Consider the following 139,921-nt stretch of genomic DNA (forward strand, 5'->3'; position numbering starts at 1 on the left):
GCGGCGGCAGCGACGCTGAAGGAGGCTACGAGCTCGCGAGGGAGGGAGGCTCAGAAGGGTGGCGACAGGGTAAATGAGAAGAGATAGCTAGATAGGGTTATAGTTTGGCAGTTTGCTGGTTGATTTTTGTTCTGTTGGTATTATACGGGCCTCCTTACCACCGTGCCGCCCGTCGGAACGAGGCATCGGCCCATGCCCGGCACGAGGCATCGGGCTGGGCCAGCCCAAGCTCGATGAGTTACGGGTCGAGCTGGGCTTGAGACAAGCCAAAAAAAGAGACTTCGTGCCGGGCTGTCGGGCTGCGGGCTGCATGGACATATATAGGTACGTATATCCGCTTTTTCTCAAGGCAAATTTCTTGGGCTACCATGCTCCCCCTGATCATCTCATACTCAAAAAAGACAGCGTGTCTCATTTCTACAAACTTAGTATGTCTGTCAGGACAATAGAAACGATAACCTTTTGACTTGTCTGGATAACCAATGAAATGGCAACTGACTGTCTTAGGATCTAGTTTTCCAATATTTGGGTTAAATAATTTAGCCTCACCGGACGGCCCCACACACGCAAATAATTTAGTGAGGGCACTCATCTAGTCCACAACTCATATGGTATTTTAGACACCGACTTACTAGGAACCCGATTAAAAATGTGAATGGCAGGTTTTAATGCCTCCATCCATTAATTAATCGGTAAAGTGGAGTAACTTATCATACTTCTCACCATATCCATTAAGGTATGGTTGTGTCTTTCAGCTACTCCGTTCTGCTGAGGCTCCCTCGGTGTGGAGTACTGGGAAACTATGCCATTTTCCTTTTAGAACCTTGCAAAAGGTCTAGGAAGTTAGCCATATAGGGTATGTCAACCGTAGTACGCCCTCCCCCCCCCCTCGATCGGATCTTACTATCTTAATCTTTAAATTATGCTAATTTTCTACTTCAGTCTTAAATATCTTAAATTTATCCAACGCTTCTGATCGTTCCTTAATTGGATAAATATAGCCATAACATGAATAACCATCTATGAATGTTATACATAAATCATAACCATCCACAAATATCACAGGAAATGGACCACATAGGTCTCTGTGAATTATTTCTAAAATTCCCGCGCTTCGTTTAGCATCTTTCTTAATTTTCTTAACGTACTTTCTCTTAATACAATCGATGCATTGCTCTAAATCTAAAGATTCTAAGGGCGGAAGAATTGATTCAATACCCCCCCTCAAAATATGGCCTAAACGACAATGCCATAATTTTGAAGATACGTCATCAATTCTTTTCCGCTTATTTCTTACATTCATAGATGAGGAGGCATTCACATTATCAGTGATTACAACATTCACATTATCACCAAGTGATAGCAAATAAATCTCGTCTTGTCTGAAGGCAAGACCAACACACTTGTGATTAAACTTAATCTTACATTATCTATCACCAAAGTGACAAGAAAATTCATCACTATCTAAGCGCGAGACACTTATTAAATTTCTACGCAAAGAGGGTACATAGAGAACATCTCGTAGATGAAGTACAAAACCATCAATTAATTCTAATGGGAGTTCTCCAATGGCTTCGACGCCATTTGCTACCTTAATGGTTCTTTCTCCTCTTTGCAGGGTCCTCCTCGTATGGAATCCCTGTAATGAATTTGCAACATGAATAGTTGCACCTGAATCAATTCACCAAATAGATTTTGCATAACTTAATACAAGGACTCATCTACGAATGTAATAAGGTCCTCACCTTTCTTACGCAGATGCTTCAGGAAATCCACACAATCTTTCTGATAGCATCCCTTCTTCTTACACCACTTGCAAGTGTCCTTGTCCACCACTTCAAGGTTTGACCTCTGATGGGTGATCATTTTGTGGAGCCTTTCCATGTGTCTTAGAAGAGGAGGTATTGTCCCACTGAGATTTCCCTTGTGGCTTAGAATTTTTTTATAATAATTTCTCTTCTTGTTTTGCCTCACGTAGTTGATAGAATCACCACGTGAGCCCTTAATTCTCTCCTCTTCTTGCACATACATGGTAATAAGCTTTTCAATGCCCCACTTGTCAGGCTGTGAGTTGTAGTTAACAACAAAATCCTCAAATTCTTTGGGTAAGAAGGCAAAAATTAAATGAACTAGAAACTAATCACTGAGCCCCATGTCTATAAGCTTGAGCTTGGATGCCATGTTACTTATCCTCAATATATGCTCTCTTACCCCTCCACCGATGTATTTCTCAGTGATTAGCCTCTTAATAAGAGTGCTTGCATAAGCTTTTGAAGAGCCAGTAAATTGATTTTCCACCTTTCTGAGGTACTCTCTAGCAGTGGTACATTCTGGGATTGCTCCCCTTATATCCTCCACAATGGAGCTCTTAATCACCATCAAGCACTTGCGGTTCGATTGATCCCACTGCGCATGATCAAGATCGTACTTCATTCTAACAAGTGCATGCTCACATACTCGAGCAGTGAAATCCTCATCGCTTTCATTTTCACCCCTCATGGGGTCCTCAGGAGCAATGGGACATGCAGCCGTCAGTACGAGATCAACATCCGACAGCGCAAGCGCTGTCTCAACCTTCTCTCACAATGAGCTGTAATTCCCTTCATTGAGGGGCTCTATGGACAAGATATAACTTAATGGATTGCCTGAAAACAAAATTCAGAAAAAAATTGAGTTAATTCAACGTTGGTCAAATTAAAACATGACACTTCTCAATATTAATTCTATATCACTGTTGGGCAAAAATAGAATCAATAATGATAAAATAAAACTTATTAGCATAATAGTCTTATCAACAACGTTGGTCGGTAGATAAAATTATTATACTAAAAAACTTACTTTTTCTAATCAAATTTCCCGTTGTTTCCAAAAAAATTTGAAAAATAGACTAAAACTTTAACTTAACGCATAAATTGGCAAAATAATGCAAAAAATTCAACTTATCTTAAACTTAACACAGCGAAAACTTAAGGGGATTCTACCCATAGGAAAAAATCCTCAAAACTAATTTTATTTGAGCCATTAATCAATTTCCAGGAAAAATACGAAAATTCACTGGAAAAAGAAAAAAAAGGGCTCAAAGTCTACTGTTCTTCTGGCCACGCGAGAAAAGGGCCCAGCTGACGGCCTACCAGGCCCAGCTTTCCTGCGCCCGTCTGGGCCTAAAGCTTACTGTTCTGCCAGCCCACTCGCGAAAACGGCCCAGCCTAGCCGGTGCTGATGCACGCACGGCTTCCCCAGGCCGCAACCTGGGCCTAGGCCGGCAATGCTTCCTCCTGCCTTGGCTGAAAGCCGGTCCAGTGGATATCCACCGTACGATCGCAATCGACGGCCAAGCACCGAGTTCGGGCGAAAAAAACTCGCTCGCGTCCGCTCCCCGGGCGCAACCCTAGCGCATTCGCTCCGCCCCTAGCCGCAAGCGCGTGAGAGCAAGCGAGCCGAGCGAGAGCGAGCAAGGCGGTGGTGCAGAGGACTGGAGCTCAGCAGCCCCCTCCGCAGGCCCACTCGCGGGTAGCGCAGTCACCCGAGGGTGAGTGCGTCGCCGTCGAGCGGCACTGCGAGAGGGGGATCTCTTGGAGGTGGTGGATCCCCTCCGCCGGTGGCCCCTTTTCTCGAAGGTGATGGCTCCGTGGCCTCTTCCCGGAGCAGATCCGGTGTTCCTTCGCCGACGTCAGAGCGCGAAGCCCGGCTACTAGTGGCGTGAAGATCGTCGATGCAGAGCCTGCGCGTGCATCTAGAGCCGCCGACGTGCTTCTTCCCGGAACAAATCCAGTGACATTCGAAGTAAAGGTAAGCTCCCCAACCCCCCTCTCCCTTTCTCTGGATCTTCTCGTTTGGGTTACGGTTTGACTACCGGCGGCCGGCGGTTGAAGTCCGGTGGTCGTCATCTTTAGGGTTAGGTTCTTTCTTTGATTTGAGATCGAAATCCCCTCCTTCTAAACTTCTCTGTGTGTGCGTGTGTGCTCACCGGCAGGATTCCATTCGTGAGACAAACTTCCCCAATCTAGATAACCACCAAACTTGGCTCTAATGCCATTGATAGAACTAAATTAGCTTAGCACTAACTCAAAAAACTTAACCAGTGATCCATTGAGGTTCATCCAGTGGGTATAACACTTGATCTTAGGATAACCAACAATGTCTTAGGTCTAGTCGAGTACTAACCTGAAAAACCATGGGAATGTTGGTGAGGGCAATGGTGGCGGTGTCGACAGCGAGTGTGGGCGGCGGTGGTGCGGCGCAGGTGGTGGTGGTGCTTCCCGCCGCTACAACACCTAGTAGATCGGGTCTAAGGTTTGTCAGGTGGGCGAGTGGGGCACGGCGACGAACTTTGGCGTGCGTGCCCCCGGCCCCCTGCCTATCTCTTTATAGTGCTGCACGACAGGAGGTCCGCAATCATAAGTTGGTTGTGCACCCCCGGATCAGGGCGCGAGATAGGATCCGACTCCATCGTTGAACCGATCAAACTCTAACACCAGGAGTCAGATACAGCTGGGCCAAGCCGCCAAGGTGCGCCAGCAGCGTTGCTCCAGAAGCGGCGGCTTGCGTAGCGCTTTCTAGTTCCCAAACTCGCCCTCGTTTTTCTTGTGCGCAGAAAGCGGCCTGCCGAAGGCTGACCGGAGTGAAGTACCTTTACCCGACGTCATCAGTGAGGCACCGGGCCTTGGATCTCGTGGCGTCATCCAGGACCAGCTGGCCTTACGTGTACGTACAAGTTGTATGTTCCGCAGTCTCCAGAAGGAGAAAGCGGAGAAAAGTCAGCATCGTTTGCGGAGAACTGAAGAAGAGTCGTAGAGCCGCGACGCCCGAGCACTCTTGGAAAGCGATCGGTTTCCACGTCCCAAATCCAACCCAAGAGCCGCGAGCGAGGGCGGATATGATGTCGCAATCATTCGGGCGTGCTCTCAGTGCTCTCTCCCTCAAAACTTTCTACGGCCTGGATTTCCATGTTCCAGACCCAAGACGATTCAACGAAGGTTCCTTCCTTCATTCCTCGGCGGCGTGGCGACCGGCAACGGCGAGGGATGATGCTCCGCCGCACAATCGTGCAGTTCGCGCGAAATCTACACTGTTCCTACGGCTGTTAACGCCTAGCTCTCTCTCTCGATAGCATGTTTTGAGTTGGGAAACGAGACGACCACAGCGTGCAGGTTCTTCTTCCTCGAAGTTCCTCTGCTGGTTGCTACCCAAAACCCAAGAAGGTTCCTTACCATGCACACCTATGCTATGGCTAAGCATCTTTCGATCGAGCTGTAGCAGCGACAGATCGAGACCACTATACCCTTCTTTTTTTTAACAGAAAAAGGAAAAGGGCGAGGCAACGCCAAACAGTAGCACGGGTTGTCTCATTTTGCTTCGGCCTGGCGACTTTGACGGCAGGACGGGGACGTGGTGGCTCGCTCGCCTGGAAAGTTTTCTCCGTCGGCATCGACCTCTGCTGGTGTTGGGCTTGAGTGTTTGACGGTTTGACCGGGAAATTAGAGGTAGCTGTGTATGAGAGCTTGTGACCGGTGACGCTGACGCCCCAGCGGGCCACGCGAGCGACCCGGGCGCTTGACTCGTTGACTGCCACCAAGCAGCCACGGCTCACTGGATCCCTGCCCGCGCGAGCAAACGCGTCCATGTACCTGCAGATTTCAACAGTGTTACCTGCAGTTTCCTTCTCCGGGTGGCCAGTCGGGCAACCAGCAGGATTCACCCATCGAACCTCATCCATATTGTTTCTAGTAAGGTGGTGTCTGGGAGATTGAGGTGCTCCTGTCACATCGGATGTTTGATACTAATTAGAAGTATTAAACATAGATTAATTACAAAACTAATTGCACAACCTTTAGGCTAAATCGCGAGACGAATCTATTAAGCCTAATTAGTTCATGATTTGATAATATGGTGCTACAGTAACCATTCGTTAATGATGGATTAATTAGGTTTAATAGATTCGTCTCGCGATTTAGCTTAGGGGTTCTGCTATGAGTTTTGTAATTAGCTCATATTTAATCCTCCTAATTAGCATCTGAACATCCGATGTGACAGTGCACGATTCGCGAGACGAATCTATTAAGCCTAATTAGTTCATGATTTGACAATATAGTGCTACAGTAACCATTCGTTAATGATGGATTAATTAGGTTTAATAGATTCGTCTCGCGATTTAGCTTAGGGGTTCTGCTATGAGTTTTATAATTAGCTCATATTTAGTCCTCCTAATTAGCATCTGAACATCCGATGTGACAGTGCACGATTTCAGTGCCGCAAAACCTAAAACTGGGTGCACGATTTCAGTGCGCACCTGCCAGTCGATGAAGTCCAGGGCCACACTGAAATACCGCACCAGGCATCTGGAACTGGAAAGCTAATTCAAGATTTCAAAAGCCAAAAGTGCAGGTACGCAACTGGTCAGGTCTTTCTCGTCCCCACGGCAAGCCGGCCAGGACTCCATTGGCAATTTGGAACTGTCGGTTGTTACCGTACGACGGCAAAGATCTCAATGCAGGATGTGTAAACAAACCAACGAGATGTTCTGTTTTTTTTTTTTGGTAGAGAGGAAAAAGAAAAGCTATTGCTACAAATGGGATTCGATGCTGCAAGATGGGAGACTTTTGGAAAGGAGAACAAGCACGTGAAACCAGGTGCAGATACTGAATAACCAAGGAGCATACGCTATTCTCTACAAAAACAAAATCACGGTACTTGCCAAAAGTTACATAAAAATTTTCCACGTAAAAGTCTTCCTATGACTGATGTGAATAGAAGGAATACACTTAGAGCTCAGTTTCTGAATAAACTAGGACGGAAACTGAACCTCTGGTTTTGGGCAGTGAGGATACAAGTAGTTCTGGTTCAATAGGTTCCTTAGACTCCAAACAATACTTGAGAATGGATTTCAAGCATCGCAGAAAAAGAAGGGAACCAAATCACACCTCTGATAATCAACTCACATTCGATTTAGAATGCCAACATATTAAGCTGCAAGGTACATCCATTCATTTATTGGTTTTATAGAGTAAACATCTCTTTGTTTCTTTGTCATCAGACTTAACAGGCACTGGCACCAGCTAATGGAGAAATCAAAAGGTCTAACACTAGTCCAAGGAAAGAAGTCAAAAGGTCTAACACATGTCCAAGGAAAGAAGGTTTAACACCCATGCTAACGCTGGCACTTACAAAGACTGATAACAGATGACTGATTTCCAAACAACAAGCTTGTCTTTGGAACAACTGAAACTACATGCATGGTTCCGCAAAGGGTTAAAAAGCAACTATTATGAACTACAAGGCTGTAGCTGTATTTAACTGAGTAAACAGCGGAGCACCATTTTTTTCAAGAGAGGGCCAACATAGCTAACAGATGGTAGATTAATATGTTTTCTTATACTAAATCCTTATATACAGGTCAGAACAAAATTTATATCACAAGGAATGATGAATTGTACCTCTCCCAAATTTCTGAAAATGGCAGATTTCAGACCATGGATATAGAATGACAAGAGTAAACTGAAGTGATGAATGTGTTATTGAATTTTAACAGTGCCACTTATTTACCTTTAAGTTCAGTTTAGGCATTCCACTATTCCAGTTGTTTGCATTTCGCATTTCTTGCCTCCACCTTCTTGTTGTGGCTTCCACTTGAACAAGCACTTGGTTCAGTGGCAATTACTAAGAAACAAGTATGTCTTGGAAACAAAATGAACTACAGGCATCATTGCGCCAAAGTTTAAACACTACTATTATCCATTTATCTGCCACCCAGTCCACTCAAAACTCGAGCTACTACTCTACATGACTTATTCCTTAAAAAGACAAAAAGAAAACTCTACATGACTTCATAACAACTGAAATATTTTTTGTAATGAAAAGGTCAAGATGTCTAACAAAGATGTTAGGTATTCATGCACGGTCTCTTGAAACACAATCCTTACATATAACACTATGGATATTTATATATCAAGATATGACTGATCATACAGTTCAAATCTTAGAACAATAACCTGAACCCCAGCCGTGACTCGTGATGACTATACACACATTTCTGTCAACTATAGTTTTGCAAATCTGTGATTTTTAACATTCACCAGAGGATTAATCTTGTAGAATTTTCAACATTATCATGTAGGTTCCTCAAAAGTGTGTTCTACTGATGTTCTCGGTAACAAAAATCAGTAGGGCACCTCAATAGACAAACAGCTTTGCAGCTAGATATTATAAAGAACTAGCATTTGAGACTAATAATTCTATCAACCAAAAGCTTAAAACAGCTCAATTTACCACCGTTCCCTTGGTCTGCCATCAGGAAATACAGGAACAGCTGCCCTGCCATTGGCAGAACCATCAGTGTTTTTCATAGTAACCTCAACTTCTTGTGGACTTGAGTCATCGTCTGCAAAGTCTGGCGGCGCGTCATCATTCTCACCAAACCAACCATCGCCCCATTGGTAGCCACCATCCGATTTGCCACCAGAAAGTTCACTAATAAAATCTTCCATATCTGACAGTCCCTCATCTTCATCATATTCTTCGTCACTTCCTTCATCTGACAATCGCACAGCTCCATTGGCTCCCTCAGCTTCCTCACTGGTCCTAGCCCCACCTCTTCTAGGGAAACGCGGGACAACAACGAGAGCCCTCATTTTCTCCTTAAGCAGCACCAGCTTGTTCTTCTCAACCAGCTGTGAGTCCTTGTATGCTTCGCGGAGGAAGACTGAGTCCCTATCCCCTTTGAATGATACATAAAACATGTCTGGGTGACGAATGATCATGCCCCGCAAGGATTGCGAGAATCGGAACTCCTCCCTGAAGTGCGTCAGGTGATCCACCAACGTGCGCTTCTCAACTGTTAAGCTAAGAATCTCATGAACCACTCCGCAAGCATGCTTCTCCTTCTCAGCAGACCCAGACCGCAGGTGCGAGAAGTCAGCATATGGCGAAATATATGGCATTTCCTTGAACTGCCCAATCCTGCGTGCCTCTCCCCGCGTCAATTTCAACCCCTTGGGCAGCTTCACCCGGTTGAACTTGAGCGGCCTGTCAATTATCAAATTCCTCTCCTCAGCTTCCCTTGCTCGATTCTCCTCCTCCGCGAGCTCGGCCGCAGACACCGCCAGCTCGGGGTCCCAATGGGTGAGCTCCAGCCCCGGCCCTCGGTCCATCCGGACGATACGGAAGTACTGTGGGTACCTGAGGCAGATGGTATCGCGGAACTCCGGCGGGAGACCGAGGTCGTGCTTGAGGTGCGCGATCTTCTCGATGAGGATGCGCTTCTCCTGCGACATCATGAGGAGCTTGCGGAGCTTGGTGACGGCGAGGCCCTCGGACTCGTTCTTGAGTTGGAGCTCGTCGAGGTAGAGTCGCTCGGCGGCGGGGGTGAGGCGGAACTTGAGGGAGTAGACGCCCTCCTCGACGATCTCGAAGACGCCCGGGAAGCGCTTGAGGAGCGCGATGAGGCGGCGCTTGCGGGTGAGGCCGAGGTCGCGGCGGAAGCGGCCGAGGTCGCGGAGGCTCATCACGCGGTCGGGCTGCGCGACGAGGATGTTGCGGAGCTTGAGCACCAGCTTGAGCTTCTTGTCCCGCTGGATCACGTTGTCGAAGGGGACCTCCTTGCGGCGCTTCACGGCGGCCTGCGCCACCACCAGCGCCGGCCGCGGGCGGAGGCGCAGCGGGAACGGCGGCGGCGCGCGCGGGTGGAGAGGGAGGGAGGCCCCAAGGAAGAGGGACTTGGGGACCGCCGCCGCCGCCGGGTGGAGAGCGGCGGGCGGGGAAGGGAAGGGGAGCAGCAGCTTGGCATCCATTTCCGCCGCGGGGGTTTGCTTGCCCGCTCGCTCACCCTCGCCGCACCGGGAGTGGTAGGGATAAACCTCTCTGTTCCCCTTGACGCGTTGGATATTTTGGGTCCTGCACGAGCGATATTTTTGGGAGCATGTGATTGGGCTCGGCCTTTATTCGGCCTTAACATGTGGGCCTGTATTGAGAAGAAAGGTTCCCTGCTGGGCTTGGCCATTGACAATGGCCATGGGGCTAGCCCGGTTACTGCTTTCTCTCTTCTGTGTTTCCTGGAGCAAACATGTTTACATCCTTCAGAATTTCTCGCTAGATTGAGAAGGATATTTTTAGAAGCCGGCAGGAACTTTACCGTGCACGTATGAGGAGATGAGAAGGAATTTGAACAATGCAAATGACAAATGACCGAACAGTAGCCAATTCTAGGATTCTAAATGGGATTCAGTTGCACATAATACCATTAGGATATGGGATTATCATCGGAGGACAGACAGCATCCATGAGCAGGGAGATGACACTTGCTGTGCTGACAGCCGGATCCCGCACGCCAAAAATTCCATCTGTCTATAGCGGGACTGCGGTAGCATCCCCGACCCCCGAGCTACGATTGCCGATCCCGATCGCGCGCTGGCACATCCGCTGCACCGCGCGTGGGGCACGATGCGAACGGATCGGACCGGCCGCCGACCAGAGAAGGCGGCATGAAGGGAAGGCCTCATGCCGTCATGGCACACGGCGAGAACGTTTTAATAAGCAAAGTCACCCGGCGGGACGGCTTTCCAGGTTCCCCAACGGCAACTGCATGCACGATCTGATCCTCGCCGACGCGAGACGGAGCGAACGAAGGCGACGGCAGCCGCGTGCTCAGAGGTCTGGTCTCTGAGCAGGAATGTATGGCATGGCAGTGGCGCCGTGGTGTGGTACTATACAATGTCGCCCTCAGATAGCGCCTAATAGTATATGTTATCTTGTTGAAACCGGGAAACAAGAGCGTGGTCGAAGCGAAGCGGCGCTCGATCGCCCATACCGACGTGCCCAATTGCTGGTAGCTGTCACAACGCCGACCTCAACCTCACAAAGATAGGTCAAGTGTTACGACACATTTCCCAAAAAGAGAAAAAAAATAGAAAGAAACTTGTGGCTGCACGCGTCCTTTTCCTCCTCGAACGGGCTTCCGTTGCTGAGAAATTTACAATTTCGCCATCCTCAGAAGTTGGTATCGCCTGAATAGCATCCCGCAAATGGGTTTGCAATTGGTTTTCTGATTTCTCCCATCTTTTACCATGTGAGCTGACTGTTACGCCCCATCAGGGGTGTTTGATCCTGGAGCTAAAATTTAGTTCAGATCACATCAGATATTCGGATGCTAATTAGAAGGACTAAATATAAGCTAATTACAAAACTAATTGCAGAACCCCTAGGCTAAATCGCGAGACGAATCTATTAAACCTAATTAATCCATCATTAGCGAATGTTTACTGTAGCACCATATTGTCAAATCATGGACTAATTAGGCTTAATAGATTCGTCTCGCGATTTAGCCTAGGGGTTGTGAAATTGATTTTGTAATTAGTCTATATTTAACACTCCTAATTAGTATCCAAACATTTGATATGACAGGACTAAAATTTAGCTCGGGATCCAAACACCCCTAGTATAGCTCGCTCACCCGTACGGCCGTGCATCGTCGCCACTCCCGCGCTGTCGTCCCTGTCCCGCGCCGCCGCGCGGCCACTCCACCCCGCCTCAACTGCGTGCGGCGTGTCCAAGCCCCAAACTTTGCGGCCGCGACCTGCTCCTTGCTGGGCGGCGCCATCGGCGGGTCGGCAAAGGTCACGCCAAAGGATGGGAAGCACCAGCTCCTTCGTCTGTAACAGGGATGTGGAAGCACCCCGCCTCCCTTCTTCTGTAAGCGATGCGAAGCACCAGCTCCTTGCTCTTCCTGTCTTCCCTCCGATTTGCTGCATGCGTACCTGATTCCAAACTCTAAGCATCAAATCCATTGGAGCCACCGAGCTATTGCCAAATTGAATCCCCTGCAAATCCACAACCAATCAACCATCGTCTACTTTTTTCCCTCTCGAGCACACACGCCAAAGCAGCAGCAGCACGCCAACCCCATTCCCAAAATCTTTGCTCTCTGGCCCTTCTTCAGCAGAGCAAGCAGATCAGGGCATGTTCGCTTCAGCTTATAAGCCGGCTGAAAAGTTGAAACGGCTGATTTGTTGTGAGAGAAAAACACTGTTTGGTGGCTGATAAGCCGGCTGAATAAGCTGAAGCGAACAGGCTGCAGCTCAGCAGAGCAAAGCATCGCGCTGTTGCCGTCTTGGCCGGGCGGGCCAAGCAAGGAAGACGGCAGCGCGAGGGCACGGTGATGGGAGCAGATCAAAATTCTCTATTGTAACGAACGAATTAAACCTATATCCAAAAATTCACCGTCCATAGAATTGTCAGATCCACGTAGTCAAATAAAATACAATTGAACCTAGAAACAAAACTAGGAAATTTTTAACATTAAGTGAAAGTAAATACAGAAAAAACTAAAAAGGAAACAAAAGCATCATAGAAAAATCGGAGCATATGAAACCAAAATTGAAGGAAAATATTTCCAAAACCGGAGGGGAATCTTCCAAAACTGAAGTTTCCTCTTCTCAAACCGGAACTACTGATTTCTCTTCTCAAAACCGGAACCTCTAATTTTGCCCAAACAGCATGTACGAGCTTCAAGAAAAATACCAAACCTCGAACAAACGAACTTCATAATTCATGAGATTTGGATCATAGCTTTCCAAGACCATCAAAGAATCCATTCCATAGAGATCTCCCAAAAAAGAGGATGTTGCAAAAATCGGAACTTCGTGTTTTGACTGCACGGGTCAAGATCCAAAGAAAAAGGAAAACTCAATCAAATAACGTCCAAACTTTATGATAGCCAAAGGTTCGCCTGGATGGAGTGAGTCTTTGCCCAAAAAATCTCCTAAAAAGATCAAAACTTCACCTTGAATTTCAAGATTTTGGTCAAGAACATAAGAAAAGTGGAATTTCGGGGAAATTCAAATATGAGCCAAATTAGTGAGGGATTTGAGGAGGGATCACAGCAAAGTTGCTCACAAGGATCATAGCAACAAACCCCCCCCCACACACACAAATTTCACGGGATCTGGAATCAAACACAAAGAACGAAAAATCTCCAAAAATACCTTCGAAAATCACGGAAAAGGTAAATTTCAGATATTGAGGGGATGGAACAAGTGAGCACAAAATTGATCTTTGGATTACTCTACCATGTTTGATTACAAGCCACTCTTAAGCACAATCAAAACTAAGATGGTAAAAAGATCAAATCAAAGATTCTCTCATCTCTCTCCCTCTCTCCTTCCAAAGGTCCTTACCAACAAAATGATAAGCCCACCACCAAAGAGTCTAGTAGATGTGTAGCTGCCCCAACAGCCATCTCTCTCTATATATAGGCATCCGAAAAATAACAAGAATACCTTTTACATGAAGCATACAACTCAAATACCCCATAGGGGTAAAACCGTCCAACTTTTTATCAGTATATTGGATGGACCCAGCGCCTTCACAACTTTGCTTCGCCTCGACGCAAGCTTCATGATGGTGCTACATATCCTGCGACTCGACGTCGTCCGACCGCGCCGGACTCGCCCTCCAGTTTTGAGACCAAACCAGTCAAACCTTTTTGCACACCCCGCAGGCGTGTTTTGAGGCCAAACCGATCAAACCATCTTGCACACATCGCAAGGTGTGACTCACCCTCGGTTTTGAGGTCAAATCGACCAAACCCTCTCGCACGCCCCGCAAGACGTGACTCACTGATGTCGACGCATGTCCAGCCTCCACCAAGTCTTCGACGCCTCCAAGTCTTTCGCTCCCACTCCCGGGTCGCCTACTAGACTCGCCTCCATCATGCTGACTCGACCGACGTTGTCTCCATCCCGTCCGTGTACTCTTGCTCTTCCGTGCACCATGTGGATCGCCGATGACTCCGTCCGGACTCTTCGGGTCCCTCGGTCCAAGCCTACTCGTGTCCACCCTTTATAGCCCTTGTTCATCGGCATGAACCTTTTGCTTGACCTTCACCTCATGCCGTCGACCGCCATGTCACATCCTACGCCTGCACATCACAAGCCAAGAGACACAAAACACATAATATGTTTTACACACCACACCACACCACACCACAACACAACACAACACCACACCTCTGGTTAGTCGTGAGCATAATCAAGCACATATGACATATGGATTCAACCGGTAAAAGTTTCAAATCATCCCGTCAATCACTCATCACAAATAAACCAAGACACATTTCAACTTGGTCTCTCAAGCCTTGGCTGGGCCGAGTGAGAAATACGGTGGCACAAGAGAATAGCTCGAGCTGGCGTGAGTAGAGGCCAGGGCCATAACAGTCAGCTCACATGGCAAAAGGAGAGAGGAATTAGAAAACCGATTACAAAAGGAAGAAATGGCATTCTAGCATGTTGGCATCATTTTATAATGGCAATATGGCGAAACTCATTTGCGGGATGACATCCGGGCGAAACCCACTTAGATGGCGAAATTGTAATTTTTTCTCCCGTTGCTACCCGTTGGGTTTCGCGGTAACTGGTCATGCAGCAGCCGCAGCTGGGGGAGGAAAAGAAAACGATGTGATGGGGGGAGTTGGAGACGACGGCGATAAGGATCGGCGACGGCCCGCCCACCACCTTGGACGGCTGGCTGGCTGGCTGGACCAGCGGAGTACGAGAATATGGGCAATAAAAATCTGGGGCCGGCGCCGGGGCGGCTCGTGGCCTCACGATTTTATCAAATGGACCGGACCGAGACCGAGATCGCGCGGTGGGAAGCTGGTGGGAATAGTTTAGGGGCCCCGGGTGGTGGCGGGCAGCGCCCCACGTCGCGGCCGCCGCGGCCGGGCGCGCGGCACGACCCGGCGCCTCACCGAGCGGATCGGGCGCGGCTTCGCTCGCCATCCGTGACCATCCGAGGGCTGGGCTGGCTCTGCCTTGGCTTGCCTTGCCGCCGGGTCGTGGCTGGCTGGCGGAGGTATCTGTCACCGGACTGCATGCGCCTGGATTGATGGAAACATTTTGGAGCACGTGATGTTCTGGCCCCGACACCAGGTTATGGTGCTGCCGTTGGTTTCTCTTCGTCCCGTAACATGCCTCGAGTCCTCGACTTCCATTCATAATTCGAAAGAGAAAAGGTACTAGCCAAAACAAAAGGAAGCTTGGCCCTTCAGTTTTCTTTCCCAAAAAAATCTCAATCTTTCAAGAGAACGGATGGAAGTTTGATACGGGCTGCTATTTGGCGTCACCCTTTACGAACCCTGTCGTTGTCAGTTTGTCACCGCTGTTACCTGCACAGTCAGTGGCAAAGCCATGCTAAGCCCTTGGTTACTTCACCCCCAACTCCCAACTTTGACACTATGCAAAAAGAAGATTCCTCATCACATCAAATTTGCGGTACATGCATGGAGTACTAAATGTAGATGAAATTAAAAACTAATTGCACAGTTTTGTTGTACTTTGCGAGACGAATCTTTTGAGCCTAATTAGTCAATGTTTGGATAATAATTCACAAATACAAACGAAATGCTACAGTGTGCTACAGTGCCGACATAGTAATTTCGACACTCCCAATTTTGACAAGGCCCAATTTCGGTAGTTGCAGCTGGTCGTGCTCGTGAACTGTGGAGCCGAGCCGTACAGTACAGGGGAGCTGGTTGGTTGTGTGCACTAAAACTAGCAAGTAGCAATAGCAACCCACCTTCAATTTCCTACTTATCTGTTGCCCATAGGCAGATTAGAAAACCATATTTGCATGGCTAGGAGGACTCGTGCCCATGAACTCTGACGTACTCAAAGGTTCCATAACTACACGGGCTTAACCAAGTTGCCTGAGCCTAGTCAGCCTACGCAGGGTGCAAGATGCTGGGGAGCCATTAGAGACGCTTACATGTTCAATTTTGGACACATTTTGAAGACATAAGTCCACGTTTTTATAGACAAAGATTCTGGCGGCCGAGGCCAAGTAACCCCTCCCTCTTTACCATCTCTTATCTTCCCTAGCCTCCAACGTGTTGTTTCTCTGTTGCATAATGAGATCGTGCAAATTTCCTACCACACATTGTTATAGACCAGGTTGCAGATGCGTGCGTGCGACAGAGGTGCAGAACTGCAGATGAGATCTGCATTGCTACTAGCCATAATTCTTAATTAAAATTTTGATTGAGCACCTGAGCATATTTAGCCCGGCCCGAGCCCACCGGGCTAAGCCCAGCTCGTGGCCTTTATAGGGCGGGGGCGTGATGGCGTGCATTTTTTCAGCCTGATTATGTTTTAAAATTATTTTCCAACTAAAAAGTGCGGGTCGGCCCTGCTCGAAAAAGCCCAAAATGGCCGGCTTGAAAGATGTTCGCGGGTGGGCTTGGTCATGGTTTTTGGGCCCGAATCATTCCAGGCTTTTTTTTGGCCTGGCCTGTGCCCAGTCCGGCCCGCATTTTGCTCAGGTCTTGCAGTTTATAATTGACTAGCAAAATGTACGTGCGTTACCACGGTAAAGATCAACTGTGTTTTTTAATCTCATGGATTTTTTTATTTCTAGCACTAAATTTTTATTGCACTTATTGGATGTCTACACATTTGCTAGAAAACTAAAATAATTTTGACTTAATTAGTTCTTTCGATCAAATACTCATTAAATTTCTATCTTTGTTATTTAAGCAAGAGAGTTGCAAGAGAAAAAAAAAGATACATCGCAATGTTGTACCATACAAAGTGACCACATTTCACGTATAGTTCGGCTTAACAAACACCATTATTATCTGAACATGTACATGCGTTAGTAGACGTGGATCCGTTTCTAAGTGCAAGTAGCATATAGTACAACCAGCCTGCACCGACGTTGGTCAATTGCAATAATTTTTATTTTGCCATGAAATTTTTCTACTCTAGAACATATTAGATGTTCTTTTCAAGCGTTTTGGTTTCTAAAGTTTGGAACTAAATAGATAGCTAGAAAATTTTAAAAAATACTTGTATAGATACATGTATGTTCTATGCAAACTAAGAATATTTTTTTACCATGGTGCCAAAAAGGAATATGGCTACGATCGTTGCCACGTATGGCAGGTGATGGTGGATGGCTATGGGGTTTCCTTAATTTTACTTGTATTCTATTCACAAATGAACTGTAGCCAAAGTGGAGGAGGGAGTGCTTCTTGGGAAGGTTGAGATCAATGGATCATATCCCTCCTACGCATGCTTTTGGATTTCTACTCGGTTTTGCATCCTATATTCTGGTTCAAGTGGAGGGAAAGCCGATTTTTCTTTGGTTTTCCACCGATTTACCATGACGGACAGATTAGGGGCCGACCTAGAAAAAATAGAGTATAAGCCTTACTTGTTTTAATATTAGATCAGTTTTTTTTTCAAACCCCAGTTTTTGGAGAAATGAGTTCTTGGAACTTAAAAAAAAAATCCAAATTTCGAAATTCAATTGAAAGTTCCGTTTAGCCTGAAACTTCTTTTTAAAAAAACCAGTTGGATATTACCAATCCAGTGTTGTTGGATTGGATGGTAGAGGGTGTAAAGGCTGGAGTCTAGTAAAAGTTTCCACTAGTGGCCACAGGAAGCAGCCGGCCACCACAGAGCACCGAACAAATGCGGAAACAAGAGGCCAGGGTTGCTTGCAACAAGCTGCGGGGCGCGAGCCCACCCATCCCCGCCCGCCGATGCCCGCCCGAAAGCCTGAGCCGTCCGGCGGGCGGTGAACGACGGAACGGACGCCAACCCAACCGGAAAAAGAGGCAGCAACACCAGCACAGACCCCAAAAGCCGAGCTCGCCCTCGCCCTCGCCCTCGCCCTCGCCGCGTCGGAAGAAAATTCGTGTAATCCCCCTCGCACCGCACTTCTTCCTCCTCCTCGTCCTTCCACCGCTTCCCCTCCTTCCACACGCAGGCACACGCTCGCTCCGCTCGCTCGCCCGCTCGAGGTGGGGAAAAGCAGACGGAAAAGGAAACCTAAGCGGCTTTCCGTTTCGGGAAATTCCCGGCGCGCCTCTCGTCGCCGCCCCCTCCGCGCCAGGCGCCGGCGCCGGTGGCCGGGCTCCCCCGCGCCCCCCCGGGTAACGTGTGGCCCTCTTTCGCCGCTGCGAATGTCGCTGTTTGGATCGGGCGAATCCGCCTAACCCCGTGTGGTCTGGAAAACTGCAGCCAGCCGCTCGCGGGATCGTCGCTCTCGGGGACGGCGGCAGTGGGACGGGCGGGCGGGCGGGCTTGTGGTCGCCGCTGAGGATGCGCGGTGCGGGTTGGCGGCTCTGCTCGCGCCCGCCACGAGGTATGCCTCCCCGCCGCCACTGAATCGGGTTCTCCTCTGCGCTGTGTGACTTTATTCCGAGGGGGCGCGGTTTTGGCAGGGTAGGTTTGGTGCGATGGAAGGGACGACGGCGGCTGAGGTGGGCGGCGCCGCCGACGGCGCGGCAGGGGATGTGCAGATTAAGGGAAGTAAGGAGAATGGGCAGCCCGAGCAGCAGCAGCAGCAGCAGCCGTCGGGCAGCGAGGCGCTGGAGATGCCCGCCACGCTGCTCCCGCGGGACATCGACTGGTCGGAGCATTTCTCCTTCTTCACCTCGTTGGGCGGGTTCGGGGGCAGCTCGGACGGCGCGAGGGGCCTCACCAGCATTGGCCTGTCCAATTCTGAATCGAGGCCGGACAGCGTGACGCAGCGTGGTTTGGACAACGGCGCGGAAGAGAGGGTGGAGGAGCTCACATTGAAGAATTGCATCAACACTGATGTTCAACCTGAGGTTTCGGCTGGTGGAAGCTCAAGCAGTGGGGATAGGCCTACTGCTATCAAGGGTCTGTGGGGTAACTTTACACGGATGGCATGGAGAACTAGCGAGTTGGCCAGCAGGGAGAACACAGCAGTGAGTTATGGCGATGTTGCAAACTTGAGGGCTGGTGATGCATTTAGCAGGGAAAATATGGGGATGAGCCTTGCCAACAATATGATCTCACGGAATAACGATGTGTCCGGCAAGGAGACACCTACGAGTCGTGTTGGCAATGTAAATAATGAGTTCATGATGCCATTTCGCAGTCAGCAGCTTCTCTTGTCTGCAAGGCCGAATCAGAATGAACATCGGCCTGAAAGGGACAATGCTATTAAAGTAAGCAGCTTCTCGAATAGAATTCTTGAGCAGATGAGAAGTAAGACTGTAACACCTCCATCTGGGGTTCTAGGATCACCGCCTAATGGCAAATCAAAAGGTAAAGGAGTTGCGTACCAAGGTGCACGGGAGGAGGTCCAAGCTCAAGCTAATGCAAGACCCAGAGTCCCTTCGGACAAGATTCCGACTATTCCTACCTCAATGCATGATTCTATGGCCAGAGTGGACCCGTTGCTTAATGGTGCTGGTGGAAATGTTTCAAAATCTCACTGTGAGGGAACAAGCCTGAGGGAACTGATTAAGCCTGGTCGGCAAACATTGAGCAAGTTTGAGAAAATGAATTTGTTTAAGCAGATCCTTGATCTTGTGGATAAGTGTCATGCACAGGGTTATACTTTACAACATTTGCGACCATCATATTTTACAATTCCATCTTCAAACCAAGTTAAATATATTGGTTCTTACACTGCACAAGATTTGCCAACATCAATCAAACAAGACGTCACTAGAGAAGATCTTGGGAACAGAAAAAGGTGTTTGGGCCAGAAAATTGATCACCAAGAGTCTAATGGCCACAGAAATTCAATGCTGAAGTATCAAAAGGTTGGTGACCAAGGCTCAGTTGCTGTCAGGCGACCAACACATACCTTTTGGACTGACCAAAGAGGCGACAATCAAAATGAAGATGTCAATCCAGGTGTTTTGAGGCCAGAAAATTATAGTTACACTGTCAGAGAACGTTTTAAGTTTGTCGAACCTTATGGCAGTAATACATCTTGTGCTCAACATGTATCTAGTTCTGGCAACCAACAACCAGCTTTTGAATTGAGGAATCTAGAGGAAAGCTGGTACATGAGCCCAGAAGAGCTCAGTCAATTTAAAGGCACATTCCCATCAAACATCTACAGCCTTGGGGTTCTTCTATTTGAGGTATGTCTATTGCCTTTGTGACATTTCTGCAGTAGTTCCGAATTTGGATTTCATAGAAGGGAAGTGACATTGTGCAACTGCAATTTGTAGTTTTGTGGGTGGTAATAATTAATCATTTAAAAGCAACAAGTGTTTTTTCAGTTGCTTAAAATCTAGTATGACTGTATGAGCGGTTGAACTTTTGACACATGTATATCAAACTGTTTCCCTTTTCACTTGCCTTCAATCTAGTATGAGCAGTTGAACTTTTGACACGTGTATCAAGGTGTTTCCTTCTAAATGAAGATTACAATAGGCATTGTGCTTTTATTGGCGCATCTGCGCTTGGATTGCTGAAAGCATCTTGCTATGCAGCATATGTACATCATGCGTGCATATGGATCTGTTGTGGTTTCCAACTGTTATTGAGCCTGAAGACCATGAAACTATTATAGTCTATAATTGCCTTTGTTACATGGGAATCAATACCTTTGTTCTTACCATATGCAATTTACTTTTACCTAGTCTCTTGTTATTATAGGATCAGGCACAGATTTTATTGCTTGTTAGCTGAAACCACGCTTGAGTTGGACTTCTCCACTTTCCATTCGATCCTGTATTTCTGTAGATTTTGTATCTTCTTGTTTCTGACGGAAGTGTAGATCTTCAGCATGGCAGGCAATGTATTTAATGAACTTGATATTTTTGTCAGCTCTTTTGCTGTTCTGAGACATGGGAGGTGCACTGTGCTGCAATGTCAAATCTTCGCCAACGCATCCTGCCTCCAAATTTTCTTTCAGAAAGTCCTAAGGAGGCTGGCTTCTGCCTTTGGTTACTGCACCCAGATCCTTGTTCGAGACCAAAAGCAAGGTGAGTTTATCCATTTCTCTTGCTTGTGAGCACAAAATAAGAAAACTGCTTATTGATTAGTGATTTGTTTGATATAAATAAAGGCTATTCACCTTATATTTGGTGAATTTTGTAAGTTACACTTGAGTCGAGCAATTATTTCTCCAATGGAATGAAAAGAAGTGCTTGAGCTCTAAGATATTTGTTAGTAAATAAGCTCTTACCATGCTCAGCACCTATACTCTTCTTACTACTAATTCAAGTTTTTATCTGATTCTTTAGTTTTATCCATAACCCATACCATGAATTTAAATGTTAGCTTTTTATGGCTTTATGCAATGAAATGACCGTTAAGTTTATGTAGAAGTGTTCAACTTAGACTCATGTTCCCAAGCCTATTTCTGTCATTCATCGCATGTGGAAATTAGGTTAGATCTGCGTAGTAGTATCCCTTTTGTGCCCCTTCTAGATGCTGTTTCTTTGCCATCTGAAGACTGGAAATAATAATTATATGCCTGTTTGTGCCTAATAGCCACTTTACTGTTTTTGCAGAGACATTCTTGGATGTGACTTGATAAATGAGGGTCGGGATTTGTCCTTGTTAGAGCAGACACCAGTTTCCATCAGTGAAGATGACACTGAATCTAGTTTGCTACTTAATTTCCTTTCTCAATTGAAAGAAGAAAAGGAGATGCAGGCTGCCAAGTTATCAGCAGATCTTGGAAGCTTACAAACAGACATCACAGAGGTTGAGAGAAGACACTCAGCAAGAATGGGATTTAGTTTAGTGGACACGGATGTGCTGGCAAGTTCTAGTGCTTTGTCAGGAGCTTCTGTGAGTGCCTCTCAAGATGCATTGCTGTCAGGTTTGGTACCATCATTGTGCAAGTCAAGCATATACGAGGAGAGGGTAATGAGGAATTTGGAGCAGCTTGAAAATGCATATTATTCAATGAGGTCCACTGTGGACGCCTGTGAAACTAATGCAATCAAACGACCAGATAAAGAGGCTTTGAGGGTCCGTGAAAATTTCTATCAAGTTTGCAGTGATTCTGATGCTATGGGTGAGCAAACAGACCGTCTTGGAAGCTTTTTCGATGGTTTATGCAAATATGCCCGGCACAGTAGGTTTGAGGTGCGAGGAATTATGAAGAATGCAGATATACTTAACTCTCCGAATGTGATCTGTTCGTTGAGTTTCGATCGGGATGAAGAATATTTTGCTGCTGCTGGAGTTTCAAAGAAAATAAAAATATTTGAATTTGATGCACTCTTAAACGATCGTGTTGATATTCATTACCCATTGATAGAGATGCCTAGCAAGTCCAAGCTTAGCTGTGTCTGTTGGAACAACTATATAAAGAACTACCTGGCATCAACAGACTATGATGGCACTGTTCAGGTATGTATCTAACTGCATGCTGCTATATAATTCCCTAAATATCCGTGTTTATCTGATCATCCACAAACAAGTGTCGTATTTTCATTCCTTGTAGTTTTCTATATTAATTTTAATGGTACTGGTACCATTTATCTGGTTCAGATGGATTTGATCTTATATAATTTGGTGATGCTGTTATTATCAAGTATGCACCAAATGGTGACTGTGGATTCGAGATACTTTCAGTTTAGTGAGATTGGTTTATGTTGTGGGCACAGATCTATTTTCCACAAGCTGTGTACTGATTTAAACTTCGTCCTCATAGTTTTACCTTTGTGAGGACAATCTAGTGTCTGCTGTGCCAGTTTCTTCTGTGTCTTCTATGTTATCAGTACTGTTGTGCTCTGAGAGGGAGCACAGGTAGATTGATTGTTGAGATAAGTGCTGTGAAGGTAAATTTGGTGAGCTTTAGGCATACTGATCGCTGTTTGAGAACTGCATTTTCTTTTGTTGAGTTTGTTGCACCTGTTCAGCTAAAATTCTTAAGCTGTTGAGTTATCTGATGGTAGCTACTGGTACTTTCAGCACTTCTGCTACATTTGCATTGTGTCAGGAACTCAGGATGTTTCTATACAGAAAAGAAAAGCTAGGGGAATAGAAATATGTTAGCCAGGAAATATAAACATGAAGGTGGATTAATAACACCATTTCATATCTAGATCTTCTAGTTGCTTCATTTGAAAAGCAGTAGTTCTTATCGTCCAGCCTTTTAGCACTCAACACTGCTCAATTGCTACCTCCAGCATGTTCCATTTTTGAGCTGCCACCTTCTCCACTCGTTTATCATTTCTTATGGTTTGGATGTTTCTTTGCCGTTCTCTTGATACTTTAACAAAGAGCAAAAGCCTGTCTGTTATGAACATCAGTCCTGGAGATGGACTGCGTGTTATTCCTGTGTTTCCCTCTTTTGTGCTATTTAGCTTAATTATTATTGTGAAATGCAGTTATGGGATGCCAGCTCTGGTCAAGGATTCACACAGTTTACAGAGCACCGGAAAAGATCTTGGTCTGTGAGTTTTTCAGAAGTGGACCCTACTAAGTTGGCAAGTGGAAGTGATGATTGTTGCGTGAAAGTATGGAGTATTAACCAGGCATGTTTCTGAAATACATCCACTCCTTTCTCTACCTGGACAGTTTTCTTACTTAGAGCCCTTATTTCGAACATATATGTCATATTTTACTCTTATCTCCAATATCCTGAGTTAAAAGCACGCAAATAGTAGATACTTAAGGTGAGACAGAGAGTTATACAAGAGAAATATCAAACTCATCTAGCTACCATATTTTTGCTGTCACTTGGGTGATAGCTAGCATATTTTTAAAGGCTGCAGGCTAAATATCGCAATACACAGAAATCTGCAGTGCATGTGTGTCGGGTTGACCACTGCTCCTTACCTTTTATCTTCCATAACTACAATTTCATACTACGTTTTAATATCATTTAATTTCTTGTTCTCAGAAAAATTGCATTGATACAATCAGAAATGTGGCCAACGTATGCTGTGTTCAATTCTCTCCATACTCCTCCCACATGCTAGCATTTGGTTCAGCTGATTACAAGATATACTGCTATGACCTGAGGAACACAAGGATCCCTTGGTGTACTATTTCGGGACATGGTAAAGCTGTCAGTTATGTAAGGTTCTTGGATCCAGAAACACTTATCTCTGCATCAACGGACAACACATTGAAGATATGGGATCTTAACCGGACTAATTGCAGTGGATTATCTACTGATTCTTGCAGCCTGACACTGAATGGTCATACCAACGAGAAGGTATGAGAAAGTTTTAGTACTGCTTGTTTGTTTTCTGAGGTTAACCTGTTTGTTGAATTAATCTGAAATCAACCTTACTAATAATTTCTTCTGCAGAATTTTGTAGGGTTATCTGTTCACGATGGATACATAACATGTGGCTCCGAAACCAATGAAGTGAGTGTTTTATGTAATAATGTAATGCATACATTTTCCTTGGCATGCCGACATGTTTTAGTGAAGACGCTGTCAGGAATTGAGTTCTGTCTGTCAAGTTGTAAACTTTCGATTGAGCAGCTATGTGTTGAGCACATTGGTATGCTCAGGAAATTGTGTTTTTTTTCCCTTATAGCACAGATGATTACCATGGACCCAGTCTCTAAACCTAAACCTATCATGGTCCTTTCCTCACTAGTATGACAAACAATGTATTAACACACTTGATCAGCCCAGACCTAGCAAGTTTCTGATTCCGCCCGATTGTGTATTGCAAACCACCTCTCTCAGCCTTACAGTGAAGATTCTCCTGTTGATGCCATGGCTATTACTGTAGCACTCCTAGGTGACAGATTGCAACCTGGATTGACGTAAATTGTTTGTAGTTTGGGATTTTGAGTTGAAAGTACACTCTGTTAAAGGTTTAAGCGGAACATTGCAGTATGAAATCTTCAGCTTCTGAAATGCAGCTCACATACCATGGAAAATTTTGGATTTGCCACTTAGGATATATCTGTATTCTGACTTTGCCACTGAAAAATAGCATCTTCTGTTTTTGCCACTCGTCCTTTGGATGGTATTTTGTTTCCGAAATGATAGGTTGGCTTAGTGCTAGAACAAAAATATAGAGCCTCCTTAATGGCAAACATAAAATTTTCCATTTGTTCACTGGCATCTCAATGAAGCATATCGATGAATCTATCAGTGGAAGGATTGCTCATGTGCTTTTTGGTGCGTGCAGGTATTTTCTTACTACAAATCCTTCCCTATGCCAATAACTTCTCATAAGTTTGGTTCTATCGACCCGATAACTGGACAAGTGACAAATGAAGACAGCCAGCAATTTGTGTCCAGTGTTTGTTGGAGAGGGAAGTCAAACATGGTAGTGGCTGCCAGCTCTAGTGGTAGCATCAAAGTGCTTGAGCTTGTGTGAAAGATCCGGTGAGAGTTCTGTTGAAGGAAAAAGGTTATAGGGTTGCCATGTGGGCCCCGTGATGCTTATGTGCACTTGGTGATGCTGTTTCTATGCTTAGTGAGTCCTCAATGCAGAACACTAAGCATTAGGCACCACTCCCAGGCCTGGTCTCATTGTGTCACCAGACTACCAGAGCAGCATAAGATGCAAAGTGCACCATTCAAGTAACCTGCAACACCGGATATTGGTTTTGGATGCTTTGCTTGAGATTTCCAAGCAAACTTAACAAAATTTGCAAGAATGCGACGGGCCTCAACGGAAGGCAACTGTCAGTATCTGTTTATTGCGTTTGTAAATTTGTGCGGCATTACTATTCATCATCTTGAGGGCCTAAGGGTCTGTACAGAATTAGGTGCCCTAGGGCTGATGAAATATTTCCGAGACAGAATGTTCTTTCGGGCTAGAGGCTGACGTGATTATACATGTACTAGATCAGTATGTCAAGGGAACTTAACTCAGTTTTGATATGCGCTGGCTGGAGTTTGTATGATGGTTAGATCAAACAATTAGAAAACAAAACAGGGTGATCTTGTAGCTTGAAGAAGTTGATCATGCAATGTGCATGTTGTAAGGAGGATGTGTCTGAGGTCTCCCGTGCATTATTGTACATATATTTAGGACTGCCTACCGAAAGGCCTTGTAACTAGAGTAAAATGTTCAAAGCACTCGAGTCATCAGCTCATTATAATTAAAATTAATGGTATTCTGAAAGTTTGATGGCAGATCTTTTTCACTTGTATATGATTATTTCGCTGATGTTTTGTCTTGGAACACGGGAAGAACTTATTTGCTTATGCTTGTGGTGCACGCGGTGACTTACTTCACCCAACCTTGATGCTTCGTTCGGCTGACACATTTGACTGCCCGTTGTTGGCTTTCACTTGACTGTAGCCTGATAGCGTGTATTGTGCCTGTAACGAGTTAACCTTGTACCTGATGAATGGCAGATGCTTGTTCCTTTTCTAGCTTTCTTTTTTTTTTACCTTTGTTCTCACCATGAGTCTTGTGGAAATATTGCACTTATCAACTCGCACATAATCAGATCACGAACTTATAGGGACAGCTCTAACTGGTAACAGCAACATCTGTGATGCTCTTGTTCAATGCATGTCCACGGAACATTGGGGACGGGAAAATTGCAACAGCAGGCGACGATCGTAGTGCCTCGATCAATCAGATGACAGCCGACTTGCCGTTCTCTCTGAGTTTCTTCACCAGCCAAACATGGCAAAAGCACAGACTGAACGGTTGCCCATTTGTGACCCCCAGTGATTTGCCAATTTTGGAGGGGAGCGATCAGAAATAGGCAAACGTCCATGGATTCAACTCCTCAATTTCCCACAATTTTTTGGTCCCTCCGTTCCTGCCCCCTCCCAACGTCTCTCCCTTTCCGCCATCGCAATCTTTTCTTCCGCGAGGGAAGGGAAGGTTCCGGCCCAGGGAGGGTAGGGAGCAAAGCGCGCGGAGCAGCAGAGGAAGGAAAGAAGCAAGCGAGGAGCGCCCCGGCGACCGACCGAGCATGGCGCGCAGGAGGCAGCACGCCCTGCTGCTCCTCTCCGCCGTCGTGGCCTCCCTCGTCGGCGGCTCGACCGCCGGGGTGTACCACATCGTCGGCGCCGGCAAAGGGTGGCGGATGCCCCCCAACAAGACGTACTACGACGACTGGGCGCGCTCCAGGCACATCAGCATCGGCGACAAGCTGAGTAAGCTACGAAGCTTAGCTTGCCGTGTGGAAATTCTTGCTCCATCCAGGTCTCGGACCAAACTAATTAGCGCGCGCGCTCATCTGCTCGCCCGCGTCCGCGTCGTTCGTCGCAGTGTTCCTGTACCGGAGCGGGGTGCACAACATCGTGGAGGTGCCGACGCGGGCGCTGTTCGACGCGTGCAGCATGCGCAACATCACCAGCCGGTACCAGAACGGGCCGACCATCATCGAGCTCACCGAGCCCGGGCAGCGCTACTACTTCTGCGGCGTCGGCGAGCACTGCGAGGTCGGCCAGAAGCTCGCCATCAATGTCCTCCTCGTCGCGCCGCCGCTGCCCGACACGCCCAGCTCCGGTGCCGCGGCGCGGCGCGGCACGGGGCTCTTCGGCCTCGCCGCCGCCTGCCTGGTGCCCGCGTTGCTAATGGCGGTGTGACGACATGGAACGCCGCGGCACGGGAGCGCGCGAGGCGTGTGCCGTCGCTTGCTGCGTCCGTCTTATATATGTACATACATGTAATGTATCACACAGTATCAGACTATCAGTGTTGGTCTGACTAGAGAGGAACCTTGGGCTTGGCCTTGGGCTGCCCTGAAATTTTTTGCTCTCCTCATCAGTTGCTATTTTCGTCTCGTCTCGGTCTTATGATCTCCGATGCCCGGGGCCAAACACACGGGAAATGCTTCGGCAACAAAGCAGGAACAGGTAACTGGTGGATGGAGAAATAAAGGAGGCTGGGTGTAGAGGAATTAACGAGCAGCTGTACGAAGAATTGGGGAATGAATGGCTGGAAAAGGATCATACATAGCCGGAGGAAGATGGGTTTTGGATCAGTTTTTGTTCCCTACTTGGGCCCCGATTCCTCCAGTAGTCCAGTTTAATAGGCCAGGCCGTACGAGACCGAGACGACGTCTACACTTGGCGGAAATTGTGTGTGTTTTAGCGGTTGCAAGATGAGACTGGCCCAGCACGATCCATAAGAGACTCTTCTGCTGCTTCCTGCAATTCAGGTTGCAAATCTTCCACAAGGCGAAATAGAATCTACCCCACCGCCTCCTCCTCGCCTCGCCGGTCGCCGCTGCTCTGCCATCCACCACCAACCAAGCCTCAAACCTCCCCTCCGTCCGCCATGGACGCTCCCTTTCGAAACCTCCCCGAAGACATCCTCCGCCACATCTACGGGCTGCTCGCATGCCCCGCCGACCGCTTGGCCATGTCCCGGGTTTGCCGCCTATTTCGCGCCGCCGTCACGGGCCACTCGCCCCAAATCCGGGCCGCGCCCTTGCCGCAGCAGCTCCCGTGGCTCCTCCTCCCGCACGCCGAAGGGCCAGCCTTCGCCTGCATCCTAAGAGGCGGCGCCCTCCACCGCCTCGACGTCCCGGATGACGCACGATTCGCCCGCTACTTCGGCTGCCACAGGGGCTGCTGGCTCTTCCTCGCCTTCGGCCAAACCGAAGGGCACGCTCTCCTCAACGTCCGAACGGACCAGCGCATCTGCATCCCCAATGCCATGCGCATTGGCCGTGGTCTTGGTGAGTACCCTATGGTGATCCACGGCGTCACACTCTCCTCTTGCCCGCTTGACGAAGGCTGTATCGCCGCCACCATCGTCAGCAGCCACCCGTCCTGTCCCAAGATCACGTTCTGGCGCATCGGTGATCTTGTCGCGTCAGGAGCATTTGGGACTTCTTGGTCTTTGAGGGTGGTTGACCTCATATTCCACGACGGCAGCCTTCATTGCCTCACCCGATACGAAAGAATCCTTGTGTGCACACCAGTATTCGCTGACGATGGGCTGCTCGACGTTGGTATGGAGTTGCGCTTGCTGCCGGGCCGTGGCTACGATGGTCAGCACGTCCATGGCCGGTACATCTTGGAGTCCCGTAAGGAACTGCTTATGGTGGTCAGATTCTCTCCTTCGCCACTTGGTTTCTCCTTTAGGAATGCTTGAGTAGCAGAAATGGCGTTCTCAGTCTTGTTCCCCATTGATTAGCAGAAACGCCATTCTCAGTCTTGTGCTCCATTGAGCAGAAGAAATTAATGGCATTCTCAGTCAGTCTTATTCTCCATTGAGCAGCAGAATCACTTTAGTGGGTGGTTTTATTGGATTTCGCGAAAAATGGTTGTATTGGCCTCATCACATCAAATGCATTCAATTATGTATCATGCAGATCCACAAGCTAGTTTAGCTGGTCGCAACTATACAAGGGCAACCAAAAAAAAAAGTGCAATGTAGCAACACAAAATAATATTATCGCAAAAATTTAACAAACTGAACAAAATTTTCCCAAGCTCAAGTTTCAAACATAGTTACTGAGAGAAACCCTCATTACCAAGTGCTGAATCATCATACAGAGCAGCACTATAGCTTCGTTCTGCAAAACATCTCGTGCCATTACATGTTGTCCTATGAACATGTATTGTACATATACAGATTTTGTCACAACAATGCATGGTTTGCAAAAACATCGATCCAGATAGCTGATTTGCATTAAAAAACAAGATAGTTGATGCTGCCACCATAATGTACATAATTCAGACAGAGAACTTTACACCGTCACAATCACTGACCTTGAATATAGCAGCCTTTCCCTTTTGTTCCAGCAACCGCAGAGCATGCATTAGAATGATGCTATCAATTCCTGCAAGTTCTGCATGACAAACGAAATTAAAACGGATAAGTATACAAATGGAAACTATTCCAAGATTTGTAGTAACTATGCTCATGTAAATAGGAGGATGCTACATTTTATGGGTGTTCAATTTATTAAGTTATAATGAGCATATCCTTTTAAAAAACAGTAACACTCACCTAAAGTAGTAAGACACTTTTTTTTTTCTGAGTTCTGATCCAGAGAAAGGCTGAGTGTGACTAAAATGTCTCAGCATGGAGGAGTTTGGGGTTAAGCAGCTGTCGATGTGCGCATGGAGCATGGTAACGGTCTTATATGCGGAGGGTTCAGCACCGGCGATGTTTTCTTATGCTTTGGTGTTCGAATCCTCTAAGTTTCACTGTGCCGTTCATGCCCATGTTGTCATCGGCGGCAGACTCGTAGCTGTCGATATGGAGATGGTAGTTGGAGTCTGGCGGATTGTTTTGACCCTCCGAGGTGATTCTGATGGCTACACAGTTGGTAGGAACTGCCTTGTGAGGTTAGCCTTCCACCTTCTCGTTTGCACGTTTTGGTGTTCTTTCACTCCTCTTGCGGGTTTGCTGCTCGTCGACTAGGGTTGGCTGGTGAGGCGACCGACCATTGATCCTAGTGAAATCGAGGATGGGTCGGAGCGTTCAGTGGATAAACATCATGCTTTTCGGTGTGCTTCTTATGGCCTTCTTAAAAAGTAACTCTTCGTCGAATCGGATTCAGCCATGAGCTTCATTTTGGGTCTTCTTCATTGCGGGAGGTGGAGAAGATCTGGGTTGCGGCAACAACAGTGGGCGATGGCAACAGCTATTGGGTGCTCCTATGGTGGTCTTATATGTAATTTTCTTTTCACTCAGCGGTACCCTCTTAGGGGCTTGGATGTAAAGTACTGTATTAATAAAATCCAACCCTTTTTCTAAAAAAAGCAACCAACACGGACCCCAATAAAAAAAATGAATCGTACACTGCCCCAAATCTCCGACTTCGTTTGGATGTCGATATTGGAGGGCATGGTATTGAATTAGGTTTAATACCAAATCCACCATGGTATTGAAATGAGCACAATTCAAATTCTGCTGTTTGGATGGCCATTACATTGGCTTATGGAATCCTGTAAAGCAGCTCAATTCAATGCCTGTTTGATATACAAAAGCATGGAATTGAAATTTGGTCTTTGTTCCTATCTGCATGAACTTGTCACTCCGTGAGAAGGTGTCAAGACCGGTAGGATCTGGGCAGGAAAAACAAACGAGGAATCCAGAACTCAAGTGAAATCAGAAAGGGGAAAGAGGAATGGAGAAGAACAGCAGCTCGATTTAACTGAACATAGTCTTCAGATACAGAAGCCAGCCATGGTGGCAGCGCAACTAGAGCTACTGCTATTCTAGATATAGTTTAGGGTTCATACTCTTCGACAATAACCCCAGACCACCGGTCGGGTCCTATTACAACCCATCTAAACGGTAAAGATTAAAGGAGCTGTAACTGCTCTTACTAAGTTACTGTTAACAGTCTGAAAAACGGGTGAAACGCTACAGCGTGAGAGTGAAGCGATCTCCGCCGCTGGATGAAGGATGGACGGTTCCTTGGAAGTCGCTGAATCGTTCAATCTGTCGCCGACTTGCACTTGAGCCTTCTGAATGGATGACTGAATGGCTGGCGTCCCTCTGAATGGCGTCTGAACGTCTGTACTCCTGACAGAAGGAGAAGGGGACGCCGCCGCCCTCGTTGTTCTCGCCGGCGGAGGAAGCAGGGGAGGGGCAGCGTGGCCCCACGGCTCGCCGGCAGAGGGAGCAGGGGTGGGGCGGCGCGGCCTTGCGGCTCGCCGGCGGAGGGAGCAGGGGAGGGGGCCTACGGCTCGCCGGCTGATGGAGCAGGGGAGGGGGCCTGCGGCTCGCCGGCTGATGGAGCAGGGGAGGGGCCGCGGCAGCGGCAGCGCGACTCGTCGGCGGAGGGAGGCTGGGGAGGGGCAGCGCGGCTCGCCGGCAGACAGGGCATGGGGTGCGGCGCGCGGCATGCCGAGGGAGGGAGGAAGGAGAGGGGCGAGAGAGACGGAGGGAACGGGCGGAGGACGATTCCAACGAAAACCGAGGGGGTGGGCTCGGTATGAAGGGAGAGCGGGTGAGTGTCTCATGAATACCGATCGGCATTAGGGATGATTTCCAATTCCGAATTCGGGTGTTATCAATGTCAATTCGGCTGAGTATCTACATCCAAATGCAGTGCTAACTCTTCCGGTTCCTTCCTCTAAAAAAAAACTCTTCCAGTTCCTCGGCGGCTCGCCGTCGTCCACCCGCTCACCCGCCCGGCCACCCACCACTAGTCCACCGCCACCGGCCTCCGAGCCCCAACTACCAATCGCTCTAGTCTCGCCCCCACCTCTCCGGCACTCCCATGGCTGAGCATCGGCGCTGGACGGACGACCTCCCCGCCGACCTCATGTCCGAGATCGTCCGCCTCTTCCCGTGCGCAAAGGACCGCCGCACCATCACCACCGTCTGCCGCACATGGCGCGCGCGCGCCCAGATCCCTCCCCCGCCACCCGCGCTCCCGTGGCTCCTCCTCCCGTCCGCCGGCTCGACTCCCGTCCACTGCTTCCTCAGCGACTTCCGCGTCCGCCACGACATCGGTGCGCCCCCGCACGGCGCGCGCTACTTCGGGTCGCACGACGGCGCCTGGCTCTTCCTCGCCTACCAGACTCGCCGCCACGAGCTCCTCAACCTCCGCGACAACAGCAGCTATGCCCTCCCCGACCTGGTCCGCCAGCAGCAGAACGACCGCGACATGGTCATCCTCGCCGCCACCCTCGTCCCCGCCGGGCCACCCAAACTGCGTCGGCGCCTGCATCATCGGCAGCTGGCCGGACAACCCCGCGCTCCGGCGCTTGGCCTTCTGGCGCATGAGGTCTCTGTCGGCCAAGCCCGACTGGTTACCTCCAGTGGATTTCGAGGTTGAGGACGTCGTGTATCATGGCGTCGCCTTCCATTTCCTCACCAGAGGCGAACACATCCGCGTGTGCGAGCCGGTTCTCGGTGAAGGTGGGCGGATGCTGTTACTTCCCGAGCTGAAGTTCTTGCAGCCAGAGGGGCGCAACTACGACGGACTCGTCGTCCGTGCTCGCTACCTCGTGGCGTCCGGCGGGGAACTGCTGATGGTCGTCAGGTTCGCTCCTCAACCTCTGTTGCTTTTTTTTTTGAAAAGGACGCAGGAGCACTGCTCATTTATTTAAGAGGGAGAAGTTCAAGGTTACATGAAATGCAATATTACATAAAAGAAGTTTAACTCGAGTCTTAAGCATCTAAACGAATTAAGATATACCGCCCAGTGAAGGGCGCCCACAGGCACGTCTTCGCAGCTCAACATCTTTCTGGATTCTCATCAAAATCTGTGATGGTCGTAGTTCCTGATTTGGAAAGATTCTCCTATTCCTCTCATTCCATATGTGCCATGCTGTGATTGTCATGAGAGCGGCTTTTGAACGTCGTTGCTTTGTGCTCAAGTTCTTCAGCTGTCCTTGCCACCATTCTTGCACTTCCTTATCATCTTGAGTTGGAGTAGAAACATGTCCATCCGTCCATGTGCCTACCAAGAACCAAACTTGCTTTGCATAGCTGCATTGCAAACATAAGTGAGTAGCCGTCTCCAATTCTTGGTCACACAACGGGCAGATGGTGTTTACTTGTCAATTTCTCACGAGCATCTTGTCTGCTGTCAAGATCTTACTTTGCACCAACAACCAGACAAAGAACTTGTGTTTGGACTCAATGTGTGCCTTCCAGATAGTGTCTGCATCTATTGTGGTGTATGTACCTGCAAACTGAGCTTCATAGTGTCTGCATCTGTTGCTGACTTCGTCGTTCAGGGTGTTCCGGGCCCGGCTCAGATTCCCCAGTCCGACGATGACGACGAGGAGGATGAGGATCAGGACATGGACATCGAGCAGGAGGTGGACGATGAGGACGATCAGGTCGCCGAGGTAGACGATCAAGGCGAGGAGGTTGAGTACACCTGGTGCTGGGGCGAGCTGGACACGCTGGGTGCTGTTCGTGGGGAGAGGCTGCTCCAGATCCTACGAGGTGGCCCAGTACCCGGGGTTCAAGGCTGGCATCTACTTCTTGGATGATCGGAGCTTCTACGACGAGGGGATGATGTTCCGTGGTGTCAATGAGAAGCAGTATCCCTGCAACGACAACGGGAAGTGGTCAGAAGGACCACCTCCTGGTATCAAAGGCTACGCCCCGCAGGACAGTTCGAACAACTGCTCTCCTCCGGCATGGCTTCTCCCTTGAGACGGCAAGTTTTTGGCTACGAAACTCCAGTTCATGAGTTTCAGATGTACTGATGTTTGCGTGCGATTGACGATGTGAAATTGCCATGTTGATCGGGCAGCTGCTTATTGCATTTGCTATTAGATTGTTGCCGAAAGCCTGAAGACAGTTGCTGATTGCAGAACAGTGAGATTGTTGTTCAGATCCATGTGTTTCATTTGTCATGCCTTGTTAGTTGTTACTACTTTCTTGTTCTTTGTGGCACTCTATCAGTTCACGTAATTGAAAACAGAAATGGTTGCCGATATAGGTTTTTTGTGTCAGGTGATTAATGGAGAATCCAGTTTGGAACTTTGTGTGCTAGCGACCAGAATGTTTCCTTATTGTTTCACAAACTAGCATGGAACTGGAGTAATATGAATGGGAGCTGAACTTACTGAGATGCAGAGTTGTTAATACCCATGAAGTCATCTGAACCTACCCTCACCCTCCACAAGTTTCATAAACTTCATTTATTTTATGAATTAATAACTAGCTTGATGTTCATGTCATGAAATGCAGTACATATTCCTGTCGAATTTAAATGGATAGTTGTGCCTGAAAATGGGCATGTTGGTAGGTAGCATATTCTTGATAAATCGTGTGCATTTCTTCTTTGAAGAAAGATGATTTTGCGTGGCATCTGAACTTCGATTCTGTGGCCAACTGCATTTCCCTGCCTCATTTGCAACCCATAGGCTTGACGTTATGCTGAATCGCAGAATCCGTTATGCCGATGAGTCTCTTACTTGTGTTTTATTAGTGTTGAATATACCACTCACTACGGGAAACAGAACCTTTGCCGAGTGCTCCGGGCACTCGGCAAAGGCCTAAAAACACTCGGCAAAGCCTTTGCCGAGTGTAACACTCGGCAAAGAGCACACGGCAAATTTTGTGTCGGCAAAGACTAGTTCGCCGAGTGTCAAAACTCGAACACTCGGCAAACATGTTGCCGACGGCCAAAAAACACTCGGCGAAAAGATGTACTCGGCGAATTGCGGACTGACGGCGTCGGGTAACGGCGGGTTTGCCGAGTACCAAACGGGAGGCACTCGGCAAACACCGGGTCTTTGCCGAGTGCCAACACTCGGCAAAGACCGGGAGTTTGCCGAGTGTCAGGCGCCTGGCACTCGGCAAACACGGTCCCTTTGCCGAGTGCCGGCTCCCGGGCACTCGGCAAAGCCGGCGCCTTTTGCCGTGTGCCGGGTCCCGGGCACTCGGCAAACCGGCCCCCTTTGCCGAGTGCCCTGACCGTAGCACTCGGCAAACAATGCCCCTTTGCCGAGTGCCTTGACCATAGCACTCGGCAAAGGACCTTTCCTCCACTTGGGAACGCCCCCTTTGCCGAGTGTTAAGTCCAAAACACTCGGCAAAGGCCCCTCTTTGCCGAGTGCCTTGACCATAGTATGCCGAGTGTGCCCCCTGGCACTCGGCATATAAGCCAGTTTGCCGAGTGTCCCATCACGACACTCGGCAAACTAGTAGGTTTGCCGAGTGTCCTCCGTCGACACTCGGCAAACAACTAACGTCCGTCACGGTTCCGACCGGACGGCGCACGTGCAGGGCAGGTGCTCAATAGTTCGCCGAGTGTCTTATGTTTGCCGAGTGTCGACGGGGTTTTGCCGAGTGTTTTCTTATTCGGCACTCGGCAAATCGCTTTGTCGCCGAGTGCATTGTGTTTGCCGAGTGTTATGAGCAATACACTCGGCAAACGGGGTCTTCGCCGAGTGCCCGCATTATTGCACTCGGCGAAACAATTACACTCGGCGAATTTAGTCTTTCCCGTAGTGACTGCGTCTACATGTCGGTTGCTATTTAATTCATAGCAGTTTGGGCATGCATTGCTTACCTCTGTCAGTGGTCCTTATCGCAGTCCTGCTTCGTTTTGCCCTCTCTGAGCTTGTGAGTTTGTGAGGTGAACCATCCTTTTTTTTTCGAACTGCGCCTGTAGTATGGCTGTATAGATCCAGGGAGGCGTAGGTGACCTCCGGTCTTCGAGGTGGCATTCTTTTATTTTCTTTGTCCGGTCTTTTGTATTTGCAAATCGAAGGCTGCTCTACGAGTTTTGGTAGTATTTGTTTCCACACTTCCCAGGGATTTTAGTTCAAAAAACCCTACCCAAACGTTTACCCTACCCACTTCCAGGCATTCAACATTATAGCTTCATCGTCTTGGTTTTGTTTTTATTTTTTGTGGCGGAATTCTTTCTTTTTTCAGGACAAGCTTCGTGTAACACCTTGCAAGCAAGCTTTTTACACGTCCAAGCGCCGTCGTAGGCTGCAATTTAGGCCTAATTAAATCGGCCTTCAGTAACTTCTAGTGGGTCTACATTGGGTCCAGGCCATTCGACCCAACACAATTCCGGTCCGATTAGCCCAAGCAACCTGCGTGCTTTCCAGCAAAACTCATGCCAGCTAGCAACAACGCTCCTCTCGCCTTGGCTTCCCAGTCCACCGCCACCGGGAAGTGGTCAGAAGGGCCGCCTCCAGTTGTCCAGCTCTGCCCGCCGCAGAACCCTTCGAACCACTCTCCTCCGGCTTGGCTTCTCCCTTGAGACGAGCAGACGGCAGGTTTTTCTTCGCTATGACCTTCCAGTTCATTAGTTTGTGATGCGCTGATGTTTGAGTGCCGCGTGCGATACATGATGTGGGAGTTGTGGTGTTGATCAGATAGTTGCTGATTGCGTTGAGTGTGAGATTGTTTCTGAATGTTGGTGTTGCCTGTCAGTTTGAGTTTGTAGATGGAAAACATATGTGTTTCATTTGTAGTTGGTAATCGCTACTCCGTACAACAATTCCTGTACTTCGTGGCACTTCCAAGTTTTTGAATTTACATATCTGAATACAGAAAATTGTTGGCTGGTTGACGTTTAAGACATTCTTGTGTGAGGACATTAATTGTGAATCCACTTTGAGAATTTGTGTGCTGGTGAGAAGATTGTTTCCTTGTGATTCTACCCTAGTAATATTCTTGGAAGATGAACCTATGCAATTCAGCATTCTGATTTTATTTCCATTGGCACTGTGACAGGGTACTGCAGGCGAGTGCCTATGCTAGAACAGAAGGGATGCAAAATCTGGGAAGACTGTCTTATATTTTTTTACTAGTCTCCTCAAGTGTTAATTTTGTTTGCTTACAAGCTTATTTGTTTTTGCTGTATTTACTGTGTGATCTCTGATTCTCATCTGTGCATGACACTGGTTGTTTAACACTAGCAGAAGTAGACTGCATTTGTTCTTTATAATTGGTTGGCATGGAAATGTACAAGATGACAGTTGCTACTATCTCTGTCTCTCTCTCTCATAGTTTGTTCATTGTTCTTTCCATGGATATATACCATATGGTATAAATCGTTGTGAATATTCACGAAATGTACAAGCTAATCTGTTTATTGATTTTTTTTTCTCGGTTCACAATGTAGAACATAAAATTTTGAGTCAGATGTTAATTTTCAAGAAGTGGCTCTTATTTAATTGCGGAATTGCTAGTTTAATATTCATGTCATGAAGTGCCTTACTCCTTCCATTTAAATTTAAATGGACAGTTCAATGTGAACATTGGTGTGTTGGCACATGTACATTCTTGACAGACTATATTGTGTTTTGTGAGTTTATCCACCCCTTACACGAAGAGGATTTGCATGACATTTGAATTTTGATTCTGAGGCAAACACTATACTCTATCTCTATGCACAGTCCTGTATGATGTTACTGAATACTGAAGTTTTGAGAGGCTTGAGGTTCTGATGGATTTCAGAATACACAGAGATATGCTGATGAGCTTGTTACCTATTGCTTAATTATCTGTTGAAAAATGGAAGACCGCATGAATGCAGCTCACAATCCAACCTCGTTTTATTATCAGCATTCTGGGCTTTCATTGCTTACCACTGTATTCAATATGATAATACAGTGTAGAAAGTGATTGTTACTTGCTAGTTGTTAGTACTTTGCTTTTCATGATGGACCCACTCATTGCATGACATGGAAGCTGATTTTGCTTAGTTTAACTAACTGAAGTACAGTTGTGTGTGGGAGATGCAACTGGATAAGTTGGTGCCTCTTCTTAGGCTCTATGCACAAGGAACACTGAAGATCCTGTCCAGCCTTTCTTGGATTATACATTACTGATATGACTGAACTTCGTTCTCGTTCCTCAGCTCAGTCCTACGCTATGTCCACGATGCAGATTGTTCTGCATTTTGCGGTGTTGCGCACATGATTACTGATGCAAAAATCAGTAAGCCTAGTAATGCTTAATGGGAACTATATGATGCTATTCTCTCAGTGGTAAGCAGTACTTGTCATGGTATTCGTGCTCTGCATTTTCAGTTTTTGCTTGCTTTTTTCTGAACTCGTGAGGTGAAGCACTTAGATTTTTAACTGAACTTGTAAGGTAACTTGCATTCTCTATTCCAATTGATGGGATGCGAATAAGAAGATTACCAGTAAACACTGAAGCAGTACTACAGTGGTAGGTATCCAAGAGCAATTGTTCAGCAATGAGGGGTATGTAATTATGTATACATAATTGGTCAACCGTTACTTCTCATACAGTAACACTCACAACTGCAGAGAGTTTGGCTTTAGCAAATGACGTGAGTTCAGCTTCGCGCTGATCCAGCACCTGAATCCCTGGCAGCTAAGTGGGAATGCCCTTGCTTACTGCAGTCCAGACCTTGGGGGTCATGACGATCGAAGAAGGTGTGTCGCTCTAGGCTAGCCGTGAAGATGAACACATCGAAGCGGTGGAGCCTATCGCACTACATCAAAAATGATTTGTACTAGCTCAGAGGCAAATTAGCATGCTGACGGGCGTGATTGGCATCCATCAGCATAAAGGTTTCTCGGCAGGCGAACCAAGCACCCACCAGCGCAGATCACCCCATCCGTGCTGGCGCTAAGCTTATATTGCCCGCCAGCACAGAGGCCACTGTGCTGGCGGTCATCCTAAGCCCACCGCCACCACAGAGGGGGTGATCTGTTCTGGCGGTTAGCTTATGTCACCCGTCAGCACAGCTATCACCATAAATGCTCTGTTCATCTTCTTCTCCAGACAACCTTCCATTTGGAGCTTCCCCGAGAGGAGCTTGAGAAAAGCTCCAAAAAATACTAAATCTAAGGGGGAAGATTTTGCTCTTGATTTCCTTGGAGGAGGTGGCTATATAAGGTGAGTTTATGCCATTACAACTATCCTTTTGAACTTCTATCCATCATATCTAGCTTTATTAGCTTGTCATTTAGATCTAAATCTACAACTAGGGGAGAGAGAGGAGGGAAGAGAGAAAAAAAACTAGAAATGAATTATTTTTGAATAAAATTCTATAGTCATATTATAACCATTGCAATGTTATGTTTGTCATTTTAATATAATATAGAATTGAGTTTGATTATATTTTTTCTTTTTATTAATTATTGCCTCCATAGTTTTAATTAATGAAGTTGATTATTCTCATTTAGGGTAATATAGAATTGATTTTTATTATATTTTCCGTACTTATTAATTATTACCTCCATAGTTTCAATTAATGAATTTGATTGAATTAATATATAATTGAGTTTGATTTTTTTTTCATTCTTTTTATGAATTATTACATCCTAGGTTTGGGCCCTGTTTGTATCCGCTTATTTCCCGCTTATTGGTAGAAATAAGCGATAAACCCACCCAAACGCCTTGTTTATTTCCCGCTTGTCACGTAAGCCGTTTAGTTGAAAATCTGGAATAGAACTAGCACCCAGCTTATCTCGTACGCGGGTCTGGAGACGCTTCTGGGGCAAGCGGACCATTTTTTCCCTAGGTACCCTCGGCCACCGACGCCTCCAGGCGTCCGCCCCCACGCCTCCCGCAACCACCGCTGCTCCAGATCCCGCCGCCGCCGCTTGGGTCGCCCAGCCCGCCTCCCTACCTTCATCGGGCTTGGCCCCCACCGCGCCTCCCGCAACCACAGTCGCTCCTGCAGATCCCGGCGCCGCCGCTCCTGCAGATCCCGGCGCCGCCCCCCTGCAGATCCCGGCGCCGCCGCTCGGGTCGGCTGGCCCGCCTCCCTACCTCCGCTGGCCGCCCCTGCCAGGCCCCCGCCGCCGGCCGCCCTGCCGCCTGCGCTCCGCCCCTGCCGCGGGCCGCCCCTGCCGCCTGCGCTCCGCCCCCGCCGCGGGCCGCCCCTGCCGCCTGGGCGCCGCCCCCGCCGCCGGACGCCCCTGCCCCCTGGGATCCGCCCCCACCACCGGACGCCCCTACCGCCTGGGCGCCGTCCCCGCCGTCGGATGCCCCTGCCACCTGGGCGCCGTCCCCGCCGCCGGACGCCCCTGCCGCCGGATGCCCCTGCCGCCTGGCTCGGTGAAGTGTTGCGGCCGCCCCTGCCGCGTGGCTCGGTGAACAAGTTTTGAGGGTAAGAAAGTGTTGAGTGTAAGAAAAGCTATCAACTAGTATTGAATACCTACAGCAATAGGAAGATTACAGAACTTGATAGTGTTGGATTGTTTCAATGCCAAGCTATCAACTTTACCAAAGGGCATAGCTAAACTTAAAAGGATGAGGTACTTGTATGCTTGTACACTTCCTAGCAGTGCTGAAATTGCACCAGCTGAAGGACCCAAGCGTGCCTAATGGCATAAGACACCTGACAGGGAATATTTCTCTCCAGTGTGTTAAAGCTAGCTTAGAGACCTTGAGCAACGTCGGAGCTTTGACAAATTAAGGACATTTTCGGTCTCGGAAGTGTTGCATATATTTGATTAATTGCTCTAGGTTGTATTCCATGGCTGCGGATGATTGTTATTTATGCTAACATGTCAAATTTGTCTGTAGATCAATTTCGTATGTTCAATCATTTACTTCCCCTATAAAGATAGAGTACTTGCAATTTGCCAAACCTATCCATTAATTCAATTAACTACATTTCTTTTTCACGACTTATGCGTAACCTTTCTACTTGGTGGTTTAAATGAAGTCATTAAATCTTTTTTCATTTTACATTGGAGTCTCTTTGGAGCTGTATGATGATAGAGTAGCTCATAACAATTTTATGCATGCGTGCAGTTGCTGCAGAGGATCTGGATAGCTGTAGCTGCTACGACTGCAAGGCCGCCAACAAATAGCAAGGTAAAATTTGTGTCACTTCTTGATGGATTGCTAAAATGACAGATTGTGGGTTGTATGGTCAGTGAACAAGCTTGTAGATTTGTATTTAATTCTACAATACTGTAATCAAATTTTAGATGGAAAAGTCGTCAAAGATTGTGGCAAAATGGGATTCATTTGCCGCGAAAGCTTTCAATGATATTTGTGTGGAAGAAGTACTTGCTTTCAATCGACCGCAACAATATTTGAATGCGGTGGGATATGCAAACCTTCTTAGAAAGTTTTATGAGCGTACCAAGAGGCCATACGGTGAGAGTCAAATGAAGAATAGGTGGGATATATTGAAAAAAATGTATACCCAATGGAAGACTTTGAACTTGAGATCAACCGGATTGGGGAGAGATCCTGTTACTGGTTGTATTGTGGCTGATGATGAATGGTGGGAAGAACAAAATAAGGTGAGCCCACTAACAATCATACTAGAGATATAGTTCACATACACGCTGTTTGTTTTTTTTGAATTGGAGTATAATAGCATGCTGTTTTGGTGATATTTTACAGGCTATGCCAGGTTGTATCCGGTTCAGAATAGCTCCGCTTGAATATGAGGATCAGATGCGAATCATGTTTGAATCGGTCATTGTTACAAATGAAACTTGATATGTTCCAAGTGGTGATGGAAACATTGATGTTGATGAACATGATGTTGTTGATGTTGAGGGCAACAATGATAGGGAGGCACATAAGGCCCCATCCAGTTCTGAGCGGAGGGCTTCAAAAAGGCTAGCTCCTAGTTCCCCTAAAGGAAAGAAGAAGAAGACTTTTAGAGACCAGTGCATGAAGCGGTTGGTCGATGCATATGAGTTGAAAGCTCAAAGTAGTAAACATTCAGCTACTTCACAAGTTGTTGATCACGTGTTGGATCAAGTCATTAAGGATGGGGCTGAGGAGGGGAGTGATGAACACTTCTATGCCACACAAATTCTTCAAAAAAAGAAAAACCGTGATGTGTTCATTACATTGAAGACACCAAATGGGAGGTTGAATTGGCTGAGGAGGGCTTGGGAGATAAGGAAGAAGCACTAGGGTGTTGCATTAGTGTGCCATTTCTCTTTCATTTCTCTTATGTTGTGTGATACATAATTTCAATTTTCTAAGTATGCTATGTGAGACTATGAACCTTCTATTAGTTGTGTTGTAACAATAAAAATTCATCTGATGACTTGGTTAGTGCTTTTTGATAGGCTTGCATTTGTTTTGATGAGTACCTCTAGTGCAACTAGTGAATGTGAAGGCAACAATGATTCTATTCATACCATGGATGTTGATGAATCTGATGACACTGATGATGATTACATAGTGGCAATGCTTGGTCTGGACTACATGGCATCATCTGGTATGAACAAGAAGAAGATTACTACTACGATAGCAAGGATGACTGGAATACAGTGGGTTGAGTTGCAACTACAAGATCCAGTGGAGTGCTTTAACATGTTCAGAATGAGGAGGTCAGTTTTCTTAAGCCTTCATGACACTTTGGTGCAAGATTATTGATTAAGATCAAGTAGACAATTTTGTAGCAAGGAAGCACTAAGAATGTTTCTATGGGCTTGTGGTGCACCTCAATCTTTTAGGCAATGCAAGAATAATTTACATCGCTCATTAGAAACTGTGAGTAGAAAATTTGAAGAGGTTCTTGAATCTATCATGAGATTAGCTGTTGACATTGTGAGGCCTAAGGATCTACAATTTTCTACTATTCATCCTAAACTACAAGAAGCAAGGTTTTAGCCTCATTTCAAAGATTGCATAGGAGCAATAGATGGTACCCATATACCCGTAACTGTGCCACTAGCTGATCAACCGAAATACATTGGTCTTCATGGGTATCCTTCACAAAATGTCATGGCGGTACGTGACTTTGATATGCGGTTTACATTTGCTATCACTGGTTGGCCTAGTTCTGTCCATGATACTCGTGTATTATTGGACACGCTTCTCACATACAAGGATCAATTTCCACATCCTCCCAATGGTAAGGACGAGTTATGCTGCAATTTATTTTTCAGGGAATATTTGCTCATTGTGATATAACATATAAATATAACATGCAGGCAAGTACTATCTTGTTGACTCTGGATATCCTAATAGAAAAGGATTTCTTGCACCCTACAAGGGATAGAGGTATCATGTTTCTGAATGGCAGCATGGTCAGCATCCGGTAGGATTGAAAGAAGTGTTTAATCATGCACATTCATCCCTTAGAAATGTGATTGAGCAATCATTTGGAGTTCTAAAGATGAAGTGGCGCATTCTCTTGAATTTGCCCAGTTATCCGGTTAACAAGCAGTCAAAAATTATAGTTGCTTGTATGGCCCTTCACAATTTCATCAGAGATAGTGCCGTATATGACGTGCATTTTGAAGAGGATTTTGAGGAAGATGATGGTAATCCAACCCAACCTAGCACAGATGGTGGTGGTGGTGCTTTAGGAGATGACATTGATATGGGTGCATTGCGTGATGCTATTGCTGTCGCTATGGTTTCGTGATTTGTTGTTGTACCTATGATGGATGTTTCCATACTAGACCGATCTATCATATGAATTTCATATTATTGTAATGTAATTTCTATTTAACAAACTCCAAAGGCATTAGAATTATAGTCTTCTCCTCAGATTCACAATAAAAATGAGCTATTATCAGCCTTAGGGGCATTCAGGTCAATTTACCAACCTGGACAGACAATCGACACAAAATAATCAGGATTGCCAAACACCCTGCTTATTCAGACAGCAGATTCTCCAGGCAACAGGCTTATCAGATAAGCTTGCTTGCCAGATAAGCGAGTTCCAGAAAAGCGTATACAAACAGGGCCTTAACTGCTTGGGAAAAGCTCAAAAACACCAACTCTAAGGGGGAAGGTTTTGCTCTTGATTTCTCTGCTCTTGATTTCTCTGGAGGAGGTGGCTACATAAGGTGAGTTTGTGCTATTCCAACATTCCTTTTCAACTTCTTTCCATCATTTATAGCTTCATTAGCTTTGGGGTAATATAGAATTATTTTTTATTAAATTTCTTGCTACTTATTAGTTAGTACATCCATAATTCAATTTAGTTTATGGAATAGCTCATTAAATTAGTTAATATAACATAGAAATTTTGTCATAAGTTGTTAAAGATAGATCAAAGACCATGGATGTATGGCATACAAAATTTGCCTCCTTTCATGTCAGAGGTAGTGAAGTTTGTGGAGGCTACGAAAAAGTACGCTCGCATTTGCAAGACAAAGCAAATACGTTGTCCGTTTTTTGACTGTAGCAACAAAATTGTATGGGAGGATACTAATGTCATCAAAAGGCATTTGATAAAGCGAGATTTTATGGATGGCTACACAATTTGGTCCCACCATGGAGAGGTAGGAGGTACTTCCAACAACACAGACATCAATATTGGCTATATGAAGTGGGTGGTGATGAAGTAAACGACAATGATCATGTTATGATGGATGATGATTATGACCGTGGAGATCAAAATGGTGATCAAACATATGTGCGTGTGGAACCACAGGTTGATGAGGAATGTGATGTTGATATGGAGGACATGTTGCACCACTTTGAACCGGAAGTGTTGATAGGGAGTGCTAAAGGGTTAGAGAATTTCGAGATGCTCAAGAAGGTAGCAAAGGACCATATGTATGTGTGATGTGGGAAGGAGTGGACAGTGTTGCGTTTCGTCCTTCTGATCCTGAAGGCTAAATTCGGCTGGTCAGACAATAGTTTCAATGATCTCCTTACTCTGCTGGGCAATTTGCTCCCGAAGCTCAACTTTGTGCCAAAAAACACATACGAAGCAAAGAAGATTGTCAATCCATAGAAGATGCGTGTGTAGAGAATACACACATGCAGGAACTACTGTATATTGTACCGCGGTGAGTGCGCGACATTGGAAAAGTGTCCAAATTGCGATGCTAGCCGTTACAAAATTAATGATGATTTCTGTGAGGACCGTGCTAGTTCCTCCATCGGGAATAAGAGGAAGAAGGTTGAAAAGAAAAGTGCTGGTGCTTACGTGGAGGACGAGTCCTGTATCAGTACTAACATGATGACTCAGTGCAGAGTCCTTGCCTTGGTGCTGTGGTACTTGCTGGTAGCGAACCGTCTGAAGTGTTTGTTCTCAAACCCAAAGATCGATGAAATGATGACTTGGCATGCTAATTGCCTAGGAAAGTATGACGGAAAGCTTCGACATTTTTCTGATGCTCGCTAGTAGAGGACCTTTGATGCCAATCATCTAGAGTTTTCGAATGAAAAAAGGAATGTACAGTTCGCATTGAATACAGATGACATGGATCCATTTGGTGAAAGAAGCATCATGCACAATACATGGCTAGTGCTGATGACCATATACAACCTTTCCCCATAGCTAGGTCACAAGAGGAAATTCCTTTTGCTAACCATTCTCATATAAGGCCCGAAGTAGCCTGGCATCGACATAGATATTTTCCTTGAGCCATTGATGAAAGTTATGCAGAAACTTTGGGAAGATGGGGTTCGGATGTGGGATGAGTATAAACATGGGCACTTCACACTAAGGGTCATTATCTTTGTTACCATCAATGATTATCCCACCTTGTTTGCCCTGACATGTTAGGTAAAAGATAAGACAACATGTGTAGTTTGCTTGGATGGAACACCATCTATGTATGTTAAGGGATCTATGAAGATAGTGTTCATACGGCATAGGCGCTTCTTATTGAAGATACACAAATACCGTAGGATGAAGGACTTCTTCGATGGTACCAATGAGAACGACTTTGCTCCAAAACTGGCTACTGTAAAATAGTATTTGAAATTTGTGAGAAGGTCAAGTTCAAACTTGGTAAGAAGTCATTAGGTGGTGCTGATAAGATGAGAAGGGGATGGAAGCAGGCTGAAACTACAGACGTCATAGACGTGCTGTGTCTATCTTCTTTAAGTATTTGCCATACTGGCGAGAGCTGGCAGTGTGCCATACCATTGATGGGATGCATCATAAGAAGAATATGTTCGATAGCACCATCGGACTCTTGGGCTTATCAGGCAAGGCAAAGGATGGACTAAAATCACAAAAGGATCCTGTTCACCTTCAAATCAGGTCAGAGCTCCATCCACAAGAACTACCTAATGCTAAGCATTACCTTCCCCCGGCTAGCTACAACTTAACCCAGCAGAGAGATTGGCCATGTGCAAGTGCTTGCGCGGGTTGAAAGTGCCAACCGGATTCTCATCAAACATGTTGAAACTTCTACCAAACAACTTATATGTAACTTACTAAATATAAAAAATGTACTGGTGTATATAAGATAATTATTTTTATGTGTTACTTCACAATGGTGCATAAAATGAAAATATAAAAAGAAAAATGTAAAGTAGAGTAGAAAGGAAACAATGCCTGCATAAGAAATGCATAAGAAATATTTGAGTGCAATATTTTGAACCAATTGAAATATTTTTATGTCAAATGCATAAGAAATATTTTGAGTGTAATATTTTGAACCAATTGAAAATTTTTGAGTGACCAATTGAAATATTTTGAACGAATTGAAATATTTTGAACCAAATGATATTTTCAACCATGTAGGTGTACAAATTTATGTTGATATGCATAAATTCATAAATAATTTTTAATTGCAAGTATTACAGTTTTGCATATTAAGAGCGACTAAATCCGCCAGGGAGGATTTTGATTCCGACGGCTCATTTGGATCGTATGAGATTCCACCTGAGTACGAACCAAGCCCACCTAGGACTCGCAGGCGTCTAGATGACTTGGACCCTGAATACGATCCTACCACGGATCATCAGGTACCTGCATGCACATTCATATACTAGCTAGTGATGCGTTTGTTGTTCACATGAAGATGATAAACTCCATTTATTGTTTTCTCTATAGAACGATGACCAATCCCCAGATCATTCGCCACCACGACATCGTAGAATATCAACTCTGAGGAAGGCGAGGTAGCTGCCTCTGGACCACAGCCTTAGGCTACAACGCCTTCTAGTAGTACTCCGAAAAAGCAACGTGGGAAAAGAGCTCGAAACCAGATCCCTGAGAAAGGTACTCTCGTCATAGAAATGCTTGGTTCCAAAGGTGAGCCCATATTACCTGAGGGGATAGCTGCTAGGTTTTGGAACATATGTGGAGCTATTTTCAAGGATAAATTGCAGACCTGGATCACGACCAGTAACTTAAAGAATGTGCCTACCACTACGAAGGATGTTTTGTGGGCCACATTGAAAGAAAAGTTCATTTTTCCTAAAGGTCAAGAGGATTTCGCAAGAAAATTTGCTGAGGGCCTCCTTTGAAGATGTTTCAGGAATTGGAGGTCAATTCTTAATACAGAATATGTAAAGAAAGGCAGGAATGGTAGGGGATGACTTCGGTAGGATTCCTCCAGAAATGTGGAGGAGTTCGTACAACAGAATAACACGCCAGAAGTAAGAGCCCTGAGTGAAGAAAATACCAGGAAGGTTATGAAAGCCACCGAGAACCCCCATCACTTGGGTGCGAGAGGGTACGCGGCCAAGATCGCTAAGTGGAGGAGAGAGGAAAAAGAACGGAGGATAGCTGGTTTACCGGATTTGTTTGAAGGCTTGGATGAGCACGGCAAGAATTGGGTGCTCGCTCGAATTCCGGTATTCACACCCGATGGCAAGGTTACATTCAAACACCCAGCAACAACGGAAATTTATGAGAGGTTGGAACAGTTCGCCGAGTTGCAAAAAAGGGTCTTTTCAAGCCGTATAGGGAGAGAGATAAGCTAATCACCGCAATCGGAACTGCAGAGCACACTAGGCGTGTTCGAGGGATATCATCAATATTGCCCTGGGGTAAAGTATTTCAGAATGACTAAGGAAGCTACAAGAAGTGGGACTGTTATAAGAAAGACCTTGAGGAGAAGATGAGAGCAATCGCCAAGCAGGAGCTGATTGAGTTCTTTGCCACCTAGCAAGCACAAGCGATGACCAACCCAACAGCATCCGATGCTCAACGACAGGCAGAACCACCCCTGCAGCTAGCCAACATAGGATACGTTGCTCCGAGTAGTGCTGGCTCCATTGCAAATGTGAGGTATCCCATAGACGAGATACAAGTGGATACACCATGCAGGTTGGTGATACCTTATGGAAGGAAACAAAATAAGTTTCGAGAGGTCGCAATCGGCATGACAGTAATGGCTCATGTGTTCCCAAAGGAACCCCCACCAGAATACTCCTAGGTGCAAGTTGTTATTGTGTTGGATGAGTCGTGCGAGCTTGACATCCCTATTGATGAGGGGATTGAGGTTCTCGGTGATGCGATGAACCAATACATACTATGGCATCACCGAGATATCGTTCTGAATATTAATGCATCGCTAGAAACCTCACGGCCGAGCCAATATGAACCCATGGTACAGTCAAATGTTGACACAACACATCAGATGCAGTCACATATGCGGGTAGCTACCACTGAGGGCGAGCAGCCGAGCCAGTCACATGTGCAGGGAGCTACCAATAAGGGTGGGCAGCCAATGCCACTATCACTTGTTCTAGAAGGTCTCACTGAGGAGGAATGGACTTCGTTTCTCCAAGGTGATGATCCAACATCACCGAGGCCGCCATCTCCACCTCTGTGGCGGAACCACCCTAATTAACTTAGCTAAAGCACAATTAAGTCACTTGACACGCGATCATATGGTTTAATCAAGTTAACTCGGCAGTCCGTCGGATTTCCTCCGATAAACCACTATACAGGACCGAGAAAGCAGAGCTCACAGGAAGGTGAGTGGTTCCAGAGAATACAATAGATCATCCAAAATTAATAAGTACATTAATTTATTACAACATCAGGTTCAAAATTCAAACAAGTTTACAGAGTTCTTTAAGCAGCGAAAAAAAAGAAAACCAACGGAAGCTAGCGCCGGGGTCGGATGTCATGATGAGGCTGATCCTGACATCACTGAGTCCCATCCTCGCCGTCCGAGGAAGGATCCCACTTGACTGTGCACCTAGGAGGAAGCTGGGGAGGCCAAGTGCCAAAAGCAGCAAACTCAGGGGCTTCAACAACACCTGAAAGAGGTGCCACAAGCAAGGCTAAGCAACTATGCTCAACAAGACTTAACCGACAGGTGGTAACTACTCCACCAACTTCTAGACATGCAAGGCTTTTTGGCTGAGGGCTTTGTTTTGCTAAAAGTGACTACAGTAGGTCCTTACTTTCAATATTTTAGCCACCAGTTCTACGTTCATTTACCAATCTAAGTTAGCAGCTATACTAAACAAGCAAAAGTTTCCAAGCAATTTATGACAAGCATTCATATTAACATCATCATCAAGTTCCATTCTTACTCAATGTAGCATAGCGATCAAGCAGTCCCAAACTGTGAGAGGCAGACGAATCGATTCGAATTTCTTAACCATGCATCGCGAACCTAATCTCACGACATCCGCGCACCATGAAGGTCGCTTCCTTTTTCGGTCGTCCCCATCAATCCTTAGACCCATGTCGGGCCCACTTCCCTTGGTACAAGGCTCCATAGACCCGGCCTCTGCCGTCCTGTGACCGCTCTTGTCACCACATGCGGCCGCAAGGGAACTTCATTCCAGAGACAGTGGATCGAACCGCTCACATCCTGATTTAATCAGGTACTAGGCTTCCCCATCCCATACTAGGTATGAGATTAGTACTTTCAAATACTTGATCACAAGCACCATCACCTTTTGACCTTAATCCAATTTCAAGTAGACAGACGGGGCAATCCACTGACCACCAAAACAATTCACAAGGCCCTACCCCGTCCGTCGTCCTTATGGTGGTAACAAAAAGGAGAACAAGCAACTCCCATAACTCGCGAGTGACAGGAAATCACTCGACTTTTACCGAGTCCTATTTAAGCAAAACAGCTACTCAGTCCATCATACTAGTGTTCAGATCAAAGGGAAACTAAGTCATGCATCTACGGTTTCAAACAACTCCTGGAACGTAAATGCACATATATAACAACAGAAGGCATGCACAAGTTTAGAAAGACTGGGTGATGCTCCGGGGCTTGCCTTCAAGTGGGGCGGTAGCAAACTGATCCTCGGCGTGCTCGGGCGCGACTCCTGTAGGCGGCTGCTCAGCTACGCCTTCGTCTTCGTGCATCGGGTGGAGCTCGTACGTGCCGTTGGCGAGGTTCAGCTCTACACGAAATGCAATGCACGGGTGAGACACTTAGACGGTGATTTTGACAGCATTGCAAAGATTTAACCCAAAACTGTAGCAAAACTAAAGGAAAAGGTGCGAAACCCACTTTATTGGATTCTACTCAGAACGAGGATTCCAACTCAAGTGATTTCACATTTTTCTGATTTTCCTCGATTTAAGATGTAATTTCCAAGCTTCTGTCGATTTAGAACAAGTTAAAAGAGTGGGATCGGGCACAACTGACGATCTGTCCCTTGGAAAGGAATAACTGTACCGGGGTCCTCAAATATAACACAGAGAAGTCCCCAGAATTTTACACAGATACCCTCAGCCAAAAGAAAAGACACAACTGAGCCCTCGGGCGAGGTGGACAGCACTCGGGCAAGTCAGGCGAGGCAGACAGCACTCAGGCGAGTCGGGCGAGGCGGACAACATTCGGGCAAGTCGGGCGAGGTGGACAGGGTCGGGCGAGATGAATAGGGGTCGGGTGAGATGGATAGGGGTTGGCAGCTTACCTCCGGTCCTACGGGCGAGGTCTTGGGGGTGGGAGGAAACAAGCTGAGGCGGAACGGCGGAAGGCGGTAAATTTCGGGTGGCGGCGAGGTCCAGTGGCGGTGGTGCTTCTCGTGGACAATTAGCAAGCTCTAAAGCTGTGTGAAAGAGAAGCGAAGCGGCTGGTGGGGTCGGTAAGGCGCGGTGTTTGGACGGAAGGGGAAGCTCCACAGAGAGCTCAGGCGGTGACGCGTGAGCACGAAGCAGAGGAGTGTGCAGCGGCGAGCGCGGTGGAGAAGAACAAAGCAAGCAGTGCGGCAAAGGCGGTGGTGGCGAAGGAAACTCCGGTAAGAGGCTTCGGTACCCCCTTTTATAGCTACGTGGGAGTGCTCGGAGGAAGGGAACAAGCTCAACCGGGCGCGAGGATAAGATCGAGGGAGAAGAGGAGTGCTCTGCCGTGGCGGCGATTGGTTGGCATCTCCATTGGCCAGAGAAGCAGAGTTCCGGGGGCAGGATCCTCCGAGCATTGGGCAAGGAAGATAGCGTTAGGCAAGCGCGGGCTTGCCGGGCGGAAGGATTGGCGAGGTCGAGCGTGTGTCTGGTCACGTCAAGTGCAGGATTGGGTGCGGCGGCTCGGCCTGTGTGCGGCAGTGGCATGGCGTGTGAGGGAAAGGAAGACGCAGGCGCTGGTTGGGCGAGCGGGCGAGGGTGTGGGACGATGGCAGCGGCATTGGCGGTCAGGAGGGAGGGAGGGGCACTGCAGGCGAGGTGACAGGGCGAGCGGTGTGACGCGAGAATACGTGGGACTAGCGGTTCTGCCGGGGCACGCTACTGGCGAGGCGGGGAAAGGAGTTGTCACTGCCTGGGCGGCGGTTGGCGAAGACGGTAGCGTCGCGGGGCGCGTGTGTGGGCAACACGACTGAGGTGTGATGGGAGGGCCGAAAGGCGTTGGGGCGCGCGGCCGGGGATCCGGGTGAGACGGATGCGCGCGGGAGGCGAGGCGGTACCGGCACGGCAGCGGTCGATCTTCGGTTGCAGAGTGGCTGGGGCGATGGCGGAGCTGCGGGCAGTGCGCCTGGCACGGCTGGCGAGGTCTCGGGCGAGACGAGACGGGGCAGAGGGGTCTGCAGGGCTCTTCTGCGCGCGACTGGGAAAGAGGCGCGCTGATCTATCTTATCACGATCGGTGACTGGGCGAGGCGACGCTCGCCGGTGAGGTCACGCCACGCGGTGGCGGCGCTCTGAGCACGGCGCACGCGCGCTCTGGCGCTGTCTGGCCAACGGGTCCGCAAGATCCTTTGCCAGGCCCATCTTCCAGCCTCTTGATCTCTTGATTTTCAAACTGCGCCACGTTGGCTCCCTTTACAAGAGTTGTAGCACACAGACTAAGGTCCAACTCTTGGAATTTGACCGAGTTCAAAAAGATGGTGGATTTGGAGATTCAACGCTTCAAAGTTTGGAGGAACACCGGTGTCAGGACTTAGGGAAAAATGGCGGATTGGCTAGTTTTCAGGGGTCGGAGCTGATTTGAGCTGCAGATTTGGGAAGCTTCAGAGGCGAAATGGACCAAGGTCCAATTAGCAAAGTTGTTGTAGGAACTTCATTCTCCAACTTCTACAAAAGGACGTCCTGATGTTTTGTTCAACTTTCCAAAGATAAACCTGCCCTAAGGCGCCAGGGCGGGCTGATTCCCAGACTTAGCCGGAATGGCTAAAGAGGCTGAGTTGACCAAACTAGGGAAATTTGACCTGGATTTTGAAGGCTTTCGGGGCAGATTTCGAACTTGCTCCTTAAAGCAAAGTTGTTAAAGTATCGAAGCTCTAAAACTTTGGTATTGGGCTCAGCTCGAAATGAAATTGGAAACATCTAAATAGAGAGCCCCAAGGCTTGGACTTTGCCTAAAAGTTGCCAAAGCTCTTCTCTAAGCACACATGACTTGCTCTTAAGATTAAAACTCCTGTTTAAGCACCCAGGTTGTTACAACCTCTCTAGAGGCCACCATCTCCACCTCCCTAACCGCCAGCGGTACCTCTTATGGTCAGGACATATGAGAATAAGGATCCATCGACACAAGTCAACAAGTTCTTAAATGTAATGAAGACCAATGCTTCATCTCCCAGTGAGAAATTTGTAGCTTGTGGCCCCTCTCGGTGAAAGGAAATAGATGAAGGTCTCAATTTTATTGCGTCAGATGAAGTTCCGCAGAATTATGAGCATGGCAAATCATTCTTGTATCGGTGGAATCTGTTGGATGGCCCATGGGAACTTAATAAGCTACATGGATGGATCATGGACACAATGAAGCAAGGCATTCGAGCAATCACCGCGTGTATCCCAAAAAATGTTTCCCTTGGCGCTTGGGATTACGAGATTGTGATTGATTTTGAGAATTTGTTCAGACTTTACCGTCATCAACACCTCGATGTCCAGCTCATTCAAACATGGTGCTTGTAAGTCCACATGTACCGCATACACGAGTTTTACGTACGTATGTATATATTTTATATGTCCAGTACACAAGCGCACCCGGTCGGTGGGCCAGAACATACTCCTCCTCTTCCTCCTCCTTGGTCTCTTCCTCCTCATCCTCGTCATCGTTGTCGTCGTCATCCGACACGACCGCGCCCCGCCACCGCCTTTGGAGCTCCTTCGCGGCCCTCTTCTTCTTCCTCACCGTATCTTTGTCCTTCCTCCTTTTCTGCTTCTCGGCGAGGAGGCGGTTCTGCCGCCGCCGTTCTGCGTCCTCTGGCACTGGTGGGCATGAGGCCACGACCTGGGTCATATTGCCCTATAGATACAAGGACTCCGCATTAGGATGACGGACTAGGGAGTGTAGGAAAGAAGAACGAGAGTGTGAGATCCTCACCAGCTAGACGAAATCCTCGTCCGGGCGCATTGGAGGATGACCGGGCACCGGGTAAACAACGTCCTTGTCCTCTAGCACCTCCCGGACACGCTGCTCGACCTTGGTGTCAGCAAGTACGCCCGTCGCAAGGACGGTACCCTCGGTCAGCGTGCTGGGAACCATGTCGTCGAGCGAGCGAGCGCGGAGCATCAACGACGCCACCCTTCGAGCGTGGTACGCCCCGATAACTCCGGCTCCGGTCAGGCCCTTCTCCTTCAGGCGGTCGATGGCCTGAAGAAGACCAGCGATCTGCTTCTTCTCCTTCTTGACCAGACCGTACGACCATAGGTCCAGCGTCGCTGCAATGACATGGCCGATAAACTCTGGCAAGGGGGACTCAGAGTGGTTCTTCACATAGAACCACTATTGGTGCCACCCCTTATGGGACGCCGCGGTCTTCATCACCATGTATTCCTTGGTGCGGTTCTGGCGGAGGTGAATGCCGGCGCACCCCATCGGCACCAGAATTGTTCGCGTCTGGGTCCCCCTCTTCTCGGTCTTCTGATACAGGCTGACCGTGAAGAAGTACTTCCAGAGTGAGAAGTTGGGCTCGATCCCCAGGTACCCCTCGCACAGTGCGACGAACACCATGATGTGCTGGATCCCATTGGGATTGAGATGCTGCAGCTCGAACCCGTAGTAGTGCAGCAACCTGCGGAAGAAGAGGCTCGGTGGAGCCGCGAACCCCTCTCATGGAAGTGCGTGAACGAGACGACGTAGCCGCCGTCCGGCTGCGGCACGTCTTCCCTCCTGGGCAACCGCCACTCGTCCCTTGCGGTCCTCTTGCAAAGGAGGCCCTTCTTCACGAGGCCATCAGCGCACGAGGTGCTGAAGCTCGAGCACATCCAGGACTCCATTGCTAAGGGGGTGGGAGGCTCGACGGCGGAGGGTGAAGAAAGCTGCTGTGCTGAGTGAAGGAAGGCGAAAGGTGCGCAAGAAGGCGAAAAGGCTTGAAAACGGGTGTGGGCGGAACCGGCGAGGTGGACTCCCTCGTCTTATCGGGGGCGCGCGGGGAGCGAAAGGGGCGGTCCCATCGCAGTTATTGCGATGCCAGTTACGCCCCGTCACCTCCACCTTGTCTGTGGTACTGCTGTTCCTATTCTTGAGTCCTAGGCATGTCCTCCAAAGTATACTATGTCTGACATTACCTGCATATTTATTCTAGATATGTGCAGATACTTGATCATTCTCTTCTTTATGTTTTGGTTTTGCATATGAGATTTTCTGTGGTGCAAGATTGTTCATTTGAATGCCATGCCTGCAGGAGGAACCAGCTGTGATAGAATCCTACTATAATAAGAGAATAGTTGGCTGTCCTGGTGGTGAAGGAGGTATGTCAAGGCTAACCATATATGATGGTTGTAAGTGTTAAATATGTAACTCACCATAACTGGTTAATTCTTCCATCGGGCTTATTGCAGAGGATGAACATGATGTTGTCTGGTTTGGTTTGGAAAAGGATAAACCACATGAGTGTCCTGTCTGCTCGCAGTACTTTGTGGTAACTGAAATCAATGCCTTGGCTGATTGTTATAAAAGATGTCCAACATTAGTTGATTTTGCTGTTAGTTACGAGTGGTGAAATATTCTTTTTGTTGACTTTGTGCAGCTCAGGGCCATTGGTGACAGAGGTGATCCAGATGGGCATGACGACGATGAAGATGAACATCACTGAGGCCATGTGTCAATTGGCGATAATAATAACCTGGTGATACATGGTTTTGGTTTATCTTTGCAGTATCGAACTGCTCTATAGTGTTGTAATTGATGAGTGTTTGACCATGAAGCAGGTCAGGTGGTGTTTTTCGCCTATGGATTTTGTTGGGATACGAGGTAGGCTACACTAGCGCAAATCAAAATTTCTACCGCGTATAACCAGGAAGAACTGCCGTATAAGGATCACGGGATTACCACTCGACGCACTACTGGTGCGGAAGATGTAGATATGCGTCGATGCAGTGAAGACGATCACGTAGTCGTACGTAGTCGATCAACGTAGTCGCACGTAGTCGATCACGTCCAGCAGCTCCTCAGCAAGATCGCCTCCGGTGCCGCGGCTCATCGTCGGCTCGTCGCGGCTCGTCGGCGGCTTGTCGATGGCTCGTCCAAGTGCTGCAGGCGCAACACCTCCAAGGTATCCACACGTTCAGGGAGGAAGCGTCGCAAGCCGGACTGCTAGATCCGCGAGTTGCAACAGGCGAGGACGTGGGAGGCGCGGCAGGTGTGTTTCGCCCAAAAGGTGTAAACCCTAGGGCGCCCCCACCCCTCTATTTATAGAGGTTCCTGATGGGCCTCTGGATCCGAGGCCCATTAGTACTCCTAAACCTAATCCAACTCGGATCAGATCCGAATTGGGCTTCCAGCCCCTTAAGTGTGTGACCCTATGGGTTCGGATACGTATAGACATGGCCCGAGTACTCCTACTCGGCCCAATAGTCGGTAGCGGCCTCTAGCAAGACGTGCCAACTCCTATACGCACACGAAGATCATATCAGACGAACCATCACAACATAATATACATGCTATTCCCTTTGCCTCACGATATTTGGTCTAGCTTCAAGCCGACCGCTCTTTCTCGATCCTGTGATTCGGAATCCCTTTGTAGGTTAACTCTTAACCGTACGTAGCATGGCCATGCATTTTCGGATCCGATCACTCGAGGGGCCCAGAGATATCACTCTCAATCAGAGAGGGGCAAATCCCATCTTGACTGACCATGTCTCATAGCATGCTTCTTGACAAACCCGAAAGCTACCTTTATAACTACCCTGTTACGGCGTAGCGTTTGATAGCCCCTAAGTAGGTCGATCCACATCTAGAATACATGCGACAGTCTCAGGTCTAAGGACAAAGCGTATATGTTGTTTAAAGAGAGAACTACTTCTCGTGTTGGGTCAGTCCTAGCACATGTCTCCACATGTGTCCACATTATTAGTTCAACATCTCCATGTCCATGACTTGTGAAACATAGTCATCAACTAATACATGTGCTAGTCTAATATTCATGTGTGTCCTCACATGAACTCCGACTAGGGACAACTTTAGAATAACCATACAAGTAAAGAGTTTCACATACAATTCACATAATTGCAAATCAATTCAAGTAGCCTTCAATGAATATTCAATGAACACAACATACAAATCATGGATACAAATGGAATATCATCATCTCTATGATTGCCTCTAGGGCATACCTCCAACAGATTTTGTTGGAACCGTGTAGACTTTACAGGTGTTTCTGTTTGGCATGTGCATTTTTTGTTGAGTGCATCATCAAATAAAGGATGAGTGCATTGATCTGTTTCACTCTAGTGACCATAAGGTGTGGCTTTGCAATGTTTGTATTCTTTTTTTGTTCCGAGATCAATGAGGCCATGTGTCTTGAAGTTGAGAACATCTTCTTGAAGTTGAGCAGATGGCGAGTAGGACACAGCTGATCCCAGTTCTTGAGCCCGGCTTGTGTTTTACTTCCTCCGTTCCAAATCGCATACAAATATTTATGAACTAAATCGCATATAAATATTTATGAACTAGAAAAATTAAAGTGACAATTTGGAACGATTTGGTGAGGGGATGGAATGGACAAATCGCATAGATGTTTGTACACATATAAATATCTATGAACTAGAAAAACTAAAGCAATAATTTGGAATGGTTTGGTGAGGAAGAGGGAATGGACGAAGTGAATGGTTGAAGTGAGTAAAATGAACTTGTTCCTATTTATAACAGATCTTTGTTTTCTTTTTTAAAAAAATAGATCTTTGTTTTCCTTTTATTCAGGACCCTTTTCTACCTTATCTTCCTGTCTTCTACTTTCTACCTTATCTCTTTCCTCTGCGCAAGCGCCGCCCGTGGCTTCGCTCCTACCCCGGTTCGCTTCGGGCTTGCCCTCCTGCTCTCCCGCCGCCCAACTTCGCCGGCCACGCCGCTCCATTCCATTCGGGCGCCACCCGTCGCCCGTCTTCGTCTCCGCCAGTCCAAGCCCCGGTCCGCTCCAGCCTTGCCGTCGTACTCTCCCGCTATCCAGCTTCATCCAGCCAGCCATGCCGCTCCCCCACCGGTCCACGCGCTAGCCCCCGCCGGACGCCGGTTCAGGCGCCTGCGGCCGCGGCTTTGGCGTGGACGCCGGGCAGCGCTTGTGCCGGTTCCAGCCGATCCCAGGTCCGAGGATGGCGGCCGGCCGGCCCGAGCCAACCAAGAAAGGGGCGGCGGGCTGTAGGCGGCAGCGGCACGCCCATCCCATCCACCGACGACCCTACAGGTACGCGGGGAGACCGGTAGAAGCCGGTGGCAATTTCGGTGTAATTTGTGCCAACTCGCATAATCGTTGTGGGCTGAAACTTTGTCGCGATCAAACCGGCCCAAGAGCCCAGGCAGCCCTGCCAGCACGATCCGTTGCAAAACGAGCCTCCCTCCCTCCTCTGCTTCTTGCCTTCTTTGCACCGTTCCCCCCCTCTCTGCTCCAACTCCAAGGCTTCCTCCAGAACAAATTCCAAATCAAACCCCCCGCACCACCAAACCAACGTCTTCCAGTTCCTCGACGTCTTCCCTTCCTCCCCCAATCCAATCCCCACTCCCTCGCCCCCACCTCTCCGAGCTCCCATGGCCGAGCCACCTCCCTGGGCGGACGGCCTCCCCCACGCCGCCCTGCGCGAGATCGTCCGCCGGGTCCCGTGCGCCGTCGACCGCGGCAGCATGGCCGGCGCCTGCCGCTCATGGCGCGCGAGGCTCGCGGACCTCCCGCCCCCGCCGCCCCCGCTCCCGTGGCTCGTCCTCCCATCGGGCGGCTCCACCCGCTTCTACTGCGCCCTCAGCGGCTGCGTCCATCACTACGAGACCAACGCGCTCCCGCACGGCGCCCGCTTCTTCGGCTCGCACGAAGGCGCATGGCTCTTCCTCGCCTTCAACCAGAACACCGACCACGAGCTCGTCAACCTCCGCGCCGACAGGACCTTCCTCATCCCCGACAAGTACCGCCTGCAGCAGGACGGCCCCCTCGCCGCCGCCCACGATGACATGGTCATCCTCGCCGCCGCCCTCTCGTCCCCACCGGACCAGGGAAAGTGCGTCGGCGCCTGCATCATCTCCCGTTGGCCGGCCAACGTCCCCACCCTGCGGCGGTTCGCGTTCTGGCACGTCGAATTTGGGGGTGACGCGGACGCCTACGATCTCATGCCTGACCCCGACCCAACTCCGCCGCATTTGCAAGTTGAGGACGTCCTGTGCTACCAAGGGGCCTTCTACTTCCTGACCCAAGGCGAACACATCCGCCGGTGCGAACCGGTTCATGATGCAGGTGGGGATCTGGAAGTACTTTCCGATGTGTGGTTCTTCCAGCGCGAGGGCCGCAACTACGACGGCCTTGTCGTCCAAGCTCGCTACCTCGTGGTGTCCCGCGACGAACTGCTGATGGTCGTCAGGCTCACCTGTGGAGCCAACAAGCCGGCGGCGGCGTTCAGGGTGTTCCGGGCGCTGAGACCTGTTCAGGACGTCGAGGAGGTGGCCGATGAGGACGGGGAGGACAATCAGGTCGCAGAGGCGGACGATCAGGGCGAGGAGATTGAATACCCCTGGTCCTGGGGTGAGCTGGACACGCTGGGTGGCCAGATGCTGTTCGTGGGGCGAGGCTGCTCCAGATCCTACAAGACGGCTGAGTACCCGGGGTTCGAGGATGGCATATACTTCTTGGATGATCGGAGCTTCTACGACGACCATTGTGTCTGTGAGAGGCAGTACCCCTGCAGCAACAACGGCAGATGGACGCAAGGGCCGCCTCCCAATATTGAGCTCTACTTCCCGGAGCAGGGGCCTTCGGACCACTCTCCTCCGGCTTGGCTGCTCCTATACAACCGGCCATATGCCAAAGCTTTGCCACTGGATATGGTCTGTGAGATCAGTCGCCACATTATTTGCGACACCGAGCGTGTCCGGACCCTCCGCGCGTGCTGCCTGGTGCTCTCTGACCCTGGGGCGCGGGCCATACAGCCACAGCTTCCGTGGCTGCTTGCAGCTTCCACCGACGGGCCCTTATTGTACTGTCTAAATTGTGGCAGTGGCGGGAATGGTACCACGCACACTACTGGCGCCCCAATGTACGTGCATACTGCATACCACTATGGTTCATACGATGGCCGTTGGTTGTTCTCTACATTGGAGAATGGTGACAGTGTGATGGTTAACTTACTTACCGGAAGCAGGCAGAGACTTCCCATTGAGATTACATACCGCCAGAGTGGTTTATCATACCCACAGAAAATCCTTGCCGCCACCCTCTCCGCCGCACCAGATAGCTGCAGAGCCTGCATTGGGGCAGCGATAGTCCGTTACGTCCATCCATCAGTGAAGCCCATCTTAACGTCTCACTTTGGCAAAGAAGGCCGTGAAACAGCTACCCAGATTGCACTGTTTAGGCTTGGGGATGAAATCGCTGTCGACCCATTATCAGCTATCAATTCGCCCATCTTTGTAGAAGCAGATGACATAACATTTTATAATGGGTCACTGCATTGCATCACGCCAGGTGACCACTTCTTTGTTTGGACTCCGGTGTTCCTTCCAGATGGGCAATTTGTGCTGGATAACGTAGATCACTGGAAACACTTTCGTCTGAAGTACGAACTGGATGGCAGGCAGCCCCTTCCCGATGACAAGACCCCGGGCTGCCATTACCTTGTGGAGTCCCGCGGGGAACTGCTAGTGGTAGTTCGGTACTATTCTGGTGCTAAGACAGTAAGGGAAACTGAAACATTTAGGGTGTTCAGAATGATCATTCCAGAGTTTGATGTCAACATGGGTGATCACGATTTTTGCATCTGCACCCATCAACCGAGCCTGGATGGCCGGATGCTGTTCGTGGGGCGAGGCTGCTCCAGATCCTACGAGCTGGCTCAGTACCCAGAGTTTAAGGACGGCATCTACTTCGTGGATGATCAGAGCTTCTACGACGAGCACATCATGTGCCATGGTGGTAATGAGAGGGTTTATCCCTGCAGCGATACTGGAAGGTGGATCCAAGGGCCACCACCGAACCTTGAAAGCTTCTTACCGGGGCAGGGTTCCTCAAAAACCTCTTCTCCAGTTTGGATTCTCCCTTGAGACAGACTCTCCATCTCTGAATTTGTGTTTCATTTGCTGTGCCTAACCGCCACAGCATTCATGTACTTCATTTTACTCTCAAGTTTCAATTTACATACCTGAATACAGAAAATGGTTGGTTGGTTGCCGTTTAAGATTGTGTGAGGTCATTGATTGTGAATCCACTTTGAGAATTTGTGTGCTGGTGATAAGATTGTTTCCTTGTGATTCCACCCAAGTAATATTCTTGGAAGATGAACCTGTGCAATTCAGCATTCTGAATTTCTTTCCATTGGCACTGTGACAGGGTACTGCAGGCAAGTGCCTATGCTAGAACAGAAGGGATGCAGAATCTGGGAAGACTGTCTTATATTTCTTTTACTAGTCTCCCCAAGTGTTAATTTTGTTTGTTTACAAGCTTATTTGTTTTTGCTGTATTTACTGTGTGATCTCTGATTCTCATCTGTGCATTACGCTGGTTCAGATGGATTTGATCTTATATAATTTGGTGATGCTGTTATTATCAAGTATGCACCAAATGGTGACTGTGGATTCGAGATACTTTCAGTATAGTGAGATTGGTTTATGTTGTGGGCACAGATCTATTTTCCACAAGCTTTGTACTGATTTAAACTTCGCGTCCTCATAGTTTTACCTTTGTGAGGACAATCTAGTGTCTGCTGTGCCAATTTCTTCTGCGCCTTCTATGTTATCAGTACTGTTATGCTCTGAGAGGGAGCACAGGTAGATTGATTGTTGAGGTAAGTGCTGTGAAGGTAAATTTGGTGAGCTTTAGGCATACTGATTGTTGTTTGAGAACTGCATTTTCTTTTGTTGAGTTTGTTGCACCTGTTCAGCCAAAATTCTTAAGCTGTTGAGTTATCTGATGGTAGCTACTGGTACTTTCAGCAGTTCTGCTATATTTGTATTGTGTCAGGAACTCAGGATGTTTCTATACAGAAAAGAAAAGCTAGGGGAATAGAAATATGTTAGCCAGGAAATATAAACATGAAGGTGGGTTAATAACACTGTTTCATATCTAGATCTTCTAGTTGCTTCATGTGAAAAGCAGTAGTTCTTATCGTTCAGCCTTTTAGCACTCAGCACTGCTCAATTGCTACCTCCAGCATGTTCCATTTTTGAGCTGCCACCTTCTCCACTCGTTTATCATTTCTTATGGTTTGGATGTTTCTTTGCTGTTCCCTTGATACTATAACAAAGAGCAAAAGCCTGTCTGTTATGAACATCAGTCCTGGAGATGGACTGCGTGTTATTCCTGTGTTTCCCTCTTTTGTGCTATTTAGCTTAATTATTATTGTGAAATGCAGTTATGGAATGCCAGCTCTGGTCAAGGATTCACACAGTTTACAGAGCACCGGAAAAGAGCTTGGTCTGTGAGTTTTTCAGAAGTGGACCCTACTAAGTTGGCAAGTGGAAGTGATGATTGTTGCGTGAAAGTATGGAGTATTAACCAGGCATGTTTCTGAAATACATCCACTCCTTTCTCTATGCCATATTTTACTCTTACCTCCAATATCCTGAGTTAAAAGCACACAAATAGTAGATACTTAAGGTGAGACAGAGAGTTATACAAGAGAAATATCAAACTCATCTAGCTACCATATTTTTGCTGTCACTTGGGTGATAGCTAGCATATTTTTAAAGGCTGCAGGCTAAATATCACAATACACAGAAATCTGCAGTGCATGTGTGTCGGGTTGACCACTGCTCCTTACCTTTTATCTTCCATAACTACAATTTCATACTACGTTTTAATATCATTTAATTTCTTGTTCTCAGAAAAATTGCATTGATACAATCAGAAATGTGGCCAACGTATGCTGTGTTCAATTCTCTCCATACTCCTCCCACATGCTAGCATTTGGTTCAGCTGATTACAAGATATACTGCTATGACCTGAGGAACACAAGGATCCCTTGGTGTACTATTTCGCGACATGGTAAAGCTGTCAGTTATGTAAGGTTCTTGGATCCAGAAACACTTATCTCTGCATCAATGGACAACGCATTGAAGATATGGGATCTTAACCGGACTAATTGCAGTGGATTATCTACTGATTCTTGCAGCCTGACACTGAATGGTCATACCAATGAGAAGGTATGAGAAAAATTTAGTACTGCTTGTTTGTTTTCTGAGGTTAACCTGTTTGTTGAATAATCTGAAATCAACCTTACTAATAATTTCTTCTGCAGAATTTTGTAGGGTTATCTGTTCACGATGGATACATAACATGTGGCTCCGAAACCAATGAAGTGAGTGTTTTATGTAATAATGTAATGCATACATTTTCCTTGGCATTCTGACATGTTTTAGTGAAGACGCTGTCAGGAATTGAGTTCTGTCTGTCTAGTTGTAAACTTTCGATTGAGCAGCTATGTGTTGAGCACATTGGTATGCTCAGGAAATTGTGTTTTTTTCCCCTCATAGCACAGACGATTACCATGGACCCAGTCTCTAAACCTATCATGGTCCTTTCCTCACTAGTATGACAAACAATGTATTAACACACTTGATCAGCCCAGGCCTAGCAAGTTTCTGATTCCGCCCGACTGTGTATTGCAAACCACCTCTCAGCCTTACAGTGAAGATTCTCCTGTTGATGCCATGGCTATTACTGTAGCACTCCTAGGTGACAGATTGCAACCTGGATTGACGTAAATTGTTTGTAGTTTGGGAGTTTGAGTTGAAAGTACACTCTGTTAAAGGTTTAAGCGGAACATTGCAGTATGCAATCTTCAGCTTCTGAAATTCAGCTCACATACCATGGAAAATTTTGGTGTGTTGGCACATGTACATTCTTGACAGGCTATATTGTGTTTTGTGAGTTTGTCCACCCCTTACACGAAGAGGATTTGCATGACATTTGAACTTTGATTCTGAGGCAAACACTATACTCTATCTCTATGCACAGTCCTCTATGATGTTACTGAATAATGAAGTTTTGAGAGGCTTGAGGTTCCGATGGATTTCAGAATACACACAGATATGCTGATGAGCTTGCTACCTATTGCTTAACTATCTGTTGAAAAATGGAGGACCGCATGAATGCAGCTCACAATCCAACCTCGTTTTATTAGCAGCATTCTGGGCTTTCATTGCTTACCACTGTATTCAATATGATAATACAGTGTAGAAAGTGATTGTTACTTGCTAGTTAGTACTTTGCTTTTCATGATGGACCCACTCATTGCATGACATGGAAGCTGATTTTGCTTAGTTTAACTAACTGAAGTACAGTTGTGTGTGGGAGATGCAACTGGATAAGTTGGTGCCTCTTCTTAGGCTCTATGCACAAGGAACACTGAAGATCCTGTCCAGCCTTTCTTGGGTTATACATTACTGATATGACTGAACTTCGTTCTCGTTCCTCAGTTCAGTCCTACGCCATGTCCACGATGCAGATTGTTCTGCATTTTGCTGTGTTGCGCGCATGATTACTGATGCAAAAATCAGTAAGCCTAGTAATGCTTAATGGGAACTATATGATGCTATTCTCTCAGTGGTACGTAGTACTTGTCATGGTATTCGTGCCCTGCATTTTCATTTTTTTGCTTGCTTTTTTCTGAACTCGTGAGGTGAAGCCCTTTAATTTTTAACTGAAACTTGTAAGGTAACTTGCATTCTCTATTCCAATTGATGAGATGCGAATAAGAAGATTACCAGTAAACACTGAAGCAGTACTACAGCGGTAGGTATCCAAGCGCAATTGTTCAGCAATGAGGGGTATGTAATTATGTATACATAATTGGTCAACCGTTACTGCTAATACAGTAACATTCATAACCGCAGAGAGTTTGGCTTTAGCAAATGACGTGAGTTCAGATTCGCGCTGATCCAGCACCTGAATCCCTGGCAGCTAAGTGGGAATGCCCTTGCTTACTGCAGTCCAGATCTTGGGGGTCATGACGATCGAAGAAGGTGTGTCGCTCTAGGCTAGCCCTGAAGACGAACGCATCGAAGCGGTGGAGCCTATCGTCAGTGAGAAGCTGGATTTACTTCAACACCTTCTTCTCCATCACATCGTACAGCACCACCCAACGTCTCATGCGATCCCCTTGAAGAGTCACACCCTACCGTCCTTCCATGCCCGGGTCCATCGCCCAGCACGCACCCCGCAATGGCCTCCAGCTCGCATCATCGTTGCTGTCATAGTCCTCCAGTACCAGGAATCATTCTTGTATCGGTGGAATCTGTTGGACGGCCCACGGGAACTTAATAAGCTACATGGATGGATCATGGACATAATAAAGCAAGGCATTCGAGCAATCACCGCGTGTATCCCAAAAAATATTTTTCTTGGCGCTTGGGATTACGAGATTGTGATTGATTTTGAGAATTTGTTCAGACTTTACCGTCATCAACACCTCGACGTCCAGCTCATTCAAACATGGTGCTTGTAAGTCCACATGTACCGCATACACGAGTTTTACGTACATATGTATATATTTTATATGTCTAGTACCTGAGCGACTACCTATTTTGCAGGATGCAATGGAAAGAGGAAGAATTGACGAACGGCAGGTACGCGGTAGTGTACCTTGACCCAGCACGAATTAGCGAGCCAGAGCACACATTCAAAATGAATGAAAGGGTCAAAGCAGAAATGGAAGCAGCACAGACACAAGCGGAGAAAAATACTATAAAGAAAAAATACCACAAATTAAGAAGAAATGCACAAAATGTCCGTGTAAAGGCTCACAAGCAGTGCATCACAGGGCTTACAATTTTTAGTAAGCTAGTTAGTTTAAATTACTATTTATATACATGGTGCTAATTAATCCCATCTATAATATAAATTATTTTAATATAATGCAGAGACAACTGGATTTGCATTTGTATTTACCCCAAGCTTGGATATGCAATTATCCTCTACTCAGCTAGATTTACCAAAGATAGTTACAAGGAATTCCTAGGCATTGTACAAAAGTAAGACATCCCTTGGCAGTACTTAAATGCATGTTGAGATTCTATGCACTTAAATTGTATTACTTTATATCCTCAAAGTGCGCACAGGCTTTACGTACTCAAAGGCGGGGAATGCCTTGAAAACAGGAAGAAAGCGATGAAAATAATAACACATAGATAGGTAAGAACATAATAACTTGGTTTTTTTTCATATAATGTAGACTTGTCATTATAACAACTCATTATTTTTCTATTTGATTGCAGTGCCACAAGCAACCGCCCGGCTCTGTGCTATGCGGATATTACGTGTGCGAGTTCCTCAAAAACAATGGGAGGTACCGGACGAACCCTGAAGATGTAAGTCTCTTATACACTGCCATGTGCAAACTTCCTAATTGCAATACATCCTAATTTTCATTTATTGTATAACTGCAAATGACTAGGATCGACACTCGCAATTCGGCACTCGAAGACAGAGGCATCGTCAATATTTGTAGGGACATGGCGAGGTTCATGAGGACGGAGAATTCTTTGATCCAAATGGCGTGTTGGCGGTGGACGAATGCACACGTCTTCGTAGATGGACGAAGGTGCCGATGGATGAATAGCTCTATTCCAATTGTTGAATTATGTGAATTGTTTATTATTCAAGTTTGTTAAATAATGTGAATTATCTATTATGTAGGATGGAGTTTTTAGTAATGTGAATTATTTATTATTTAAGATCGTTGTTGTTATATGATTGGAGTTACATATTTAAATTTGGCGGCTAAAAACTAGCGTCAATGACCGTCCCACAAAAAGGTTTCCCAACTTCCCAACATCCTGAGATCGTGACGTAGGGCGACGGCGCAGTGTTTCTTGCTCTCGTTCATTTCATTGTTTTGGTCAGCTCGCGTGGGACGGGACGATCTGACAAAGCATCGCTGCACCGCTCTGTTCCGTTGATCGCTCGCGCGCTCTTGATTGCTCTGTTCCGCTGAGGTTTTGCAATTGCAATGGCTTCCACAGGCCACAGACACGGAGACACGGAGTTTCTATAGCAAGGGTGATGGCGTCAGGGCCGCGCCGTGGCGAGGCGACCGGCGGCGTCAGATTTCGATTCCAAGGAATATATCCAATTTCGTCCGACGGCACCAGATTTCGATCGTAAGGAAAATATGTGTTCGGATGTGAATTGACCGAAGAAAAGGAAAAATCATGCCAAAGCATATGCACACTGAGCTTCTGGAATCTCAAATTCTAGCAAACCTAAAAATAAATAAACTGCTATCGTGCAGGATTGAGGAGTACTGTCTTGACCCTAGCTAGATTTATTGGGCTCCACGAGAATCGAAGAATGCGTGACGCTTAAGGCTATCCCGGACCACAATAGTATTCAGCTGGGTGCGAGGAAGAAAATCCCGTGGACCATCAGCGGTAACAAACTGGATTTTCTTCAACAACCTTTTCTTCGTCAGATGGTACAGTCCCACCGTAGCATTCCAGCAGTCTCCCAAAAGAATCACATTATTTTGGCCCTCCACACCTAGCTTCATCGCCAGCGTCGCATGCCGTAACGCTGGCGGCAAGCGCACCCGGAACCGGCGCGCCCAGCTCCCGTCGTTGTCGTAGTCCTCCAGCACCCAGAGGTCCATCGATCCGTCGAGAAAAGCCGCCATGGCAAGCTTCCCGTCCATCTCCAGCAGGAAGAACTCCTCGACGCCGCGGTTGGTGCTCCTCCGTGGCGGGCGAGATATCCGTCGGAACGTCTCTGACACGGTGTCAAACGCTAGTATCATGTCCGCGTACACCACCTCGAGCGCATCACCTGGAAACAGAACCCAGGGATGCCGCAGCCAGTGGAGCTTGCCGCGATAATCGAGGGAAAAGAAGGGGATCCGCCTGCTATATACGACGACCGATACCGCGGGCCCCAGCCGGCGGGCCCCGGCGACTTCGAGCGAGGAAACGTAGTGCGACCCTTCTTGGTCGTCGGTGAAGTACAGGATCCTATGCTCACCTGATGGCCCGTGAAGGTAGAAGCCGCAGAGCAGCATGCAGGTGCCCGGGGGACGAGCCAGCATGGTCCACTGCCGCGTTGCCGGGCTGTAGACGAAGTGATCGATCGAAGGGCCTCTCTGGAAGAGCAAGAGGTCGTCGCAGGAGCCGATCAGGGAGTAGCCTCTCCAGCAAGGTTCCGGGGGTCCTGTGTACTCGGGATACTTGACGGGGAGGCACCGGCGCCTCGTCTCGTCGAGGGTGAGGAGCGGGATGGTGTCCAGCACCGCGCCGCTCACGCCGCGGCGCTGCACGATGAGCTCGAGGGGGCGACGGCGGGCGTGGGCGGCCAGGAAGACGGGGCTGCTGGTGATGCGGCGCCATGCCTTGCAGACGGCGCGGAAGCGGAGAACGGCTTCGGAAGGGAGGCGGAGCAGGATCTCGGTCAGCACGTCGTCGTTCAGATCTTGGGTGGCCGTCGTTGCTCCCGGTGTAGCGACCGGTGCCGACATGATGCCTTTATTTTGGGCCTTGGAGCGATCGATCTTTTCGCATGTGTCGCGCCTGCGTATTATGCCTTTCTCGATGAACATCTGGTCGCCGTGTGAGTTCAGGAGGTAGGGGCGTAATCCGATCCGAACATCCGTCTGTATACGTATCGCGCAATGGAACTTTGCGAACGTACAATGCGTGGCAGTGGCACACCGAGTACGACTGGCACGGGCTTACGAAGATCGTTGTGGGCTGAAGCTTTGTCGCGATCAAACCGGCCCAATAACCCAGCCAGCCCTGCCAGCACGATCCGTTGCAAAACGAGCCTTCCTGCCTCCTCCTCTGCTATAACTCTGCTTCTACGGCGTCCTCAGCGGCTGCGTCCATCACTACGACACCGACGCGCCCCCGCACGGGCACGACGCCCGCTGCTTCGGCTCGCATTAGGGCGCCTGGCTCTTCCTCGCCTTCGACCAGACCACCGACCACGAGCTCAACCTCCGCGCCGATAGGACACTCCTCATCCCCGACAAGTACCGCCTGCAGGACGACCCCTCGCCGACGGCCACGACGACATGGTCATCCTCGCCGCCACCATCTCGTCCCCACCGGACCTGGAAAACTGCGTCGGCGCCTGCATCATCTCCCGTTGGCCGGCCAACGTCCCCACCCAACGGCGGTTCGCGTTCTGGCACGTCGCATCTGAGGGTGACGCCTACGATCTCGTGCCTGACCCGACCCAACTTCGCCGCATTTGCAAGTTGAGGACGTCCATTGCTACGAAGGGGTCTTCTATTTCCTCACCCAAGGCGAACACATCCGCCGGTGCGAACCGGTTCATGATGCAGCTGGGGATTTTCAAGTACTTTCCGGTGTGTTCTTCTTCCAGCCCGAGGGCCGCAACTACAACGGCCTCGTCGTCCAAGCTCGCTACCTCCGTACCTCGTGGTGTCCCGCGACGAACTGCTGATGGTCATCAGGCTCACCAGTGGAGCCAACAAGCTGCCGTCGGCGTTCAGGGTGTTCCGGGCGCTGAGACCTGTTCAGGACGCCGAGGAGGTGGTCGATGAGGACGGGGAGGGCGATCAGGTCGCCGAGGCGGACAATCAGGGCGAGGAGATTGTTTGAGTACCCCTGGTCCTGGGTGTTAGAGATAAACGTGTTATACAAGAGATTGTAGCGTGATTGTCAGGTTGTTCTTATAGCTAGAATAGATTCAGTTCAGGTTCAATGTAATATCTACACAAGAGTTCTACTTTAAACAACCTATATCTGTAACTGTTGTTTTTATATAAACACGCAGCCTATGGGTGTGCAACCATAGTTATCATCCAATTTTTCATGGTAATTAGAGCCACCTCTTCCTAACACATCTACTATCCACAAAAAAAAAATCCACGATAGAAGAAGCTTCTGCGGGCGCCTGAAGATTGCGACGCCCCTCATGTCATCGTCTTCCTCTACGTCCCCTTCGACACTGCTCGGACCGCCAGTTTCAGAAAACTTACACGGGACAACTTCGTCCTGTGGAAAACTCAGTTTCTCCCTACAGTCCGTGGTGCAAAGGTGTTCGGCATCCTGGATGGATCTGTTCCCGAGCCGTGACAAACACTGGAAGTTGAAGTCAACGGCAAGAAGAAGGAAGTTCCTAACCCAGAGCATGACTTGTGGGTAGGCAAAGATCAACAGCTATTCGGCTACGTGGTGAACTCCGTCTCCAAGGAGGTCCTCGCCGGGATCACGACTGCAACAACCTCCGCTCAAGCATGGAAGGCGCTAGGGGTTATGTTTGCAGCGCAATCAAGAGCGCAGGTCACAAACCTGCGCATGCAATTGGCCACCACAAAGAAGGGCAGTCTCATGACGGCGGCCTTTTTCAACAAGATGCAGAACATCAAGGATGAGCTCGCTTCAGCCAGCGTCACCGTCAATGATGATGAGGTTGTTGCTCATATACTTAATGGTTTAGACTTTGATTATCACCCTTTTGTCTCTTCCATGATGGGCTGGACAGGAGAACTCTCGCTGTCCAAGTTATATTCACTTCTCATGGAGTATGATCTTCGACTTGAGATGTATCAAGGCGCTGGTCAAGGCGCTGGTTAGTACCAATCCTCTGCGAACCTGGAGTCTCGTGGTCGTGGAAATCGCGGGCACTCAGGTGGACATCAAGGTGGTGGCTGGTCTCGCCAAAGACAACAATGCCTTCCTTGAATTTCACCCCGATTTCTTTCTTATTAAGGACCAGAATACGAAGAGGATTCTCCATCACGGTAGATGCAAGGGTGGCCTGTATCCTCTCATTCCGAGATCATCAGGAGAAGGGATAGAACTGAAACATGAAGCTTTTGGAGTCCATATACCATCTACATCTCTATGGCATAATCGTCTAGGTCACCCTGCTATTTCTATAGTTCAGAAAATTCTTCGATCCAATAAATTACCGTGTGATAGTACAAAGAGTGTGGAGTCGGTCTGTGATTCATGTCAAAGGGCTAAGAGCCATCAACTTCCATATTCAGTATCAAATAAAATTTCTAGTGCTCCTCTCGATTTGATCTATTCCGATGTTTGGGGGCCTGCTCCTACCTCTGTTGGTCACTACAGTTATTATGTCAGCTTTATTAACGACTATAGCAAATACACATGGTCTACCTTTTGAAGCATAAATCTGATGTGCTTTCGGTTTTTCAAAACTTTCAAAGTCTTGTAGAAAGAAAATTCTCAAAAAAAAAATCCTTTGTGTTCAGTCAGATTGGGGAGGCGAGTACAAGAAACTTAATTCCTTTTTTCGGCATATTGGGATAACACATCGTGTTTCTTACCCTCATGCTCATCAGCAGAACGGAGCTGCTAAACGCAAGCATCGGCACATCATCGAGGTAGGCTTGGCACTCCTTGCTCACGCCTCCATGCCCACAAAATTTTGGGACCAAGCTTTCCTGACCGTCACTCACCTAATTAATATCCTTCCTAGCAAGGTCATCGACTTTGAAGTCCCTAGTACTCATCTCCTGCACGAAGCACCAGACTACAACAATCTACGCACTTTTGGCTGTGCGTTTGGTCAAATTTGAGACCCTACTATTCTAGAAAACTATCTTTTCGATCCACCCAGTGTGCTTTCCTTGGCTATAGCTCCATGCACAAAGGGTTCAAATGTCTCGACATATCTACTAGCCGAATCTATATTTCCCACGATGTTGTATTTGATGAAGCTATCTTCCCGTTCTCTAAACTTCATCCTAATGCTGGTGCCTCTCTTAGGAAACAAATTACTCTTCTTCCTTCCTCCCTACGTAATGCTGGGGATGATTATTGCACTGTTCCTGATATTACTAATGATATTAATGTGCCTACTGTCTCTAGTGATTCTCAGGAACAATCTGCAGAAAACTCTGAAGAACAGGTTGCTCGCGAGCCCTTTTTCCCTACTGCCCCAGTGCACCATGGTGCAGAAGATCGCGGCACCAGATCCGATGCGGATCCCCCATCCAGTCTCGGCGCATCTCCCGGGGACGATTCGCCTGCCTCGCCTGGCGCCACTCCGGGCTTCCCACGTGGGGGGATAGGTGGCCCGCCTGCATCGGTCTCCTCCGCGCCCACACCCGTGTCGGAGGAGGGGGCGCCATCCAACCCGCCGGCGCCACCTGTCGTGAGCTCATCAGGGGCGACGCCGCTCCCTCTGACAACCTCTGGTGCGCTGGCGCCAGGATCTTCTACAACGACCAACCCATCACCACAAGTGCCTGATCCGCCACGTCGACAAACACGCCTGCAGAGCGGCATTATTCAACCCAAAAAGATGTATGATGCTATGATCCAGTCTGTTCAGTGCTTTTGGTGGACCTAACTCTGTTGAAGAAGCGTTTACAAATCCTAAGTGGCATCAGGCAATGGAAGCAGAAGTTCAAGCTTTAGAGAAAAACTGTACCTAGCATCTCGTTCCAGGAAAATCAGGACAAAATATAATAGATTGCAAATGGGTTTTCAAAATCAAATGGAAAGCTGATGGAAGCATTGACAGATACAAAGCTCGATTGGTAGCAAAGGGGTTCAAACAGTGATATGGCATTGATTACGAAGACACTTTCAATCCAGTTGTTAAGATAGCCACTGTTAGGCTTGTACTTTCTCTTGCAATCTCAAGAGGATGGTGCCTTAAACAATTTGATGTGTAGAATGCGTTTTTGCATGGCGTTCTGGAAGAGGAAGTCTATATGAAGCAGTCACTATGTTTTGAAAATACTAAGACTCTGGAATATATATGCAAACTGGACAGGGCAATTTACGATCTGAAGCAGGCGCCTCGAGCATGGTATTCCAGGTTAAGCTCCAAATTAATTGCACTAGGTTTTGTACCGTCCAAATCAGATATGTCCTTGTTTATTTATAATAAGCATGGTATAACTATTTATATGCTCATCTACGTGGATGATATTATTGTCACAAGCTCCTCGCCCAAAGCAGTGACGGCACTTCTGGCTAATTTAAAGGAAGACTTTGCACTTAAAGATCTTGGCAAGTTGCATTACTTTTTGGGCATAGAAGTCAAAGAAGAATCGGATGGTATGTAATTATGTATACATAATTGCTCAACCGTTACTACTAATATAGTAACATTCATAACCGCAGAGAGTTTGGCTTTAGCAAATGACGTGAGTTCAGCTTCGCGCTGATCTAGCACCTGAATCCCTGGCAGCTAAGTGGGAATGCCCTTGCTTACTGCAGTCCAGATCTTGGGGGTCATGACGATCAAAGAAGGTGTGTCGCTCTAGGCTATCCCTGAAGATGAACGCATCGAAGCGGTGGAGCCTATCGTCAGTGAGAAGCTAGATTTACTTCAACACCTTCTTCTCCATCACATCGTACAGCACCACCCAACATCTGATGCTATCCCCTTGAAGAGTCACACCCTGCCGCCCTTCCATGCCCGGGTCCATCGCCCAGCACGCACCCCGCAATGGCCTCCAGCTCGCATCATCATTGTTGTCATAGTCCTCCAGTAGTAGTGGCTGTTGACCCATCCTTCTTCGGCCATCTTGAAAAGAATCGGGGTGCAAATTAGTTTTGCAATACAGCAGGGGTAGGAAGAAATTTTATAAGTCATTTATTTTGGTTAAAAGGGCTTTTCTGGTCCTCAGGTCGCGTCCTACAGTCAACGACGGCTCTGATACCAACTGAAGTATCCCCACATCAGCGGAGACTAAATGTGATACAAATATCAGTCGCAGGAGGTTGATAACACATTTATTCAACAGATAGTTCAAATACCGTACAACTCACGAGGGAGTGGGCGCGAAAGCCACACCGCAATAACAAGCAAATAAATAACAGTAGCGAGCCAAGGTACTGCCAAGAGACAGCACTCGGGACTACACGGCAGCGGAAGCATTCTGCAAAGGCCAACACCACAGGCAGCGTTGGTTGCGGAAACGACGTCCTACTCAAAATTCTCGGCGACGAAGTCCGGGTCTTCCTCTGTAGCAACAAAACAAGGGTGAGTACAAAAATACTCAACAAGTACAACCCCATCCACGGAGGGGAAAACAAACAAGAATATGTTCAGGATCACAAGGATAAGGTTTAAGGGTTAATTGCAATAAAGCTAGATTTTCCCAACACATGCAAGGTTTCATTTTAAAAGAGTTTTCTCCAAACACTTTTAGTAACCGAATGATTAAGTGGGGTTGATCCTATACAAAGGATCCAAGTTTTAAAGCTACCGGACTCCCCGTCCGCAGTAGCTCATGGCACAACAGCCGGATACTTCCAAAATCCAACACACGCCATGAAAATAACCCAACTCCAAGTACTAGTTATGTGACCAAGCCGTAACTCGTCCAATGTCGTGGACACGGCTACCCAGATAGGTTTTAACTCTGCAGAGGTTGTACACTTTTCCCACAAGTAGGGTACCACAGCACGATCACCGTAGTGTCGGTGCAGATCCTAACGAAGCCATTACCCACCTTAGCTAGGACTGACTAGCCAACATGGGTGTGACCAAGGGGTTAACGACCTACCAACGAGGTCTTAACCGGAACCTAAGTCACAAAGATCTTACTCCTTTTCTATGGTCTCCCGTTGCTCACTAGCTCACCTGATGACTATCAGACTAACTAGTGGGATTTATGCTAAGCCATTGCCGCATACAACAGTCGAGTGGTTGCACGATGGTTGGGTTAGGCAAGATGACACATCAACTCGGTCCTTAACTATGACAAGATGGATATCTCCCGACTTTACTCAACCACAAAGGTACGAGTCCAACTCATTGGCATTTCACACAAGAAACACCCATCCATCTCATCTAAGCATTTCTTTCCTTATTTCCGAAAACCCATTTTCTCATTTGAAAACCTCACACATTTATCCTTTAAATAAACCATTGTAGTCATGATTGAATTGAGTAACCAGGTCCTAAGCATTCTAGCAGTAATTATCATCCAAACAAAGAAAATCATATTTAGAGATAATTATAGGACAATCAAGGAATAATCATATCAATCAAGGGGTGGCTATCCAACCATGTCTTGCAATAAAATAATATGCAATTTTATAAAATAGGCCAATAGCTTGTGTTTCAAAAACTAAGAATAAATATGCATCAAAGGGTGAGATTGGACTTACCGTCCTAAAAGCCTTTCGGGAGTTCCTGCTCGCGGTGTTGGTCCTCGGGCTCGGGCTCGTGGTCAAACTCTTCCTTGAGCTCCTCCTCGGGTACTCCGCGACCTACGGCACACACAATCGTGCATTTTACCCGTTGAGCTTCGAATAGAGCACGTGAACGAAAAATAGAAGGGATGAGCATTTTCATGAGCTTTGGATGTGACTCGGCGGAAGTATATGGGAGGATGACGTGGTCGAATTTGGGATTAATTGGAGGGAGTTTGGCGCATGAAATGACGAGTTAACGGAGTATTAGAGGCTTAAAAGAAGGTTTAGGACTAAACTACGAGAACCAGGGACTTGTTTGTAAAGATTCTTGGGAGGTGGAAGGGTATATCTGCGAGACGATCTTGAGAGAGGTGGGAGGGTTATTTTGCGAATAGGGGATAACAGGGGGTTAGATCAAAAAGGAGGAGGCTTTCTTCCTCCTCTGCACCGTACGGTACACAGATAGAGGGAGGGGGCGGCGGCCTAGGCTCGCCGATGGCGATGGGAGACAGCGGGAGAGGGTAGAGGAGGCCGTGGGTGTGGTGGAACCGTCCAACTTAAACTGTTTTAAATGCGCCTAATCGCTGCCGATGCAGCAATTATCTGAAACGCGCTTAAAACAATATAAGTCCGGTCGTCCGTCGAGTGTCCCTAGGACTCCTCGAATGGTCCACGTCACGTCTCATAGCCATACATCATGATTATTTCCGCGATGGGAAAGCTTCAACAAATATTACATTTTTACATACATACACAAGGTACGAGTTATTACAAGACATAGTTTGAAACAAACTTAACAGTGCAGGTTAGACAGAAGTTCTAGGATTTTAAACATAAACGGTTCAGGTGGAGATGAGCATTTAAAATTTCTTCTAAGGGTATTGTGAGACTTATAATAATACCCTAGTTTTTCGGGGCTTCCTCCTCGGTGGATTCCTGCGGTGCCTCTAAAAATAGCCACAAGGGATAACCCTGAGTACGAGGTACTCAGCAAGGCTTACCCGACTAACCAATATAATAGCTTTTCTTGGAACTATATGATAGCTTTTTCAGTGTGCGTGGCTGACACATTTTTGGCAAAGGAGCTTACTAGGAGTGAGACCTTAGCTTTATCTTTTATTTTGATTAAGTTATTACCTACCGATTCTAAATGATGATAAAAGATTAATTACAAACAACAAGGTATTAAGTCATGTACCAAAACATTAGTGGAGAGATATAGCATTCATGAATTTATGCTACGATGCTCAACAATGATCAAGTGCATTCATAACCGAGAATTGCGGCGATCCGGATCAGATTACATCCTGCAGGAAAGTACCCTGATCACCAGTTATGTACGACTGTCCAGGTCGTACGTAACGACTTTTCGATTAGCAAATCTGATGATTGGGAATAAGACTACCCGGACCCAGGGACGCACCCCACATGGGACCCCACGTCTGGCCTGATCACCATGTGAGTTTCAGGTTACGCCCCTGCCAATCTCCAGCACGTCAAGCGCGGGTACGAAGTATTCCCGATCAGAGGGTTTACTAACCTACTGGGCTTTACTGGTCCTATACCCAGTAAGTGATCAGATGTCTTTCACTTGATCAAAGGTTAAGACAACGAATCGGGCCTTAACCAGATTAATCTAGCAGATAGAACTACATCCTTAGCTTCTGTCCGCTTCTTGATTTCCAAGTTATCTTTCCATAATTAACATGCATGACTCAATATGTACCTTAAGGTTTGGTAGACCAATTACTTAGGCAACTAAGCATATTCTAGACTTGGGTTATTTACTAAATGTTTGAACAAGTGGCAAAGATGTCCTTAAAAAAAGGTATGATAATGCACAAGAATGGGTTTCAAGCAACTCCTAGACTTAGTGCATACATATAACAAATAACCGATAATTGGACACATGAAATATCGACTCCAAAATAATAGGTATAATACACCGGGGCTTGCCTTGTTCGCTAAAAAAGTTAGCAGTGTCTGAAGGGTTGGCCTCGTAGGGAACCAATTCAATGATCTCTTCGAATTCTGGAGATCCTTCTGAAAATTCCGAGAAATCTCCTTCTGGTGCTTCGGTGTCTATAACACAACATATGCAGGGGTTAGGAATGCAACTTTTTTGAATACATGACTAGACAACTTTCCTTCATGATAAAGTTGCAAGCCAACAAGGACTATACAATTTATCATGATAAAGTTGCAAGCCAACACATAAAAATCCGAAAAGATTAGCCCAACAATTTTATTTCCTTAACTATTCTTACTTAGGGCTTTTTCTTTTATTTTTAGAAGACATTATAATTATTTTCTAATCTTGAAACCTAATTTCCTATGAGTTAACAATAATTTGTGATTATGAAGATGTTATTCCATATTTTATGCATTTAATAAAGATTAAGTATTTATTTAAATACCTTAAAAGAAAGGTATTAAATAAATACCCAAATTTTCATTATTTTTCCTAGGGTATAAAAATTTTAATGCATAAAGGAAAATAAAATAAGCCTAACAAAATTGGTTTCACTAATTTTGGACACCCTTAGAAATTTCTGTGATTTAAATGGTGAGATTGGATTTAATCTATTTATTCTACAAAGGAAATCTAACTTTTTCCCGAAAACTCCCCGGCCTACATTTCTCACGCGCCCTAACTCTACCCCCTCTCTCTTACGCTGGGCCCGCGGCTTGGACCCACCTCCTTCTCCTATTCACCTTACCCGCCGGCCTACCCCTTCCCCTACTGGGCTCCCTGGGCCGATTTCTCTTTTCTTTTCCTTTCCTCGGACCGGCACCGGCCCAATGGCCCATCCTTCCTTCTCCTCTTTTATTTTCCGCGTCACCGGCCTGCCTTACCGGCCTACCGGCCTGCTGGACTTCACGGGCCTCCGGCCTTTTTTTTCTCAAACGGCCGACCGCACCAGCACCTGGGCCTCCGGGACTCTGGCCCAACTGACGCTCGCGCCCAACCGACCTCCCTTCTCTCTTCTCTTCTCTGACACGCGGGCCCGTGGCACCAGCGCCTTTTTCCTCCTCCCGCCAAAATCCCGAGCACAACAGGGGGCGGTGCGGCTCGCCGGCCGGCACCCTACCGGCGACGGGGCTAGGCCGGGGAAGCATCCCCATGCCCTAATGCACCCGTGCGTGGCGACACCTCCTCGGGAGATGGCTGGAGCCATTCCCTCCCCGGCGGCGGGCGGCGGCACCTACGGCCGGTCGTGGCTAAGCACGACGACGGCTTGGCCTGCTGTGACGACCGACCCCTAATCTCCCGAGATAATCTTAATCGGAGCCCTGGATCTCAGTCCTCTATCTTGTTTACCGTGCCTGAGTGCTCAGCCTTCCGCCCGGTTCCGACCCCGGAGACCCGACCCCTTCCCGTTTCGCTCCTCTCCCGACCCCGGCAAACACAGCCCACCGTCGGATCCTTCTAAATCTTCCTCAAACACCATTCTATCCGCCCGGTGGACCCGCGAGATCTTTTCCCCAGATCCTCCGCGACAGGCGCACTCGAGTTGCATGCCCGCTTCAGAGTCTTCCTGCCGCGTGGCTCGTCTTCTCCGACGCCCGCCGCGCAGTTTTGTCTCTGGCTCGCGACCAAGTGGGTTCTCGCGCCCCCTTCCCCAATGGCAGCGGAAGCCCTCTGCAACCTTTCTGCAGAACCTCGCCTCCCGCGCCCATCATCACACCGCCAGATCCCGGCCCAGAGCTCGATGTCGCCCGTCTTTACCGTCACTTCTACCACAGTCGCGCCGCCTGGTCTCCGCTACACGACGATTCCTCCATCGCCAACCCCGACCGCGGCAGCGACAGCTCCTTTCCCCGCCCTGTCAGAAGCCGCCCGACAATCTGTTGCTCCGCGCTCGCCCGTGCGCCCGCGGCTGCCTGTCTTCTCACCTGTGCGCCCTCGATTCTAGCACCGTTAAACCAGTCACTTCTATCAAATCTTCCGCACGACGACACCCGCCTCCGCCAAATCTCAACCACCGGTCTACCCGCTCCTACGCCGCCCTGACGGCAGAACCCAATGATCGCTGGCGTCACCCCCGGAGTCCTGCACCACCGCCCTCTTCGCTCAATCGCCGCCCCGGCAGAGCACTCCATTGTTTCTCCCGGCCTTCGCGCCGCTTCCCTTCTCTCTCTCCCGCGCCGCTTCCTTTCCTCTGTTCCAGCAGCTATAAAAGGAATGCACCAGCCACCGGAGTTCCCTCCGCCATTGTTGCCTTCAGCCATTCTCTCGCTCCCTGCTCGAGCTCCTAGCGCCACACACCAAGTTCTTGAGGGACTCTGCTCTCAGGTTCTCTCTCAGTTTTCTCCAAGACACCCAGCAGCTTGCTCCTCCGTGCTGTGTAAAAGCTCTCTTGTGATCAGCAAGAAGCGCCACCGCCACCGTAGCTTGTCCGGTCTTAGCTGTTGCTAAAGCTTTAGTCCCTCCGCCCAAGTCTGCTTCTTCCTGACCCCAAGCTTTCCTTCCAGGAAGAAGGTAAGTTGCCGACCCCAGTCCGCTTCGCCCGACCCTTCCTATCCACCCGACCCCGATTCCGTCTCGCCCGACCCTATCTGTTCCGCCGACCCTTATCCGCCTCGCCCGAGGGCTCAGCTGTGATCTTTTTCTCAACCCGAGGGTGTATGTGTAAAACTTAGGAACCCTTCAGCGCTTGCGTCTGAGGATCCCTAGTATCCCACATCCTCTAGTTCAAGGATCAGAGCATAAGTTCCTTTCCGACCCTTGCCTTTCGATCATCACCAGCTCTCTTGAACCTCCCTACCCTCCTGCTCTTTGTCGCGAGTTTCTGGGCTCAGGCGAGCCAGTGTTGCTGTTGAAATAACTGTCTATGCTAACTCTTGCATTGCATTCGTGTAGAGCTGCACCTCGCCGACGGCTTCTACGAGTTACACCCGGCGCCAGAAGAAGAAGCTGTAGCCGAGCTCCTGCCCGTTGAAGCCGAAGTCGCCCCCGACGTTGAGCAGTTTCCTTCCTCTTTGCTTGAAGGCAAGCCCCGGTTGCATGAAAACCCTGTGTGTTTTACCAGACTTGCGCATGCCTTCTGTAACATGCTTGTGCATTTACGTATAGGAGTTGTGTGAAACCCTAGATGCATGACTTAGTTATCCCCATGATCTGAGCACTAGCTATTGGACCGAGTAGTTGCCTTGCTTAACTAGGAGACGGTAAAAGTCGAGTGATCTCCTGTCACTCGCGAGTTGTAGGAGTTGTATGTCTATCTTTCTGTTACAACTATAAGGACGATGGACGGGGCATGGTTTGGTAACTCTTTGGTGGATGGATGGTTGCCCCGTCTGTCTATGAAAACTTGCTAAGGCCCGACAGTGGTGGTGTTCATGATCAAGTGTTTGAAAGTACTAGCCTCATACTTAGTATGGGATGAGGAAGCGGATTGAACCTAGACGTGAGCGGTCGCCCCATTGTTCTTGGAACGGAGTTTCCCCTGCTGGTTGTCGCACGTGGTGGTAAGCGTGGTCACAGGACGGTAGAGGCCGGGTCTGTGGAACCTTGCACCAAAGGAAATGGGCCCGACACGGGTTAGGGGATTGATGGGGAAGGCCGACACAGGAAGCGACCTCCGGGTGCGCGGATGTCGTGAGGCTAGGTTCACCATGCATGGTTAAAGAACTCGAATCGATTCGTCTGCCTCTCACAGTTTGAGATTGCTTGATCGCTATGTCACCCTGAGTAAATGAGGAATCTGATGATGACATGTTTGTTGATATATCTCTACATCTTGTTTGGTTCTATGATTGCTTAGAATAGGTTGCAAAACCTAGACAGGCAAATGAACCTAGAACCGGAGTTAAAACTTGAAAATAGGGTTACTTAATGCTTTTGGCAAACAAACCCCTCAGCCAAAAAGCCCTGCATGTCTAGAAGGAGTAGTAGTTTACTCCTATCGGATAAGTCTTGTTGAGCTTAGTAGCTCAGCCTTGTTGTGGCTCCTGTTTTTTCAGGTGAAGTTGCTGCTCCCGACCCCTCTTTTGCTGGCGCTTGGCCGCCCCAGCTCCCGCCGGGCTGGACGGTCGAGTGGGATCCTTCCTCGGACGGCGAGGAAAGGAACTAGTGATGCCCCGGTTGGCCTCACCTGGGACGTCCGACCCCGACGATTGTTTCCGCTAGTGGTTTTACTTTTGTTGTTTTCCTTCGAACCTTGTAAAAACTCTAATGTTGGTTCTTCCTGGCCGAACTAAAAGGTTAAACCGTTTAAACTCAGTGGACTCGTTGTATTCTCTCGAACCACTCACCTTCGTGTGAGTTTGCTAAACTCGATCCTGTTCAAGTGGTTAATCGGATGAAATCCGACGGCACTTCGTGTTAACTTGGCTTAAGCATGGGTGTCGCATGTTAGGCGGCTTAACCCTGTCTAATCAAGCTAATCCGAAGTGGATCCGCCACACCTACCCCGACAACTACTTCTATAGCTTCCTAGTGCCCTAGACGTCTACCTAAAACCGACCACAAGGAACAACAGCGACGGCAAGGGGGTGCTCACCGTGAGCAGGAGGTGCGGCGGTGGCGGACGAAAACGACGGCGAGTATGGGTACTCCGGCAAGGATGCTGGGCAACAAGTTGACCGGGGTGTAGCTAGGGTATCTGTGGAGAAATGGGCGAGAGGAATCAACGGGAGGTGAGGTGTGGCAGTGGAATTTGGTCGGCGGTGGTGGCTTGATAGAGAGGGCGGCGGCGGTAGAAAAACAGGCGGTAAAAAGGGCGGCGGCGGAAGCGGTAGATATACGAAAGACTTACCGCGCGCATGGGCGACACCGTGGCCTAGTGCCAGGCTTGCGTGGTGAGGAGGTGGCGTAGCTGCTGTGCTCGCGGTCGACCGAGAATGCCGGCGGTGACACGTCGAGCTCGGCTCTGTCACCCCCCCCCCCCTCTTTGTTTTCTGACACCCGAAAGTTCAGAGCTTCACCACGGCCGATTTTGAATTCGACGGTCCACAAGTCACTTAAGCAAAGTTGTAGATAAACTCGAGCTCTACAATTCATATTTGAACTCTTGCCCGAGATTATCATCCATTTGTTGGCAATTTCAAAATGTTTGCCCTCAGGTAACTGAACTTCATTGAACTCCCGATTCAGTTCGTCAGTCACTTGGTCATGGTCACTTACCCAACTTTGTAAATAATTTCAGTGGTCCAAATCCCTTCCTTTTAGTCCAACTACAAACCAATTACACTCTACAACCATCAGGGATTCCATTTTGCTCATAATCACCTATACCTTTTAGACTACATTCTCCTGAATTTAGCTCCAAACATTGGCACTTATCACTGTTTTCAGACTTAGGCAGAAATTCAGTTCAGCAGCTAAGTTGACCGTGGTAAAGTGCTGACTTTGAGCCTCCATTTGAAATGGTTCCCTCTACTGTTCTTGATCAACAACACCTGAAGATACTTGTACAAAGTCTATAATTTAATACTGTATAGTTGTCTTGGTCCATTTATTTGGAAAATTTGGCAGAAATTAATTTCCAAAATGGACATTGGTGCTGTTTTTTTTCTAAAATCCTATTGTCGGACGGTGAATAGTGCAATTCAGTTTTAATTTCTTTCTTTGATTTTCTTGAGATATTTAGGACCAGATCTTGTCCCTAATCTTGATCTTCAAGTTCTAATCACTCTTATACTTCCATTCCATATTTTTGCCAAATTTTTCTGAATTTCGAATTCAAAATTCAAATTTCGGTCAAATTTGACCCGAATTTGATTTTTAGCCAATTTATTTTCCTTTTTCTTCATGATTTGCTTCTATTTCTTCGGAATTATTTTTGATGGCTAAAATGGCAGGTGTTACAGTGGGGAGCCCGTTTGAGGCCTCACCTCGGTGAATCAGCGACGGGCGGCGAGGGGCCGGTGTTGGGCAGGAGGCGGCGGCGCACGGAAGAGGCGGCACTACTGGCAGAGGGAGGTTGCGCAGGGGAAGTGGTGTTGGTGGCATGAGGGGAGGCCGGGGTGGTGGCGAGCTGGGGTGTCGCCCTCCCCCCTTTTATAGGCCGGCGGGGAGCGGCCGGTGCGTCGTGGGGGGCCGGGGCCAGCGGGTGGCACGTGGCGAGCCGGGCGGCATGGCAGGCGGCGGTAGGGGCTGGGACCTGGGCACGGTCTTCGGGTGGCGGGGCGCGGGGCCGAAGGCAGGGCCGGGCATGCGCGGGTCGGGGGTCAGGCGCGGCGGCAGTGCCGGTGCCGGCGCCGGGCGCGCGGCGCGGATGGTGAGGTAGGGAGGGCCGGGCGCACCGCGCCGGCCGGGCGCAAGCAGGGGCCGGGGCCAACGGGGGTCGGGCGCAGGCGGGGCCGAGCGCCAGGGGGAGCGGGCGCCAGGAGGGTGCGGCGCCAGAAGGGTGGCACTATGCGCCAGGAAGAAAGGAGGAGGGAGAAAGAAGAAGAAGGAAGATGGAAGAAGAACAAGAGAGAAAGAAAGAGAAGGAAGGAAAAGAAAAGAGAAAGAGGAAAATAGGAGGAAGAAAGAAAAAGAAAGGGAGGGTCAGCGGTGATTGCGGAGCGCGGTCGGGGCACGCGCATCGGTTTGTTGACCGACACGCAGCGAGATTTACGGAGGGGGTAAAAGAACAGTTGTCGGCTTTGGGTGCCGGGACGGCAAAATCGTCGGGAAGATTAGATTTTCGGGAGCTCAACGATGAAAAGATTTTGGGCACAATTTTTAACGGATGATTTAAGTTGGTGATTTTTGCGGATGTTACACCAACATATTAGGAATATATTAAGAACAAGTAAGGATCCGTACCAACTAACAGACATTTCTGCCGGTAATTATTAAATGTACAAGGCTTAGTCCAACTAAATATGGGCATTTGCAGTAGATGTATATGCAAGGAAACATGACACTACAATCAGTAGTTGCGTTCTTTTAGCTTGTCAGGATACTAAATAACTGATAAAGGTTGTCACTTCGGCCTGGTTTGGTTGGTTTGCTTATTTTTAAGCACCCGTCACATCGAATGTTTAGATACTAATTAGGAGTATTAAACGTAGGCTATTTACAAAATTCATTACATAAGTGGAGGCTAAACGGCAAGACGAATCTATTAAACCTAATTAGTCCATGATTTGACAATGTGTTGCTACAGTAAACATTTGCTAATGATGGATTAATTAGGCTTAATAGGTTTGTCTCGCTGTTTAGCCTCCACTTATGTAATGGATTTTGTAAATAGCCTACATTTAATACTGCTAATTAGTATCTAAACATTAATGTGACACTTGCTTAAAAATAAGCAAAGGGAACCAAACGCCCTCGCAAACAAACTAGCATGATCGCTGTGGGGTGTGTGTGGGTGGAGATGAGATCTGCAGCTTCGGCCCAGTCTAAACGGCCCAAGCGAAGACGGGCCCGGCTCAGACGACTATCTCTGCATCTTGCAAGTTGCAAGACAAGTAGCAGCCGCACACGGGGCACACCGCACACGCGCTCCTCTCTGCCCCCGGCTTCCAGAACAAAAGGGGAATCCAATCCCGCATCCGCCCCCAACCTCTTCGCCGTCGTCTTCCCCGCCTCCGTCCACCAGCGACTCTCAAACCCTCCCCTCCCCTCCAACATGGCCGCGCCTTCGCCCTGGGCGAGCCTCTCACTGGACCAAATGTCCGAGATCGCCTGCCGCGTCCCGTGCGAATGGGACCGCGCCCACATGGCCTTCGTCTGCCACTCATGGCGCGCGGGGCTCGCAGCTCCCCCGCCCCCGCCGCCACCGCTCCCGCATCTCCTCCTACCGTCCGACGGCTTGACTCGCGTCTCCTGCATCCTCAGCGGCTCCAGCATCCACCAGGAGTACCACGACAAGGTCGGCGCGCGCTACATCGGCTCTGGCGACGGCGGCTACCTCTTCATCGCCATGGACCAGACTCGCCGCCACCGCCTCATGGACCTCCACCAGCCAGGGTGGGTGCGCATACTTCCCGACGAGGTCTGCCCCCGCCACGATCCATCGGTCCAGCACGTCCACAGGATGGTCATCCTCGCCGCCACCCCCTCATCCCCGCCGGATGTCGCTGGCTGCGTCGCCGCCGGCATCGTCGCCTATCAGCGGTACGTCGACGGCCCGCTCGAGCGCCGCTGCGCGTTCTGGATCATCGGCGATGGGGTGGCCTACGATACTAGGCCTCCTCACTGTACTGAAGCGGTGGAGGACGTCGTGTACCGCGACGACGGGTTCTTCCACTTCCTCACCGACGAGGAACACATCCTGGCGTGCGCGCCGACCTTCTCTTCGGTTGGGGGCGACCAGCTGCGACGAGTAGCGTTATCCTCGACGCTACGCCGCTGCGTGCCCAGGGACAGAGATCATGAAGGCAACGTTCGTGCTCGCTACCTCTTGGAGTCCCGCGGCGAACTGCTGATGGTCGTCAGGTTCGCTCCCGATCATGATTCGCCGACGTCGGGGTTCAAGGTGTTCAGCAGGATTGGCCCGCTGCCGCTCGAGGACGACGGCAGCGGCGGCATGATCGGGCACCCCTATATCTGGAGGGAGCTGGACACGCTGGGTGACCGGATGCTGTTCGTGGGGCGAGGCTGCTCCAGATCCTACGAGACGGCTGAGTACCCGGGGTTCAATGACGGCATCTACTTCTTGGATGATCGGAGCTTCTACGACGAGTACATCATGTTTCGCGGTGTCAGTGAGAGGCAGTACCCCTGCAGCGACAACGGCAAGTGGACGCAAGGGCAGCCTCCCAATGTCGAGTTCTTCTTCCCGGACCAGGTCCCTTCGAACCACTCTTCTCCGGCTTGGCTTCTCATTTGAGACGACAGGTTTTTGTCAAGTACCCTCGAGAGGATTAGATTGTGAATTCTGATGTTTCTTGGTGGTGGATCTTGTTAACCGTCCTGCTGAGTTGCCTGCTTACAGATCCCATTCAGAACGAGATAATTGTTCAATTCACTTCATCTAGCATTCAAATATGTGTTTCATTTACAGTATGTCGCGTTATAACTACGTTCTTGTAAATTCTGGTACCTGCTAGATTTCAATAACTCAATGCAGAAATGTCCGCGTTTATGATGTGTGTGTACTCCCTCCGTATAGGAAAAGGAAGTTGTTTTGGACAGAGACACGGTCTCCAAAGCATTACTTTAACTCTTTGTTTTTATAAAAATATTTATCAAAAAGTGATATATGTATATTTTTATGAAAGTATTTTTCAAGACAAATCTATTTATATGGCTTTTACATTTCCAAACTCAACAACTTAAAAGTTATTCATGATTTATATTCCCAATGTTTGACTCAAACCTTGTCCAAAACGACTTTCTTTTCCTATACGGAGGGAGTATGAAGCAATAGAGAGTTCAGTTTGAATATGTGTGCCTGGGTGACCAGATTTCTCTTTGTGCCTGCAAGTTGGACTTGTCTGATTCAGTATCCTTAGCTTGGAACTAGATGAACACTCTGGTTCATTACCATGGGCACTATGAAACTTGAACTAGTTTAACTAGTGTTAGTTCTCCAGATTTTCATTTTATAAAATATTTTCTGTAGCTTTAAGCAGAACTGTTGAACACACGAGTTAGATGATGGACAATTCATTGTCTAGTCTTCCCAAGTATCAAAATTATATGTCAGACTTATTTGATCATACTCATTTTACAATGGATACATCTCGGCTGTACTGCACAATGTAGGTTTGTCATCATTTGCATCTGAAAAATTGCCTCTGTCCATTATGATCGGTTGCCAATAAAACTCATAGGATACTACTCCTACTTGGTAAATCTTGCCGTGGTATTTTTCTCTTTATGAAGATGTCATATGGTCCAATCTCTACTGAGTTTAAATCCCCATGCCTTATAGTGTTATTAAACTCAGTTTAATCCCTAAACCTTAATTTAGTGCTAAACTCAGATCGTGGAATGCTAGATTCAGAATGTGGAACGCTGAACTCTTTCAAATGGGTAGACAGAGTGACTGATGCATAATTGCTAAGGCCCATGAAATCAACGATTTTATTTTTTTTAGTATCTCAGTGGGATGTCGTTGACTTGCATGAAAGAATGGCTCTCTTGGTGTCCATGTTCTGTGGCGCACTATTCTCCGTTGAATTAAGATGAATTGTTGACTCTGAAAATGTGCATGTCAGTACTGAGCAGTGACACATTCCTGATAGTTTGTTTATATTTCCTCCTTGACTGAAGGGCATTGCACGGCATTCGAACTCTGATTTTGTATCCCTTACAGTACAGCCCCCCGTTCGTTTGATTCTAGGATGATGGCTACTTGTCGTTACTGATTCTCCGTTTCAAAACGTAGATCGTTTTGACTTTTTTAGATATATATATTTTACTATGCACTTAAGTATAAAATTATGTCTAGATGCATAACAAAATGTATGTATATAGAAAAGTCATTTTGGAACAGAGGGAGTAGTACTAATTTGCAGAGGCTTTGAGCCTCTTGTCTGAATTGCAGAGTTTATTACAGGATGTGATCGGTTATTGCAGAGTTACTACAGGATGTGATCGGTTAGATTTTCCCCGTTCCTGAGGTTTAGTAATTCGATGGATAATCTGTGCATTTCCTTCCTGACGTTGCAAGGCTGCCAATGCAGCACAACACTACCTGGAAATTGGGCCGTGCTAGCTTTCAGACTTCTTGCGATGAATGTAGTTCGGACACGGATCTTGTTCCCGGATAGATAGGAATGCAGATATTGTACTGTTCTAAGGCATGCCATTGGTTCGAGCAGAATGCTGTGGAGGCAGTCTGCAATATTGCTTTTAGTCGCTCAAAAGGTTACAATCGTATTGGCGCTTTAATTGTTAGCTTTGAGGTTCCCTTTCTCACACCGTAGAAAGACTTCTTAGCCTATACCATGCCTATACGGCTATACTCCAGGGATTTATATTTTTTAATACAGCATTGTCTTTACAAGCAGATTAGCAGACTCATCATTTGCCATCATGCTGCTTGACTTGACGGGAGAGTAGTCGGCGTTTGGACGGGAGTATGGGCTGCTTACAGGCCCGAGAACTGGCCCAAACCAACAGAGTCCGTGGTGTGGCCCGGCCTTCTTGCTCGACACGAAAGCCTTCCAGCTCGTCAAGCTCGGCAACCGCTGACATCCTCCATTCCTCCGCCCCGGGCTACAACTACAAGAATCGAAAGGGGATCTCATCTCACAGCTCGCAAGTTCGCAACGCCCAACGGCTTCCTCTTCCCTGCCGTCTCCCTTTCTCCTCCGCCCCCATACACCGACCGCCGCCCCAACCAGTAACCACCCCGCCGCGCCCCGCGCTCTCCCGCACGGCGCCCATGGCTGCGCGGCGGTCCTGGGCGGACATCCCCGCCGATCTCGTCGCCGAGATCGCCCGTCACGTGCCGTGCCTCGAAGACCGCGTCCGCGCAGCCAGGGCGTGCCGCACCTGGCTCCGAGGCGTGCTGACGAACCCGTGCCCGCTCCAGCTCCCGTGGCTCCTCCTCCCGTACCAGAACGCCGCCGCTCTCCCGCCCTACGCCACCCGCAGGGCGTCCTTCTTCTGCGTCCTCTGCAACCGCGCCCACCGCCTCGCCGTCCCGCACTACACGGAGGGCGCACGCTTCTTCGGCGCGTACCCCGGTGGCTGGCTTTTCCTCGCCTACGGCCAGAGCTGCGGGCACGGACTGATCAACCTCCGCACCCACGAGAGCCTCTACCTCCCCGACGACATCATAAGGCCGGTAGGGGACGGATTGGCGTGGCAATATCCCATGTTCATCCGCGCCGCCACCCTTTCTGCCCCGCCGGCCACGTTCGAGGGATGCGTCGCCGCCGCCATCATCACGGTTCTTACTCCGCAGTGTTTCTTCGGTCCGTCGCATATTACGGTCTGGCGCATGGGGAGCCATGTGGCCTCCGCCTCCTGCACGTTCGGGTTGGACGCCGAGGACGTCATACACCACAACGGCGCCTTCCATTTCCTCACCCGGCATGGGGATCTGCTCATTTGCAGGCCAGAATTTCAAGATGAAGCGCCCCTGGGACGACTGCAAGTGCGGGAGGAATTCCGGGAGATGCTGGGCCGTGTGCTGAACGCCGGCGCTCGCTACCTCGTCGAGTGCCGCGGCGAGCTTCTGATGGTCTTGCGAGTTCAGCCTCATCAAGAGGCGACGTGGTCGTTCAGGGTGTTCCGGATGATGCAGGAGCAGGTACCGGACGCCGACCATGCTCGCTACGGTTGGACCGAGCTGCCCGCGCTGGATGGCCGGATGCTGTTCGTGGGGCGCGGCTGCTCTAGATCCTTCGAGGCGGCTCATTTCCCCGGATCTCAGGAAGGCGTTTACTTCTTGGATGACGGGAGTTTCCACGCGGCGCCGATGATATGCTTCGGAGATGAGCCCCGGCAGTACGGCTGCTGCAACAACGGGGTCTGGTCCGGGCCGCCTGACCATGCCCACCACTGGTTCCCGTTACAACGCCCATCGACCTACTCGTCTCCGGTATGGTTTCTCCATTGAGACCATCTTGCTTTGCTGCCACTCGATGACTGTTGTTGATCCGTGTATTCGGTATGCCTGATATTCGGTCAAGGTGTTCAGTAGTGCAGAACTGGTGCTTCATCCCACTTCTGAAACAGAAAAGTTTTCTACAGTTGTTTGTTCAATTGCTGTATCATGTCAGCATTTCTGGCCTTCTGGGATACTCTTGTCAGATAATTGATAACGCAGTTCTAAGACTTGGTGCAGCGTGTTGTTGTTTGGCTAGCTGACACTCATATTGCTCCCTTTTGCATTGTTCTTAATCTTGCAGCGATTGATGATGCTGTATCTGTCTTGCTGACATGAAAGTTGGATAGGCTGGCCCTTACGTAAGGACATACAGTTGTTTCTTATGAAATCTTCTGTCTAGTAAAATGGGACTACTTATCACGGTATTCATGCTCTGCATTTCCATTTTCGCTTGCCCTTTCTGAACTCGTGAGGGCGACTAATTTACTTTCTTGTAAATTCTAGTATCAGCTAGTTTTCATCAGCTCAATTCAGAAATGTCAGCCGTTTATAATGTCTGTGTATGAAGCAATAAAAAGTTTTTTTTGAAGCAAATTGGCAGGAGCTCTGCCTTTCATTATAGATAGAAAAGAAAAGTTTTTCAGAACCGCACAGGCCAAAAGACCATGGCCTGGCACCCTCCTACATCCTCAAGGAGCTAGATACAGTAAACACATGCTGCGATAGCACAAAAAGGTCACATGAGCAAACGAAACTTGGTTAGGACATCGACATTGCACACGCTCTTTGCAAAATATCTTCTTATATTCGTGAGGAATAAAAAGTTCAGTTTGAATATTTATGTGTGTGTTGGTGACCAGATTTCTCCTTATGCTTGCAAGATGAATTTGTCTGATTCAGTATCCTTAGCTTGGAACTAGATGAACACTCTGATTCATAAGCATGTGCTACTATGAAAATTATTAATTCTCCAGTTTCTCATTTAATAAAATTAGTTCTGAGGCTTTAAGCAGAAGGGTTAGCTGATTGACAACTCATTTTCTAGTCTTCCCAAGTATCAAAATGACATGTCAGACTTCTTTGATCCTACTCATTTTACAATGGATACGTGTCAGCTGTGTCCCCACAATGTAGGTTGTCTTCATTTGTATCTGAAAACTGTTTGTGTCCCTTATGATTGGTCAAAAGGGGGACTCATGGGGTGCTAGTACTTTGTAAAATTATTCCCGTAGTATTTTTCTGTTTATGAGGATATCATATGGTCCAGTCCAGGCTCTATGATCGCTCTGCCTTAATTTAGAGCTGAGTTCACAACATGGGATGCTAGATTCAGAATGTGGAACGCTCAACACTTTCGAATTGGTAGACAGCGTGACTGATGCATGAAATCAGTATCTGAGCTTGCTAGACTCACCAGTATAACGATTTTATTTTTTGAGTAGTACCTCAATGAGATGTTAACTTGCATGAAAGAATGGTTTTCTTGGTGTACATGTTCTGTAATGCACTATTCTCTGTTGAGTTTATGAATTGGTTAGTATGAAAATGTGAATGTCAGTACTGAGTGCTGACTACTGACACATTCCTGATAGAATGTTTATATTCCCTCCTTGCGTGAAGGAGATTTGCATGGCGTTTGAGCTATTATTATGTATCCCTTACAGCCCCCCCCCCCCCCCCCGCCCCCCTCACCCCCCCCCCCCCCTTTGGTTCTGATTGATGACTTCAAGTTTAGCATGTGGACGCTTATCGTTACTGAAGTACTACTCTGCAGGGGCTTTGAGACTCTAATCTGAATTGAAGTATCTTCATTAACTGGCATGGCTACTCGTTTTTCCTGTTCAAAATGCTATGAAAGTTACCTTTTCTTTACTCTGACTGGATTGACTATTACTTGATAAATCCTGTGATATTTTGCTCTTTCAGTGGGCACCATCTTATCCAGGCTACCAGGCAACTGTGCCTGAACCTAGTACATGCACATTGATTTAGTGCAGCCTGATATGTTCACATTGTGGAGTGTTCAGCATTATTGGATTGTTTTACAACTTCTGTTTTAGAATTGGGAATGATGCAGAATTTGTGAAGATCCACGGGATGAGTTTATGAGCTTGCAATACTTTCTTGTACCCCATTGGATTTAATGAACCAGAATGCACAATGCAGTAATTGGTTGCTTGTGTTCATGCCATGAAAATGCATAAAATGGAACGTGGATATTCGATAGTACATAACTAGAAATCTTGTGAGAACAAGGCAGAGGCCTGAACAAATCTTGCCATTTGTGTGCATTATGCACGAAGCAAGGCAGTGCTATCATTATTGAGATTCCAGAGACCAGGTCATTACAGAATGCCGATTTTGGAATCAAGTCGAGCTGCTGACTGATCATAGATGAACCTACTGATTCATGTACAAAAGGGGTTCATACTTATCTTATGAGGCTAATATATAGCATTGTGAAATGTGAACTACCACACTACAAGCTAGATGCTGACTGGGTGATCAAGATGATCGCTGCAGTTGGTGGATGAAACTGCAGAAAGCTCCAGTTTCCCCGTCCACTCCTCCCCTGGTTTCAGCGTGATTGCTCTCTCCACTGCGGCTGCATCAACGCAAAGCATCTGCTTGTACTCCTCATCACCAAAGTCCACCATAGTCTTTGATTTCTTTTCCCACGGATTCCACACAACTGACAGGGATACAGTTGTTACAATGAGAAACCAGTCACACTGTTAATGGTTGATTTTCTAGTAGGTGGCAAAGGGCAACATATCTTACCAACGTCAGGAAGTCCTTCCTTTTTTATGACAAATGACTGTTTCTTCTCATGGTCAAGAACTGCTACTACATTTGGGGAGCTAACGTAGACTCGATCGACCTGTATAGCAATTGAACAAAGACAATGGGTGAGCACTAACTCCTAGAAATCTTTAGCACCTAAGACATTACAAAATTCCAGTAGAAAGGGCAACTATAGGCCAAAATCTTCTACAGCTATGCTTCCCTATCCAGCAATTTACTTGCAAGACGCAAGTTTCCGCTAGTTTGAGCAGATTTAAATAGTATTTTTTTCGAAATGGGAGATTTAAATAGTTGTGTATCATCAATTCATCTTTTAAAGTATCAGGAAAAAAATTCACCTCTGACTCAAATGTTATGGCGTCTCCTTGTTCTGTAAACCGTTCTTTGTGGCTAAGATTGTCAAGATAATCAAGGGTCTCCAAACCTTCTATCCTCACCTCACTGGAATTAACAAGAGATAGTATGTCACTATGGAACGTCACTAAAGGGAGTAGTTAGATAGTGAAGTATAGAAAATACTTGCTGGGCAAACAATGCCTGACCTGATGTCAGAAACGGAAAGGTATGTGTGGTAAGCAAATGAGAAACTGAATGGCTTGCCATTGACATTCCTGATGCGCGATATTAACGACAGGTCCCCAACCTTTGAAAGAGAGACCCTCAGGCGGAATTCAAAACTGCAACCAAGTTATAGACATGCATGAGGAGATTGATATGAAGGAATACAGATATAAAATTATCAGTAGAACTATATTCATAAAACTCAATGTTGCATTTTGTGATTCAGCATGAGAAGGCATCTTGATCAATTTTAAAAAATATTGTATTAGTTTGCCACCGATCCACAGTACCAGGATCATCCAGCTAAGGACAATAGTCCTGTTCAGATTTCCTTTTTGATTAAAAAAAGCATAAATACTGTAAGATGAAGGGTAGTCCTTATGCATATCCAAGACACTCCTTACAAGAAATGGCATAAAAAATGCATTCTGGTTAGTTTTCCACTAATCATTCGAAAATATGTCAGTGTAATGTTGTCAAAACTTTAATCCAGAAAATATCATCGGAATTACCCAGCTTCTGTTATTAGATGATGCACCTCAATGACGCAATACTTAACAGAAAGTTGACATCTAGCCCTCAGTTAGTTGTAACATAATGCATAGTCATAGGAATGCAAACACAGATAATCGAAAACAAATGCATACCAATGTGGCCAGCACTTGAGGTCATCTTCGGATGGCTTTAGTATTAGGTCAACAGAAACTTTGCTGGCGTTATCATTATGATTTATTGGTGGATGCTCATCATCCAGGGCCCATATCCTGTTTCTTGCAAATCCATGTCGCTCCAATGTCCCAGAGTATCCAAACTGCATGGAGTTTTATAGTTATCAGAAGCAGCAGGAAGAAGACAAGTAGCTCCCCTCTCAATCAGTCAGCTTATATATAAATTTGTATATCGCAGATAAATTCTAAACTACAGGAGAAACGTGGCAATCCAACAGAAATCATGAGAAGAATGGGGCACACTGCAGTACCTGTGGGAAACACATCTGAATTCCACCTCGCATGGCGTTTGGTGGCTTGAAGATTGCCTGCACATCAGAAGCAACAGACCTGAAAGTTCTTAGACCATTGGAGCAAATAGAAGGCTACAGGGCCCACTACTGGTCCTATCCATCAAGATGAGAAAAAGGAGCTCCGCGCAGGAAACTGAGGGAAATCATCATGAGACTTTAGGACCACAAATTAGTCCCAGCTCACAGGGAACACAACAAAAGTTGATTTGCCATTTGCCTTCTCCAGCCATCAGGATGGACTACAGAAAGAACGGCAAGTGTCTGAATACAAATCAATGTTGTTCTTCCCAGCCCATTTGAACACTTGCCTTACGACCGCACTGTAAATTTCAGAAACGCATACACCTCCAACAGAGTGATCAAAGAGCATTCACCAGCTTAACCACAAGAAATTAACCGTCTTATAATTTCTGAGGACTTAGGCGCCCCCAGATTACTATCAGCAACTTCCAAGTATTACAGATTACACGGGCACGGACAGTAAATGAAAGTAGGGGAAATGAAGAAGAAAGTCACCTTGCTGCTGGTGAAGAGGAGCTCCTCGCCGTGGTCGTTCCTCCAGGAGACGACCTGGCCGCCGTGCAGGCTCACCTGCAATGCAAACCAACCAATCCAAGCGGCAAAACCCCGTCAGAACCACACCAAGCCAAGCAATGCCGAGCCGATCGGTCAGTAAAACAAAATCCACGGTTGGTAATCCTACCCGCGCGGAGGCTCCCTTTGGCGAGCGGAGCACGACCTGGGCGACCCCGTTCCAGTCCCTGACCACCTCCAGCCCCGACCTCGGATCCGTCGAGTTGGCGAAGCGCCCCATGCTCATCGACAACAAAGCAAGCAGAGCACGGCGCAAGAAGAGAGCAGAGGAGCAGCACGCGCGCGCGCTGGGAGAGATCGGCGAGTGCGGGCGCTGGCTGGGCTGCAGCCGCTGCTAGCCTGCTGCAACTAATGCGGAGCAGGGTGGTGGTGGTGGTGAGGAGCCCGTGGTGTCGCCATTGGGGGCGGTTCGGATGTTACGGCCAGGCCGCGCGGGGCGGCGGGCAGGCGGCACAGGCACGGGGGGCACTTTCCGTGTGAGTGAAAAAAAAAAGCGCACGCGCCGCGGGGCGGCCTGGAACCCGTGAGCCAGGCCACCTAGCGGCAGCGGCAGCCTTCCTCCTCCTCCGCTTTCCCAACCACCCGCAAAGGCCGGTCTGAGAGAGATCGGCAACCCCGCACGCCACGGCACGGCAGCTGCTGCGCGCGGCGCGGCGCGGCGTGGCGACAGGGGTCAGAAGCGCAGCGGAGGGAGAGCGTGCGCGCGCGCGCGACCACCTGGCAGGCTGCTGGCACGGTCACGATGTCACCATGGGAGGAGGAGGCGGTGGAGGAGAGAGGGACTGAGGGAGGGAGAATGGGAGTGCTCTGTGCTCGTGCCGTCGTGCGTGCGCAAGGATCCAAGGCGAGGGAGCGAGACGGTGGTGGCGCGTGCGAGAGCAGCCGCAGGAACGGGCCCGAGAGCCCGGGGGACCCGGTAGAGTCCAAGAGCGCGGGCGCGGCCGCCCGCCACGGACACGTGCCCCCGGCTGCTCGCCGCTTTACGGGAACAGGAGGATTTCGAGCTCAGGTTTGCCGTTCGCGGGGTGGAAAAGTCTGGGAAATCCTCGGCGTTCTCTAGACTTGAGATCCAAGCGACCGGCCGGTAATGGTTACTTTTGCACGGATTTTGAGGCAATTTTTTTTACCTAAAAAGGAAACGCCAAGGTGCATGCTCGTCCTTGCTGAGTTTAATCATAGCAGCGGATATGATGAGCACCTTAAAAAAGGCAAGGTCGAGTGGTCAACACATTACACATCAGCTATTTCAGAAAGGTAAATTTCGTTCACTAATTACCTACCATATTAACAGGCAGCCATACTTTTAGTGGCAAGTAGAAAAAGTTATTTGCTCCCTTGTATACTTTGCTGATGATCGATTCTCCCTTCCATAATCACAATGAGATAATAATACATCTGATCGGACTCTAATTAGTAGATAGTTTACGGTAACTTCAATTTGGTTAGCATTTTGGTCTAACTGTGCCTGTACTATAGCTTTCCTAATTCACCTGTTGACATCAAAGTGTCAACCATTTGCATGGGTAGTACTTCTGACTGGAGTTTTGGGTTTGGCCGTTTGGGCTTGCAGATACCTCCTCTACGGGTTCTCTTTCAGGGTCTTTGCTACGGGTTCCGTTTTCCCTTCCCATAATCGTGATTACGCTTTGTCGGTTCACAGATTCCCTCTAGAGGAACCCACATGACAACGGTCGAGTCTCTGGCTTCCAAGCATTTTGGCACTTCAATCGTGATGATACATAATAGATAGATGCCTGCTTTTATATCTTCGTGGTGATGGGCTATTTTGTTCGGATGCAAACACTGACACTCACAGTCACCGAACAGTGCAGGGAAAGAGAGACTCGCACAGCAGAACCCAGAGACGTCTATGTCTATACCTAGAGCCCCCATGCAGGTGGAATCAAGCTGTGCGTTCATGTGGGTAAACCCTGCTTACTCTAGGCTGTAGCTAGGGGATTAGGGCCCCATCAGGCCATTACCCTTTTCTTAAGGGATTAGGCCATTACCTTTGTTCAAAACAGGTGGTGTGCGCTTTCTTCTACGGCAACGGAGAATCTTACCAAAAGAGTGTCATCGATGAGTCAGGGCTCGGAAGAGTTCGGGAAAAAGAGTTCGCCCCTGAAAAGTCGCCTTCGGTTGTTGGGTCCGGACTCCGGACTAGCATGTGCGATCAGCCTGCCTGCGGAATCCGTGCAAGGAACGGATCAGCCTCGTCCGCCGTGTAAAGAGGTGGCCGCCTACTCAGCGTGCTGGAGTCACGTGTATCCATAGGTTTAGGCATTCAGCTGATGCGTTTAGGGGGCGTTTGGCCTTATTTTTAACACATATCCCATCGAATGTTTAGATACTAATTAGAAGTATTAAATGTAGACTATTTATAAAACCCATTACACAGATGGAGACTAAACAGCAGACCAATGTATTAAGCCTAATTAGTCTACGTTTAATAGTCTTAATTAGTATCTAAATATTCGATGTGACACGTGCTAAAAATAAGCAAAGGGAACCAAAAACCCCCTTAGATATTTGTTTAACGATGACATCGCAATCTAGGACTCTGAAAAGGTCATGTGTTCTCAATTAGTACGACGCCGCTGCCTTTTTAACTCGCCTCCTTCTGCTTCTTCTTCTCTCACCTTTTGTTTCGAGCAAAGGCAAAATGTGAAAGCCTGCAAGAACGTTCTCGTGGATCCCTCTTCCTTTTTAACCTAATCTCCCACTTAACCGCGAGTAAGCAAGCACTAACATGGCGCCAAAATACGTCACTACTTGCATGGATAAGAGCAACTTCAAAAGACTGCTAATCTTACCTTCTTTAGGGGAAAAAAGAGAAAAAATGAACTCCAACAGTCCACCCAAAACTCCCTCAAAAGATTGGCGACGCGAAAAAATATCCCCTCACTCCTATATTTTCACGACGCGCGGTCTTCCCCAATCCCCCCAGCTCCGTTCCCGCGCGCGCCAAATGCTTCCACGCTCGTTTTTTTTTGCCGCGCGCGCCCACGCCGGTCGCCCCACGCCGACCAGCCAGGTAGGGAGGGAAGACCCTAGACAGTGGACGAGAGAGGCTGGTAATGGGTAAAATGGATGTGAGATGGTGAGGGGAAGCTGCTGGTGCGAGGAGTCGAACAGAGGCGGTCGGGATACAGCGGATTTGGCCAGCGGCGAGCTCTGCTCGAAGGAGTGATGGGGCCGGGGTGGGGGCGGCGGGTGCGGGGACGGGGGCGGCGGGGAGGACGATGGGCGCAGGGGTGGGAGGGGACGAGGTCGACGGCGCGGGTGCAAACGCTAGGGGAGGAGGCAGCGTCATCGGCGCGGGCACTGGCGGGGAGAACGTGGCGGGAGGGGTGATGGTGCGGGCGATGGTCGCAGGCGCTAGCGCGGTGGACGGGGGAGGGGGAAATGCCGGTGGCTGGGAGGAGGTGATGGGTGCAGGGGTAGGTGGGGGCGGGGAGGTGGTAGGGGGGAGGTGAGCTTGGTGCCGACGTGGGAGGGGGACGCCGCGGTGGAGGTGGAGATGGGGGTGTTGCTGAATGTGGGGGGAGAGGACGAGGAGGATGAGGAGGGGCCTGGTGCGGCGGCGATAGAGGAGGAGAAAGAGGATGTGGGAGACTGAGCGGCGGTGCTAGAGACGGATGGCGCGGTGGCAGCGACTGCGATGAAGCTCTTGTTCTGGAGGTAGAGGGTGTCTGTTCAGAAGGTAGGTCCAATTATGATGACGTGGCAAATATTGGGGAGTAGTTTTTAGCATTCTGCTGTGGTTTGATATGTTTTTTAGGGAAAATTTTTTTAGCATAACCCTCAATATCTCATTTTGGAGAAGAATTTTTTAGAACTCTTAAAGTTGCTGTAATGCGCGTGTCACGCGCGTGCGCATCCGCATCGCGTAAAAGGGCTTGGACGCTTCAAAAGAAAAAAAAAATCGAAGATTTGTAGCCTGCAGTTGGTGTGATGCGAAACTTTCTGCAATAAATATAAAAAAAGGATGGATCTTTTTTTTTTTTTTTGTGACATGGGTTTCATTCATAGATCAATCAGGGTTACAGTCTGAGATCAGCAGGTGTGCTACACAGGATGGGGCTAAATGCCACATTCCCAACCTAATGTCACCTGAGACTTCCTTTGCTAACTGATGAGCTACTCGATTACAAGATCGGCTTACAAAAGTTACATCAAAATTCTCAAAACAAGAGCTAATCAAGCGAGTTTCCCTGATGATCGGAGCGATGACCGAGCGCTGATCTGTAGACATTTGCCAGAGCTTCACTAGTTCTTGACAGTCAGTTTCCACAATGAGGTTGGTGACCCCTTTGTCCCGGGCGAGCAGGACACCGTCTCGACACGCCAATGCCTCCAGAGTCAAAGCATCAAAACCGTGAGGATACCATACCGCTTTGGCGCCCACAAACTGGCCAGACGCATCTCGGAGGACTACCCCAGTTGCTCCTTCGCCTCTGTCAGGGTTAAAAGCTCCATCGGTGTTGCATTTGGTCCAGCCCGTAGGCGGTGGCTTCCACCGAGTCACCTGCTGACGCACCTCCACTTGTCTTACAGTAGCCTGTATGTTCCATAGATCAAAGGCCGTATCCACACACCATCGAACCAAGATGTTAATGGGTTTGCTTGAATCATCATGTCTTCTTTGGTTCCGCTGTGTCCACAGAGCATACATTCCTATAATAATGATACTTCTTTCTCTTTCATTACAAACCTCAGACGAAAGCAAGTCACGCTCCCAAGTAGCTGGGTGCATTGACGGCAGTTTTGTTCCATTGAGAATCTTGACTTCTCTCCAGAAACTTTTTGCTACCGTGCACTCCATTAAAATGTGCCTAATTGATTCCACATCGTTGCCACACACTTCACAGAAACATGTTGGTTCAATGTGTCTCCGGTGGAGGATTTCTTTTGCGGGGAGAAATTCATGCAATGAAGCCTGTTGGTGCCCTGCAAGTTGTGTGTGGCACCTTTGCTTGTGACTCAGCGAGAGATCCATGCCTAAAAGGAAGGCGTCTGAGTTTCAAAAAAAAAAAAGGAAGGCGTCTGCCTTGGACTTGGAAAAGAGAGGGCTGCTGACAATGGTCAAAGTGGCGCAGATGTGAGCCGGACTTTGTCACTGCTAGAGTTCCATCCGTTTGAACCAAAATTGGTCAATGAAGATACTTTTTTTTTCTTTTGGTAAAATACAGATATCAAACCAAACGCTGCAGTTCTGTACTGACATCCTTGCTTGTTACAAGCTCAAATTTGTATTTTGTTATTGCACCGGAAATGGTCCAAAGGACGGTCTCGAAGTTTTTCAGGTTGGCATGCAGCGCAACACTGCTAGAAGCTCACAACAAAACTAACACACGGGTACATGATCAAGAACCCCTGCCAGCGGCTACACTGGAGCAGGAAAGTTACCAGTGTTCTCAAATGCTATACTGGAATCAATGCCTCCTAGTACACTGTAACGCTGATGATGTTATGGTGAGCAGCATGAGCTGGCGACATGCCGACATCCCCAGGCCACATGCATGTGTTGTATTAGCCGGCCTCTCCGTGCCAGGGGAAAGAGATACCGTAGATCAGCGTTAGCTTACGGCGGCAACATCTGTCGACGGATTGGAGTCGAGGAGCTGCCGGAGCTTGGGCTCGCCGTGCTCCGTGTGCCGGCTGACGCCCGGCGCGTTCGTGCTGTCAATCATCGACAGGAAATTCTCCGCGGCGGCGGCGCCGGGAGAGGACGAGGATGTGGCTGCTTTGTTCGGAGATGGTTCTGCAGGGGTCGGCGCTGCAGTGTCCTTCAGCTTCACCTGAGAAAATGGTGTGCAGTTCCATCAGAGAAAGGTTGAAATGCTGCGACTGAAACGGAGTATAGAACGTCGGTGTGTATGTATAGCTACGGAATCACCGGAAAAGGTTCATTACCATCAGAGCGGAATTCTCGAATCTTAGTTTGTCCGAACTCTCTGTTAGCCTGCCGATTTCAGATCTAAGGGATGTGTTTTCTGCTGTAAGAGACTCCACTTGCGTAGCCAGCTCCTCTGTCTCAGCCTACACCAAAAGAGCACAAATATCACACAGTTATATAAGTATATCGAAAGGGCAATAATCCAAATCAGGTTTCACTTCTATATGTAAGGATATTGCTTCATTATCACTACATGTATTGCAGTTGTGTCGCAGGTAAATATTATGTGAACAACAATGCATCAGATGGTGAAAACAGCACACCTGTTTTCTCAGTCTTGATCGTCTAGCAGATTCTCTATTTGATTGCTTCCTCTTTTCTCGCTTCAGTTCCCTCTCATCCTGCCATGGGCAAATCACAAATAATGAAATAATGAGCACGTCAACACAAAAGGTTCTAACATATATCATTCGGGGATTACAAAAATCTCTCTAAGATAGTAATAACATGGCACAATTCAAGTTTCACGAAAAAAATATTTCTGATAAAGTCAATTTGCCAGCAGTTTTATACAAGAGCAGATGGGATATACCTTGATTGATAAGTCAGTTGGTCCTCCAGTATGAGGCGGAACAATCACACCAGGAGATGGAGATATCGTTGCACCCATTGCCCTTGAGTTAGCAACATTTGTAGCGCTGGGCTTAATTACTGGAGCTGGAAAGCAGTGATGTGGCAGGATGGCTGTATTTGCCAGCTTTGCGGCTTCAGATGTTTCAGCACCTACAAATATATTTTAGTTAAACATTTTCTTGCCAACTCTTGTCCTTAGCACAGGACTTGATCACAGTTAATATCGTATGAAGCAACTAAAAGAAATCATGCAAGCAAGTCCACCAAAGAAGGCGTCATAGAAGAGTACAAATTGACCAATGTGGGCAATATGAGATAATTAAAATTAGCTACCAGCATCTGGCTCTAACAAGTCTTGTAAAGTGGGATTGTGGAGAAATAGTGATATCATGACATCTATGAGTATTGAATGAGTTGTTTGAAAAGGAAAATACCAGGTCCATCAACTAAGCTCCGTTTCCTGGAAGTTTTGTTCACCTGAATTATTCAAAAGTTCATGTAATTATGGAGAATAATACAATTGCAAAACATATCAGGCATATTCAATGCAAAAGTTAATACAAAACCTAATGAATACGAGCATGAAGAAGGCCATACCTTCTGATCGTTTACATCGCTGGAGCCCTCTGCACTGTAATCTTCACTGAGTAGACCATCACAAGCATATAACATCAGTTTACCAAAATAGTAACCGGAAGGGGGCAGTAAAAAATCCAAAAAAAGATTTAAAGATCATGCCAGTACCTGGATGACATTGTTCTTTTACTGTTACCGCTGCCAGCAGATACTGCAGTCCGATCAATTTCTTTAAGTTTCTTACTGGAACTTTTCTCCTTACTGTTTGCAGACTTGGTTTGCTCCACGCTCAATGGATTTGATACCTTGAAAGTACCGTGAAAAGACCAAATTGATAAAATTGGACAGAGTGAAAAACTTTGAAAAGGAAATTAACTCTTTAGTTTTCTTTTTTGGTACTGACTCTTTACTTTAGAGGCACAACATAAACTAAAGGAAATTAGTAAACTCTCCAAGGGAATGAGAAATAAAGAAACTGAATTAGCTCTAGATGCTCAGTACAGATTACTTTGTCCTGAGGAGCTACCAAATACATAAAACATTCAACATGATACACATCGTAGTCCAGACTAATATCAAGTTTTATTTTCCCTTTCCTACGTTGGGTATGGCTTGGTCACTTGATCAGCCATACTTGGCTTTTCCAGAAGCACTGCCTGCACCAATCTCTTTTTTTTTTACCTCGAGTCTAAAGTATCCCCTGTTTTGATTTAGACTACAACATCTTTACTAACATACAACTGACCATAACATCTCCCTCTTTTCACAGAAAATGTCAATGGATACATGCCATGTGCTTAATTAAACAAAATATCCATAGTCACTGGTATCTTTACCATGGGTACAAGGGGGTGTGGGTAAGCTGCACCATGTGGGTACATTGCAGCATATGGTGTCCCAAAAGGGTGTGGCATTAGAGGCTGCAGAGAGGTAGAGAGGGAATTAGATTTTAATAGAGTGCATGAAACATCATATGCAAATGGAGATCGAACCCAGATACCTGAGGACCCCACATATATGGCGGTGGATGACCTGGAGCTATTGCTGGAGCAAAATATGTTGGTGGCAAGACACCGTGGCCATAGTATGCCTGTAAAAATGAATGCACGTTGCTTAGAACACCATGTTCCTATGAAAGGGGAGAGTGGCAAAACACCAAAACTCTACCTGCATGGTTGACCAATCAGGATATGGAGAAGGAGCTGGTTGATCCTGCAAATAAATATAACCGATGAGGCATTAATGGTAAGGTCTACACTTGCAATCAATAAAATCTCAGTCAGAAAATACATTATATCATCATACCATGTAAGGGCTCAAACCAGCAACAAACATGAGAATGAGCAGGAAAGTATTCACTGTATATGTTCCGTTGACAGACTAAGGACACTGGACACTGAACTCCATATGAGTTCAAGTACGTCCTTGTTTCATTTTAGGAAACTTCTAATTGGATACATGAGTTAACTTCGAGATTCAACAGAAATCAAGTTTCAGCTGGGATAATTAGTCACTAGTACTGAATCGTATTTTGGGAAAACAAAATACTGCTACTATATCAGAAATCGCTACCTTTGGAGACGATGCTGTGTTTCCAGTCTTCTGGGTAGCCACAGCTTCATCATGAGCCATTACTTTACAAATATCTGCTAGTCTGTCATGTAGAACATCAGATTATCACAACATAGAATTTATTATTTTTTTTCAACAATACAATAACATGCAATTTAGCCAGCCAAAATAATATTAGATGAGCGTAAAAAGTAGTAAATCTCTTTTTTCTCCCACTGAAAGCCATTGATGTATGCTGTGAAACCCTATTTTCATGTTCAACAGAAAGCCTTTTCTACAACCTGCTTATTTTCATACAAAAGGTAATAGTAGTCACTAAAAAATTTAGAATTTTGGTTTCAAAATTTCACGCATAATTATTAAAATTGATATCTTTCTCCTTAAGTTACACCAGATAGTTCACAGGACAAAAGCACTAGTGTTGTTTTTAAAAAAAAAACGGTGAAAAAAGCACTAGAGTGCCCGGGAAATATGCTAAGGATGCATACGAAAAGTAAGATTAAATCTACATCACCAGTTTGAAACACATGCAACTGAGAGATTTAACAACTGCAGCTGGGATACACCTATTTTTCTGACCAACTCTACGAGGCTGCACCCAAAAGGTTTTAAAAAAAATAAACTTTCTATGAGATTACAACTGTCCTCGATTTCCAACGAACAGGACAGACAAAACACAGAGTTGGACTCGGACGCAAGGAGATATAAACGGCTTCCGATGAACTACTAGGTTTGCTTTCGCCGTGACGCATCAATGCATCATGCACCCAATTCTCAGGTTCTCCCTGACGAACATGTGTAGAACTCGAATTGCCCCCCTAATAATAATCCCCGCACAACCACTCCCGTATTAACGATGAGAGTACGAGACTAAGCCAAATAACTAGATGCAACTCGATATTTCGATGAGACTAAGCCAAATAAAAAGATGCAGCTCAATACTGCGATGAGATAACCCAAGCATGAATCTACGCAGGGGAAGCAAGAGAAATCAACGAGCATTGCGCACGAATTGTAACGGGAACCTTCTCACCTCGCCAAATCAGGTGACGATTCCGCTCGGCAGCGCGGCTCCGTGGATCAGCCGGAGACGGAAAGCCGAATTGATCCAATCAGGAGGTGTGTTTGTGTAGCGAGAAGGTGAGAGGCGGAGACCGGGAAGGGGGAGGCGGTGGGCGAGGGAGTCAGGGAGAGGCGACGAGGCAGGGGAGCGGGGCCGAGTGGGAAAGGCGAGGAAGGGGGAGGAGGGGAGGGGCGCCAAAGGCTGGAGCCACGTCACGAGACACGTGTCTATGATAAGGACTGGGCCACTGGAGCGTGTCTGGCTGGGCTACCTGCTACAAGCACCTTGGATTGCATCCCACAGATTTGCACGGGCCCACCTGGTTCCTGGACAGCAACAGCTAAGGTTCCTTGACACTTGACAGAGCCAAATGTGAATGTAGGGCAAATACTTCTCTAAGTATTTCTTTGGGATAAGAATACAGATATAAATAACTCATTGATTGAGTGAAAAAAATTTATTATTTTTTGAAACGAAAAATATTTATTATGCATATAGTTGGGGTGTAAAAATCATCTTCATAGTATAGACATTCATAATTTCTAAGAAAGACTACATTTCATATATGTACATGTTTAACTTTTTTCCCTGTTTCTCCTAAGGTAACACATAGCATACCAAGAAATGATTAGCAATATTCGGAAGACAAACGATGCTTAAATTAACGCAAAATAGAACAAAAGGGGGCCCACAGCGGTGTACATTTGTTTATTCCTCGTCACCCCACCATCGGTGTACCGCCCGCTCACGTGTCGACCACTCCGCCGGCCTACGCGTCGCCGCCCGGCGTGCCCCGGCGGCCAGCTTAGCATCCCAGTCATGTGGACGTGGTGGCCGCATCCCGCGTGGGCCCGGCCGCCTGAATAAAATACTTTCTCGAGAACCCGGAACAAAATATTCCGAGACGACGGCAAAAGATTCTTCTCCGCCTTTTTTCACGCGCGCGGAGACTGTACCTCCTTCCGCTGCGGGACCCGGTGCCATCTGGGCCCACGGGTCGGCCTTCGCGGCTTCGCCGGGGAGGAAACGGCAAACATGTGCGTCAAATATGCCACGTCGAAGGCCCATGTGTTCCTGCGTAGCCGTCAGGAGGCGATTGAGCCACGTAGCCGGCGATGCGGCGGGGCGTGGGCCCCGTGGGAGCAAGGAAACGTCACTGACTAGGTGCCAGCTCAGGGGACCTAGCTAGCTTATCCTGACTTGGGAGGCGGATGGGTGATCCCACGTGGGGTGGTTGCGTTGGACCAAGGTGGCTCGCTGCTTCGTGTACGCCTCCCTCATCCCCGCATAGGCTCCGATCGCCAGAAAATGAAGCGCAAGCAAGCTCGGCGGTGGGTTGACTGGCGGAGGTGACGACGGTGGAAGCAGGTCCAACAATGGGCAAGCCGCCGGAGATGGCATGATGCGGGTGAGGCCGGGGAGCAGCGTGAGAAGTCGCGAGGAAGACGAAGTGCGCACTTGGACCGACTACCGGAGGATGAAGAAAGGAGAGCCAGCGATGGATCCAAATCAGATGGTTAAGGCTGTTGAGTGTTGACCGCAAATGATTGTGGTTTTCAAACAATAGAAAGTATATCATCGCATGACTGTCCGTTGCTTACCATCGTAATTTATAATGTGTCTCCAATGTATTTATAAAAATGTTCGGTAATTGTTACTCATGTATACTGTACCGTGGATTAATTGTAAACTCTCAAATTTCAACAAAGGAAAATGTAAATCAATACAGGCAGGCATATGGTTATAAATATCCTAATACGGTGACATTTTTTTTGCGAGTATGATAGGGTGCTATTTGATGATTATACTTTATATATGCTTTTAAAATGCTATATATGTACATCTACTGCCTCTCCCTTACTTCCGATCCTTCTATCTTGTCTACCATTGCAGCGCTTCTCGCACCACCTCCAACCCTCGCAACCGCTATTAGCGCACCCAATATAGAAATGTTTGGACTTAGCGGCCGCTATTGTCCGCTATTGCCCATGTTAGACCGCTATTCGCTACATTTACAGTTCAAGTGACATATGGATATGAATCAAATGGTAATAATAATGTTTAAAATAGTTATTTAGGTAACGACGATGAAGAGATATTGGATGAAAAATGAATTTTTATTTATTGATACGGGAATTTAATGTTAATTTATATCCATACATCTTAATTATACCTATTTATTTGTGATTCTTACCATGAAATGTAATGGCTAACTTAAAACTATTTTATAAGTAAACTTGATGTTAATATTCATATTTGCTTTAAAATTGTGACTATTTTTTGAATTTCGCTATAGCACCCGCTATCCGCGATCCGCTACACCGGCACTAATTCGCTACCGTACCGCTAAACGCTATTTAGTACTTGCTCGCAACCTATCAGTGCAACCTAATGGGTAGTGTTGGTTTCTCTATTTTCAATCTTTTCTGGGCAATTCCATACAAAACATTTTTAGGGGAGAAGAGCCGAAATACAAGATCATTTAAACAAACTCAAGCCAAAAAAGAAAAAAATACCCATTCTTTCTAGAATCTACACAGTTAAGCTCAAGCCATAAAAAGAGAAACGCTCATTCATTTTGTTTACGAGTAGTCATACTAGTCAGAGAAAAATACAACACATGCAGAATTGTTTGGAGAGATACCTCATAGTATTCTGATTATGAATATTTACCATGGGCTTATACGAGTTGTTTGCTCAAAACTATGTATTCAGATTTCAGACCATCACACTGTCTACGATGACACTCACTCAAATTTTATCAAGGATATGTGGTAATATTGGCATGAAAAAAAATATTCAAGTTTTTAAACCCCATCATATAGGTCAAGAAGGTAAGGCATATCAACACAGAATGTAATAAAAGATATCATATGGTAAAGTCTTTTCTTTTACACTAATAATCCCTCCGTTCCAAATTGCAGGTCGTTTTGGTTCTTTTAGTGTATAATTTTTGCTATGCACTTAGATGTAGTATCTTCGGAACGGAGGGAGTATGAGCTAGTTTATGCTCAAAGGGATTTCATTTCGATGCCAACAAACCAAATCCATGGCACCCGGAGGCATCCACATCTCCAATGTCATCCTAGCCGTTGCAAGAGATTATTAATATTATTTTTGGATACATGATACGTTTGATCCTACAATGATGGAAGAGAAGTATGCAGATCGTGCATCGATGGGCTGGGCAACTTCTTCAGTGTCAACCTTGCCTCAAGAACAAACATGACTAAACGAATCCTAACTTTGAGCTCCTTGATTGTATTAAGGCCCTCCAAGTATTGCGTTCTCGATGTCTTCTCTGCTTAGGGCATAGCTGAACCTTCTCTCCACATCCTTCTCAAGACTTCCAGGGCCGCTTTTCAAGTACCTAGTTAACAATAAGGTTAACAATTTTGTATGAACAATTGAGTGATCGAGCAAAGGATTCATATTTCACAGTGTTTTGACGACACAGTTAATTCATGGAACTCAGGGAGTAGCAGAAAAAGGCTCAAGACACTGAAACACGAAGGCCCTTCAGAATTGCTAGATGAACAAGCGAGTTGAGTCATTGTGAACAAAATACTGTACACCCTAGCTGAACAAGTGTGGAACATCCAAACTGCAAGTTCATCCCACGCACCCACATAAGCTGATTGGGCAAGCTAAATCGCAGGAAAATGTTGGTCAAATTACGAGCATGACTTTTTTTTATAAAAGAATTACGAGCACGAATTGAATCCGCAAGTTAGCACAGATTGATACGGGGCGACTGGGAGAGTGCGGTTTGTACCTGATGTGGAGGTCGGTGACGTCGAGGCTGAGGCGCGCGTGCCAGAGCGGCTTCTCGGCGACCCAGACGGCGGGGTCCTCGCGGGACTGCGTGAACCCGAGGCTGCGCAGCCACGCCTCGATGCACGGCAGGCTGTGCGTGTACAGCGGCTTCTTCTTCTCCGGCAGCCGCTCTAGCCACTGCGCGTCCGACGGCAGCGCCGCCGCCTGCGAAACGACCCCCGCCCCTCTCCGCGGCCGACCCCGCGCGCGGGACGCCGGGGCAGCGAACCCGCTCGGGCGAGCGGAGGGCAGGGCCGGGGAGATCAGGGCCAGGGCACGGAGCGAGCTCGAGAGGGCCATGGACATCGACGATTGCTGCTGCTTTTTCACCTTATCTACCGCTCTCGAGCTCCGCTCTTCCTACACTATCTCTTGGGCTGTAACTTATGGGCCTCATTGTTTGGAGCCCATGAGCCAAATCTGAAGAGCCCACTACACAGACGGGTTCAGGCTTCTGTATGGGTCGGCCCATCAACAGCGGGAGGCCAGCCCACCAAGCTGAAGCAAAGAGCGGGAAAACCCGCACTAAAATGGCGCCCGGCGGCGGGAAAAATCTCCCTTCCCATCGCCTCATCGGCGTCCGAAACCGATCTCGCCGCCTCTCCCGGTCTCCCCACTTCGATTCACCACTCCTCCCAGTTCACCTTCCCATCCCTCGCCTCCGCATCCATCCAACTGTGGCGAGCTCCGAATCCGCGCACCGAGCCACCGACAGGCGGCTAAACCCTAGCGCGCCGCCGCCATGGATTCGGCGGTGCTCTCACTCACCTGCGCGGGCCTCGGCGCCGCGCAGGAGGACGAGGACGGCGCCGTCATCGGCTACGCCAAGAGCGAGCACTGCCTAGGTACCGCTGCTCTCCCCCGCTTTCTGCGGTTCTTGGGCAACGGCTCTGGTTTGGCCCCATTTCTGATCTGGGGATGAGTATGGTGGCTAATTTGTGCTCTACGCGCGTTTTTTCACCATTTCTGTAGATAATCTGAAGGATCTGCAGAGATTCCTGCGGCGGGACGACCCGCAGCGGCGGGAGGTTTTCAAGCAGGTCTGCAAGTGGAAGATTGCGTCTAGAGATCTGGTGCCCATCATTGAGAATTACCAGACCGACCGCAATCTGGTGGTCACTGCGGGTAATTGTTCTTCCATTTTGCTTCTTTGAACTCTCAAAGTGCTGTATATGAGCGTTCAATTTGAATAGGATATATCACTGTTCCCCACTAATATAGCACCAAAACTACGTCTGTGAATCCCTTTATTTCAATGATGCTCTGATGTAGCGCTCTATGACTAAATGCTTTCCCTTTTATTTTGTATTGAAGTGAAAGTACTGGTGTTCCTTACAATGCCCGTGGAGCCCTCGTCAGAGGAAGTTGCACAACAGATAGAGTATCTGTGGGATTTGAAGGCTGCACTGACACGCAATGTTGCAATGACAGTCATTGTGTCTCTACTTGAAGATCCGTTGGATCGCTTGGAAAGGTGATCCCCCCCCCCTCTTATCATTGATCAGATGAGCAGATGCAACTGAGCGCAGTGTTATACATGAGGATCACAAACATTGTTATATAGTCTATCTATTATATTTGCTCATATATCCTGGTGCAAACATATGTTGCAAAGGCCCACGATATGAACTACTGCCTGGTACAAATGGAAAGAAAAATATCAATGAGTAGCCTGTAAGCTCTTGGAAGTTGCATGAAACTCCTTTGTTTTCCCTGTCACTCTTGTCTAATGAAATGTCTGTAAGATTGAGCTGATTGTATTCAGCAATGAGAGTGTAAGTGCAAAGAACAGAGAACTCAAGAATTTTGAAAGGACTATTCCTTCAGAGTGCCGACCTTGTTTTATATTCGCTCTTGAACAAAAGCTCATTAACAATCTGAGGCACGTTGATTTTAAATCTGGTCACCTGATCCTGAACTTGCAAATCTTATGTTTTGGTTTGTGGCCTTGTGCCTCTACTTTGCCTTAGACCGTACGAGCTATGAAAGAAATCAGTTTGCAGATTGATTAAGTTTCCGTGTTGCATTTTGTGAGACCACCTTTAACGTTTGTCTTTAGGATATGCAAGGCTAAACTGGAACGACTAGCCCTCGTTTTTACTTGCCCAGGGCCCATCAAATCCCAGACTAGCCCTGTCTGCAGTGAGAGCAGGGGTTGATTTTGACAGAGAAATAATTAAATAAATTCTTGAACTAGATGGATTGGTAGTTTGGTACTATCACCTCACCTCTGGACAGATGACCATTTTTTTCCATTGTGCTTCCAGCCCCTGATGGAAGAAAGATAATCCAGGAGTTGTGTGGGAACTGGATTACACTTTGAGCGTTACATGAATTGATCAATCAAACAGGATGCTATTCTATTCTTGTGCAAATTTTTTTTCCTCACATCATTTCACCCATAATTCGAGCATATTATTTTTGTGGATTCTGTTTGGCAATCAGGTAGGATAATTAATTATTAGGTTACTTGTGCCATTACCATATCGGCAAGACTATGCCTGGTGCATGCACTATTATGTTAGTCAATTATCTTGGTGCTTGCACTATCTTTAATTGCCTCTATGCTCCTTAAAAAAGTTCACTAATTCGTACTGAGTGCCAACTGCCAAAGCGAATCCTAGGATTTTGAATGGTCCTATTTGCGAAACAAGTGGAACCAAACAGCCTAGGGCTATTGGCATTCTTGTTCAAGTGTTGCATGTAATATTTTAGTGATCCGCAGATTGCTCTCTATATATCCTGTTCCCAAGGGGCAGAAGTGCAAGTTTGTTTATCCACTAACATTCTTATCCCATTCTGCTCCCCATTTATGTTATGCTATTTATTACTAGTTCTATACTTCTATACACTATATCTTCGTTATACTAACTTGAGTTTACATAATTTACTATTCAATGCCCAGAACTTCATTCACAGAAGATGACTGGAAGTTAGTTCAGTTGGTGCTTACTTTGTTCCGCAACGTCTTGGCTATTCAAGAAATCACATTGTCTCAGAAGGCATCTGGAGAAGCTACTCACTTACTCTTCCTGGCTGACAGCTTTTTGGAGCTCATGTTCCAAGAGAATGTGATGGACATAATCTTAGTGCTAACTCAGCATATTGATGAGCCCTCTGGTTATCTTAAGGAGGAAAACCTTCTTTTGATGGAGATATATCATTATCTCTTCTTAGGTCGAGATCCAGGATTGATTGCCCGAGCTTCTAATAAAGGTTCAAAGGTATTCCTTCTTATAGTCCTTTTCTTTTCATTTGTGCAAGTACTGTTAAGTACATTAGATGCCCCTTCCTGTCATCTATCAATGAAAAAAGGTCATGTTTATTTACTCCATTGATACTCTATAGGAGCAGGTTAACGGAGATATTGATTCTTCAGTTGATTCATTGAGATTGATGATGGAGGAGGAAGAAAGGAAAAAAAGAATGTTCAGGCAACGCAACTCCGAGCATAACTCACTCAGTGGGACTTTTACACGCTTTTCAGTGGTACTGTATACTTTTGAATTCTACCAATTGGATCCTGCATCAAAATCTGATTATCACAGGTTATTGTCTTTGCTTGCATTTGAACTGACAGGATGGATCTAAATCATTGTGCAAAGGGAACCCAAGTTCTGCAGCTGCAAACAGCCTCTTGAAAATACATAATGTACAAAAAGGTCCCCGGAAAAGGATAGCCTGGGACAATGAACTTCTGTACATACCAAAGGAGGGTATTACAGAAATGCTTAGAAGCTTCCTGGATCAATTTTTATCTGGAGCATACAATAGTAAGTTTGTTTCATTTCCATTTAACAGAACCATTATGTTTTGTTCATGTAAGCTTGAGATAACACGGTGTTTATCAGTCCTCATGCAGTCAGTTTGTGATGATATCATGAATGAGCACCATTCTATTGAGAAATCCGATATATCTACATTCTTCAAAGTTGCTCGATTTGTCTTAGCTTTCCAACATGAGAAGGCTTCAAATGACCAGGTCTGGAACAGAACTCATGATGCTACTGGGGAAATTCCTTTATCATTTTACTCCTTGTTTAGCTATGATAACTTGAATTTCCAAGAGCCACAGTTACTTAGTACCCGATTTCTATTTGCCACTGGACTACACGAAGCTTAAGTTGTAGGTAGTTATGTCTACGTTTATTTGCCTTGAATACCATAACTGTGTCCACCCAGGCAGATATATGATTACCCTCCTTTCTCTTCCATGATGGTTCATGACAATGTAAACATTCTTTTGGTCAGAAATCTGTTAAAGGGATCCAACCATCTGAGGTTTCGCCTAGCAATGAACATGATGATAATCTGCCGTTCCATGGTGATATATGTGGGCCTGTTGCAGCCACATTGAATGAAGATATGTTCAATATAGTCATTTCCAGGTGGCGTGAGGCATATGAGAGCCTGAAGGAAACTAACGACTACAAAACTCTTTCAGCAGCTGGGTCTTTAATGAAAACCATGGTAAGAGAATGTGTGTATTTGTAAAATTTAAAGGCAATGGTGCTAAACTCGCTTCATAGTAATCCACTGTTAGATGTCGAACTTGCCTTGTATTTTGCTTTGAAAAGACTGAAAAGACAAACTAGAGAGCAGTTTGCGAAAATGACAAGGCGAGAACAAGTCCAGGTTGAGCAAAATCTCAAGGCTTAACTCTGAAATTTTGATGCAGTACTCGCTATCTAGTTCTTGGAAAGGTTTAACTCAAGTAGAGATACGCTATCTAGTTCTTGGTAAGGTTTAACTCAAGTAGAGATAGTGTCAAGTCTCTGGAGGTCATGGGCACCGCGTAAGTGCAAATTTTTCCTATGGCTTGTGGCGCATAATCGCTGCTGGACGGCTGATAGGCTTGCTAGGCGAGGCCTCCCACATCCAGCACGATGTCCTCTCTGTGACCAGGAGGATGAGACAATTCATCATCTCCTCTCGGCGTGTGTTTTCTCCCGACAATTTTGGTTTCTGTTGTTGCGTCGATTTGGGCTTCCAGATTTAGCACCTCAGGCAAACATGGTCAATTTTTATGAATGGTGGCAGCAGGCTTCGGATTCGATGGGCAAAAAAATAAGGCAAGGATTTAATTCACTTGTAATCTTAGGGGCCTGGACTATCTGGAAGATGAGGAACGATGTGGTGTTCAATGGAGCGTCTCCCAGAATTGATCAAGTTCTCACCTTGGCACAATAAGAGGCTGATCTCTGGATGCTGGCAGGGGCAAAAGGGTTAAGTGGTCTGGTGGCTGTTAGAACTGCTGGTTAACAGCCCCTAGAGCTTGTGGTCTCGGGTAGTAGTCTTTGTTTCACGGGTGTGTATGTTTCTTAGATAACTGAGTGTGTGTGGGGTGTGTGTTTGTATGGCTTTTTTGGCCTTCTCCTTCTATCTTAATGCAATGATACGCAGTTCTCCTGCGTATTCGAGGAAAAAGAGATAGTGTCAAGTCTGAGGGGGTGTTTGGGAAACACCTCCTAAACTTTAGGACACGTCACATCGGATGTTTGATACTAATTAGAAGTATTAAATATAGTCTAATTACAAAACTAATTGCACAAATGGAGTCTAATTCGCGAGACGAATCTATTAAGTCTAATTAGTCCATGATTTGACAATGTGGTGCTACAGTAACCAGTTGCTAATGATGGATTAATTAGGCTTAATAGATTCATCTCGCGAATTAGTATAGGGGTTCTGCAGTTAGTTTTATAATTAGCTCATGTTTAGTCCTCCTAATTAGCGTCCGAACATCTGATGTGACACTTCTAAAGTATAGTACCTCGTATCCAAACACCCCCTGAAGGAAGATCTAGACACATAGGCGCCTAACAAAAACCGAATTTGCTATGTATAGCTTGACTTCAGAAGTTTTTAAAAAGGTTGAATTTAAATTGTCTTCGTTTTAAAACTATTACCAAATTTAACCTGTCTTACTATCAACAAGAGTAAAATATATTCATTCATTCATTCATTCATTAAATAAGTCCTTCCTGATATACAAATTTGATGAACCTTATAAACTGCATGCATACTCATGTCAAGATATTCTGCAAAACTTGGTTGAGATTATGATGTTTTACCAACTTCAAAAGGAAAACATATCAATTCAAAACCTTATGAGTGTAGCTAGTTTTTTTAATTGTGATTTTCATTATTATATCTTTGTGGATTATTCAGTTATCACTGTGTGCATCTTGCGGACCCTCAGATTGCAGTACCTTGCATTGCAGATTGACATGATATATTTGGTGCTAAAAGTACTTCCTGAAGATTCAAGGGAATCTCAGACAGCTCGTGTTTTACTGTACAAACTGTTCTATGATCAGACAGAACAAGGTCTCACTCAATTTCTGCTGAACTTGTTCAGATCATTTGATAGTCACAAGCAACCTAAAAGGTTAGTACAAAAATTTTCATCTGTCATTTGCATCTACTGAAACTGTAACTGGATTAGTAGGCACACTTTATAAACTGGAAAATTCTTGTCGTGGCGTCCATTATCTGCATAATACATGTGTCCCTGACTTTACAAAAGCTCAAAATATAGCTTTAATGTATGCAGCAAGTACATGATCATTCATTTCCTAAAATAGGTAAGCTAGTGGGCATTATAAACTGGAATATTGTCTTCCTTAGCTCTTGGAAACATCTATTGAAGAAGCTTTTCCAGCAGTTTGGATGTTCATGTTCTCAAATTTTTGCATACTTGCGTTTCTTTGTGTGTTTTTATTCCATGGTTTGAATTACATTTCCTTTCTGGTTACTGGAGATCGACAATACCCTTTTCCTCATTTAACCCTCTAAACATGTACCGTACATTCACTTACCATTATTTAATTTCACCTATTTGTTGTTCTTATCAGTGATCTAGCAGATTTATTAGAAACAATTCATATTATGCTACAGCTCATGGAAAAGCTTCAAGCACGCGGTGCATTAAGGGTATGCTTTACTCTTTCCAACTGTAACATGTCTCTCGCTCATTGTGCATAGTTATGTTCTTTGCACATCTTCATTTTTCTAGCAACGTTTGCTTCTATAGGTTTGGAACTGTTGAACGTAAAGATGGATAACATACTGCTCAATCAATTATTGCTCTATTTCCTTTAGGTTGCGAAAAGGACAAAAAAGGGTAGAAGAAAGAAGGAAAGAAATGATAAAAACGAGATTTCAGAACCAAAAGCGGAGTATGTGGAACCAAACTGTGCTGATCCAACAGATAGGACCAAATCCCCACCTGAATCAGTTCCAGATTTGAGACCTGAGGATCCTGCTGTAGAACCTTCTCCCTCGGAGCAAGGAGAAGTCAATACCAGTGGCGCACATGTACCGGATACGCTTGTGGACACTGCAGCTAATATGGAGAGTAATGCTAATGCTGAAGGTGACCCACCTTGCACAGACAGTGTAATGAAAACAAATCTCATTGGTGAAGAGGGTGAGACATCAGATTCTTCAATTGATGATCACCAGCCTGCTACAAGTGAAGTTGATTTTAATGTTTCCAGATTAATATCTAGCCTTGCAAACAATTCCGTCGTGCAAAACGTTTGCTGGTTGTTGAAGCATTACAAAAGTAACTCCTATCGCACAAACCATTACATAATATGCATGCTTCAGAGATTCTGTGAAGATCTCGAGTTGTCACCAATGCTCTATCAGGTAAAAGAAATACCTACATATGTTTCGTCACTTTTGTTTTTTCTTTGGGAGCTTACATTACTGTCTTTTGCAGCTATCACTTTTAACTACATTCTATGATATACTAGCCGAACAGAAATTGTCTAGTTCAAAGGAGTACACAAACATTGTAAATTTTCTTTCTAAAGTTGTGAGGAAAATGTTGAAGGCGATGAGAAAACAGCCATTGCTATTTGTTGACATATTATTTTGGAAGACGCGCAAGGAGTGCCATTGCATCGATGCAGATGCACTACTGAATGAGCTTAAGAATGATGTTGGAAACAAGAATGGTGGAATTGGATCAAGTAAGGGATGGAGAGGTCCAATAAATATAGCAGATTCGCTTGGTGACGATGAAGCTGATCTGGTTATACCGCAGGCACCATATGACGCTGACAAGTAAGTTCTGTGCATTTACTGTTGGTTATGGATGATTTTTTGTGTTACTACATGCAAAATTGTGGAGTGCTAAAGGCAGCAATGTTGTTTCCATTGACACACAAACAGTGATGGAGACTTATCAGCTGGTGAACATGGGGATGATTTTCGGAAGAGTAGTACTACGTATAAAAGGAGCAGATTAATGTCACTTTCAGACAGTGAAGCTGAGGAAAATGAGAGGTTCGTTTTATATGCTGCTCTGTATTTGAACACATAGCTAATTAGCTGAACTTCAATCCTCACTTTGATTTGGATGGACTTATACCAGGAACCATGTATCAAGAGGTTCACTGAACTCAGAAGTTCCAAAAAGACGAGGTCATTCTATTTTTACTGAAGAGCAAGAGAAGCTTATCAGAGATCTTTATGAAAAGTAAGTGTAAAATTTCTGCCAAGAAAGAGCAATGATAGAGCAATGTAGCTCAATGCACTTTATAAAGTTGGCAGTGTGCATAATTCACTGGATCCTGTTTATGCATGATTATTTTCTTACTATGGATTGTGTGTTGATGCCAGAATGTTTATCCCTTTTATGTTTGTAGATATAAGGATGATCGTAAATGCAGTCATCTAATAGCTGAGGCTTTAGACTCCACTGGGAAGATATCTTCTACTCAAGTTTCTCGCAAGCTTACACAATTAGGTCTCAGGAATACCATAAGGAGAAAAAAGGTTGCAGATGGATCTCTCTCAAGTGGAGATCTGGCTACGGAATCACAAAATGACTCACTTGATGATCTGAACCACATGCTAAGCGAATATAACCCTGATTCCAAGCCTAAAAGCTCCCGGTAAGTATTATAAATCGTCAGTTGTGCATCCATTGTAATGTTACCTGACACTCAACAATCAGCTGCATACATTTTACCTGTAGAATCGATGCATTTGTATACTGATTTTTTTTTTCAAAATAAGTACATCAGGTAACCTAAGAACTTAATTGGAAACTATATCTATATTTTATTTACTGGATAAACATTTCTGGAAAGTTCAATGTGATTTTCTTGGTTTGGCTATCCAATTACAAGGTTGCTGGTATTCAGTAATTACCTCTTGTTAAACCTTAGCCTGCATTTTCCAGCACTAGAAGGAAAAGGTTACACAGATCAAGCCGTGGCCATGATGACACAACTCATGGAAGATCATCTGATGAAGAAACGTTACAAGTACTTAAAAGCAGGTAATATACCTACATGCTTTCAATCAGCTAATTAAAACAAATAAAGCTCAAACACTGTGAGAAGGCATTCCCACGGCTTTGCCTTAAATGGGAGAGTGTACTGAACCCTTTAAACGGTACTGGCACGACTTGCAACTTGCAAGGCACCCAAGTTCAAGCTTGGGAGGGCAGCCTCTCTGCTCTACTAACTGAGCTAAGGCTCAGTTCTCTACCAGCTAATTACATAACATGGTATATGGTTCTTTATGTATATTTGATTATTGACCTGAAGCTAAGAAACTAGGATTGCCCGACTATTTTAGATCACATTCTCCCTCCATAAGAACTGAGTGTCACAGATGATTTATTTTACTGTTATTTTTTCTTTATCCTTTTTTGATATGCTGAGTGCCCTTTATTTATTGCAGAGCGAAAAATAAGAAGCTTCCCTTGGTGGATAGTTCATTGAGTGCATCACAGCATCAGGAAGCTCAGCAAGATCCAGGCTCTGATGATGCAACCATAGGATCCATGATTAGGTGAACTCATTCAACTGTAGTATATACATGAATACATGTCAATTTAAATCTTCATGATACTAATTGTTACGGTGTTACCCCTCATCAATTATATAATGCTCTCATTTCCATCCCTCACCCTGTTTGTCTAAACCAATTCCTTTTCTGTTGACAGAACTGGAAAAAAGAAGAGGTTATCCACATCAGAGTTTGAAGGGAAAGTACAAAACCATCAAGAATCTTCAAAAAACAGAAACACCAAGGATTCTTCACCGAGTATATCGCAACATAAAAAAACTATGGAAGACAATTATCCTGATGATGAGACCATAGGATCCATGCTTAGGTGTGGTCATGCAGCTTTACATCATAATGATCATTGGAACCTGCAGGATTTCATTGTTAAAACCTCATTAACTCAATCTGCCCCCCAATTTTCTTCCCTTATTGAACTAACCATTTTCTTTTCATTTTAACAGAAATGGAAAAAAGAAGAGGTTAGTGGTGTCAAACTTCTCAGCGAATATACAAGACCAAGAATCTCTGAGAAACATTGACCTGCATGATGAGACTATTCCTTCTAATATCATGTAAGTACATTCAACTTCATACACGAAATCCTTCAAATTGACAGCTTGCCTTTACAGGCTTATTAGTGCAAGTCAATGTCTTATTGTCATTGCGAACTCCATAAAAAATCAAGGTTGGTTTTTGGTTGCTTGTAGGCTTGGCCTGTGAAGGTGTCATAAAAAGAACACAGACAATGAACCATGCAAACAGACAATTTCCTTAATTTGACTTGTTAACCAAATAAGTTACATGGTAGTGGTAGGCGCCAGATAGAGTGGCTTCTAAGCTATAAGCTGTGGATATGTATTGGATGTACTGTATCAGAAGGGTGGCATCATCTGATAGACTGTAGTTTCTTTCCTAGATATGCAGTTTTGCTGTGCACATGCAGAGCTTATTTGCAAGTTAATACACATAGACATCCATTTGCATTTTTTGTGGAGTATATGTGCATCTCGTTCTTAATTATTGATTTATGTAGGGATCCTTTTTTTTCTTCTAATTCCACTTTTAGTATGGCCTAGTATTCTAGGATTTTGTTTGATTATCATTTTTGTCATATCACATAATTTCATTTATGCCTATTTGAAAGCCAAATAGCTAGAACATCACATATCAATAAGAGAACCATACTACAGTATACATCTGTGTCATTTACAAGAGAGTTTCTCACTTTGCAGGGATGCTTCTCTAATTCATGAGCCTGATTCAGTGGTTAACAGTGGCAATACTGGTGAAGCTGAACTTCTGGATGACTTTGACGTTGAGCCAGATAATCCTGAAAATACTGACCAAAGGATCACTGATGATGTAAATTTCAGTGAATCAGGAGACACAACAAACGCTGAGCCTAATCAAAGGGCTGGTTTAAAAAGAAGACACAGGTTGGTAATTGATGATGACGATGATGATGAGTAACTGTCCAGGTTGGGAGATCGAAATCAAAAGTGGGATAAAAAAGCTGTTCAGATGATATGATGCTATTTTCCTCCGTCCTGCTGGCTCTTAGCAGGGACCTGGCAGGATCACACTTCCCAGTGCCAGTTACCCAAAACTTCATTTTGATCTGCAATTTCATTTGTAATAGTTGGTTGGATCACAATCAAATGGAATTAGGCAGATGCAAAGTTCAGGCTGTTGAGCTGTGTGGCCTCTTGTACATAATCTTTTTAGGGGTGTTCTGATGCTAGTCGTGGCTACTGTCAGTTGAAACTACCAATGTAACAATGCTATGAAAGGTAATTGGTTATGGAACTCCCCTATAGAGTTCGTTTTCTGACTGATTTTTTTTTCCACTAAGGGCACTGCCCGAATTTCATTACTCCAGAAAGTAACGAAATTACAAAGTTTTGTTCAGCCAATCGGAAGTTCAAAAAGTAAAAGCACTGACACCAGGAGATCACAGCACTCAGGGCCTGTCACCTGGGCACCAACAGCTACAAGTTTTGTCAAACCAACACCTTTCTGAAACCGGTGAACAAAAGGAAGCCTAAGGACACCAACAACACTAAGCTTAACAGGGTTCCACTTCTTGATTGTGGGCTGTAGCTTCCAATGGGGGATCTGTTCTTCATCTACTGTATCAGCACCACTCCATTGTCTTCAGGCGTAGCCTCCAGAGGATGAAAGTGAAGCGCCGCATCCTTCAGAGCATCTGCTCCTGCCTCCAGATTCTCCTTATCTCCTGGTTTTTGCAGACTTGCCCACTATGATAAGAAAGAAGAAGCCATAAATATAATCTCAGTGGGAGATTTAATGAGTTTTTTCTCAAAGCAAGTTTTGTTTCTGGAATTCCAAAGAGCCCAGCAAATGGCTGCTAAACCAACCATGTAGTATTGTTTGAACTGAGGCAAAGTGTTTCTCACCCAGATCCAATATTGATCAAGAGAGGATGGTCTACAATTAGTTCCTAAGACCATGGCCATTATGCTCCTAACATACCTAGCTGAGGGGCAATAAAAAAAGAGGTGGTTAACATTCTCATCATCAGAGCAGAAACTACATCTCTTATCACCCTGCCAATTCCTCTTTAGCAGGTTATCTTTGGTTAAAATGGCGTTTTGCTGGACCAGCCACATAAAAATTTTGATTTTCAGCGGTAATTTAGCCTTCCACAGGGCACTTCTATTTCAGAACTACACATATGTGTATACATAGATTTCACCGAGAAAATTCCAGATTTCTCCCGGCTCCATTTCGGGGAATCCTTTTCATTTGACGAGGCACATCCTGCTAAAATATCTCTCAACCTTCTAAATTGTGTTTGGTTCCTTTCATCTAACCATCTTCTAAAGGTAAAGGTCCACCCTCTTGCAGCTACAAAAGCTACATCTCCATTTTGTTCATTGCAGATTTCAAACAGCTCAGGGAATTTTTCTTTGAGAGGTAGGGAGCCACACCAGGGATCCCTCCAAAAATCAGTACCCTCACCATTTCCTATTCTCATAACCCTTCCTCTCAGGTAGAGTTCTTTCACCTTGAGTAAGCCATTCCACACAGGGGAATTGGAGCTTTTCCATTTCAATTGAGGTAAAGTATCTTGTTTCACATATTTCCTTCTAACAATTGTTTGCCAGAGCCCCTCTCCTGTTTCTAATTTCCACCACCATCCACAGAGTAAGCATATGTTCATCTTTCTTTTGTTTTGGTTTAGTTATTATGTCCACTTCACCAGGTGGTACTTCTTTTTAATACTACCACCTTGCCAAAAGAACCTCTTTTCTGGTAACATCTAGCCTTTTCAGTATGGTTTTTGGGAGCATATACATCGACATACAATATATTGGAATACTACTTAAAACATGCATTCAACAGAGTCAATCTCCCTCCAATAGAAAGGGAGCTGCCCATCTAGCCATCCAGCCTTTTAAGGAGTTTTTCATCCAGATCTAACCAATCCATTATACCGACTAAAAGTCGGTCCACCGACTTTTTTTATTTTGACCCTTTTCGCGAAAAAATTTCACAAATAGGCTCATGGCGAAACCAATTCCAAAAATGGACCCTTAGCTTGGCGCCAGAATGGCTGGCGCCAAGCTACAACGTCTTGGCGCCAGCCTCCATGGCGCCAAGGTCCCCGCATCGGGCCTCCAACGTGGCGTCGGGCCTACGTGGTGCCAAGGCTTGGCGCCAAGCCTTGGCGCCACCGTCGCTGGCGCCAAGCCTCCTTACATAAAGCGCTGGCCCTTCTTCCTGCCCGAGAGTTCCTCCTCATTCTTCTTCACTCTCTCAGATTTTTTACTCTCCCTACTTTGCCCTATACTACGAATCGACATTCTAGCTTAGGAAACTTTCATTTTATCCGTGGATCTTGAAGAGCAAGGTATCCTCTCTCCCTCGTACCTTTTTTTCACATCGATTCGCTATATATTTGTTGCATTTTTGAACTTAGGGTTTCATGCAAATGTAGGATGCTGAGGCGTGGAAAAGCTAAGAAACTAAGATAACCCCAGCGCACGTAGTTATGTTATATGCTCATTGTTATGGATCAAATGAAAAAACCTTAATTGTAGGTTTATTGTTAAGTGCGTTTGGTTCTTTCGACGAAATAAACTAAATTGTAGTTATGGCGCCAAGCTGACCGGAAATGCCTTCGATCCATTGCCTCTGCCTAGTGGTGTTCCAGTGCCTATGTGCTTTTGCGGCGATCCTTGCAAGGTAGCCAAGTCCGATGAACATGCCACGTATTGGCAGAGGTATTGGATGTGTTCCAACTTTGCGTTTGAACCTACACTTCGTCAATGCCACATTAACATGTTGGTAAGGAATTGTTGTTGTCTTATAATTATTGACCATAATTTTTTTGTTTTATAACAATTGCATTTGTTGTAGACCCCTCCACCGCTATGTGATTTTGAGCAGTAGATTGACACTGAGATCAATCCTGAAGACAAGGAGTTTTTGGAGTATATGTTGCGCTGGGATGCAGAGAGGAAGGAGATGTACGAGAAGAGGCTCAGAGAGGAGGCTGCGGAAAAGGAGCACAAGGAAGAGGAGGAAAGGAGGCGTGTTGCTGCGAACAGGGAGGAGAGGGAGAAGAAGCTTGAGCGTGCACGCCGAGCGAAAGCAGCGGTTGAGGAGAATCCCGATGCCTTGAGGAAGGGAAAGTGGCCTCGTTGCACTCAGTAGTCATAATTAGTTTCTAGTTCTATGGTTTATTTATGAACAATATTTTCTACTGTGAGACTTTTATTATGTTGTCATGTAATGATGCACTTTAAGTATGGACATGCAAGTGGTAGACGACCTATGTTTATTTTGCGATGTAATGCACTTCGAAGTTGTACTCTAGTTAAATTTTCGCATAAAATAAAAAGGGTACTTGTTAGCGAAATTTTGGCAGAATTTCCCCTACTTTTTGATGCAATCCATACAAAATTATGAGATAAATAGTGAACATAAATACAAAGTATATGACACAAGCATATGACTCAAGCATATGATACATTCATAATAAAATCCATAATAGTTCAGAATGAAAGTCCATATATACAAATAGTCCATATAACACAAAGTCCATATAACACAAAGTTCGCAATAAGAATCGTCACTGCCTCCTAGTCTTACCCTTACCCTTGTGACCAAGGGCGTCGGTGCCTGGAGTGTAAGGAGAACGTGGGCGACGTAGTCTAGTGCCTACAACTTGTGTAGGCTGATTTAAGGGAGCCTCGTGGAGCTGAGACGGGCCAAGCTCCTCGGGCCTCTGCTCATCGTCGTCGTCGTCGTCGTCCTCATCCTCGGATGCAATTGCTTTCAAACCTGAGGGGCCTTGGCTAGATGTACCGACACCTCCTTCGCGTGGAGATGGAACGTGCACGTCTCGTGTCGTGGCAGTCCTGCAACCACAACGAGCAGCCGCACGGCGAAGCCGATTTGACAGTCGCTGTTGTGAAAAAACTAGTTACATGAAAGAATGTAACGTATTAATAAAGTATTAGAAAGAATAATTTGAGTCCTACGTCTAGAAAGCTTCGCGTCTCGGGGTCCGTAACTCTAGGACGGAAATGCTCAATATCTCTAACCGAGCTTTGGAGGGTACGACCCTGCAACAAATGACTAAGTCACTAAAGCAATAAATGATTAAGTCATTAACTTACTTACACACTAAGTCACTAAATGACTAAATCAGTAAGTCACTAAGTCCTTATCTAACGAACTAAATCACTAAGTAACTTAACATAGAACATAGAAAAGTGAAGCAATTGTCTTACCATCCTATCCAGGATTGGTCCTGTCTCTACCTGCCTTCCAGCACGAGTACTCTAATCGTACACTGTGTCTTCATCGTCAAATGAGTGGATGTCGGCGTAGTCATCTTGCGTCCATTGTACCCTCAGCCTGTGACGCGTCGCACCTTGGTACCAAGTCTGGTATTGCCTATACTCACTGTTTGTATGCGGCTCGTCGTTCTCGTCCACGTTATCATGGAAGTCCTCCCATTCCTCAATGTACGCCTGGTGGAACGCGGGCCACTCAGAGACCTTTCGTTTCTTCTTACGATCCACGCTGCACGTTTGTTCCAACGGTAAGCTGGATCCGCAATGTATATGGGCCCATCATATGGAGGCCACTCTCTAGGATCCCGGAAAGGCACGAAGCGGGGGCTCCATGTCCGCACAAGCGTGTCTACACTGAACTCATGAGGTATCATGCTCTTGATATCAAAATTGCGATGCCTAGCTGCTGCCACCAAATGAGAATATACGAAGTGGTACTGCCTTAGCCTACCACAAGTGCACTTGAAATCTCGGAGGACTACCACATGTATCCTCGACTCTCGGATCACGCCGTCGGACGTTGTCCCGCCCCTATGCTCGACCTGATAAGTCCCTGTGCCGAGATCAAAACATTGCACCTCATGTGTGGAAGCCCTTTCATTTGCAATGCTGATGTGTCTCTTTGGTTTTTCAGCCCATCTCTCCCCAGCACTCTGCAACGCTTTTGCTTTGGTGCTCCGCATATGAATGCAATACTTTGTAAGGTCTTTTCTGTATCACCGCAAACGCTTGCAACCACCTCTTCAATGCGGGAAGGTCCTTAAATACCCTTCCCTCCTCTATAACTATACTAGGACTAGCTTCAGGAGCTTCTAGGAGCTCATCATCACATCCTTCTGCAAACGTCTGATCGGAAAGAGTAAGATCGCTAAACTCGTGAACTATCGGATCACGACGTCCAGGGAAGATACGCCTAAATACCTCAATATCACTCTCTGTCATCTCTCCAACTGGGCGATCATCATCAGAATCAAGATCCACTCCCATCTCGTATGCATCTTCATCATTGAAAATTTCAACACTATTGGAGCCACGCAATCCATCTCCATATTGCACTTGCGCAGCAACTAGAGGCACATCCACATTTTCTGGAATATCTCCTGCGACATTAAGTACAAATATGAGTAAAGAAGAAATTGATGGAATGAATGGGGTTAGCTCCCAACAATAGAAACTGTTAAGACACTTACTCGGATCATTCTGAGTGAAAAGGAACTCATTACGAGAGTCTGCCACATCATCAACAATCCGACAACCATGTCCAACTACTTTATTGGGGGCAGATTCAGCATCAGGAATAGTAGGTGCAACATCCACGTCCATAACAGGTTCTGGGACGGGAGGATCGAAGTGTGCCCGTTGACCCATTGGTCGGGAAAACCGACGAGGATTTGGATCAACTCCCACCCGACAAACAACCACTTCAACACTTGGGGAATGACCATTCATAACCGTTCTCACATATTTTTCCCACTGGTCTGCACACCGAATTGTGACCATCTTCCTTTGAATGTTGAGAGGGGAACCTAGGTGAAGTATGCCCTTGACTGTAATTTCATCATCTCCATGACAATGTAGCTCCTCCCGAGCCCTTGCAAGCAACTCACTAAACGAGGGTTTCTCATCAAATATCACAACCTCGCACTGCATGGCAACAAACTTAACACATCCATATTCATCCCTTTTCACGGTGCCTCCGTGATATATGCTCACTACGTTCTCCATCTAGTACATCAATATAACGACGCACAATTTATTTAGTCCATAATAAATGAAGTATTCTAAGTACAAGGTCTCTAGTATGAAATGAGATAGTATCAATTGACTACTAACTACTAAATACAACTAACTAACTATGTCATACAACTAGCTAACTATGTCACCTAATATGTACAACTACTTAACTAAATATCATAATAACTAGTTTACTATGTAACTAACTATACATCTAACTACGTAAACAAAATTGGACATCCATCTAGTTAAATAGTGTCATGAGTATTCTCTATTCCTTCTATCATTGCAATTCATAAAAATAAGTTACCAAAAAAATTAGTTTTCATATCTAACAATTCTACCTAACTATTAAAATTTATGTATCTAACTATTTCATCTACCAATTCTACCTACCTATCTAAATTCTACCTAACAATCTAATTCTAATTTATCTATCTAACTATTTCATCTACCAATTCTATCTAACCATCTAAATTTTACCTAACAATCTAAATTCTAGTTAGGTTCTACCTGAGTCCTTCACACCGGCGGAGATCGGGCACCGGGCGGGGAGGGCGCGGGCGTCGGGCGGAGAGCCACCGGGCGGGGGGGGGGGGGGGGGGGGGCGGCCTCCGGGCGGACCGACGGCGGGGGCCCAGGCGGGGCGGCCGCGGGCGGGCACCTTCCTGGCGGGCTAGCCGTGGGGGCCCAGGCGGGGCGGACGCGGGGCCCAGCCGGAGGGGGCACAACGGCGGGGGCGGGCTCGGGCGCTGGGCGTTCACGGGCGGCCTCCTGGCGGGCGGCGGCAGGCGTCGGAGCCGGCTGGGGACGGGGCCGGGCGGGGCGGCGGCGACGAGAGCGGACGGCAGCGGCGGTGCGAGTTTGAACTCGTGGAACGGAGGAAGAAAGAAAGGGCCGCGCAAAGGAAGGGATGCGGGGTAGTTAAAAGGCTTGGCGCCAGGGAGGCTGGCGCCAAGGCTTGGCTCCAAGATCTATGGCGCCAAGCCTTGGCGCCACATCAAAGGCCCGGCGCCACGTTGGAGGCCCGGTGCGGGGACCTTGGCGCCATGGAGGCTGGCGCCAAGACGTTTTAGTTTGGCGCCAGCCATCCTGGTGCCAAGCTAAGGGTCCATTTTTGGAATTGGTTTCGCCAGGGGTCTATTTATGAAATTTTTTCACGAAAAGGGCCAAAATAAAAAAAAAGTCGGTCCATTATATGTAATCTTGAACTAGCTACCAGCACCCCTAGGTATTTGATAGGTCAAGAGCCAATAGAACAGTTTAACATTTCAGAGTAGGCAAATGATTTCTGTCCCACTTGTGACCACCTCCTTTATCCACATGCACCAATTTTCACAAAAACCCCTTTGATTCAGACAATCAAAAAGAAATTAGGCCTTTTCAAAGTCTAATTTTAGCACTACCCCATCTTTATTCTTTACCTTAGTATCATGCAGAATTTCATGGAGACTCCTCACCCCATTTGTTATATTTCTGTCTTTTATAAAGGCTGTTTGATATTTATTTATGATCCTGCTCATACACCCCTCAAATCTCAACATCAAAGCCTTTGTGATAATTTTATAATTGACATTTAGCAGGCAAATGCGTCTGTATTGCTGTATTTTGCTAGCTTCTTTCAATTTTGGAATTAAAGTAATGACCCCATAGTTTAGTCCGCCAACATCTAGTTTGTGTTCACTGAATTCTGAAAACATAACTAGATCAGCTCCCAGCAAGATTGGTAAAACTCAACTAGAATATGATCGGGCCTGGGGTTGTGTTTTTTCCATTGAGAACACCACGTTTTTTTACCTCCTCTTCAGTGAAAGGTTTGGTGAGGAATTCATTTTCTTCTGAAGAGCCCAGCAATCGGGATCCAATTTGAAAGATGGGCTATCGGAGGGCCCAAAGGGTTCTTTATAGTATTGGATTGCATGTCTTAAGATCTTATCATCTCCTTCAATGTTTTCACCATTGTGTTGTAAACTAAAGATAGTGTTCTTCCTTTTCTTACCATTAGCGACTTTGTGAAAAAATTCAGTGTTATTGTCACCTTTCAGAAGCCAATTAGAGTTGGATCGTTTATGCCAGTACATTTCCTCCTCCTCCAGAAGCCTTAGCAATTCAGTTTGAATGAATGTTTTCTTGTCCTAAAGGTTTCTTGTTATTAACCCTTCTTCTATATTTTCCAGTTTGAGCAATTCCGATGTGCTTATATCTTCTGGTTTGACTTTCAAGTTTAGCCCCAATCTTTCAAAAAATTTTAACTCTATTTATCTTAATATACCACTTTTCCACCGCATTTTTGGCTATGACCTGTCTCTCCCATATCTTTTGAACTTTTGGCAAGAAGTCAACATGTTTGATCCATGCAGTTTCAAAAGAGAAGATTTTGGTTTTTTTTTAACTTTTTCATGATTTGTACACAATATCAAAGGATCATGATCAGACATATACCTTGGGATTTTCCTCAAATTTGTTAAGGGGAACTCAGTTTCCCAATCTGGACTCATTAGAACTCTGTCTAATTTTTCTAACGTCGGATTTGAATGATTATTTGACCAAGTAAACAATCCCCCATTCAACACAAGGTCTCTCAGCTCATGGGTGTTTATTATCCAATTAAACATGGAAGTTCCTATTTTTCTCTTCACTAAATCTCACGATATTAAAATCGCCCCCAATTAGCATCGGGGCTTTTCTATTTGCACATATATGGGACAATTCAATAAGGAATTGTTCCCTTTTCTCATCTGAGCCGGCCCATATACTGTGGCTAGAACCAATTGTTTTTTTTAGCTTTTTGTCAAACACATTAGCCATTATTGAGCATTCTCCCATTTCAAAGCTGATCACATCAAATCTTTCCAACTTAACACCATATAGGATCCCTCCAGATCTGCTTTTCAAGGGCATCTAGTGCCAGGAAAAGGTCTTTTTGGGATCAATTTGTCTAAAGAATTTGTTCGAATACTTTCTCTTTATGGTTTCTTGGAAACCCACAAAATCAGCTTGGAACTCCAACAGGAGATCCTTGATAAAAGTTCCCATGCCTTTCTTGGCCACACCTCTACAATTCCATATAAGACCTATCATAATTGATACTTTTTAGCCACACCCCCTTTCCTGAGATTATACCCAGAGCTAATCTTGGGTAAATCTTTCTCTAAACAGCAAGATTCTTGTCTACCTTTAGAACATTTGGCCACATCTTTCTTTTTTTTCCTTTGCCTGGATTTCTTTTTGTTTGTTACTAACTAGAAGCCTTCACTATCTAAGGAGTCAGAGTTCCATTCAATGAATTTAGCCTCTTCTAAGGGAGGCGCCTCTATTTCCACATTTTCATTTTTATTGGGGTTGTCTTTGTTTCTTTCAATAAGTTTAGCTCTTGCCTTTTCCAAATCTTTTAGGACATCAAACTGTTCCATGTCAACATTACTAACATCTACACCCATTTTACTACTCCTAACAACAAGATCGGCATTATTAAGAACTGCAAAGGAGTTCTTGGGGTTTTGATGGTTACCTTCGATATTCTTCTTGGCAACTGCCAATTGTGCTTTTTCTGCAATCTTCATTTCGACCAGCCCCTATTTCTTCAGCCTTTCGCTCTACCTTTGCTGCCCCTAGTGGATTTCTCCTTGAATTTCCTGACAACTCCCTCCACTTTTGTTGACTTTAACCTCTTCTCTCATAGCCTTTTCTGGTTGCTCAAGGGTTATCCCTGCAGCTAATTTTAATTCTGACATACTCCCACCTCTTCACGTTTGCTTTGTCTACTTCCATGGGAATTCCCACTAATGAACCAATATAACTTATCTTCTTCTATGTTCTTTTCTCCATAGGGATCCCAGTAATCCTGAACCATGCTATATCCAAGCCCTTTTTGGCACCAGCATTTGGATTCCACTATTCTACTTTGAATGACACCTCAGGGACTGTCCTCATTTGCATCCCTGTGAAGAAGGAGAGGTCTTCAACTTTCTTACACCTACCACATATCATTGGGCTAGTGCAGTCCTCTGGCCTGTGCCCAAACCTTCCACATCTGCAGCAACTCCCCAGTTGTCCTTTACCCTCAACCTTTCTCCTTTCCTCCTCATTCATTAGGCTGGAATTCTCAACATCATCACTATCTTTGTTGGCAGAATAATTAGTTTCCTCATGTAGCATGGATTCTTTACCCCTATTTTCACTCTGTTCTTTATTGGCCATCTCTTTTTCTCTGTAATTCAGGTTCCATCTCAAGCTGAACTGGGATCCTCTCTCGTTATCCTAACTCTGGAATCTGCCAGCTCCCCTATGTCGCCACTGAAAGTTTTGGTGCCTTCCTCCTTTGAAGCTGCGTCTACCCTCATCCCACATGCCCTGATTGCACCGAGTGTCACAGTTTTGGAAGTCATCCGGCCTGCTACCCCTGGGTCCTCGCCCGAATCTTCCTCCCCCTCGAGGAGCTTTCTGCTCCCCGTATCTGCCGTGGTCCTCCATGTGCCTGTTCTTAGTTGGGTTAGATTTCAAAAGATCTAGTATCACCTCCTAAAGTTGGGAACTGAACAGTCTCCGCACCACGGAGGGGAGAGGAGTAGGAAGAATTTTGTTTAGTAGAAGGATTTCTCAAGGGAACTGAGATTATTTCGCACGCACCTATGTCGTTGCTTCTCTGCCACAGATGAACCAGTCTATCTGCCAGATCCAGCTCAAGTTCGTCTGGATGAGAACTTCGAGGGTTCTCTCCAGATAGAGATCGACGATTCCCCCCTTCTAATTAACACCTATGGTTCACCAGGTTAGGGTTTGGGGCTGGCAGCGCAGGTGGAGAGGACGAGGTGGGTGCGGGTGTAGATGAGTTGCGGGGATTACCTGGATCCCCTTTCCATCCGATTTGCAAGGCTCTCTTTGACCACCATGGCCCAAAGGTCAGAGGGGTGGGTGGGGAGCGTGGGTCTAGATTCTCTCCTGCACCCATCCCCTGCGCACAGCCCTTCGTGCACCAGTGTCGCGCGGGGCCCTCCTGTCGGACGTGGTGTTGCGAGCTTCGGCGACAACCCCCACTCTCGGCGGAGATGCGCCATCTCTCTAGTCAGCCCTCCCGGTGGCGAGACCCAGTTGGGGCTCTCGTAAGGAAGGAGACGAACCATTCTCCAGAACGAGCGGCTCGTAGGTTCTGCATCAAAGAAACATGCTCCAGTATGTTTTCTGACTGATTATTGTGCTACTCGGTAGTAAGTTGCCTTGACAGAAACACGGTACCTGTTATAAATCTTCGGAATGCCCCTCGTGTCTTAATTGGCCTGCTCGGAACAGCCTTTAGGGGCTGCGGCTGGCAGCCCAGCCGCTCGGCTGCTGGCCTCAAGCAGCTGCCGCAGCAGCCCAGCAAGTACTTCATGCTATAGCTTCTGCTGTGTTGCGAACTGCTGGCTGCGTGCTGGCTGGAGTGGCAGCTGCAGCGCAGCCGAATGTGCTGTTCTGAGCAGGCTGAATGATTTTTGCAGTTGGGTGATGTTCGGTCCTATGTTGAGAATTGTGCCCAATTTTTTGAGCTGATAGTTCGACGGTGTGTGAACTGTGAAGTGTTATTGTGATCCATCTTGTAGATACAAAGAACTGGGCCCGGGCGGGTGACCTTCGGTCTGTCAGGTCAGTAGAGGGAGAAGAATGATATTCTTTTTGGACGGAGGGAGTAGCGCCGAGTGTGTCGTGGTGTGTTGCGAGGTTGTTGGCCGCTTGCTCCGACGCGATGGATTGGTTGGCCGGATGTTGTTGACCCTCGAGCGCCGAACTCCCCGAATTGACGAGCACCTAGGGCGTGATTGGTTATCGGATGAGACTAGCCTGGCTCGCACGATGGATACTGTTTGTTTGGTTTGCATCTGGGTGCAGCCAGGCTGTCCGGAGATGTGTTTTGCGCTACCTTTTCCCTCGTAGCACACTCTTCCATACGCTGATCTCGCACCACGCGAGCCTGGTCGCGCGGAAACGAGGAAAGTTTTTGTCTCCCACGGGCCTATTAAAGGTGCTGGTTGCATCTGGACGGGGGCAAATGCAGCCATCCAATAGCCCCTCTAGCTGATGGGTTTCTGCAGCACCTAGCCGTTCGCGGGCATCACTGCTGGGCGGCAGCAGAGGCGTTGGGGTTCCGGTGCGGTGGGGTGCCTGCGCCTGCCGACCAGGCGGCCAGACCACGCAGATTGCATGAGCTGGCACGGTGTCCGTGCTCCGCTGCCGCGCCGGCCGTCTCCAAGAGCTGGCGCCGCATAGCCACTGACCGCTCCTTCCTTACTTTGCCCGCGCGAGATGATCGTCGAAGCCTGATATGGCTTCACACGCGGTACCATCCCTCTCCCTCTGGACATGATGACGGACGATGGGCACCGCTACCTTTTTTTTTTTTTTTTTTTTTTTTTTTTTTGTGACAGCACCGCTACCTGCTTGGTCCATGCCGAAGAGCCGCGAACGGAACATGGACAGGCAATGTTGAGGTGCGGCGGGCGCGTCTTGGGCAGCGCTGGGAAGCCCACCCCGGTGGGCGGCGGCCTCTCGGCTCTCGCAGTCTCGCTGGCCGGCGTGCTGCTTTGGACTCTTCGCGGTTCCGGCCATCCGGTGCGGCGGAACGGCGCTCGGTGCGGGCACAAATCTCTTTGTGCAGCTGCGCCATGGCCCATGGGACTACGGAAAAAAAACCAGGATGCCTCGGCAGACGCGCGGTGGTGGAGAGGGCGCACCGGCCCACCCCCGTCCGTCGGTGAAGCATAACACGCACACGCACGCCTTCTTGTGATTCGGCTAAACATCTTGATAATAGTAAAAAGAAATTATGGCACACGCATCTTCAACCATTATGGACAATGGCTCATGCCTTTGGGTTAAATGGTGAAAGCTATTTTTAGCTGATTGAACATGATATGTTTTTTTTCGAATCACATGCTACAGACGCAGATACTCATATACACGCATGCACACTCACCTCTACAAATACACGCATGCAACCCTACTTCTATAAGCACCTCCGAAAGATTGAGCCGACAAATCCTCGAGATTGACGAAGTCACCATTAGCACCTCGCTATCAACGGGAACGTCGCTTACCACTGAAAGAATAGTGCTGGTTAAATTTTGGAATAAATACAAGAAAATGTGAGCACTAGTGCCGACTCGAAGACTCAAACTTTGGTGGCCAGGTTCCACCACAAGAAACCTTACGTTGGCAACTACTTTGGATTAGAGAAAAAGGAAAATATATATTTCAATGTGGAGGAGGCTCGTCGCCGCCTTAACTTAGTGTGCTAATTGACACCTCTAAAATCTTTACCTCACCTGTCAAGGATAGATCCCTAGTACCCGCAAGGAAGGAAGAAAATAGACTCCTACTAGGATTTCTCTGTAATCTTACTATAACTCCTCCTTGTAACCGACTAGTAATCCCGCCCCCTGAATATATAAAGGAGGGTAGGGGTACCTAGATCGGAAGCTCATAACCATCATCAATAGCTAACAACCAGGCTACACAACACCCAAAATAGGACGTAGGGTATTACGCTATTCTAGCGGCCCGAAACTATATAAATCCGTGTCTTGTGTTCTCGCTTTTACCTTCGAGTTTCAGGTCCGACGATTCCCCACCAACCAATCTACTACCTTGTGATACCCCTTGGTAGGTTGCTGGGTATAAAACACCGACATCACCAATAAATTTTTTAATATGTTTTTTAAATCAAATATAATTCTTATAAATATATAAAGCTTGTTACTTTTAAAGATGTTTCTAGATAATATATGTTATACACAAAAAATAGTTCCATTACTACTTAAAAATGATATTGTGTATGTTTTAAATATAGTTATATGAGAACACCAGTATTTTTGATATTTTTATTAAGACAACTACATTGTGATTTTTTTAAAGAAACATTGTGGGGGAGTTTTATAATTTTGTAAAAGGTATATTTATAGAGCTATAGAATACTTAAAAAAGACAAGAAAGAGATGACAAATTACACAATTTCTATAGCCTGTAAAACTATTGGTTGGAGGCTTAGTGCGTTTGAAGGATAGTATGCCCTTTGAATATCATGATCCAAAGTTCCAACGAGATTCTGCTGCCTAAATAATCTTGTCATTTCTCAAATTTCACAACTATATACAGTAGAAACAGACAAGCGAATTTCACATTGTTGAATACTGCTAAATATATGGTAGAATTATATATATTTTGGAACAAAATATAAATATTATATACACCGCTATTTGTAAAATCCTTCGCTCGCCACTGAGTCGGTCACCTCAAAACACCTAGATGCAGGCGCGCCCGACGAATATCAATTCAACCTCGAGCGCCTCTAGTTCGTCCCACGATGCTGTGCATGACGAATACGGATGACCATCAGAAGTTCCCTGCGGCACTCGACGAAATATCCACCGAATACGACAAATTCCGGGATGTAGGGACACCCTACGTCTTCATCTACAACCGGTTGGAATTCGTAGCTGGTCCAAGGGAGCTTCTTGTTAAAAAAAGAGAGAAGGCAAAAAAAGAAGGCATTCCGATGGTAGATTAGGTCCTCCACATTTTCCACAACTTCTCGCGAACAAGAGTCAAGCTGACTACCTATGTGCCAGAACATAATGAAATCAAGGGCCGAGGTGCTTTGGGGATGAGGGAGGGTTACAATTGCGGGGGCGACACATCCATGCAGTGGAACCAGCGGCGCCGGAAGGGTGGCAGCATGGATGATCATGACACTCCAGCGTGCATGGACCTGTTGGAGTTAGACGGGGAGCTTGACGTTGCGACCATGCAGAATTACGTGACGCTAGATAAATGGGCAATGCAAGACTACGAGGCGCCCATGAACCGGTCGACGCAGTGCCATCAGGTGAACTTGCATCGGCTGCCGTGGCTGCGTCGTCCCTACTATACGTTGACATCCTCCCATAAGGCAGTCTCTGTTGGGAGCAGCAGCATCCACATCGGGTTCCCCTGCAGCGAGGGCAGGTTGTACTCTCTGAAAGAGAACATGGTGTACAGATAAATCTATTTTAGGGGTGCGCCTATGTTCAGCGTGTTTGGCGAGAGCCTTGTGCCGCATGCTTTCTTCAACTTGCCACGGTGCCCTGAAATCAGTATCTGATCGTGCCATTGTGAGTATAGCAAGCTCTCAGATACTGATTTCGTGGAATGGCCTTAGCAAATCAGTCACACTGTCTACCGATCCGAAAAAATTGAGCGTTCCATATTCTGAATCTAGCATTCCACGTTGTGAATTTAGCTCTAAATTAAGGCCTAGCGACTAAATTCATAGAGCCTGGACCATATGATCTCCCCATAAAGAGAAAAATATTATGGGAAGAATTTAACAAAGTACTAGCATCCCATGAGTTCTCTTTTGGACCAATCATAAAGGACAAAACCAATTTTATGATGCAAATGAGGACAAGCTACATTGTGCTGACACAGCTGAGATGTATCCATTGTAAAATGAGTATGGTCAAAGAAGTCAGACATGTAATTTTGATACTTGGGAGACTAGAAAATGAGTTGTCAATCAGCTAACCCTTATGCTTAAAGCCTCGGAACTTATTTTATAAAATGAAAAACTGGAGAACTAACACTAGTTAAACTAATATTAATTTTCACAGAAGCACATGGTAATGAATCAGAGTGTTCATCTAGTTCCAAGCTACGGATGCTGAATCAGACAAGTTCATCTTGCAAGCATAAGGAGAAATCTGGTCACCAACACACATATTCAAACTGAACTTTCTATTGCTTCATACACAGACATTATAAAACGGCTGGCATTTCTGCATTGAATTGATGAAAACTAGCAGGTACCCGAATTTACAAGAAAGTAAATTAGCCGCCCTCACGAGTTCAGAAAGGGCAAGCGAAAAATGAAAATGCAGAGCATGACTACCGTGATAAGTACTCCCAGTTTACTAGGCAGGAAATTTCATTAAAAAACAACTGTGTGTCAGCAAGATTAAGAACAACGCAAAAGGGAGCAATGTAAAAGTGTCACCTAGCCAAACAACAACACACTGCACCTAGTCTTGAAATGCATTATCAATTATCTGACAAGAGTATGCCAGAAATGCTGACATGATACAGCAATTGAACAAACAACTGTAGAAGACCTTTTTGTTTCAGAAGTGGGATGAAGCCCTAGTGGCGCACTACTGAAACACCTTGACCATTCATCAGGCATACACAGATCAACAACCGTCATCGACTGGCAGCAAAACAAGATCGAACAACAGACGTGGTCTCAATGGAGAAACCATACCGGAGACGAGTAGGTCGATGGGCGCTGTTCCGGGAACCAGTAGCGGACATGATCAGGCGGTCCGGACCAGACCCCGTTTTTGCAGCAGCCGTACTGCGGGGGCTTGTCTCCGACGCATATAATCGGCGCCGAATAGAAATTCCCGTCATCCAAGAAGTAGATGCCTTCCTGAGATCCGGGGAAATGAGCCGCCTCGAAGGATCTGGAGCAGCCGCGTCCGATGAACAGCATCCGGCCATCCAGCGCGGGCAACTCGGTCCAACGGTAGAAAGCTTGGTCGGCGTCCTGTGCCTGATCCTGTGTCATCCGGTACACCTTGAACTGCGATGTCACATCTTGATGAGGCTGGACTCGCATGACCATCAGAAGCTCTCCGCGGCACTCGACGAGGTAGCAAGCGCCGGCGTTCAGCACAAAGCCCACGCCCACCATCGGGTGGTATTCCCTCCGCACTTGCAGTCGTTCCAGGGGCGCTTCATCTTGGAATTCTGGCCTGCAAATGAGCAGATCCCCATGCTGGGAGAGGAAATGGAAGGCGCCGTTGTGGTATATGACGTCCTCGGCGTCGAACTGGAACATGGTGGAGCCCAGCCGGCTCCCCATGCGCCAAAGCGTAATATGCACTGGATCGAAGAAATAATCCGGAGTAAGATCCGTGACGATGGCGGCGGCGACGCATCCCTCGAGCGGGGCCGGCGGGGCAGAAAGGGTGGCGGCGCGGATGAGCATGGGATGGTTCCGGTTCGACGCCGATTCGTCAAATGTGACGGCGTTGTCGGGGAGGTAGAGGCTCTCGTGGGTGCGGAGGTTGATCAGCCCGTGGCGGCAGCTCTGGCCGTAGGCGAGGAACAGCCAGCCCCCGGGGTACGCGCCGAAGAAGCGTGCGCCGCCCATGTCGTTCGGGACGGCGACGCGGTGGGCGCGGTTGCAGAGGACGCAGAAGAAGGACGCCCTGCGGATGGCATCGGGCGGGAGAGCGTCGGCGGGGAGGAGGAGCCATGGGATCTTGAGCGGGCACGGGTCCTTCAGCACGCCTTCAAGCCAGGTGCGGCACGCCCTGGCAGCGCGGACGCGGTCGGTGAGGCACGGCACGCGACGGGCGATCTCTGCGACGAGATCGGCGGGAAGGTCCGCCCAGGACCGCCGGGCAGCCATGGACGGCGTACGGGAGAGCGCGGGGGCGGAGGGGTGGTTGCTGGACTGCTGGTTGGATTGGAGCGGCGGACCGGCGGTCGGTGGATGGGGGCGGAAGAGAAAGGGAGACGGCGAGGAAGGAAGAAGCCGTTGCCGGCTGCGAGATCCCCTTTCGAATCTTTTAGCTCGGGGTGAGTGGGGCCGTTGCCGAGCTCTTGATGAGCTGGCAAGCCTGGGGAGACTTTTCTTGTCGAGCAAGAAGGCCGGGCCACTCTCCCTTTGAAAAGAAAAACCAGGCCAGGCCATCTGCTCTGTTGGTTTGGGCCACTTCTTGGGCCTGTAAGCAGCCCATAGTCACCTCCAAGAGATCGTGGTCGAGCAGCATGGCAAATGATGGATGAGTCTGCTGCTGTGCTTGTACAAAGATAATGAATTATTAAAAAATGTTAATCCACGGAGTATGGGCATGATTATACACTAAGAAAACTTCTACGACTTGAGAAAGGGAAGCTCAGAGCTGTCAGTTAACATCCAACATGAATGTTCTGTAGGTTCTCGTAACCTTTTCGAGCGACGAAAACAAAGTAATCCAAATGCAAACTGTCTGTACAACATTCTGCTCCAACAAATGGCACTAGTTACAATAGTACAATACAATCTATGCGGATTAGCGACTGGATTTGCATAATTGCATTCCTATCTGGGAACAAGAGCTGTGACCCTAACTACACTCGTCACAAATAACTGAAAGGTAACATGACAAATTTCCAGGTACTAATGTTATGTTGCTGCATTGGTAGCTTTGCAACGTAAGGATGGAGTGGAAGGATTGTCTGTCGAAGTGCCAACCTTTTTTTTTCCGAACTGAGATGGATTTCATAAAGACATATACTCAACACAGGGTTACAGTCGTCAGCAACAAAATGTGCAAACTACATCTGAAGCGTGCCTAATCCACGAGCTCAATCACCTCCGGCAACGAGAATACCAGCTGACCTCTATTATCCTCTTTGGATTTCATGGCGTTGCAAACTGATGAGCAGTCAGACTCCAGGACAATTGGGTCGTGTATCCACTGGAATGCCAGGTTCAGACCTCCACACGTCATGAGCTCAGACTCCTCAGCATCTGAAAAATCAGAGAGTACACGGCGAGCCGCCACGATCACAACTCCCTTTTCGTTTATAGCAACAATTCCCACTCTTGTGAGCCTGGACTGTTGAAAAAATGCAGCATAAACATTTAGTTTTACATATCCTGGCCGTGGCTTCTCCCATCTCAATTGCGGCCGTGAAGGATTTGCACTTCTCCGCATTACAGCAACTGCCTTCCCGTTCATGTCACTTAATCTTCTTGCTGTCGGATTTCTGACAGCTGTTGTGCGTAACTCCTCAGGAAATGAACTGAGTGTTTAGTGTTCCAGTGAGTCTTTTGGCCCCTCATCAAAATGCCAACCTTAAGATAGTTGAAGACCAAGTTCAACCTATACGCGACCACATCCAGTAATAACTCTGCAATATATGCACTGGTGACTGTCACCAGCCCTGACTCATGTCAAGTATTCTGCGGGCATAGCATTATGACGCAGTGTTCGTAATTTCCTCGTAATACAAAGCTTGAGCGTCAAAAAGCATTCACTGTCATGGACCAAAGGGAGGGGAAGCACCAATCCGAGAAGCAGCACGATTACATGAACCAAGGCTGACAATGAGCTGAGATCAAAATTTGGGAAGAGCTCACCAACCAGTAGCAAAGCACCAGGCAGCAACGCACCGCATCCACTTATCACCCGTCCAACCCCATTTAGGACAGTAACAGAAAATGGAGAGATCCCCTGAAAGTGAAATCTCAACGCAGCGAAGAATTAAACGGTATAGCATCTGCACTACAAAGTGATTGACCTTTACTGCTAGTCTGCTAGGCATGCAGAAACCATGCTACCGCATCCACATTTTTCAGTTTATATGACCACATCATGCACACCATTTTACTAGACTGAAAAATTCAGGGAAGATGTTTTCAATTCAGGAAAGATCCCAGGGAAGTGAAATCTCAATGCAGCAAAGAGTAACGGCGGCATAGCAACTGCACTACAAGTGATTGATTTCTGCCATGAATGTAGGACCCCGTGCTACTAGATTGAATTTTTTTCAGTTAAAATGACCCAACCAGTCAGCAAGACAGATAAATCATCATCAATTGCTGCAAGATTAAGAAGAATGCAAAAGAGATCAATATAAGTGTCAACTAACCAAATAACGACACGCTGCACCAAGTCTTGAACTGCATTATCAATTATCTGACAAGAGTATGCCAGAAATGCTGACATGATCCAGCAATTGAACAAACAACTGTAGAAAACCTTTTGTTTCAGAAGTGGGATGAAGCACCAGTGCCGCACTACTGAAACACCTTGACCATTCACCAGGGCATACACAGATCAACAACAGATATCGAGTGGCAGCAAAGCAAGATCGAACAACAGGCGTGGTCTCAATGGAGAAACCATACTGGAGACGAGTAGGTCGATGTGTGTTGTTCCCGGAACCAGTGGCGGACATGGTCAGGCTGCCCGGACCAGACCCCGTTGCTGCTGCAGCTGTACCGAAGGATCCCATCTCCGAAGCATATCAGCGCCCCGTGAAAACTCTCGTCATCGAAGAAGTAGACGCCTTCCTGAGATCCGCGGAAATGAGCCGCCTCGAAGGATCTGGAGCAGCCGCGCCCGACGAACAGCATCCGGCCATCCAGCGCGGGCAGCTGTAGGACAGACGGTCACCCTCGAGGTTATTTTCTTCGACACGAGCCAATTAACATCGCGAAATCTTTACCCTCGGACAAAGGTCGTTTTTTTATGAAACAGGAGGGTTTTACCCTGCTGATTATATATATAAAACTGGTTATATATATAAAATGAGAAGACAGATACAAGGCAGTTTGAAATTAAGAAACAAAAAAGGTTAAAAAGAAAATCATGAAGATTACAACATCTGTTCCAGCCATTCAACCATTGGTTGTTTCCAGACCTCTTTAACTCTATGCAAAGCTAGAGAATAAATTGTCTTGAAGCGAGCGATGGCCTCTTGAGTTGTCGGAGGTATGGCTTGGAAGATTGAATCATTTCGTGCTATCCAGATGCACCAGCTCATGATGATGATAATTTTCATGAAGAAGGGTACCTGAAGCTGAGTTTTGAAATTACTCAAAATGGAAAAAGGTTCCAGTTGCAAATATGAAAAAAGGCCTAACTGGATCCAACATTCTTGTGCAAACGGGCATTCCAACAGTAGATGAAAGAGTGTCTCAATTTTATTGTGGTGGCAAAGAACACAGTTATATGAAGGCAGGTTCATATGCTTTCGACGCATGATATCTCTTGTACTAAGTCTGTCCTTCAAAACCAGCCAAAGAATACTCTATGCTTATTTTGACATCTCGACTTCCATAGCCAATCATATACTGGATGAATGTCCCTATATCCAGTGAGGGACTTATATGTCTTTGATGAAGAGAAGTTTGCATTACCCCAAATATATACCCAATAGTCTGGATCAGATGAGAATTCCA

General features: G+C 46.9%; 14 protein-coding genes, 1 long non-coding RNA gene, 2 other non-coding genes and 1 pseudogene across 20 annotated transcripts; 11 read left to right on the forward strand and 7 right to left on the reverse strand.

Annotated features, from left to right (window-relative positions):
- Positions 1-1,315: 1,315 nt before the first annotated feature.
- LOC117850425 (uncharacterized) lies at positions 1,316-5,815 on the reverse strand. The gene is made up of 3 exons (XR_004639258.2): positions 4,165-5,815; positions 1,746-2,645; positions 1,316-1,639 (listed from the first exon to the last, which is right to left on the reverse strand). It is a non-coding gene; the product is annotated as an uncharacterized lncRNA (long non-coding RNA).
- A 2,264-nt stretch (positions 5,816-8,079) lies between these two features.
- On the reverse strand, positions 8,080-9,855 carry LOC117850385 (protein WHAT'S THIS FACTOR 1, chloroplastic). The gene has a single exon (XM_034732210.2). The coding sequence runs from the start codon at positions 9,783-9,785 to the stop codon at positions 8,262-8,264; it is 1,524 nt and encodes a 507-aa protein (XP_034588101.1). The 5' UTR covers positions 9,786-9,855; the 3' UTR covers positions 8,080-8,261.
- A 7,694-nt stretch (positions 9,856-17,549) lies between these two features.
- Positions 17,550-25,836, forward strand: LOC117848018 (protein SPA1-RELATED 2). Of its 2 annotated transcripts, none has more exons than XM_034729320.2 (9): positions 17,550-17,923; positions 18,012-18,135; positions 18,215-19,897; positions 20,589-20,746; positions 21,278-22,127; positions 23,111-23,257; positions 23,626-23,943; positions 24,040-24,099; positions 24,881-25,836. In XM_034729320.2, exons 3-9 carry the CDS (start codon positions 18,230-18,232, stop codon positions 25,070-25,072), a joined length of 3,393 nt encoding a protein of 1,130 aa, XP_034585211.1. In that variant the 5' UTR covers positions 17,550-17,923; positions 18,012-18,135; positions 18,215-18,229; the 3' UTR covers positions 25,073-25,836. The 2 variants fall into 2 exon arrangements, with proteins under 2 accessions (XP_034585211.1, XP_034585212.1); XM_034729321.2 differs by having other exon boundaries at positions 17,905-17,923; positions 18,220-19,897.
- A 433-nt stretch (positions 25,837-26,269) lies between these two features.
- LOC117848019 (umecyanin) lies at positions 26,270-27,398 on the forward strand. The gene is made up of 2 exons (XM_034729322.2): positions 26,270-26,817; positions 26,933-27,398. Exons 1-2 carry the CDS (start codon positions 26,634-26,636, stop codon positions 27,250-27,252), a joined length of 504 nt encoding a protein of 167 aa, XP_034585213.1. The 5' UTR covers positions 26,270-26,633; the 3' UTR covers positions 27,253-27,398.
- A 501-nt stretch (positions 27,399-27,899) lies between these two features.
- On the forward strand, positions 27,900-28,933 carry LOC117850990 (F-box/kelch-repeat protein At3g18720). Its single transcript, XM_034732884.2, has one exon. The coding sequence runs from the start codon at positions 27,947-27,949 to the stop codon at positions 28,766-28,768; it is 822 nt and encodes a 273-aa protein (XP_034588775.1). The 5' UTR covers positions 27,900-27,946; the 3' UTR covers positions 28,769-28,933.
- Positions 28,934-31,267: 2,334 nt separating this feature from the next.
- LOC117849012 (uncharacterized) lies at positions 31,268-33,906 on the forward strand. Its single transcript, XR_011897681.1, has 3 exons — positions 31,268-32,688; positions 33,325-33,408; positions 33,452-33,906. It is a non-coding gene; the product is annotated as an uncharacterized protein (transcript).
- Positions 33,907-42,166: 8,260 nt separating this feature from the next.
- Positions 42,167-44,422, forward strand: LOC140222145 (protein ANTAGONIST OF LIKE HETEROCHROMATIN PROTEIN 1-like; annotated as a pseudogene).
- A 13,301-nt stretch (positions 44,423-57,723) lies between these two features.
- LOC117848689 (uncharacterized) lies at positions 57,724-62,005 on the forward strand. The gene is made up of 2 exons (XM_072292671.1): positions 57,724-61,544; positions 61,859-62,005. Exon 1 carries the CDS (start codon positions 58,059-58,061, stop codon positions 60,549-60,551), a length of 2,493 nt encoding a protein of 830 aa, XP_072148772.1. The 5' UTR covers positions 57,724-58,058; the 3' UTR covers positions 60,552-61,544; positions 61,859-62,005.
- On the forward strand, positions 61,542-62,975 carry LOC117848690 (protein SUPPRESSOR OF PHYA-105 1). Its single transcript, XM_072292672.1, has 3 exons — positions 61,542-62,005; positions 62,331-62,648; positions 62,744-62,975. Exons 1-3 carry the CDS (start codon positions 61,853-61,855, stop codon positions 62,852-62,854), a joined length of 582 nt encoding a protein of 193 aa, XP_072148773.1. The 5' UTR covers positions 61,542-61,852; the 3' UTR covers positions 62,855-62,975.
- A 3,794-nt stretch (positions 62,976-66,769) lies between these two features.
- LOC117849013 (F-box protein At5g49610) lies at positions 66,770-67,948 on the reverse strand. The gene has a single exon (XM_034730626.1). The coding sequence runs from the start codon at positions 67,946-67,948 to the stop codon at positions 66,770-66,772; it is 1,179 nt and encodes a 392-aa protein (XP_034586517.1).
- A 1,903-nt stretch (positions 67,949-69,851) lies between these two features.
- On the forward strand, positions 69,852-69,990 carry LOC117851138 (small nucleolar RNA Z247). Its single transcript, XR_004639496.1, has one exon. It is a non-coding gene; the product is annotated as a small nucleolar RNA Z247 (small nucleolar RNA).
- Positions 69,991-83,937: 13,947 nt separating this feature from the next.
- Positions 83,938-85,615, forward strand: LOC117848001 (uncharacterized). Its single transcript, XM_034729308.2, has one exon. It carries the CDS (start codon positions 84,158-84,160, stop codon positions 85,358-85,360), a length of 1,203 nt encoding a protein of 400 aa, XP_034585199.1. The 5' UTR covers positions 83,938-84,157; the 3' UTR covers positions 85,361-85,615.
- Positions 85,616-87,865: 2,250 nt separating this feature from the next.
- Positions 87,866-89,415, forward strand: LOC117849014 (uncharacterized). Its single transcript, XM_034730627.2, has one exon. The coding sequence runs from the start codon at positions 87,866-87,868 to the stop codon at positions 89,045-89,047; it is 1,182 nt and encodes a 393-aa protein (XP_034586518.1). The 3' UTR covers positions 89,048-89,415.
- Positions 89,416-91,303: 1,888 nt separating this feature from the next.
- LOC117847325 (putative glucose-6-phosphate 1-epimerase) lies at positions 91,304-94,863 on the reverse strand. Its single transcript, XM_034728515.2, has 8 exons — positions 94,129-94,863; positions 93,942-94,016; positions 93,384-93,440; positions 93,052-93,215; positions 92,386-92,520; positions 92,182-92,284; positions 91,820-91,919; positions 91,304-91,730 (listed from the first exon to the last, which is right to left on the reverse strand). Exons 1-8 carry the CDS (start codon positions 94,243-94,245, stop codon positions 91,525-91,527), a joined length of 957 nt encoding a protein of 318 aa, XP_034584406.1. The 5' UTR covers positions 94,246-94,863; the 3' UTR covers positions 91,304-91,524.
- A 4,389-nt stretch (positions 94,864-99,252) lies between these two features.
- Positions 99,253-103,941, reverse strand: LOC117850580 (common plant regulatory factor 1). Its single transcript, XM_034732438.2, has 12 exons — positions 103,733-103,941; positions 102,700-102,781; positions 102,295-102,339; positions 102,128-102,217; positions 101,964-102,047; positions 101,296-101,432; positions 101,149-101,194; positions 100,986-101,028; positions 100,511-100,701; positions 100,242-100,319; positions 99,936-100,061; positions 99,253-99,820 (listed from the first exon to the last, which is right to left on the reverse strand). The coding sequence occupies exons 2-12, from the start codon at positions 102,757-102,759 to the stop codon at positions 99,599-99,601; spliced, it is 1,122 nt and encodes a 373-aa protein (XP_034588329.1). The 5' UTR covers positions 102,760-102,781; positions 103,733-103,941; the 3' UTR covers positions 99,253-99,598.
- A 2,825-nt stretch (positions 103,942-106,766) lies between these two features.
- LOC117847141 (uncharacterized) lies at positions 106,767-107,912 on the reverse strand. Its single transcript, XM_034728302.2, has 2 exons — positions 107,538-107,912; positions 106,767-107,132 (listed from the first exon to the last, which is right to left on the reverse strand). Exons 1-2 carry the CDS (start codon positions 107,882-107,884, stop codon positions 107,027-107,029), a joined length of 453 nt encoding a protein of 150 aa, XP_034584193.1. The 5' UTR covers positions 107,885-107,912; the 3' UTR covers positions 106,767-107,026.
- A 211-nt stretch (positions 107,913-108,123) lies between these two features.
- Positions 108,124-119,226, forward strand: LOC117849517 (uncharacterized). 3 transcript variants are annotated; one of them, XM_034731086.2, is made up of 20 exons: positions 108,124-108,423; positions 108,551-108,703; positions 108,893-109,052; positions 110,484-110,802; positions 110,933-111,067; positions 111,159-111,351; positions 111,430-111,560; positions 111,830-112,048; positions 113,803-113,969; positions 114,436-114,514; positions 114,683-115,234; positions 115,308-115,654; positions 115,763-115,876; positions 115,965-116,069; positions 116,239-116,487; positions 116,778-116,876; positions 117,284-117,394; positions 117,549-117,719; positions 117,853-117,963; positions 118,624-119,226. In XM_034731086.2, exons 1-20 carry the CDS (start codon positions 108,321-108,323, stop codon positions 118,859-118,861), a joined length of 3,756 nt encoding a protein of 1,251 aa, XP_034586977.1. In that variant the 5' UTR covers positions 108,124-108,320; the 3' UTR covers positions 118,862-119,226. The 3 variants fall into 3 exon arrangements, with proteins under 3 accessions (XP_034586977.1, XP_034586978.1, XP_034586976.1); XM_034731085.2 differs by having other exon boundaries at positions 108,125-108,423; positions 110,927-111,067; XM_034731087.2 differs by lacking the exon at positions 111,830-112,048 and having other exon boundaries at positions 110,927-111,067.
- Positions 119,227-134,856: 15,630 nt separating this feature from the next.
- LOC117849015 (F-box/kelch-repeat protein At1g57790) lies at positions 134,857-136,644 on the reverse strand. Its single transcript, XM_072292292.1, has one exon. The coding sequence runs from the start codon at positions 136,373-136,375 to the stop codon at positions 135,203-135,205; it is 1,173 nt and encodes a 390-aa protein (XP_072148393.1). The 5' UTR covers positions 136,376-136,644; the 3' UTR covers positions 134,857-135,202.
- Positions 136,645-139,921: the final 3,277 nt, after the last annotated feature.

The sequence above is a fragment of the Setaria viridis genome, chromosome 3 (genome assembly GCF_005286985.2).
Source record: "Setaria viridis chromosome 3, Setaria_viridis_v4.0, whole genome shotgun sequence".
Classification (NCBI taxonomy): Eukaryota; Viridiplantae; Streptophyta; class Magnoliopsida; order Poales; family Poaceae; genus Setaria; species Setaria viridis.

Coding starts and splice junctions, on each gene's coding strand:
- LOC117850385 (XM_034732210.2), bottom strand. CDS start 9,785: ATGGATGCCAAGCTGCTGCTCCCCTTCCCTTCCCCGCCCGCCGCTCTC.
- LOC117848018 (XM_034729320.2), top strand. CDS start 18,230: ATGGAAGGGACGACGGCGGCTGAGGTGGGCGGCGCCGCCGACGGCGCG. Junction 23,258..23,625: donor AAGTATGGAGTATTAACCAG/GCATGTTTCTGA, acceptor TCTTGTTCTCAG/AAAAATTGCATTGATACAAT. Junction 24,100..24,880: donor GTGGCTCCGAAACCAATGAA/GTGAGTGTTTTA, acceptor TGGTGCGTGCAG/GTATTTTCTTACTACAAATC.
- LOC117848019 (XM_034729322.2), top strand. CDS start 26,634: ATGGCGCGCAGGAGGCAGCACGCCCTGCTGCTCCTCTCCGCCGTCGTG. Junction 26,818..26,932: donor CAGCATCGGCGACAAGCTGA/GTAAGCTACGAA, acceptor CGTTCGTCGCAG/TGTTCCTGTACCGGAGCGGG.
- LOC117850990 (XM_034732884.2), top strand. CDS start 27,947: ATGGACGCTCCCTTTCGAAACCTCCCCGAAGACATCCTCCGCCACATC.
- LOC117848689 (XM_072292671.1), top strand. CDS start 58,059: ATGGCCGAGCCACCTCCCTGGGCGGACGGCCTCCCCCACGCCGCCCTG.
- LOC117848690 (XM_072292672.1), top strand. CDS start 61,853: ATGCAGTTATGGAATGCCAGCTCTGGTCAAGGATTCACACAGTTTACA. Junction 62,006..62,330: donor AAGTATGGAGTATTAACCAG/GCATGTTTCTGA, acceptor TCTTGTTCTCAG/AAAAATTGCATTGATACAAT. Junction 62,649..62,743: donor ATGGTCATACCAATGAGAAG/GTATGAGAAAAA, acceptor TTTCTTCTGCAG/AATTTTGTAGGGTTATCTGT.
- LOC117849013 (XM_034730626.1), bottom strand. CDS start 67,948: ATGTCGGCACCGGTCGCTACACCGGGAGCAACGACGGCCACCCAAGAT.
- LOC117848001 (XM_034729308.2), top strand. CDS start 84,158: ATGGCCGCGCCTTCGCCCTGGGCGAGCCTCTCACTGGACCAAATGTCC.
- LOC117849014 (XM_034730627.2), top strand. CDS start 87,866: ATGGCTGCGCGGCGGTCCTGGGCGGACATCCCCGCCGATCTCGTCGCC.
- LOC117847325 (XM_034728515.2), bottom strand. CDS start 94,245: ATGAGCATGGGGCGCTTCGCCAACTCGACGGATCCGAGGTCGGGGCTG. Junction 91,920..92,181: donor CCATAACATTTGAGTCAGAG/GTGAATTTTTTT, acceptor ATTGCTATACAG/GTCGATCGAGTCTACGTTAG. Junction 91,731..91,819: donor GGAAGGACTTCCTGACGTTG/GTAAGATATGTT, acceptor TATCCCTGTCAG/TTGTGTGGAATCCGTGGGAA.
- LOC117850580 (XM_034732438.2), bottom strand. CDS start 102,759: ATGGCTCATGATGAAGCTGTGGCTACCCAGAAGACTGGAAACACAGCA. Junction 101,029..101,148: donor GCGATGTAAACGATCAGAAG/GTATGGCCTTCT, acceptor TGAATAATTCAG/GTGAACAAAACTTCCAGGAA. Junction 100,320..100,510: donor CAACTGACTTATCAATCAAG/GTATATCCCATC, acceptor TGCCCATGGCAG/GATGAGAGGGAACTGAAGCG.
- LOC117847141 (XM_034728302.2), bottom strand. CDS start 107,884: ATGTCCATGGCCCTCTCGAGCTCGCTCCGTGCCCTGGCCCTGATCTCC. Junction 107,133..107,537: donor GTCACCGACCTCCACATCAG/GTACAAACCGCA, acceptor ATTGTTAACTAG/GTACTTGAAAAGCGGCCCTG.
- LOC117849517 (XM_034731085.2), top strand. CDS start 108,321: ATGGATTCGGCGGTGCTCTCACTCACCTGCGCGGGCCTCGGCGCCGCG. Junction 116,070..116,238: donor ATCAGAGATCTTTATGAAAA/GTAAGTGTAAAA, acceptor TTATGTTTGTAG/ATATAAGGATGATCGTAAAT. Junction 116,488..116,777: donor TCCAAGCCTAAAAGCTCCCG/GTAAGTATTATA, acceptor TGCATTTTCCAG/CACTAGAAGGAAAAGGTTAC.
- LOC117849015 (XM_072292292.1), bottom strand. CDS start 136,375: ATGGCTGCCCGGCGGTCCTGGGCGGACCTTCCCGCCGATCTCGTCGCA.